The sequence below is a fragment of the Heptranchias perlo genome, chromosome 30 (assembly GCF_035084215.1).
Source record: "Heptranchias perlo isolate sHepPer1 chromosome 30, sHepPer1.hap1, whole genome shotgun sequence".
Taxonomy (NCBI): Eukaryota; Metazoa; Chordata; class Chondrichthyes; order Hexanchiformes; family Hexanchidae; genus Heptranchias; species Heptranchias perlo.
Genome location: NC_090354.1, coordinates 8256624 through 8400802, shown reverse-complemented (window position 1 = coordinate 8400802; position 144179 = coordinate 8256624). Strand labels below are relative to the sequence as shown.

The 144179-nt window shown below is 43.5% G+C and overlaps 2 protein-coding genes across 3 annotated transcripts; one reads left to right on the top strand and one right to left on the bottom strand.

The window, feature by feature from the left end:
- The first annotated feature begins 37205 nt into the window (after window positions 1-37205).
- Window positions 37206-67501, top strand: LOC137299874 (gasdermin-A-like). Of its 2 annotated transcripts, none has more exons than XM_067968835.1 (10): window positions 37206-37288; window positions 52771-52994; window positions 54932-55124; window positions 55596-55749; window positions 56704-56812; window positions 58185-58250; window positions 61009-61139; window positions 63346-63520; window positions 64390-64463; window positions 65776-67501. In XM_067968835.1, the coding sequence occupies exons 2-10, from the start codon at window positions 52784-52786 to the stop codon at window positions 65992-65994; spliced, it is 1332 nt and encodes a 443-aa protein (XP_067824936.1). In that variant the 5' UTR covers window positions 37206-37288; window positions 52771-52783; the 3' UTR covers window positions 65995-67501. The 2 variants fall into 2 exon arrangements, with proteins under 2 accessions (XP_067824936.1, XP_067824935.1); XM_067968834.1 differs by lacking the exon at window positions 37206-37288 and adding an exon at window positions 49793-49970.
- A 5696-nt stretch (window positions 67502-73197) lies between these two features.
- rapgefl1 (Rap guanine nucleotide exchange factor (GEF)-like 1) lies at window positions 73198-125808 on the bottom strand. Its single transcript, XM_067969201.1, has 16 exons — window positions 125253-125808; window positions 113110-113188; window positions 111443-111593; window positions 108272-108369; window positions 104013-104049; window positions 102770-102848; window positions 100901-101074; window positions 98803-98900; window positions 92550-92672; window positions 90428-90606; window positions 86656-86746; window positions 80448-80498; window positions 79689-79776; window positions 78120-78184; window positions 76608-76662; window positions 73198-74602 (listed from the first exon to the last, which is right to left on the bottom strand). The coding sequence occupies exons 1-16, from the start codon at window positions 125638-125640 to the stop codon at window positions 74478-74480; spliced, it is 1881 nt and encodes a 626-aa protein (XP_067825302.1). The 5' UTR covers window positions 125641-125808; the 3' UTR covers window positions 73198-74477.
- Between the last annotated feature and the right edge of the window lie 18371 nt (window positions 125809-144179).

Genomic DNA, 144179 nt, shown 5'->3' with positions numbered 1-144179 from the left:
TGGGATTGACACTTTTAGCCTAGTCATTCCCTTTATGATAGATGAACCTGCTTGCCTTCACATCAGTTCTTAATTTCTTCTCCAGAAAACTCATCCAATTGTCTCTTAAACCCATTTATCATAAAGCTTCAATGGCTTTTTCTGGTAACTTGTTCTACAACTCTACTACTTAACATTGGCTAAGCTACAGTTAAAGCACAGTGCACAGTTTTGGGCTCCCCATTATAGAGTAGAGTTTAGATTCACCAGGATGATGCCGGAGCTGAGAATCTATAGCTGTGAGGAAAGACTTGAGATACTGGGACTATTTCCACTGGAACGGAGAAGGCTGAGAGGAGATTTAATAGAGGTTGTTAAGATTTGGAAGTATTGCACCCCCAAATAAAACTTCAAATTCAGCAGAATAATGGCACATAATAATCAAACAGTAACGAAAACAAAGGAGCATATCAGCCAGCTAATTAGGCGCGTGTTTGCCTAATTAATTTGTTTGCCGTAGTTCCACTTTAGTACAGATCCTTCATTATCTGTGAACACCAGGAATCCAATGCAACCATCAAGCGTAGAGATCCCTCAGAACTCATTACCTGAAATGGGATTGAGCTTCTTTTCAAGTGAAAGCCAGTTTTCTGACAATAGCATGTACTGTGGTCCTTCAGAACAAATTGCCACACATAAAGATTGCAGGCACTCTTGGGTGAATATAAACAAACAAAAAAATCTGCCTCGGTTATTCCTGTTAAACCTTTTGAACTTTCCTGGAATAAAATGCTTGCGATGAATTGAATGGCTTTTAGTGAAAATAAATAGTTGCGCTGAAATCAGAAGGTTAACTTGAATACTTTTAGCTGCAGTGTCTTATTAATCCATTCGCATGGCCACAATACTTACTCAAAAACAGTCAGCTGAGGAGAAATGCACTTGTCTCACATAACTGGGTAGGAACATAGGAACAGGAGGAGGCCATTCAGCCCCTCATGCCTGCTCTGTCATTCGATTAGATCATGGATGATTGGTACGTCAACCCCATTTATCTGCCTTAGCTTTGTATCACCTTGATAGATTTTTGTTAGGTAAGAGTCCATCGATCTCAGTCTTGAAAGCTCCAATTGACCCAGCATCCACAGCCTTTTTGGGGGGAGAGAATTCCAGATTTCTACTACCCTTTGTGTGAAAACACACTTCCTGATTTCCCTCTTAAATGGCCTGGCTCTGATTTTAAGATTATGTCCCCTCGTTCTTGAGTCCCCCACCAGAGGAAATACCCTTTTGAATCCTCTGAACCTTTTAAACACCACAGATCATCCCTCAATCTTCTATACTCATGTGAACACAAACTGTTAATGCAACCTGCCCTCGTAATTTAACCCTAAAAGCCCCAGTTTCATCGGTATGTCCGCAGCTAAAAACATGGGGTACCGAGTGGAACAATTTCTGATCTTTCTCCTTGTGATGTCGACTGAATGGTTAAATGCTTTTATTAATAAATTTGTTGCACTCATTATTGATCTATGTCCGTTTCACATGTGTTTCTTTCTAACTGCACAGAAAGTTGATTGGGCATGTACATGCTTGTAGGTGGTGCAATCTGGTATGGAATCTCCCTATCCCAGAGCAAAACTGGCTATTTAATTGTCAGCTTGGCTCAGTTGGGAGCACTTTTGCTTTGGACTGGAGTATATAATCTAGGTTGACACTTAAATGCAGTACCGAGGGAGTGTGCATGGTTAAAGATGCTGTCGAATGGAAGACGTGTTAGGCCAAGTCCTTATCTGCATGTTCAGATAGACATAAAAGATCCTGTGGCACTTTTTCGTTGAAGAGCAGGGAGTTCTCTCTTGGTCAACATTCATCCCTCAACAAGCACCACCAAAACAGATTAGCTGATCATTCATCTCATTGCTGTTTGAAGGGCCTTGCTGTGTGCAATTGGACAGTTATATTTGCCTACAAAACAACAGTGACTACACTTCATAGAATCATAGAAAGGGTACAGCACAGGAGGAGGCCATTTGGCCCATCGAGTCCATGCCAGCTCTATGCAAGAGCAATCCAGCTAGTCCCACTCCCCCGCCCTATCTCCGTAGCCCTGCAATTTTTTTCCTTTCAAGTACTTATCCAGTTCCCTTCTGAAGGCCATGATTGAATCTACCTCCACCACCCCCTTGGGCAGTGGCAGATCCTAACTGCTCGCTGTGTAAAAAAGTTTTTCCTCATGTCGCCCTTTGTTCTTTTTCCAATCACTTTAAATCTATGTCCTCTGGTCCTTGACCCTTCTGCCAATGGGAACAGACTCTCCCTATCTACTCCGTCTAGACCCTTCTTGATCTTGAAGCCTCTATCAAATCTCCTCTCAACCTTCTCTGCTCTAAGGAGAGCAATCCCAGCTTCTCCAGTCTATCCACGTAACTAAAGTCCCTCATCCCTGGAATCATCCTAGTAAATCTCTTCTGCACCCTCTCCAAGGCCTTCACATCCTTCCCAAAGTGCAGTGCCCAGAACTGGACACAATACTCCAGTTGTGGCCAAACCAGTGTTTTATAAAGGTTTATCATGACTTTCTTGCTTTTGAACTCCATGCCTCCACCTATAAAGCACAGGATCCCATATGCTCCCCCGACCGCCTTCTCAACCTGCCACCTGTGAAGCATCTTAGGATATCCTGAGGATGCGAAATGTATTGAATAAATGCAATTGCTTGATTCTCCTCTTCGTTTATCCTAGTTCCGGTGTAAATATTTCCTGTAGATATTATCATACATTAACCAGTGTGGTCCATCACCATCAGTGATAAATTTACCACTTTGGGAAGTTATCACTTCCCACGCAACTTCTGTTTTAATAGAATGTCGTGTTAATTAAAACATCTATTCAAGTCAGTTATTGGGGCTACATCACTTTTCAGTAAATAAGAGTGGTTTCAACCTTTAAAAAAAAAATGGGCTCCAAACACTGCTTAAAGTCAAATAGAAAATAGGGTTGAATACCTCTGATTCATACAAATACATCCATAGAGTATTTTAATGTATTCTTTGCATAAATATTAACTTGCTATGCAATGCACAACTAAAGGGCATCATTACCCTTTGGCATAATGCAACACTGGTGCATTTTAATTATTTTAAATGCGATTTTTCATTTGAGACAGTTATATTAAAGGGGCATTAGCAGTGCTAACATAATTGGATTTTCCACATTGCTACAATTCTTTGAAAACCTAATTTGCAATAGTCAAACCACCTTGTGCATGTAGAAACTAAGAAAACAAGGGCAGGAACAGTCTGGAAAGAAAAATTGTCACACAGAACATGTGTGATGGGGAGGAGAGGAACTGCTTTCCTCGAAGGGGGAGTAATTGGAAAAAAATAATAAATTGACCTTCTACATCGAGGAAAAATGGATTGTACACAGAAGTGTACAGAAGCATTCATTTATTTAAACGTCTTCAAATTCAAACTTAAGGGACTTCAGTTACGTGGAGAGACTAGACAAGTTGGGATTGTTCCCCTTAGAGTAGAGAAGGTTAAGGGGAGATTTAATAGAGGTGTTCAAAATCATGAGGGGTTTTGATAGAGTAAAGAGGGAGAAACTGTTTCTAGTGGCAGAAGGGTCAGTAACCAGAGGACACAGATTTAAGGTAATTGGCAAAAGTAGCAGAGGTGAGGTGAGGAGAATTATTTTTTTTAAATCCGAGTTGTTATGATCTGGAATGCACTGCCTGAAAGGATGGTGGATGCAGATTCAATAATAACTTTCAAAAAGGGAATTGGATGAATACATGAAAGAGAAAAATTTGCAGGGCCATAGTAAAAGGGCAGGGGAGTGGGACTAGTTGGATAGCTCTTTCAAAGAGCCGGCACAGGCACAATGGGCCAAATGGCCTCCTGTGCTGCATCATTCTATAAACAATAAATAAAATACACCAGTTTCACAAAGTGCATAATAGGTTTTACATTTCTACTAAATAATATTTTTAAAACAAAACTGTACGGTAAGATTGTGGTACTACTTTATTTCCGCACAAAAGTGACAGATCACACGTCTTGACATTTGAGATCCACCTCTCAATCTCAATAGACTGGCAACTACAATACTCCAGGGAATTTTAACTGTCTGGCGGCTGGCTCAGACCTCTGTGGTCAGCACATTGACCACAGTGCAACCTCTTGGTCCCAAGAGGCTCCTGATACCACGGTTTGGCCAAATACCACTGGTCTTCCCAGCCATCAAGTATCACTGTAGCAGAGTACGAGGATAGGTTTAAGAACAGCGCAGAGAGGCACCAGGAGTAGGGACGGTGAAAGAAAGATAAGCTTGTAATTTTAAATGTGCACAGTAAAACTCCATTGTGATAAGAAGTCTATTGTTGCAACGTTTGTCCGTCCTTTGGCTTTTGTGTTTGAGAGGATGTTTGCAATGAGACGCACAGTTCCTTCTACCCCTCTCTACTGAACTGTTGCCTTTTTAACCATATCTCTTCTGATACATCCTAAGAGAATAGCAGGTTTTGGCGGAAGAGAACTTCCTACCTGGTGTTCATCTCCTTTGGTGCAGCCTTGTCCTGCGTGCCTCTTCTTTTTCCTCTTCCTCCTGCTCCTATTCTCTTTCTATGATAAGGACATATTATGGGAATGCCCATAGTGAACCCCATGATAAGGACTGCATGAAAGCAGGGTAGGAAGGAAAAAGATTTGTCTGCTTACATTGCTGAAAGGCAGTTTGCAGAATCCTTCCTTGGCAGCACAACTGAGAAAAGATTTTTCTAAACACTTCAGGAAAAGGTGCTACTTCAGAGAAAGTCTGTGAACAGTATAAGGCTGTAAACTCAACCACTTCCTAGTTTTACAAGTCTTGCAGGTAACTTACCCCTCTATTCTACAGGCTTTAGTTACGAAAGGTACAATTCTGGCCTAACTGTCAGACTTTCTGGGACAGCAGGTTTTAACCCTCATTATCCTGTCATTTACATACGTCCACCGCTTGGGGGATGGGGGGAATCTTCAGTCAGTATCCACTTCCGCCTGAATTTCGTGTATATTTTAGAACAGGCGTAACTCTGACAATATTTGATTTACGCCCTAAATTCTGACCTCTTACCCCTGAACTAACACATCTTTGCCTCCCAGCCCCACAAAACAAAATCGTCGAATTTCAGGCCCCTGGTTCCATGGAGAAGTTCTTTGACATGGGATAATTCCAAAACAAAATCAGTGTAATATTGCCACCTTTTACAGCACAGACCTACATTAATGGGCCTTTTTGATCTGTAACCTATTGATTTCTAAGAGTTATTGATGGTCACTCCTTATGCGCAGCTTCAATCTCAAGAGTGAATTGGTTGATTTTTGACTGGTTGAAAAACTATTCCAGTCAGTTCCAAATGTTATCAGGATTATAATGGAAATTCAGTCAATTAATAAGCAGAATCCTAATGTATACAAGCACTGATTCATAACTGACCTCTAGAACTGAACAATTATTGTAACCATAATAATAGTTATCGGGGCATCAACCAACAGTTTATTCACACTGCACCAACCCCCTGTCCCCCCATTAATGTTTCCTCATGAAGGGACTTACATGATCTTGAAAGCACGGGGAGAAAAAAGATATTTATTCAAATAAATGAAAGGTATAGTGTTAACCAGAGAGGAGTTATTATTGTACTGAGTACTTAAAGAGGTTACATTCAGTGACAAGCTCTCTTGTTCTCAAGCATAACTGCACCGTGAAATGATTTCCTGTACAAATAGAGGCAAAGAAAATAACTTGCATTTAAATAGCAACTCATCCCGTCTCTCAGAAAGGCCTAAAGTGCTTCACATGGAACGAATTACATTGCATAGTCAGTTGTTATGTCAGTAAACGTAGCAGCCATTTGGCACGTAGCAAGGTCCCACAGTTAGCAATCAGAGGAATTATTTGTTTTTAGTGACGTTAGTTGAGGGATGAATGTTGGCCGGCACACCGGGAAGTCCTCCCTGCTCTTTATCAAATACTGCCCCATGGGATGTTCATCACTTACCTGAGCACCAGGAACAGGCACCTCCAACAACACAGCACTCCCTCAGTACTGCACTGAAATGTCAGCCTAGGTTATGTGATCGTCCACAACCTTCTGGTTCAGAGGTGAGAAGAGAGATGATACTTTGCAACTTTGTTAGAGAATGAATTTTATACATTGTTTGTAGATATTTCTGCTGCATTTTTGATTCAATTGTAAAGGGATAACAGCACCAGGAATGGAACACCTTCCGTGTTTTAGGCACCCACTGCTAGCATCAAGTGCTCAGGCACAACAACGCCAGCTGCAGAGTCGAACTCCTTCTACTCCTCCATCATAACTTAACCTCAAGCTCAGAAGAACACAAATAATAAAAGCAAAAGATTGCAAAGGCTGGAATCGGAGAGCAAAACAGAACAGCTGGAAACACACAGCTGGTCGCTCAGTGTCTATGGAGTTGGGCTCCCACCCTTCTGCAGAACTGAGAAGTAAAAGTTAAAAGAAGCACAATAAGATTAATTAAAAAGCATATTCATTTGCCTGACCAGCTGTGTGTTTTTTGTCCCAGAAGAACACTATCTACCAGATATTTATCCAGCTCCTTTCTGAAGGACGTGACTAGATTCTGCTCCGCACCTTTTTTTCCCCAAACCCCCTAAAGGGCACTAGTCACACTCAGAGCATTATTAACAGTCTCTTTTGTGCACCACAATTGATCATATTCAAAAGTGCCAGTGGGAGCTAAAATGATAGGCAGGCTCCAAACTCCAATCTTTTTAATTAACCTCCTGGGAGGAAATTTGGTTTCTGGCAATATATATTTTGCAAAGTAAACTTTTGAATTTTGTTTGAAAACTTTTAGCCATAAGTGGGTGAAACATGAAATTTTCCAAGTCATAATGTTTCAAAATCCAACTCAACACCTTGAGGCTGACTAATACCTTTCAAAAAAGCATTTTTGCTCCCCACCTCCCTTGAAGGCACTATCTTATTCAGTTCCAAGGTCACAAACAGCTTCCCACTATCCAAATTCTCATTTTCATGTGAAAATCTAGATATCTTAGGCCCCGATTTTAACTCCCCTCCCACCCCCATTCCAACCCTTGCCTGGCGGAAACCGGTCGGGGGCAGTTAAAATGAGGGGAAAGACTTACCCCGTGTCATCCCACTGCCTTTCTGCCGAGTCCCAATATTAACTTTTGAGCAGACGAGCAAAAGGCCCCAAGCCAGCAGGGCCCTGCTTTAAATATGCAGATCGGTGACTCGATGCTGCCCCTTCTTTAATATCAGGGCTTAAACGTTAGCAGGCTGTTCGACCATGGGAGAGCCTTATAGCCGAGCCATCAGAAATAAGGAGTAGGACCTTGGCTGATTTTTCCCTCTCTGGTCCAGGATCCTGAGGCCAATGTGAATGCCCCAAATACTGCCCCAGCTGTAATCAGCTAACTCGGCCTAATTCAGGGATCAGAGATGAAACCTTCTAGTGTGCAAATCCCAGCATTGCACCACGTGGGCTTTCTGCTCATGGAACCATCATAGAAGGTACAACTTACTACTTTGAACTCTGGGCACTGAGTATTCTTCCCGATGAAAATCGCCATCCATTTCCATCCGACTAGATGATTTCTTGTGCCCTTGTCATTCTAAATGTTCAAAGATAAAATCAGAGAAATGCTTTAAATGGCCGCAGTCTTTTCTTTTTGTAGCCAATCCCTTGGACACAACGATGCAGCTCGAGTCCAAGCACATCATTACATTAGATGAACATAATTGTAAGACTAGGACATGAAGCTGGCAGAAATGACACTTGGCTGTTCTGTTGCTCTCTATTCCTGTCTCAGTAACCTCCTTCAGCCCTCCAACCCTCCGAGATCTCTGCGCTCTCTTCTGGCCTCTTGCTCATCCCCGATTTTCTTCGCTCCACCATTGCCGGTGGTGCCTTCAGCTGCCTCGGCCCTAAACTCTGGGATTCCCTCCCTCAACCTCTCTACCTCTCTCTCCTCCTTTCAGACACTCCTTAAAACCTACCTCTTTGATCAAGCTTTTGGTCACCTGTCCTAATATCTCCTTATGTGGCTTGGTATCAAATTTTGTTTGGTAACGCTCCTGAGAAGCACCTTAGGACGTTTTACTACGTTAAATGCGCTATGTAAATACAAGTTGTTGTTATAAAGGCAGTGCCTCTCTAAGTGTCGCTGTTGCTGCACCCTGGTCTCATGGCCAGGTCATCATCTGCATGGTGACCCCAATCCTGATCTTGGCATACCTTCCTATTCATTGCTGGTTCCCTGAAATATGGTCATTTTCTTTTTCATTGATAAAGTTATGCAGGTGAAATGAGATCACAAACAATTTATACAAAGTGGAGTTGTGGGGGCAATTTTAACCCACCTCCCCCGGCGGGAACAGAAAGGCTATGCAGTTAAAATTGCTTCCCAAATACTTACCACCTCATTCCCGCCCGCCACCATCTTAACTGGGCCCTTCTTTTTAGGCATCCGAGATGCTCAGTTGACTCAAGCAGGAGGCTCATTAATATATGCAAATCGGGGTGCGATGATGTCATTGGACCCCGATGGCATGGCATTTTAACCGCTGACTAACGGACAGCCAACATGGCCGACCTGCTCAATCTGCAGGAAGAAGTTTCCTGTGAGGTAAATGTTAAACTTTCCTTTGTTGGGCCAGGAGGAGCAGGAAAGATTGATCCTCCACTACCCAAGGCTCCCCCCACCCCCACCCGCCTCACTCCTCATCCGTGAGTTACACGAGTGCCAACGGCAGCCTGATCTTCGTCTAGTGACAGCCGGCCAGCTGCATCTTTCTGCCCATTTATGGTGGGCATCCAGCCCGGCACGATGTAAATGATGCCCAGGAGCTAAAATAGCCCAGACCTCAAATTGAGGGTTTGCCACTTACCCTCCCTCCGCCAGCCCCGGCCCCGCCACCCGCCCGTAACCCGCTCCCCCTAAACTCCCCCCATAATTCGAGGGTATTCCCTCTTTCCCCCCCCCCCACAAACTTCCCACGATTGCAATAACTCATGCTAGGCACCAGCATCCTTCTGATACCTCATCCCAATAACCATTCTTCATGTGTGAGCCTAGACAATGGTTGATTGCAGGCTATTGTATACCATGAGGGCATCAAAGCTTAGTCGGATAGGAACATAGTAACAGGAGTAGGCCATTCAGCCCCTCGTGCCTGCTCCACCATTTGATAAGATCATGGCCTCCTCACTTTTAAGCACTGCCCAGCAGGAGTGACTGGCTGACTTTTTCCTCTTCCTATGCCAGGGACACAGAGGCCGATTGTAATGTCGTCACTTCTGTCTTGGCCCGGATCAGCAATTTAACTTTGGGCCTTCCTGCTGTGTGTGGCTCATTAACCCATCAGGTAATGCATCTCCCCAACAAGCTATCAGAAGAGCCCGTAGAGGCCTTGCACATTTTCGATTTTGAAAAGAAATAACAATCTTGAAACAAAACCAATAAGAATAAATGTTTGGTAATGTGGGCACCCATCCAGAAGTCACTGTTACAGCACAGATACTACAGGCCCTAAAAGCAAGAGTGCAGATTTCAAACCAGAGTCAGAGCAGGGTTCAATAGGTGAACATGCAGCTGCCCAACACTGAGGTAGAAGTGCTAAACTTGGGGGTATCACAGCACTAGACCTGATCTGCACATTCTTTACCATCTGACATATTTTCAGATTATACCTCAGCAATTTAGCACCCAGAGGGAAATGAGAAGGCATCAGAATGACTGCTTCTGAATACAGAAAACCCCAGTCATATGAAACCAATGAGCCCTATCAGGGATATTCCATTTTAAGTGGGATCCAGGTGTTAGAGTCGCTGTTGTAATAATTTGTGATGGAAGCTGGTGCGTAATTGAGCTATGTTTCTTACTGCGGCATTTGTAATGACACAAGAACATTGGCTTGTCTGCCTCCGAGGCAGTCACCCTGCAGGACATCCCAGTGATTGACACGTTGCCTGTACACTGACCGATGGTGGGGGGGGTTGTTTCAGTCACAGCCATTTTACGTTTGGTGAAAGAAAAAAAAAGTTTGAAAATGACAGTGCCACCAGGTTATTCAACCACAGGAGGCATCACAGACAAGTCCTGTCCTCGCCTGACTTCCACGCAGATGCACTTTCCAGCAAGAGTCTCTGCACAGTGATCATAAGCAGGAACCCTGGCTGATGTTTCTCTCTCTAGCCCAGCAATACTGAAACCAATCACACAGCTTCCACCTTCGCCTCACTACAGACCCAACGTTCAAGGTAAGTACCTTCCACATCTGTATAGCTCAGTATCACACCATGTGTTGTATTCACATGTTGGAAGCCCTCTATTACAAGTTTTTAAGTGAGTACCAAAAAGCCAGTTGTGCTGATTCTGCATTCACGTGAAAAATGAAACGAGAGAGATATAGAATCATAGAATGGTTACAGCACAGAAGGAGGCCATTCGGCCCGTCAAGCCCATGCCAGCTCTCTGCAAGAGCAATCCAGCTAGTCCCACTCCCCCGCCCTTTCCCTGTAGTCCATACTTGGGAACCCACGACTCTATCAATGCTAATGGAGCATTGCTGCTTTAAATGACTTCTTTGACTTTATTTCCCTGTTGCGATGTGACAATCTGTCCTTCTTTTGGCTGCCAAATATTCTGCAGCTTCATCACAGGGCTGAAAGAGTCAGCTTGCAGGTTCCACTCATGAATTGAAAATTAAACTGCTTACAAGCAATAAAATTTAATTGGTTTCTTAACAGAAATTTACTGGTGCAAAAAGTGACAGGGGAGAGGAATTTTTCTTTAAATAATAAGGGTCAGTAGAGATATACTGTACTGGTTTAAATTCATGAAAGCAATGGATGGATTATGTGTTTAATGTGAAAAGGCTGAAGCTCAGTAACGATTACTTCATCACACTGGATATATGTGTCATGGGAACTTGTGTCATCCTCCTTTTGCCTTATCCCAGGAGAATCCCACATCCAGTCGTGAATGGTGGTGGACAATTAAACAACTAACGGGAGGAGGAGGCTCTGCAAACATCCCCATCCTCAATGATGGCGGAGTCCAGCACGTGAGTGCAAAAGACAAGGCTGAAGCGTTTGCAACCATCTTCAGCCAGAAGTGCCGAGTGGATGATCCATCTCAGCCTCCTCCCGATATCCCCACCATCACGGAAGCCAGTCTTCGGCCAATTCGATTCACTCCACGTGATATCAAGAAACGGCTGAGTGCACTGGATACAGCAAAGGCTATGGGCCCCGACAACATCCCAGCTGTAGTGCTGAAGACTTGTGCTCCAGAACTAGCTGCGCCTCTAGCCAAGCTGTTCCAGTACAGCTACAATACTGGCATCTACCCGACAATGTGGAAAATTGCCCAGGTATGTCCTGTCCACAAAAAAAAGCAGGACAAATCCAATCCGGCCAATTACCGCCCCATCAGTCTACTCTCAATCATCAGCAAAGTGATGGAAGGTGTCGTCGACAGTGCTTTCAAGCGGCACTTACTCACCAATAACCTGCTCACGATGCTCAGTTTGGGTTCCGCCAGGACCACTCGGCTCCAGACCTCATTACAGCCTTGGTCCAAACATGGACAAAAGAGCTGAATTCCAGAGGTGAGGTGAGAGTGACTGCCCTTGACATCAAGGCAGCATTTGACCGAGTGTGGCACCAAGGAGCCCTAGTAAAATTGAAGTCAATGGGAATCAGGGGGAAAACTCTCCAGTGGCTGGAGTCATACCTAGCACAAAGGAAGATGGTAGTGGTTGTTGGAGGCCAATCATCTCAGCCCCAGGGCATTGCTGCAGGAGTTCCTCAGGGTAGTGTCCTAGGCCCAACCATCTTCAGCTGCTTCATCAATGACCTTCCCTCCATCATAAGGTCAGAAATGGGGATGTTCGCTGATGACTGCACAGTGTTCAGTTCCATTCGCAACCCCTCAGATAATGAAGCAGTCCGAGCCTGCATGCAGCAAGACCTGGACAACATCCAGGCTTGGGCTGATAAGTGGCAAGTAACATTCGCGCCAGATAAGTGCCAGGCAATGACCATCTCCAACAAGAGAGAGTCTAACCGCCTCCCCTTGACATTCAACGGCATTACCATCGCCGAATCGCCCACCATCAACATCCTGGGGGTCATCATTGACCAGAAACTTAACTGGACCAGCCATATAAATACTGTGGCTACGAGAGCAGGTCAGAGGCTGGGTATTCTGCGGCGAGTGACTCACCTCCTGACTCCCCAAAGCCTTTCCACCATCTACAAGGCACAAGTCAGGAGTGTGATGGAATACTCTCCACTTGCCTGGATGAGTGCAGCTCCAACAACACTCAAGAAGCTCGACACCATCCAAGATAAAGCAGCCCGCTTGATTGGCACCCCATCCACCACCCTAAACATTCACTCCCTTCACCACCGGCGCACTGTGGCTGCAGTGTGCACCATCCACAGGATGCACTGCAGCAATTCGCCAAGGCTTCTTCGACAGCACCTCCCAAACCCGCGACCTCTACCACCTAGAAGGACAAGAGCAGCAGGCGCATGGGAACAACACCACCTGCACGTTCCCCTCCAAGTCACACACCATCCCGACTTGGAAATATATCGCCGTTCCTTCATTGTCGCTGGGTCAAAATCCTGGAACTCCCTTCCTAACAGCACTGTGGGAGAACCTTCACCACACGGACTGCAGCGGTTCAAGAAGGCGGCTCACCACCACCTTCTCGAGGGCAATTAGGGATGGGCAATAAATGCCGGCCTTGCCAGCGACGCCCACACCCCGTGAAAGAATTTTTAAAAAAAATTACTTTAAATTGATCCCCATGTGCTGTTTTTGCTGTATTTATATTGCCGTCTGGCCCCGCTCTCCTGTTAATGCCTCTCGGTGGCATGATATTGACCCAGGTCAGTTAAGTTCAGGCCAAGGGCGCTTCTAGGAACAATGCCCCAATGCCAATGCAAGTAGCAGGCCTGGGAATTGACACTGAGATGGTTCAGTATCTCAATGTGTCATTATTGAACTGACTCAATGGGACCAAAATTCCTGGGATGCAGGAGGGCACATCTCAGGTGGACCGCTTGCTGTGGGGAGGAGGCAGAGATTTGGGATGGGACCTGTATCCACTAGGTTTCTTCCTCATTTCTGTCCCTCCCTTTACTTCTGGCAGAGACTTTGGGGGCATCCCTAGCAGTGTTATTGAGCTGCCCTGGGAATTCTGCCCAGTATTCCACCTGATAAGCACAGAAGGACCTACTATACCGTTCGACGTAAGTCCCACACTGGGCTTTAGTGAGGCTCTAGAATTACCGGCATGAAAGGTAATCAATCCCAGAAGTGATCGATTACCTTTCATGTGATGCCCTTATGCTCCTGTGGAGGTATTCAAAAAAATTACAGACCCTTATCTCTTTGGCCCTTAGCCAGAGTGGCAGGTACCCGCTGGAAACAGACAACGTATGTTGCAGTAACAAATGGGATTAGAAGCACATGTACAGAATGAAGAGGAACCAAATGGACAGGGACTTTGATCAGATTGATCACAAGCTGACGCAAGACCAAAGGAACGAAGGAACAGCAGCGATGTGACAGTGTCTGACAGAGCAGAACTATATCGAGGCTTATCTCTGCCTGCAAGCAGTTAAAGTGGCAGATCAATAAGAATGATGGCTGAACACATATGCATGGGAAAGGAGAAGAATGCAGTCTTCAGACATAAATTGTAAACTAGATAGTGTGAAAATAGCAACGTGTGCGTGTGAGACTTTGAAACATCCTTGTAATCGCCGACAGCTGTACAGCCTAAGTGAAGAGGAAGACATATTGTCACACTGCTCCAAGAAAAAGATGTAAAAAGATAATACAAACTTTGCATAGTCGGCTTCCACCTAGGACTTTAGGTATTTTGCTTCTGCAACTTACTCAGTTCCCAGGTTAGGTGCACTCACGACTGTAAGTATTGTTAATAATAGTGAATAAACTATGACTTGCTTCTCTATAAACATACTTGCTAGTTCTTTGTCAATTCAAGACGCCCAAGAAAGAACTTGCATTTATATAGCTCCTTTCACGGCCTCAGGACGTCCCAAAGCGCTTTACAGTGAATGAAGTACTTTTGAAGTGTAGTCACTATTGTAATGTAGGAAATGCGGCAACCAATTTGCACACAGCAAAGTCCCACATGGCAATGTGATAATAACCAGATAATCTCTTTTAGTGATGTTGGCTGAGGGATAAATATTGGCCAGGACACCAGGTAGAACTCCCCTGCTCTTCTTCGAAATAGTGACTTGGGATCTTTTACGTCCATTTGAGAGGGCAGGTGGGGATTAGGTTGAACGTCTCATCCTTGGCCGGACCCTATCTGGAGTATTGCGTTCAGTTCTAGGCACCGCAGTTCAGGAAAAATATATTGGCCTTGGAGGGGGTGCAGCACAGATTCACCAGAATGATACTGGCTTAATGATGAGGGCTTAAAGGGTTAAATTATGAGGACAGCTTGCATAAACTTGTCTTGTACAGAAGGTTGAAGGAGATCTAATCGACATGCTTAAAATGTAAAGGGATTCGATAGGATAGATAAAGAGAAACTAATTTCCTCTGGTGGGAGATTCCAGAACAAGGGGGCATAATCTCAAAATTAGAACTAGGCCATTCAGGAGTGAAATCAGGAAGCCTTTCCTCACACAAAGGGTGGTAGAAATTTAGAATTCTCTATCCCCCAAAAGGCTGTGGATGTTGAGTCAATTGAAATTTTCAAGACTGAGATTGACAGATTTTTATTAGGTAGGGGGGGTCAAGGGATATGGAACAAAGACAAGTAAATGGAATTGAGGTACAGATCAGCCAAACGGCTAATTGAGTGGCAGAGCAGGCTCGAGGGTCTGAATGGCAGAACAGGGACGAGGGGCCAAATGGTCTACTCCTGTTCCTATGTTCCTAAGGTGCTCTGGCTTTTCACGATTTTACAATTCTAATTACTCCGCATCCAGTTTTGTAGCTTTCTTTTCTGCTGATATTAGCATCCTATCGATTTCAACACACCAGCCGTCAGTTAAGTTATTTCTGATTAATGTGCTTCCTACTCATAGATCTATATTTTCCACAGACTGAGTTAACTGTAGCATTTTCTTAGCTAGTAGGTTTCACTATCCAGCTACTATACTGAAGCTTTTGAAGCAGATATTTTATCTTTTTGCTCTTCAACCCCTTTACAGTCCACCCACATCATGCCTAATCACGATACCACTGTCCAACGACCTGTTGAGGTGTTTAAGTGAGGACAAGAGAGAATTTGAAGCCTGTCGCTGGATCTGAATGAGTTCTGATCTTATCCAACAATCATTTGCTCGTGAATTTTCCCCAGCTTCACAGTTGTCACAGCACAGGTCAAGAAGCTGGGGATGAAATTTTTTTTTAAAAATTCATTCATGGGATGTGGGCATCGCTGGCAAGGCCAGCATTTATCACCCACCCCTCATTGCCCTTGAGAAGGTGGTGGTGAGCCACCTTCTTGAACCGCTGCAGTTCGTGTGGTGACGGTTCTCCCACAGTGCTGTTAGGTAGGAAGTTCCAGGATTTTGACCCAGTGACGATGAAGGAACAGCGATATATTTCCAAGCCAGGATGGTGTGCGACTTGGAGGGGAACGTGCAGGTGACGTTGTTCCCACGCACCTGCTGCCCTTGTCCTTCTAGGTGGTAGAGGTCGCGGGTTTGGGAGGTCCTGTCGAAGAAGGGCAGTTCTACATCAGTAGGGCAAAAGAGGTTCATAGCGATTTGGCAGCTCGTTTATGTTCTGTTATGGGGGCGATCAAAACTAGGGGCCATAAATATAAGATAGTCACTAATAAATACAATCGGGAATTCAGGAGAAACTTCTTTACCCAAAAAGTGGTAAGAATCTTTAACTCGCTAGCACATGGAATAGTTGTGGAGCATAGACGCATTTAAGCGGAAGCTAAATAAACACGAGGGAGAAAGGACTAGAAGGATTTGGTGATAGGGTTAGATGAAGAGGGGTGGGAGGAGGCTCATGTGGAGCATAATTGCCAGCATAGACCAGTAGGGCCAAATGGCATGTTTCTGTGCTGTAGATTCTGTGTAATTCTATGTAAAACGAGCTGATGATTTGTTCTGAGCCCATTCTGCGCTACTGGTGCATTTCACCCCCACTGTATATTGTTTTTTAAAAGTGTGTGTGTGTGTGTGTGTGTGTGTGTGTGTGTGTGTGTGTGTGAATAAATTTGTCATTGGATTACATTAAGTTGAGTGCATGAATGAATACATTTCATGTGATAGCAAATCAAAATATTTGAATTTCCACATGTGCTACTTATTCAGTATTAGAGGATCTGCAATGAGAAACATCTATCCAACATGCAGAAATGGCCAAATTAACCTAGCATTTGCTGATCGGTCAGCTTCAGAAAGATGTATAGAAGCACAGAGCCAATCTTGAATTATGGTATTCTCTGATTAAGCGTCAGTTCAGTTCCTCTCTGTATAGTTTGTTGCATGAACTTTGCACTAACTCAACTTACAGAAATGAGCTTTTAACTTCTCCCCATCTCCTCATGCCATGTAATATAAGCCAGCAACAAGCTATATTTATTTTTCATCACTCCCAGGAGAATTCATGGCTTTGGGTGGGTAGGGAGTATCTGTATTGTGATTGCACGAGGCATCGCAACTATATGGGACTGGCTAGATGAACCGGTGGGTCTTTTCTTGCCTGTCATTTTTGTATGTTCACATGCTCGTATACAAAACAAAATAAAGTGCAACAAATGATGTTCACTAATGGGTTGAAATTACCACAAGAAAGCTATCATTTCCAGTGACGTTTTTCTTCCCTGCATGAAGTGCCTCTGCTTAACACCTCTTCCTTGCTGCTCCCCCTCATCCTCCAGCCCCAAAGATAGCCCTACCCATGACTGCAGTACAACTGTTTTGAAGGCAGCCAAAAGAAGTGCAGCGCCTGCAAAATCTTCCCCTCGGCAGTAAGAATAAACTTCTATAAGGCAGGAAACTGGCCAACGCACACCCAGAAGTTAACCAGCACCCTAAAAGGACAAACCAGCGACTAACCTGTATGTAATGGATGAACCCTTTAAATAGGGCTGCTGAAGGCTTCTTCCTGCCTGATAGTGCCACAAGTTGCTGGGCGAGATTATCATGTGGCGGATCAGGCACTGAGGCAGCCTAATATTAGAAAGGGGTCCAACAACAAGCGAAGAATCTTTATATAAATATACCTTTTGAATAGTTCTGGCGTGCCTATGGAGCAGCCCAATCAAATATGGTGGGAGGCGCACTGCCAGCTCGAAATGAGCACATACGCCCTGCTCGCCACAACAGATGCTAAGGCGCCTGAAAGACGGGCGTGACGCCATCGAATTTCTGACCAGTCGTATTGCCTCCGATACAGCGGCAGTACATTTCAGCAATTTCAGTTTATTTCTTTTTTTTTATATTTCATAATGACCCATTTGCAAGTATTGCACTAACAGCTCTGTTTGGGTTTGGTCTCAGCACGAAGTCACATGGTACTGCCACAATGAAGCATTTCCATATAATTTACACAGTCGCATCAAGCATTTGCAAACAAATAAAAAATGATTTGCCAAGTTTTTTTCCCATTAAAATGGCACCCGGTGAGGGCAGCCTGCACGACAAATATATTACAAAACAGAGACAGGCACATTGAGCTATCATCAAGATGACCGAGAGCCATATGTACAATGCAGCAATGGAGCGGGAAGAAAATATATTACAGCATTATATTATTCGTACGGTTGGCTCAGTCAGTAAATAGATGGAGGATACTTTATCAAGAGAGGCAAGTTTAAGCAATGACAATGAAGGAAATGAAAAATTCCCAGACTCTTATGAGATCTGATATATCATGTCAGCTTCACCATTCAGTATTTACTCATTTTCTTCAGATGAAGGCAAATTACTTCTGCCAAGCCCCTGCAGTACAATCTAGCAAGCAGCTCTTAAAATTCATTTTGTTGAACTATACTTTTCATTTTGTAGAGTTTTTCTTCTGTTTTCTTTTCCCCTTCCTGTTGTCATAGCTGCTCAAGCTATTGATTACACTTTTCTCCCCTGGTTGGGTCCTTATCCCTACAGCTGGATATTCTTTATGGGCTGCATTATGTCTCAGAATCTGTGTGGTTCTGCGATGTTACGGGTGCCTTGTGACATCTCTCACTGTTTCTTGTAATCAATGCAAAAATGTGATTCATTTCATGGGGTCCCCTAACTCCATGTAATAAATGCTGCCCACGAAGGGGCAGCATTTATTACATGGAGTTAGGGGACCCCATGAAATGAATCACATTTTTGCATTGATTACAGGAAACAGTGAGAGATGTCACAAGGCACCCGTAACATCTTGGTCTTCATCCACGGACAAGCTGGGAGATCATGGTCATTATGGGTTGGAGGGTTATTCACTAGCTTCATTATTGCCACATTCCAATTACTCATTCAGTGTTGTGATTCAAGCAAGGCAAACTGATCCATGTCTGTCTTCCCCTCTCCAATTCATTTCCATGCAGTACCCAACTGAGGAACAATGAAACTCAACTGAGGCAAACAGCTTTGAAGAGTCTGGGGGGGGGGGCTCAACTCTCAGCTGGGAATCAAGCATCCAACCGCTTGAGCTCCAGAGGCAACCGATCAATACAAAATCATTTGAAATAGCACATTGGCTTGACAAGACACTTCATTTAAGAGCTGAAAATGGAATTCACCATATTGTATTTTATAACATTAAGAGCTTCTTAATATTAGTACCACAGTGGCAAAACAGGCCAAGTCCCCATTTTAACCGATCATTCTTCTTAAACAAAAGATTGATACCTGATAGTCAACCATTTGCTCAGGTCTGGCCCCAAACATCTTTCCCGTTCCATCATAACTATCCTTCTCCATTGAAATAAACTTTTGCTGCTCTGAACTTTCCATTTCTTAAGTTCCAAATATACCATTCTACACACCTTACTGAATGGGTGATGAGTCTTGAATTCAACAAAGCAACCAATCTCTTGCTTTAACTCATCCTTTACCTTTCTTTTTGTCTCTCCCTTCTATCCTACTGTGTTAAAACTGGAACTCTTATTTGTCTCAGCTTCCCCATCCTCCTATAATGTATAGGCTTTTAACACTCGAATTGGGTGTCATCAAACCAATACTTACTGATTTATCGCAATTTCTGCGTCATTCTTCACTCTGGCGGGTGTCCTGTACTATAGGCCTTGGCCCATTACTTGGTTTCTCAATTTAATATATCTTTGTAAACAAGTACTGATCATTATAGCTGATATCATTTGTATAATAAATTTGTTATGTATGTCACATACTCTTCATTTTGGGATCACCATTCTATCTTGGTACAACAACAACTTGCATTTATACAGTGCCTTTAACATAGTAAAACGTCCCAAGGCACTTCACAGAAGCATTATCAAACAAAATTTGACACCGAGCTACATGAGGAGATATTAGGGCAGATGACCAAAAGCTTGGTCTAAGAGGTGGGTTTTAGGAGATTGTTAAAGGAGGAGAGAGAGGTAAAGAGGCAGAGAAGTGTAGGGAGGGAATTCCAGAGCTTAGGGCCTAGGCAGCTGAAGGCATCTTAATAGGATTGTTCCATTATAAGTTGGCCTGTGACATAGTCAGGCGTACAGCTGCACACATCTACCACTGGATGGCACTTCATAAGCTCCAGATCCCCATATCTCTATCTACAGAGATATACTACAAGACACACTACGAGAAAAAAAATAGCCTTGTCCTGATTTTCAAATGGACATTGCTACGAGAGATCCACTCGTGTTATATAAATTTTCAAGGGCGAACCCATTTACTCTAACAGTGTTTGTATGAGCAGATAAAAAAAGGTGAAACTGTCCTTGCAAACTCCAAATTGAATCTATTGTAAGTCACTGGACCTGACTCTATATGACATTGCCTTCTTTGCTTTTACAAAGGCTTTTCAGAGTCATGGTAATAGCCTGAAGGATTTTGCTTTATCTGACATACAGTGATTGCATTCATATCTAGCTAGAAAAACCTCAAGGGACTAAATTCCAAAATGCATTGTCTTATGTAAGCCCAGTCCAAATTGGACTCCCTAGGGGCGCAGTTCTAGTACCATCACTATCCCTTTATGACAGTAACAACCTCCCTAAGGTGCATTCAGATGCCAAAGCTGTTCTACATGCTGATGAGATAGTTTAATTATAGCTTCACAAATCAACTAAAACAGTTTAAAAGTTTTAATTGAGAATATGACAAATGTTTCCCAGTGGCTCAGGAACAAATTCCTCATTTCCATAAAGTCTCAGTTCTACTTGGTTCACGTAGTCAAAAAAGTCCCTCAGTGATCATCCTCGAGAATTCTGACCCTACAAAATAGACAGGATATGCTGTCCTTTAAAACCAAATGTAATACCAAAAAATCTTTCAATGCTTCTTACTTTGTCTAACAGTTGCAATGGCAGTTAATCCTTAGAGTAGTGACAGGTCCACCGGGGCCAAATAGTTTTAAGCATATTCCACTCAGCACCAACATGTGCTTGAGAGAAAAACATTACAGTAACAGGGTCTGTCTTTAAGATAACTGGAGCAATCTTTGAAATATTTTTTCATATTAGTCAGGATCTGGCTGCCAACTGATCGTCGGTAGTCTCCGTTAGAGGTCACCTGGATGTGTAAACTCAGCCACTGGTGTGCTAAAGGTGAATAACTCGACCTTACTTTAATCATGGCGACACTATTGAAACAGCCAACTGCTGCAGAACCCACGGGTGTTACATAGGAAATCAAGCATCATTCCATTCAACTAGGGTACATTAGTGTAGTTGTTACATTCCTAGACTAGTATTTCAGAGGCCTGGACTAATAATCCAGAGAATGGGAGCTCAAATCCAATCATGGCAGCTTAAGAATTTGAATTTGGTTTTAAAAATCTGGAAATAAAAAGCTGTTAACAGTAAAAAAGTGACCATGAAGCTTGTTCAACTGGTTTACTAATGTCCTTTCGGGAAGGAAATCTGCTGTCCTTACCAGGTCTGGCCTATATTAACTCCAGTCTCAAACCAAAGTGGTTGACTCTTAACTGCCCTGCTAAGTGGCCTAGCAAGCCACTCAGTTGTATCAAAATAAGAAGGTGGCCCACCACCACCTTCTCAGGGTAACTACAGATGGGCAATAAATGCTGGTCTTGCCAGTGATGCCCACATCATGAGAATGAATAAAACAAAAAAGCATTTATCTTTTACCAGGCTCCATGTGAGTTCCCTAGCCCACTAGAGAAGACAAGCATCTCACCATAGTAATGGGAAGTGTCCTACTTACACACAGGAGAATTTTAGTCATTAAGATAAGTTCATATACACTACAAAGGAAACGGTAGATGTAATCTGCACATCTGTCAAATGAGAATAAGTTTTCAAATCTATTTCAACAATCACGCTCGCTTTACTTAATTTTCTTTTGAAAATCTCAATGATCGTTCATCACAAAGGATTTGAATACTTGGTTTAAAACACGCAAATCAAACTGCACATTAACTATTTACATCTGGGAATCCAATATGGAACAAATTTGTCACTGACAAATTTGTCACTGCAGAAGATTTCAGAATCCAAATCTGATATGGACCAAAATTTGACCCATTTAGATTATTTTCTCTCTAACAAAATGTCCATGGATAATGTCCCTGTCCTGCCAAAAGTTTCCCTTCTGTCATGGAAAAATAGATCAATTCAGAACAGAATGTATGCCTTGTTGTTTTGCAGTTTAGCAGAGAGGATTGTGCATCATGGTGGGCATTGTTCTGATCTCAACAGTCTCATCAGAGGGTAGGTATGGATCGGGTATCGTTGTGGGCTAGTGGTGGGTGATATTAGAGGTGGACAATCTTTGTGATGGACAGCTCAGCTCAGGATCAAGCATGATCCCAAGGTTGCGTACCATCAGGCTCAACCTGATTGGCAGCCAGGAAGTGAGATGGATTCAGAGGTTAAAGTTTAAAGTTTCTGCTGAGCCAAACAGGATAGTTTTCAGTGTTGAGTGGATGGACTGTTGACTTATCCAAAACTTAATGTTGACAGGCAGTCAGCCAGCATAACAACACTCATGGAATTGATGGTGGTGAGAGATTACAAAGCTGGCCTCAGTGTATAAATGGATGTTGAACCGACGTTTATTGAGAGGTAGCATGTAGATGAGGAATAAGAAAGGGTCAAAAGATAGATAGTTGGAGCACTCTAGAGGTGCTGGAGTGGAGAGGGAGGAGAAGTCACTACAGGCAATGTGGGAGTATGTTGGGACAGGTGTGAATGGAACCATGAAAGCACAGTTCCATGGAGGTAGACCAGAGAGGAAGAGGAAACAGTCATCGATTATATTGAAGGCCATAAAGAGTTTGAGGAACACAAGGAAGGAATTCACACCAAACATTATTGGTAACATGGTCAGGGTAGTCTAGGTGCTGTGGGCATAACAGAAAGCAGACTGAACAGATTCAAACAGACTAGGTTGAGAGTGCAGTAGCATTACCTTGCCACCGATTGAGATCTGGGAGGCAGTCAGGTGCAAGGGGTGACCGTATGTGGTGAGTTAATGTGCAGTGATGTTAAACGAGAATAGAAGGGTGGAGAAGTTAGTGGAGAGGTGTCCAAGCCCCTGACCCAATCATTTATCTTCAGCTTTACAGAGACAAGAGCCTCAAATTTAGTTGTAGGTTGAAGTTACTAAGGATGAGCAATCACATTATATCTCTATCCATTTGCAGGCTATCAAACTCATTAGCTGCCTCGTTTTTTGTGGTCTTGCTCTCCACCTATTCTCCTCTCTTTCTATTGATCAGTCCTATAAAGGGGCTCTCCAGCCTAAGCATGCCAAGTCTGAAAGGTTCCATCTGAAGCATTAATCCCTCTTTCTCTTTCAGATGTTGACTGACCCCCTGTGCAGTTCCAGCTTATTTTTCTGTGTCAAGCCTTGGTGACTTTTCCTTTTAAATCTCACAAGAAAACAGTTTGAAAGACACAATTAAATATTTGCCTTTATTCAGAATGCCTAAAACAGGCACAGATTACAATGCACAAGTTATTAAAGTCAGTCAGGAAGCGTGAACCTATTTTACCACCAAGAACTACTACTAAATTCGTTAAACAGTTACACAAGCCTGCACTGCACATTATGTTGATTCATACAATGAATAAAATCTGAGCTTCAGTGATAATCAGGATGTTGGTGCTTAACTGGTGACAGTGAAATTAATGAGAAATGTGGTAAGCGGATTACAGCTGACAATCTCATTTACTTTCTTGTATTCTTCCATTGGGAACTGAGGGCTCCTGACATACTATCAGAGTGGTAAATCAAACCATGGAAGTAAAAGGTAATTCAGGCTCCAATTTAAACCACTTCTTAAAGAGACGGGGAATGATGATAGATGGTGCAATAGATAGAATTGTTTACTAACCCTTTCACCTCTGGGAGCTGGGTTTGAATCTGATGCAGACATCACTGAAGACTTTGGGGTTCTTGTCTGTAAAACTGAAGTACAGTGATTGGGGTCGGGGCTTCAGAAGCTGTTGGTTTTTATATTCCAAACACATTGTTTTGCATAGGGACTTAACTTTCACTGTTACCTTCCTCCACTCTCATCCTTACTGTGTTGAAATTAAAATGCATCACACTGGGCCAGAAATCGCTCCCGAAATAACGGAGGAGCTCAACAGCGCTCTCCGTTTTTAGTGGCGAATCGAAGGAGCAAGTTCCCGCGTTTGGACCCGCGCAGTGAAACGCAGAAATCCGGAACTTGCTCCGATTGGTTCCCCGGCGATATGACAGCTTCAAATTAAAAGGGCCTTCTCACGCTGGAATCAGAGAAATCATTGAAAAAGCGCCAACTTGCTTATCTGCCCAGCTGGAAAGTAACTAATTACGCCACCAAACAGGTACGCTTAAAAATACCAGGTCTAAACTAAGTTTTAACAGCACAGCAGGCCTTAATGATGGCCAAACAGCTAAAAATTAACTTTAAAAATGGGGGGCATGATTTTAAATGGGAAAACGGGTGAGTCACCCCTCCTGATGACTGACCGCCAGACCCCCCCCCCCCCCTTCACCGTGACTGAGCCCCCCCCCCCCCAAAGGTGAGTCCCCCCAGGTGACTCCCGACCCCCCTCCCCCCATCTCGTCTAACACTTACCCGTTTATGTCCTCTTCCTTCTTCTTCTCCCGTCCAACTGAGACCAGCCTGTCACTCAGGCTTGCCTGTCGGGCGGGAAACAGTCAAAAAAAAATAAAAGACGTCCTTACGTCAAAATCATAAGGATGGGGTGGGGTTTCCGACAGGAATCCCCACCCCACCCCTGATAAAATCATGCCCTTGGAGTCTCATATTACTCCTTATTTTAATAGTTTTTGGTCATTGACATTTTTAAAAAAACTTTTCCCTTCTGTCTCTTTAATTTAATTCAATTGTAAACAATTTTACAACACCAAGTTATAGTCCAGCAATTTTATTTTAAATTCACAAGCTTTCGGAGACTTCCTCCTTCCTCAGGCAAATGTTTCAGGATCTCCTTGAAGGAGATCCTGAAACATTTGCCTGAGGAAGGAGGAAGTCTCCGAAAGCTTGTGAATTTAAAATAAAATTGCTGGACTATAACTTGGTGTTGTAAAATTGTTTACAATTGTCAACCCCAGTCCATCACCGGCATCTCCACATCATAATTTAATTCAATTATTACTTTGGCTTTTTATTAAAGAATTTTTTTTTTAATTTACAGTGACATAGAAAATACTAACTTTAATTGAATGAAGTCTGCTTGAGCAATGCAGCCTGAATCTACGGGCGTGACTTCTCTTCCTGACAGATTCTGTGGGCGTGTCTTCTCCTCATACACTTTTCCAGCCACGTGGCAACTCACGCCGCTCTGAGGCTGGGTTGATAGCGCACATTCAAGCCATTTGACGCCACAGAGCCCGCAAGTATTTTCGTTACTTTAATTCGCAGGAGCTGCGGTGAGCGTTGCCTCACACAATTTCTGACCCACTGTCTCCAAGTCTAATACATTCTTTCCTTGGACCCCAATACTGTGCCATTGTTTACCTTCCTCAGTCTCTCCATCATCTTACAGGCTTTTAAAACCCATGCTAGCCACCCCTTAACCAGTACTTCTTGGTTTTTTTTTGGCATCTTAATTTAGGAAGGCTGTCAAAGCCATGGAGAAGAAGGTTATACCAGGGATGAGAGGCTTTAATTATTAAAGACTAGAGAAACTTGGGCTCTTGTCATTATAACAAAGAACATTAAGTGAGAATCTGACAAAAGTGTTTTAGTTATGAGGGATTTTGATAAAGTAAATCTGGAAAAGTTATTTCCGATGGTCAATCATGTATGTAGAGAGCATACAACAACAAAAACACTTGCATTTATATAGCGCCTTTAACATAGTAAAACGTCCCAAGGCACTTCACAGGAGCGTTATCAAACAAAATTTGACACTGAGCCACATAAGGAGGTATTAGGACAGGTGACCAAAAGCTTGGTCAAAGAGGTGGGTTTTAAGGGGTGTTTTAAAGGAGGAGAGAGAGGCGGAAAGGTTTAGGGAGGGAATGCCGGAGCTTAGGGCCTAGGCAGCTGAAGGAACGACCACCAGCGTTGGAGCGATTAAAATCAGGGATGCGCAAGAGGTAAGAATTGGAGGAGCGCAGAGATCTTGGAGGGTTTTTGGGCTGGAGGAGGTTACAGAGATAGGAAAGGGGGGAGGCCATGGAGGGATTTGAAAACAAGGATGAGAATTTTAAAATTGAAGCGTTCCCGGACCAGGAGCTAATGTAGGTCAGCAAGCACAGAGGTGATGGGAGAACGGGACGGTGCGAGTAAGGATACGGGCAGCAGAGTTTTGGATGAGCTCAAGTTTATGGAGGCTGGAAGATGGGAGGCCAGCCAGAAGAGCATTGGAATAGTCCAGTCTGGAGGTAACAAAGGCATGGATGAGGGTTTCAGCAGCAGATGAGCTGAGGCAGGGGCGGAGACGGGGCGATGTTACGGAGGTGGAAGTAGGCGGTCTTGGTGGTGGAGTGGATATGTGGTCGGAAGCTCATCTCAGCGTTAAATAGGATGCCAAGTTTGCAAATGGTCTGGTTCAGCCTCAGACAGGGAGAGGGATGGAATCAGTGGCAAAGGAACGGAGTTTGCCGCGGGGACCAAAGACAATGGCTTCGGTCTTCCCAAGATTTAGTTGGAGGAAATTTTTGCTCATCCAGTACTGGATGTCGGACAAGCAATGTAACAAATAAGACACAGTGGAGGGGTTGAAGGAGGTGGTCGTGAAATAGTGCTGGGTGTCGTCAGCGTACATGTGGAATCTGACCTGTTTTCGGATGTCATCGTCAAGGGGCAGCATGTAGATGAGAAATAGGAGGGAGCCAAGGATTGATCCTGGAGGACTCCAGAGGTAACGGTGCGGGAGCGGGAAGAGAAGCCATTGCAGGTGATTCTCTGGCTACAACTGGATAGATAAGAATACATTTACGATCTTCATCAAAAGAACAAAGAGGTCAGGAGATTGTTGTTTTATGCAGTGGGCTGTTAAGATATAGAATGCCCTACCAGGAACAGTGGTGGAAGCAGACCCTGTAATAGTTTGTAAAAGGGAAATTTAAGAAGAATTCAAAAGGGTACAGGAAAAGTCTGAGGAATAGGACTAAGTGGATGGCTCTTTTAGAGAGCCGGCACAGGGGAGATGGGCTGAACGGCCACATTCTGTGCTGTAAAATTCTATGATTCGATGATTTAACTTTTATCCCTTCTTACTCTTTCCAAACTTATTTTCCTGCACAATGGGCCTGGACTCTTCATTTAGATTTCTCAATAAAAAGTCAACTGATGCTCTCCTGATTCTCAAACAATGAAGCTTACGACCACATCATCCCACTGAACTTGACCTTTACTCATTTATTTTTAGGTCTAACGCACACATTTACCTCAGTGCATCGTGAGGAACAGAAAATATTGATGATGGCTCACACCGAGAGTTAGAAGTGCAGCACTGATGCTCAGCAGAAGTCAATATTTAAATGAAAGCTAGATTTGGATTACTGGAAACTAATTATTATTTATTACTATTATAATTACTCATTATTAATTATTCTGTTGAGTGCATCACTGTTTGTACTGACCTCACACTGCCTCTGGAAATTATCATTTGTTCATCGTTAACCTGAATTTTAATTATCAACAACAATCCCAGGTTTATTAACTATGAGCCAACCTGTCCCCCCCAATATCATGTTTTGTCCTTTGGCTGATTAAGCAGCTGTAGAGCTGGAAAAACTAGTCCGAACTCACACAACGCAAGCTCTGGCTAGTTTAAACAAATTTCCTGGAAATGGGCACGGGACCCTTAATTCAATATTGAAACAGGGCCTCCTCTCATTCAGGCGGGCACCAGGACCACCTAAAATAAAGCCCCGACAAATTTAGCAGCAAGCCAAATGCACACGCAAATTGGACGCTGTGCTAAATTAGTCCTCGTTGCATCCCTTTTACGCTCGTAAAACAGGTGCAACTACGTTAAATTCCTCCCCACAGTTCTCTGTTTACAATTTAGAAGATTAAATATAAACCATGAACTGAATTTGCTTCTCTTTGGAAATATTTAAATGTAATTTTTGAACTATGTCACTCTCCATTTTACTAACCTCCAGAAGTATTTTGCAATGATTTTTAAAAGCCCTAGACATCCACACTCCTTATTTGTTTATGGAGTATGTTAAAAGCTTTACAGGGGGAAAAAAAGCAACACAGAGCTATCAACATAACAGGGGTGTTCTGAGTCTCACTTCTTATGAATAGGTTGATGGTCCTGAATAGGTGTCATATACATTATACACAAATTCCCTGATACTCTAACATCATGAGGCCACATTCCTAACTCTTGTGATGATCTCTCCCCTTTGCCTGCATCATTAGGGGATCAGAGGGCAGGCAGTGTGGGCAGACGTTTAGTCAAATCATTATAAAGCTCAGATAGCTTCAAACTCTCTACCATGTTCCTCTTCCCAACATGGACCAAATTGGCTCGCCACCTGGCTTTTTATATACACATCAGGCACGGTACTCTGAACAGGAGTGGATGGTTAAATCAGGAGCATTCAATAAGGTAGCTCACCCACTGCCTGTGCTTTTTTAAACAATCAATGGTTTAACTTGGGGGGTGCAGCCTATATCAGAAAGATAAGTGCAGATGAGGGAGGCCATTCGGCCCATCCTTCTGTAGAAACCTACGGCGGCCTCCTATCACAATATCCGATTGCCTCTTGAATTATTCCATAGTTGTTGTCTCTACCCCACCCAGAAGACCACTGCATATATTGGTCAGTCTTTGTGTGCAGAAGTCCTTCATGACAATGGTCCTGAACATACAATTTATCAGTTTGTACCTATGTCCCCTGGTCTTGCAGTTATCTTTAACTTGATATGGTTTTCCGGATTAACCTCTTAGTATTTTATATACCTCTACTAGGTCCCCTCTCGTTCACCTCTTTTCAACACTGAAGTCTCTGAGGTTTTCTAAGCTTTCCTTCCAACTCAGTCCCTTTACACCAGGGTCAGTTTGATGTCCCACCTCGTCTTGGGCCTGGATGTGTCATTCGTGCCTCCATGGCAGAACTGATACTAATACAGCGGGATGTAAGCCCAAACTGAGGTGTGTTCTATCTGCAAGCATGGCCATATATACAAGTCAATTTGGTAGCTTAATCATTACACAATCATTACATTATTCTGCCAAATCCCTTTCCTCAAGGCACTTCTACAGTCAGTAATAAGACAGTCAGTCCTCTATGTGCACATCTGGACAACCTTTTTGTCATCCTGATCTACTCCGTAGAACATGATTTTACTTAAAGGTGGGTCAGTAAACAGTTCGAACCCGGATCTTACAAGACCACAAAGAATCTTAAAGCGGATTGTTTTCATGTAACATGTTTGGTTAACTCTCTTTTCCTTGAGTGGGCAGAGGGCCATAGGTCATTTTAATCATAATGATGTCACCTGCAAATGAAGCAATGATGATTTTTTTTTCTCATGAGGACCCTGTCCCTTTAATATGCAACAACAATACTGACTGGACCATGTTGCTGGATTCTGTGGGTGCGAAATTGATTTGTTTTGATATTCAGGTTCAAATTCGGTTTCAAAAATCCAAAATGGAGATATTTCAGCAGTCAAATTTGACAGTTATCTAAACAATGCAACACAGCTCAAAGTGCCCATGGTCCCTGCACAAACTTTACTTCAACAAGAAATTTGAGAGATCTAAATGGTTTCTCCCAATTCCCCAGAGCAAGCACGGATGGTGCAGTTATCTCTCCCACTTAGTCTAAATTTTCTTTCTGTGGGAAGTAATAGATCTAATCTGCCTACTGCACTTTAGCGCCACAGTAATGATGTTTCCCACTTACATGGTGTGGGTTGAGTGGCCATTTGCCTGTGTGGTAAATCTTCCATATTTGGCTTTGCTGAGCATTTAAAAAAAAAAATCTTTAAACGTTTTTGTTCCCGGGCCCCATGAGCCTTATGTCTGCAACTGGGAGCAACGTGGAAGTTCTGATGGTGGGTTGGTCATTAGAAGAATTTCCTGTGTAGTAAATCAGCAAGTTCACCTCACCCAAAGGAGCACTGGGTCGTAGGCTTGTACCATCATCTCACCCAAAGTACCTTAGTTCCATCATCTCAAAAAGGGGGAATTTCAGATAGTGCTTAATATGATTACCTCAGCAAACAGTAATTCTGGATATTGGGTTGGTACTACCACCTCACAAAGTCTATTCCGGCCAGCAAATCAGTAGCTCAGTAGACACAGCTCCTTGCCTGATCCCCTTGTTCAGAAAAGCCAGGGGTGGGGGGAGGGGAGGAAGACAATCACAAACGTACTGGTAACTTATTGCCGTACATCAAGTGGATCGATTCCACCTCAGGAGCTGAATATTTAGAGGGATATTAAAAAAAAACAACAAATTACTTCAGATAGTAACCATGCCCAAATATTTAATCTGGTTTCAATATTAAATCAATTCCTATCACTGAAAGAATAAAAAGCCTTTTCTATCTGCAGTGAATCTCTGAGTTCTCATCTCACTTAATCTAATAATGGAAAATGTGACTTCTGGCAAGAAACCCTGCAATACTGTAACAAAATAATATTCAACCTGGAGCCTAAGGAATTACAGAAACAAACGCTGAGACCTTGAGGTAAATCCTGACAGTTAGCAAATCTGGTGTAGGTTTCAGAAAGACGTGCAACTTCAGTGTTCAGAAAACCATTAGTGATTTACATCCCCTGGATAAATGTTGGTTCTTGATTTTTAAAAAAATCCTCATCTGTTAAAGCAAACTGTTTCACGGGTCTTGCCAGTGTTGGCGCCCGAGACTTTGGCATCTGTTGCAGTTCAGACGTGGTAACAGGCTGCGTGAGACACAAGGGAAACAAACGGTTGGCAGCCTTGGTTTAATCAGGCCAGGTGCCCGAATAAACTACAAATGAAAAAGTATACAACATACCTAGTCGCTACGCAGAACCATTTTGCGCCTTTCATATAAGCCCTGGGGGTGTATAGGGCGAGGCCTAAAGGCATCTGCATGGCAAATAACCACACCCGGAAGGGTGGTTTTACTAGTAGTTGGTCCTGTTGACTCACCCAGCAGTGCCACATCCCAGAGGCCTTGCCTCGGTTGGCATAGTAAACCTAGCGAGAGTAGCCAAGGAGTAACAGTCAAACACTTGGTGACCTCTGAAACTGAAAAATCGTCCCCATCGTTGTTGCTGAGCTGATGTACGGGAATTTAGTCGCAGTACAAAAGTTTCTACCGATAAGTCACGGTGCGTTCAGGTGGAGACTGGAAATACTAAGGACAAGGAGTTCCTTGGGTGAGTTCCTTAAGAGAATTCAGAGCAGAAGGCACCTGGAGGATAGGTGGGGGCAGTGGATGAGGGGGATCTTGAAGAAGGGTTGGGAGGGATGGAAGAGGGTGAAGCATCGAATGTGGAGAAGAGGACAGAGGAATAGAGGGAGAGACCGTGGTAAGATATGGAGATGGTTTCGATTTCATGCATATTAAGGGGGTAATTTTAAACAAACCTGCCCAGCAAGGAACTGAGGGGATCGGGTTGACAACCTGTTATACACCTTGCCTGATTTTACTTTCTATTGACTATTCTATTGACCCCCTTAAATGTCAGAATTAATCTCTGCCAGTTCGGATTAAGTGCAGAATGAAGCTTCCTCTACTCTGCTCAACAAAATACCCCAAACCCAACCTCAGAAGAGGACCCCTACTCCACCAGTGACATTTTCCTTTCTGTCTCTTCTTTCTCTCTCTCTTAATCCAATCTTTCTTTCCCTCTCTCTCTGCACCTAATTTGAGACTAATTCATCCCATTTCCTTCTCCGCCGTTCCTCCGTTTCTTTCTCTGTCCTTAAATCTCATTAGTTAAGGAGATAAACTGTTGGTCCTGTCGTTCACCTAGGTCCCAGATTCCCTTGTTATCAGTTCGCACTTCCAGCAATTTGAGGCACAAAAAATTTAAGCCGAAGGGTGAGGGAAAAAGTCTAACTAAAAGGGCATGCCGTGAGACGCCCACTCCAGCAAAATCTGGGCCAATAAGTTGGAGATTTTTAATTCATATTTGCAGTGTCTTTTGTCCATCGAAAATTAGCTTCAGGGTATCAATGGTGTCTAGGGACTCTTAGTGCTGATGCTCAGGTGGTTGATGGGTGCTGGGGGGGGAAAAAAAGAGTGCAGGATACCTAGAATTCCGGCCTGGTTCACCGGCTGCAAGCTGCTCAAATGCTACACTGAACTCATCCTGAACGCACACCTGATTTGCAAAGTACATTACACTTATATATAACTGTTCTCCACCTGGGGCACATTTCATCTCGAGAACTGGGCCCAGAGTGGGAGCAGGTTTTAAATACAGCAACAAAATGTTAATGGTCGGGCAGACGCGGAGACGAGATTAGTTCCAATCAAACCTTCAGACAGCTGCTTTCCTCAGTGTGTGGAGCGCAGGCTGCCATCTGTCACTGTCCAAATCATTTCCGCCTCAATTAAAGTTTGATTTCTACTTTTAGCAGCAATTTCTGAATTGCTCTGTCACCCATTCCATACCAGCCAGACTTTAGCAGCTTAAAAATTGTACGTTAACCTCTCAAGTACTGGATTGTGCCCCAGGTGCTGTAGAGTTCGGTCTGGATTTCCTTGGCTGTCGTCTACAGGGAAGATGTGTTATGATCATAGACTGCGGACTTTTAGAACCAGCAATGAGAGGGAAGAATAAAGGATTTTAAGATACAAAATGTCAGCTCCCCTGCTGCATTCGTGCCAACTATTAGCATTTTGTGGTTTTGTGTCAGTGTTTGTAATGTTATATCCGACTTTATGGTTTTGTGTCGTGAAAGCAATTTCCGGCCCAGTATGTTTGAGAAGTGATGTAAAGCAGGAATCGTGCAGAGAAATTAAAGTGATTCATTGGGGGAATGTTGAATTAACATTTAGATTGTGTGAGAGAGTGACTATTGAGCAGGTCTGTAAAAATAAAATGACCAAACCTGTTTGTCTGTTCTGCTGTTAAGGTTGGAATGACTGAACCAAAAATTCTCTGAGTCAGAATTTATTGTCTAATTAAGGCCGATTTGCCTGCTCTTGCCACTGGAGACAACCCAACTCCCCGGCTTAGAGTTCAGGAGAAAGGGACAGAGACCTAGATCACTGAGTCTCCACACCTTTTCCATTCCCTTAGGGACTCCAGGACTTCCCTGGAGGGAGGCGGGGGGAACACTGGCCTGTGCCCATTGCAGGCGCAGGACAGTTGGAGCCATTCAAAGGAGCCAATCAGCCTCTTGCATCATCTTCCTGCTGAAAAGCATGCTGTGCACCCCATCGGCAGACTGTCCTGGCCCTGAAACCCCACCAACTAGACGATCCATGTGGGTCCAGAAAGGAGGTAAAAGGACTCTTGGTACTTTAAACTGTCCCCAAGATGTCGAAAAGTATTTGGGACCTGCTGGCTGCCATTCTCAGCAGTCAGAAGGGCCCATCTAGGTGACCCAAAATACATGTGCAGGCTGGGGAGTGGAGACAGGAACACCTGCCCTATTATATGGTTTACATGAATATTTAATTTGTGTTACTCTTTTTATATTCATTCCTATTTCAGTAATTTTGTGTCGTAAATAAGCCCACAACTTACTATTACTTATATTATTGCCCCAGATTCGATCCCCAGAATACGTTAAAGAAAGAAAGAACTTGCATTTATATAGTGCCTTTCACAATCTCAGGAGGCCCCAAAATGCTTTACAGCCAATCAAGCACTTTTGAAATGCAGTCGCTGTTGTAATGTAGGAAATGCGGCAGTCCATTTGTGCACAGCAAGATCCCACAAACAGCAACGTGACAGATCATGTTGCTGATCTTAGAGGAGCTGGTTGTGCGGGCTTTAAAATTGGCCGCAGTACCCCTGGACTAGGGTGATTAAAGATCAGTCGGAGTTCCCGCTCCTGATCACTGTAGGGTGAGGACAGGAATTAGCTTGGCTGCAATCTTCCCTGTGATTGAATAGTCTGCCAGTACTCGATGTCTACACTCACACATGAAGATTGGCCATTTGAGTGAGGGTATTGGAGGGAACCCTCCCCCTACAGGAGTCAACACCTTCAAGAAAGGAGGGGAGAAAAGGTACAAAGTAAAACCAATGATCTAAGCAAAAATAACTGCAACCTCAACTGAATGGTGGTTTGCTGGGGTCACGCTGGCTCCTGGTCCACCAACGCCTCAATTTTAAAATTCCCATCCTCATGCTCAAATCCCTCCACGGCCTCGCCCCGCCCTATCTCTGTAACCTCCTCCAGCCCCACAACCCTCCGAGATCTCTGCGCTCCTCCAGCTCTGGCCTCGTGTGCACACGTCACTTCCTTTGCCCCATCATTGGTGGCCGTACCTTCAGTCGTTTAGGCCCTAAGCTCTGGAATTCCCTCCCCATACCTCGCTCCTCTTTTAAGACGCCGCTTAAAACCTGTGAAGCGCCTTGAAACGTTTTACTATGCCAAAGGCGCTATATAAATGCAAGTTGCTGTGGCTGTTGTGCCTCTTTGACCAAGCTGTTGGTCACCTGTCCTACTGTCTCCTTCTTTGGATCGGTGTCAATTTTTGGTCTGATAACGCTCTTGGGACATTTTACTACATTAAAGACGCCATAAAAATGCTAATTGTTGTTGTTGTTGGGTAAGCTCGCGTAAATTCAGCAAACCCACAGTCCCATTTTACCGGAAATTTAAGGGAAGGAATGGGAGAGTTGAGCTGTCCCAACTGGACCCAGGATTTGCCTGAAATTCAGAATCGCCACCCTCCCTCCCCAATGCTGATCAGGTGGCATAAACAGCTTCACATTCTTTCTGTTAATGGCGAACGATTGGTTACTAAGGTCGGGCTTGAGGCACACTGTCGAAGCAAGAGTAAAGCATGGTATACCGTCCATGCTGTACCTGGCCTGGGGGGGGGTGCAGGTGCTTGATACGGACTCCAGTCCCCAGCACTGGCAGCCCTCACTGTGATGAACGCAGTAAAACGACTGTAAAAAGGTAGCTTTAAAGATGAACAAATCTCAGTACCGAATAAAGGGAGTTCAAACGGAGACAGAAGCTCATCATCTCCTGCTGTTTTCAGCTGTCCTGCCTCATGGGACTGCTGCGACGCGTTCATTTTAAGTAATCAATGGCAGCCTTGATTCGCTTTTAAGAAGAACCCATTTCTGAAGAAATCATTTGAAAAGCAGCAGGAAACGCATCTTAATGTTTGGTTGTAATCAGTGGGAAGCTGGAAACACTTCAGGAATAATACAAAAACAGTGGGAAATCAGCAAAGGCTTTTTTTTTTAAAAAGCATATTTCTTTTTGTTTGGTTATGTTTTATTTAAAGGGTCACCGTCACCGATGCCAATACCGTGGGCTGGATCTTCCTGCAGGACGGGTTTGCTGCCAGAGGAGGGTCGGTGTGGGGGCCATCGACCGCTGCCCCGACCCCGACCCTTTTTTGCTACACTGCGTGCGCAGGGCCAGGCCTCTGGGAGAATCCCTGCCACCAAGAGGAAGCCCGCCACTGAGAGTTGGGAAATGCTGGCAGTGATGCAGCAGGACACCCCCTACAGCACCAGAAGCGAAGGAGGCATCTTAAAGGCGGCATGGTAAAGATGACATCTTAAAGGTGGGGGGCGTCTTAAAGCAGCGGAAAAGCCCTGAATTTTTAGAAAATTTATATTGGGCACTGGAGCGAGAGAAGCTTACTACAGGGCCACCCAAACCCCCCCACTCGTACAATCTGCTGAGCGGGATTACTGATGCCACTCCCAGGGCTACCACCACCCCTCTCCTGGGATTGGCGATGGCAGGGGCAGCAAAGAGAGGCCCCGGCTCCCCACCACCATTTGCATGCAGCGGGACAGTTTGAGCACAGGCCTGTAACCGGGGATGGAAGGGAAATCCAGGGCGGGGACGAGGCGCTAGGCCTTCCCACCCATTTTCCCTTCATTTTCCACTGCTATGGGGCAGTAACAGCGGAGGAACACCCAGCCCGGCAAATGTCAATTCCATCACAGACAAGGGGGTAAGAATTCCCACAAGTCACTATTTTTGCTCAAATCGTAAATCATTCCAAAGGAAAGTAGTTTCGCTCGAAACACAAACAGGAGAATGTTTCGCCAACGGATTTACAACGTCATGACCCATGAGAACTCAGAGGAATTCTTATCGCAATGACGTGTTTCTCCGTTATTTGCTTCACCATGCCATGTACTCATAGAATCATACAGCACAGAAGGAGGCCCTTCAGCCCATCGTGCCTGTGCCGGCTCTTTGAAAGAACTACCCAATTAGTCCCACTCTTTCCTCATAGCCCTGCATTTTTTTTTCCTTTTAAAGTATTTATTCAATTCCCTTTTAAAAGTTGATATTGAATCTGCTTCCACCGCCCTTTCAGGTTGTGCATTCCATTTTTTTTTTGTCTTAATACGCTCCTGTGAAGCGCCTTGAGACATTTTACTACGTTATATAAGTGCAAGTTGTTGGACTTAGCAAAGAAACAAAAAAGAAATGTTTGTAAGCATTCCTGTGTTGTCCCAGTGTCCCTGTAAAGTTGGGTGTTACAGCGTGGAGCCCGCTCAGGTTAAAACAGTGGTAATATCAGTCGGAATATCAGTGTACAATACAGGAAAAAAAAGTTTCCAAAGCAAATTATTAATGGAACAGGAATGATTTTGCCAGCAATTTTCTCAAGTTAGAATCAGTGAGTGTGGAATGAAAGACGATTGAATGGAATGGACTAACTTCGAAAACACCAATCACATTCTATCACGGCTTTATAGAGTCCATTTCTACCTCCCGATGGTAGAGGACAAGAAACTGGAAAAGATTCAATTCAGACGACTTGATTTTTTTTCACCGTGGTTCAGATTTTTTTGCCACGGAATTAGTTCGGTCTCCCTCGCGGCTTAGTAGGTAAATAAATGCACTGGCCGGTGTGGTACTGAGCCACACAGACCAGGCCCGTCTCAGGTTTAATCTTCTGGCCGGTACTGAGTTAGCTGATTTCAGCTGCAGTGGGTGGGGGGGGCTACAGATCACCTCAGCAACCATTGGCCATAGAGGGGGAAACCCCACCCGACTTCCCTCTCCTGGTCATGATCTAGTGACCCTTGCTGGAAAGTACGGGTGTGGAAATTGATGTAAAATCGGGGATGTGATGCTCCATCTAGTCGAATAGTCTGAAAGCACTCACTGCTGGTCTATGGGGAAAGAACAGGACAGTGGGACTAATTGGAAAGCTCTTTCAAAGAGCCGGCACAGGCACGATAGGCTGAATGGCCTCCTTCTGCGCTGTATGATTCTATGATTCATAATCCCGAGTTATTAGTAAGAATTTTTTAAAAATTCAGCTAGCTGTTTTAAATATCTAAAAATATAATCCAAATATAAAAACCCCCTAAAGCATTGGGACCTCCTCGTGGAACTATCCAGAGATTACGTCTGCTCAGTTGCTGAAATCATATTTAGCCACATCCTGTGGAATGGCTGTCACGTGACGCGTCCATATTGAACGATAAATCAGACGCCAATTAAACAAGCTGCCGAAGGGAACACAATTCGTCTCTTGCCTTAAGGTAAGCCTTAAACTCTCTTTATTTAGAGTCAGTTCGTCTCCTACACTGTCATCTGCCTTTTTAATTTCCTTTTTAAAAAAAATCATAACTCTGTAACCAAGGGCGCGTCACCCATTTTCCATACTGGTAAAGGGTGATCTCCGCAGATGGTTTATTGTTCCTTTCAACGTGATGAATCACAGGGGGAGTTGACATGGGCTCGTCTGTACATTTCACCACGCTGTGCCTTCGCCCGATTTACGTTAGGGCTGGGATCAAGCCATGGGTTCAGGTACTGCCCCACAGGAGGTGAAGCAAAAACTTCTGCTGAAAACGACCATTGTAACTCTGCTCTGCTAATAACATCCGCTTTCCTCTTTTGATGGAGCAAGAAAACGAGAGAGAACAACACTAAATCCCTGCAGAGGCTGAGTGTAAATAGGCTGCATTAGTTGGTGTTACTAAATTGTGGTTAACTTGTTTACTAGAAGAAAGAAAGACTTGCATTTATATAGCACCTTTCACAACCTCAGGACGTCCCAAAGTGCTTTACAGCCAACGAAGTACTTTTTGAAGTGTAGTCACTGTTGTAATATAGGAAACGCAGCAGCCAATTTGCGCACAGCAAGATCCCACGAACAGCAATGTGATAATGACCAGATTATGTGTTTTAGTGGTGTTGGTTGAGGGATAAATGTTGGCCAATGGGCACTGGGGAGAATTCCCCTGCTCTTCTTCGAAATAGTGCCATAAGATCTTTTATGTCCACCTGAGAGCGCAGATGGGGCCTCGGTTTTAACGTCTCATCCGAAAAACACTATCTCTGATAGTGTAGCGCTCCCTCAGTACTGCACTGGAGTATCAGCCTAGATTTTGTACTCAGGTCCCTAGAGTGGGACTTGAACCCACGACCTTCTGACTCAGAAGCAAGAATGCTACCCGCTGAGCCACAGCTGACACCTGTTACCATTTAAGTGTCATTGGCAGTACGGTCAAACAGGTCCCAGAGAGACACCGATGGGATTGGAGACCATATTCTTTCAATCTGCAAAATATTTATCTCCAATTTACCTCTCCCCCACTACTGCCGAAATCCTAAGCCATGGCAGTATCACCTTGAGGCTCAATTCCTACATGGTGTCCTTGCCAACCACCCCCCCACCCCCAATCCCACCCTTCACAAACTACAAGTCATCCAGGAAACCACAGCCCACGGCCTCAACCACACAAAGGCCTGCACCCCCATCCTCACCAAGCTCTGCTGGTTTCCAACACAAGAATGTGTAGGACAACTTATTTGGAGCTTTAAAGCAAGCAAGAGAGTTCGGAGGAACAATGATCACAGCAGTATCATAAAATAGTGATGGAAAGAGACGATGGATGCCAAGTCTCTAACTATAATCTACTATTGTAAACAATTTTACAACACCAAGTTATAGTCCAACAAATTTATTTTAAATTCCACAAGCTTTCGGAGGCTTCCTCCTTCCTCAGGTGAATGGTGTAATCATATAATCTACGAGTGAGTCTCATTGTTGTGCTGTTGTTGCTCCCCCTGGTGAGATCAGGTAGCACAGCACAGTCCAGGGAATTTTGCCACAGTGCACTGGAGCATCAGTACATTATAGCAGAGTGGTGATTCAGATCTGTAATCAACAACCCCTTGTTGAGCTCGGTGATGCCTCTGTAGGCAAGTCTTCATAATGGCAGCGTGGAGGACAATATTAGAGGTACAGTCACTCCCGGGCCACTCTCATGCAGTCTAATCCCAGAGCACCATTGGTACCACTAGAGTCCTCCAAAGATCATGCCTTTTCCTCGTCGATATGCTGTCCCTTGGTGATATCTTCCGAAGGCATGGGGTCAGGTTTCACGTGCAAGTTGACGACACCCAGATCCACCTCTCTCTTGACCACTTAAAAAACACTTTTGGGGACATAAACAGCTAGGGCTCATCTACAAGAGAAGTATCAAAGAAAGAAGCCAAAAATACCCAGAGTAAAACAAAAGTTAAAAGAAAAGAATCCTGAAAATGTTACGATGACGTCGCACGAGGTAGCGACCAGTGGAACTCCCACCCCCTGCACCAGACCTTTCTTCTGCTATTTTTCTCACCAGTTGGGCATCTAAACAAATTTACTCACAGATCAGGTTTTTTTTATATTAAAGGGTCATTGGGTTCGTAAAATAGCCTTTGACAAGCCTTTCCTCATTCGTTCACAAACCGACAACTTGACGAACCTAGGCAGACAGCTTGGAGACGAAGAGTGTTGGCTGGTATTGGACTGTGGGGGGCATCACATCTGTGCCTGATCCTCTGCTCGCCACGTAATATTATGAGCCTACTGTTGGCAACGTTAGTAGATGAAACAGAGCTACATTCCTGTGACATTTCCCTGTCTGCTATTTTAATATACACAGTAACCCATTCATTTAAAATGGGTTGCCACTCTGCTAAAATAATGGGCAAAGGAATCTCATTCGAACTGGTTAAATGCTTGTCCACTAATATTGGCAACAGTAATTTCTAGACCATTATATGAGCATTTATAGATGTTTTCAGTAAACGCTATTGTTTTATATTGATTTGAGCATGTAAGTTCGAGGTAGTCCCTTAATCAGAATCTAACAATATATCAATTTAACAACTGGATTGAGGCAGACTGTTGTAGCCATGTCTGAAGAAGGAGTTTGTTCGAAGAGGCTGAACAACTGCAGTATGTAACACGGTTTTAAACCTTGATGAAGTTATTCCTTTTTCATTCAATGTTGGATTACAAAGAACTCCGAAAGAGGTTTAAAATAAGAACATCTCTCACTCGGCAGACATCCATGCACTCTTGATAATGATCAGGATTGGGAACCTGGCCTCATTATTTTATTCTCCTCCTAGCAACTCTGGGAGGCTTCATTTCCTTTGGTAGTGGACTCGTTAACCTCACCGTAAACACTGTGCTACCAGAGAAAATTAAACTTCCAACGGGTTTAGTTTAGAATTTACACAGCACGTTTCACACAAAGATATGAAAGGATGGAACAAGAAAAGGTAATTTGGTCCATAGAGCTTGCTGCTTCTATAAAACCTATGTATCCTACAGTATCATGCACTTTACCCCAGTTAGTCTCATAAGGGAAAGCTCTGTACGATGATGCATAGTTTAAAAGTCATAATGAATAATTCTCGTGATTCTGAGAATGACATCCAGTAAGAAGCCTCTTCCGGTAAACAAAGAGTGACGCCAATTGAAGGAAAACAAGGGCTCTTAATAAGGAGGATGGAAACTACCTAAATTTATACAGTGCCTTTCACATGCTCAGGACATCCCATAGCACTTCATGGTCAATGCATTATTTTCCGTCTGTTGGATAAAACGTCTGGCCTATTGGTGGCCGATGAAGATCCCATTGTACTACTCGATGAAGTGCAGGGGACTTCTCCCTGGTATCCAGGCCAACATTTATCCCTCAACCAACATCATTTAAAAAAACAGATTATCTTATCATTATCATATTGCTGTTTGTGGGACCTTGCTGTGCAAATTGGCTGCCGCATTTCCTACATTACATCATCAACTTGCATTTATATAGCACCTTTAACATAGCAAAATGTCCCAAGGTGCTTCATAGGAGCGATTTTCAAACAAAACTTGACACCAAGCCGCATAAGGAGATATTAAGACAGGTGACCAAAAGCTTGGTCAAAGAGGTAGTTTTAAGGAACGTCTTGAAGGAAGAGAGAGAGGTAGAGAGGCGGAGTGGTTTAGGGAGGGAGTTCCAGAGCTTAGGGCCTAGACAGCTGAAGGCACAGCCGCCAATGGTGGAGCGATTAAAATTAAAAGAGGCAAGAATTGGAGGAGCACAGAGATCTCGGAGGGTTGTAGGGCTGGAGGAGATTCCAGAGATAAGGAGGGGCGAGGCCATGGAGGGATTTGAAAACAAGGATGAGAATTTTAAAATCGAGGCACTCCCGGACCGGGAGCCGATGTAGGTCAGCAATCACAGGGGTGATGGGTGAATGGGATTTGGTGCGAGTTAGGATACGGGCAGCAGAGTTTTGGATGAGCTCAAGTTTATGGAGGGTGGAAGATGGGGAGGCCGGCCAGGAGAACATTGGAATAGTCAAATCGAGAGGTAACAAAGGCATTGATGAGGGTTTCAGTAGCAGAGGAGCTGAAGCAGGGATGCAGACGGGTAATGTTATGGAGGTGGAAGTAGGCGGTCTTGGTGATGGAGCGGATATGTGGTCGGAAGCTCATCTCAGGGTCAAATTGGACGCCAAGGTTGCGAACAGTCTCGTTCAGCTTCAGACAGTGGCCAAGGAGAGGGATGGAGTCGGTGGCTCAGGAACGGAGTTTGTGGTGGAGACCAAAGACAATGGCTTCAGTCCTCCCAGTATTTAGTTGGAGGAAATTTTTGCTCATCCAGTCGGACAAGCAGTGTGACAAATCAGAGACAGTGGAGGGGTCGAGGGTGGTGGTGGTGAGATAGAACTGGATATTATCAGCGTGTATGTGGAACCTGACGTCATGCTGTTGAATGATGTCGTCGACGGGCGGCATGTAGACGAGAAATAGGAGGGGGCCAAGGATAGATCCTTGGGGGACTTCAGAGGTAACGGTGCAGGAGTGGGAAGAGAAGCCATTGCAAGTGGCTACAAGACTGGATAGATAAGAATGGAACCAGGCGAGCGCAGTCCCACCCAGCTGGACGATGGAGGAAAGACATTGGAGGAGGATGGTGGCAGGAATTCAGGAAATGTTTGAATCCAACATTTCAAGTACATGTTGACAGTTAGTTTAAGGACGATGGTAGTTCTCTTTTTATTGAAAGAATATTTTTAATTTAAGTGATTTCCTGTGGTTTTCCTCTTTGTTTTGCTCCAAATCTATTATATGAAACTCAATATCTAAGTGGTATGCCAAATCATTTAAAATTTACTGTTGTTATTGAGGCCTTTTTGCTGCTGGGCTCAATTGATTGCCATTGCATTTACAAGAAAGTGCTTGACACACAGTTAATAGGCAAGGTGTTTAATCATTGATGAGCTTTAAGACTAATGAGGAGCCTGCCCCAAAAAAGTCTTCCAATTGTAGGTCATTAGGGCAGCTTCCAGCACCACCCAGTGGTAACTGATGTGGACAGACCTTGCGAGACTCGCTGCAACATTATTTGCTGCTAAAACCATCAAGTTTGTCAATACTGTTCTTCCTTCACTGCTTGATGGTCCATCTTGGGCTGGTTTGGATTGGCAGTGAAGGGGCTGATTTTGAAGGTGCTCCCTACCAGTGGGAAACCTCACTGGTGTATCAAGAAATGGCGGGCACACCGCCTAATAATTTTCCACCCATAATAGCGGGGCTCTGCACCATCAGTGCAAACTCATATAATCCAAAATTGGACAAAGGGCAGGATGGGCGGAGTGGGGGAGGAAATCACAGGTTGATTTCTGATATTTTTCTTTGCTGCTGATGAAAATTCATTGAAAACATTAAGAGCTAACACTTCCCCATCATGTGACATGGACAGGGGGTTGGCAGGAAATAAAAACCTCAATTTTACAACCCAGACTCTTTGGGGGCTGAAATGTAGAACTTTGCTAGATGCGAGCATGGATCGGTGATAGGGCAGTAACACTACAGCAACAATTTGCATTTATATAGTGCCTTTGACGTAGTAAAGCGTCCCATAGGAGCGATTATCAAACAAAAATTTGACACCGAGCCACATGAGATATAAGGACAGGTGACCAAAGGTTGGTCAAAGAGGTAGGTTTTAAGGAGCGTCTTAAAGGAGGTGAGAGTGGTAGAAAGGCGGAGAGGTTTAGGGAGGGAATTCCAAAGCTTAGGGCCTAGGCAGCTGAAGGCACGGCCGCCAATTGTGACATGAAGAAAATCAGGGATGCGCATGAGGCCAGAATTGGAGGAGTGCAGAGATCTCGGAAAGTTGTAGGGCTGGAGGAGGTGACAGAAATAGGGAGGGGAGAGGCCATGGAGGCTCGATTCCCTCACCTGCGCTGACCACTAGTCAGGCTCTACACAGGCAGCAGAATTTCAATGATTGTGTCCAGTTTATAGTTTAGATTTTTTCTTACTTCTTACTCATAAACAGAACTGTTTGGTTTTAAACTAGATTGGCAGCATCTGTACTGAAAGTCTTTTGGGGGGGTTTGTTCTAAAGCTCTGTCCAAGAGAAAAAAGGGAATCTACAAAGTACAAAATAGCACATGAAGCTACAAAGGACCTATGGATTTGTAACACATCCTACATAACACCCAAATTATAGGCACAACCATCGGATGGGGGAGAATAAGGGGGAAATGTCCATTCCCCAATTTTTTGGGAATGGGTATTGCCCCCTTTTTGCCTGCTCCAAATCCTTGAATTGCCCCACTTCCTCCTGAACGCTTTATACAAGGGTTGTTCCTCTGCCTCATATCCGGGGACAGTGTTAGTTTGGTGGAAGTGAATCTCTGTAAGCGAGGTGCTGGGTGGGTAGAGCTGGGCAGCAGGATTGGGAGCATCTGCCATCTGACATTATCGTCATATACCATACCATATATAGCATACCTTGGTACTACCATTAAGTTAAATTTGGAGTGATGTGTATCCCTGTTTAGTATAGTGTACAGTACCAGGGAGCATTGACTCCCCCAAAGTATAAGTGCAGTGGTATACATATCTTTGGAGCCATGCTGTGTTCACAGATTATTGTCTCGTATGTAATTTTGGGACCAAGAGCCAGATTTAGGGCACAAGCACTGAATGCAACAGATTGATATACAATGACGAAAGATTTAGTGATTTTATTTATTGGGTGAGGACTTCCTTCGAAACCTTTGCAGAACATGCTAATAGGAGAGAAGAATCCAATTACTTTTAAACCTAAAAATACAATATGGGTTTTTATTTCTCAGTCAGGATTGATGTCAGTAAGGTTTATAAATCCTCTATTCAGTCATGCTGAGCTCATCTCCCTGAGCTTTTCCACTTATACCCTGTCAGGCAAGGCCTCCACACTCTGCTGAATGTGCAGATGATGGATAGATGATAATCTTTTGAAGGAGCAGCTATTGTACAGCAGAGTCACGTGACACCACTCCTTAACCCTCTCTCTCCCATAAAACAAATGGCTCAACCTTTGTTCTAATGAACAATCCTGAAGGATTTGGGTGTGGGAGAGAGGTTCATTTAAGGGGAAGCTAGATAAGTACATGAGGGATAAAGGAATAGGATATCCTGATAGAGTGAGACGAAGTAGGGTGGGAGGAGACTCGTGTGGAGCATAAACACCAGCACAGACCAGTTGGGCCTAATGGCCTGTTTCTATGCTGTAATTCTATGTAATAAGAGCAGATATATTTGTGACTCATAAATGTTGAAGCCATAGCACAGTAGTCTTACCACAGAACTCATGACAGTATAATCATTAATTCCAGAACAGTTTACTGTCCTGATATCATTCACTTTACCTAAAATAATTCAAATAATGGACTGGAGGACATTTTTTGATCATGGTGTTAGTGGGAAACACTCAAGCACTTGGCTTCCACTTGACACCTCTCCCTGGTGGACATGGGGAATATTATCCCTTACAGTGACACAAACGAGGGGTCGATGAGCTCTAAGGGCTGCCGACAAGTTTACCTATCTGGCAGAGCCGCCTTTAAAAACAGTCACTGGGAATTTCCTCAGGGGTTCCCCAAATCAGTCGCTGTAACATCAGCAGAAACCCCGTTTACGTGGTTTATCAGGGGTTTTACCGAAGTTACCCAGCCAATCGGGGCAACCCCCAAAGAAATTCCTAGCGAATATATTTATTTAAGCCCAGGCCATGCTTGAATATTTATCTTAGCACAAGAATAGTCAAGGATAAAAAAGGCCATTCAGCTCATCATATCTCACCCTTCCAGTGGCATAACTCTCCCAGTATAACATCTCCTCCAGTACCATAACTCACCCAGTATAACATCCAATTACATTTAAAGGTCCCTAATGTCTTCCCTGCCTGCAGGTTATTCCAAACATTATCATCTTCCCGCCCCGGTGAAAATCGGAAATGGGTGGGTTGGGGACGGGTCTGAAATGGTGGCATTTTTCAATGCCCCCCCACCCCGCCCCAATCCACCCGTTTTTCAATGTCAAAATTGAGCCCATCGAATTGGATCCAACTTGACTCCAAAGAGACCCATTTGCCTTACCCTTAAGAGAACAGTTACTAATTCGTTACTAGACTGAACAGACTGGGACTCTTTTCTCTAGAAAAAAGAAGGCTGAGGGGTGACCTAATAGGAGGTCTTTAAAATTATGGAAGGGCTTGATAGGGTAGACGTAGAGGGGATGTTTCCACTTGTTGGGGGGAGTCCAAAACTAGAGGCCATAAATCCAATAAAGAATTCAGGAGAGTTTTCTTTACCCAGAGAGTGGTTAGAATGTGGAACTTGCTACCACATGGAGTAGTTGAGGTGAATAGCATTGATACCTTTAAGATAAGTACACAATGGAGAAAGGAATAGAACGATATGCTGGTAGGGTTAGATAAAGTAGAGTGGGAGGAGGCTCGTGTGGTGCTAAATGCCAGCATAGGTCAGTTGAGCCGAGTGGCCTGTTTCTGTGCTGTCAATTCTATGTAATTCCAAGAAGACCTGACAAGTTCAAGTTGAGCGCTCAATAAACAGACAGCAGGCATCTGGAATTCCTCTCACATGAGCAACACAACTCACCATAAAATGTGTGGAGTCACTATTTCCTGGGGTACAATGTGTGTGCTATGGACAGTTAATGGCAGCAGTGCTTTCACAGCCTACAATGTAAATTAGGATCGATTCTGCACCACCACTATAATACAGTACTACTTCATTAAATAGTTCTGTAATACTGACAGCGCATAATTACAAATGACGGTAGAGAATATTGAATTGGAGGTTTCAGTTATTCGGCTGACAGACGCCATTGCTGTATTCCTTTGGTTGATGAGGAGTTTAGTAGAAGCGAATTTTCTAGGCTTACACTCAATCTTCAACAGGAACAGATAAAGCAGTTGCCCCAAGCTGAAGCAAGAGTAAAACAGCTCTTGCTGAGACCAGTCAGAGTGGATTGAAGTTTAACATAAAAGCAGAAAATGCTGGCAACACTCTGAACAGAACCATCCGATGAAAGGTCAACAACCTGAAATCTTGACTCTGTTTCTCTCTCCACAGAGGCTGCCTGACCTGCTGAGTGTTTGCAGCATTTTCAGTTTTTATTTCAGATTTCCAGCATCCGTTGTATTTTGCTTTTTGGGGCTGAAGTTTAGCTGGATTCTGGTACAAGGCAGGGGGCTGTATGATTAATCAAATCCATTCTTTAGATCTAGTGAAAGGGAAGCTGAAGTTCCTGCAGGTTGAGTTTTCAGTTCAGCCTAGTTGCTGGATCAGGTTTGAAAAGCTTCATCCAGTTTCAAAAAGTGAGCTGAAGAATTCTTCAATTAGCAACACCCACTGCTCAGCATTAATCTGTACAATGATACTTCTCCAAACTTGAGAAATACATAAAATAGTCACACACATGGAGCGAGCTCCCTCAGGCTGATGCCCACATAGTCTCTGATTTGAAATGCAATTCATTTCACTGGTTAAAAGGAGTGCTGCCTTTTAACTACCGTTGTAGATACTTCAGGCTGGCTTCAAAGTGGAGATCTGAGCAGTGCAAGCTGACACAGTGCCAGTCGTGCTTGGAATTATAGTTTTGCTTTGATCAACACCTGCTTAGTGTATCAGGACCCGTATTGCCACTGTGGATGGTTGTTATGTGATTTTGTGTGTCTAATTTTATCATATGGATTTTTGAGTGAGTGATTTTAATCCATGATTTTATGTGTCTAATTTTATCCTATGGCTTTGAATGAGTGATTTCGTCCCATGATTTTAGCCTATGGATTTGAGCGAGTGATTTTGCCCCATGATTGTATCCTATGGATTTGAGTGAGTGCTGGTTTCCCATGATTTTATCCTGTGGGTTTGAGTGAGTGATTTTGTGTGTCTAATTTTATCCTATGGCTTTGAATGAGAGGTTTTAGCCCATAGCTATGTGTGAAAATGCAGTTTGTGGTTGTGGTCATAGCAAGAAACACAGTTAGATTTAAAAATGTATGCAAATTTGACAAGATGGAACTCTATTTCGCTTAGGAGAATTTTCACACTACTTCTTCTGTAAGACTTAAGTTAAAATTCACCTCTATTTGTAATTGTAGTTTTAGTTTGATCAATGATTGTTTACAAGAACAACATTTGCATTTATATGGCGCTTTTAGCATCCCAAGGCGCTTCATAGAGATGTAATCAGACAACAGTGGATGCTGAGCCAAAGAAGGAGATATTAGGAGGGGGTGACCAAAAGCTTGATCAAAGAAGTGGGTTTTAAGATGGGTCCTAAAGGGAGGAGAGGGAGCTGGAGAGGCGGAGAGGTTGAGGGAGGGAATTCCAGAGCGTGGAGTCTCGGCAGCTGAAGACACAGGACGCCAATGCTGGATCAATAGGAGGGGGGAGGCATTGGAAGCCAGTGTTGGAGGAACAGATAGTTCTGGGGGGCAAGGCCATGAAGGGATCCAAACATGAAGATGACATTTTTAAATTGGAGGCACTAGAGGTTTGGGAGCCAATGTAGATCAGCAAGGATAGGGGTGTTTAGAGGGGATCTGCACAATCATTAGTGTGTATTGACATGTTGTGATTTTGTTTTATGGTCATGGGTGTGTGAGCACATTTAGGCAGGGTATGTGTGTGTAATACTGTGAGGGTATGTGTATGTGTTTGCACATGCGTTTGGGGTATGTACATGAGTGTGTTGGTGTACATGCATATGTGTATGGCTGCAACTGAGAGCTTCAATAAGTTTATAATAAAATAAATAAAACACCATAATTATTGCAGAATAAGGGAAGTAGTTAACTGGTCTTTGGTTACTTTAAAATATAATTTCATATATGACTGGCACTTTGCCAGCATGCACTGTACAGATCTCCACTTTGAAGCCAGTTTGAAGGATCCAATTCATTATCTTATCTCTTGGTCTTTGTGTGAATTTCATTGTTGTTTGCGCCCATTGTGTTCATATTTGCTATGATTTGGTGTGGCAAGCAATGATCTGTTGGGACAAGCAATGATCTGTTGGGACAAGCAATGATCTGTTGGGACCCATAAACTGTAATTTCCTCCTTTGGGACTTTGAGCAAAATTGTAGTACTGGGGCGAAAATCACACTGCACTTGGGTGAGGGTAGAAGTCCATGGGATTTGCTATGGGATGTCGCGTTGTGCCAAATCACTTTCTCTAATTATCGTGTAGCGGAATTACTGGATTAATTTCAGGGGGAACAGCATCACATTTTACACCACTTCGCAAATCCAAAAAACAAGTGGGACTGAGGCAGTTGTTTAACGTCAGTGCAATACAGCATCAACAAGGCTAGCTTTAAAAAAAAAGTTTATCTTTATCCCCCTCACATCATTTTACACATAATTGCTTTTACTCTACATGTCATTAAAATAATTACGTAAAATGGCTTTCAATCCAGCTAACATAGTAAAAGATCAATCTCTACATCTTTTGCAACTACAATTCAACTGGAATGAAGAACTGGAGTGTGCGTTGACAGGTATTGTCTTATCTGGTATAAACGCACCACTGCGGGAGTGATTTTAAACCCCAAGAACGGGTGGGTTGGGGCCGGGTGGGAGTTGAAAATAGTTGTTTTTTTGGGTCGCAACCGCAAAATTTTCGGACTTTGCATTCCCAGTGGGAAGCCTGACGCGCCGATGTTAAATCCGGAAATAAAGCCGAGTTGTGGTCACGACCCAAAAAAAACCAACTATTTTCAACTCCCTCCCGCCCCCAACCCACCCATTCTTGTGGTTTAAAATCATATCCGAGAACAGAGTACAGAGCTAACACAATCCTCCCATTCTGAGTCTTCAGATTAAAAGGACTTATGGAAAGTACGATTTGCTGAATTGTCCCACAATCGTAAAGTAAATGGAAATATCAGAATACATCTGCCACCCCTTGTTTCCTACAGTCTGGGAGAAGATGTTCAGAATTACTCCTGCTTTAAAGGGAACAAGGCATGACTGGGAGACACGTTGCCTTTACATATAAATGCAAGTGTCCGTTTATATGTAACATTTAAGATTAAGGAATGATTCGGTTAATCACTTTTACCCGTGGATTGCCTCTTTTTTGTTTTGTTAATGTTCAGACTCACGTTATTCAGAGGGAAGAGATTCAAATCAAAGGAAGCTGTGAATAAAATTGTGTTGTTGAGTGTTGAGGAGAGAAATCCATTCAAAGCTGGAAATAAGTGAACTAAATCCTTCTGTTTGGGAACGGTATTCTTTTTCTTGCTTAAAGGGATGTGATTTTCCTGAAAAGTTTTTGGCATACTTATTCATTTCTTCACAAATACATGTTGTAACAATGTACATCCTGTTGTTGCACATTAACACGTGATGTCTGTAGGACATTATGATGAAAATTACAAAAAATTCTTCTTCCTCTCGTCTCCTCCCCAAAACTGGTTTGTGAAACAATTTCCATGAAGGCAGCTCCTGTTAATGTTGTATCCATTTTGGAATTATTCTGCGAAAGCAGGTTTAAAAATCTGGAAGTCATCGTGCAAATGACAGCAAGACCTTGGGCTGAGAACACATGAATGGGAAGAACTGCAACAAAGTAAGGATTGTGACTCTGTGGAATAACACTTTAATGTTCAGGGGGGACAGAGTATGTGTACCAGGATCTGTGCAACCGTTAGTGCAAAACTGTGTTTATGTTAACCCATTGAATCCAAGTGGTTTTGTTTCATGTCGTGTATATGCGTGAGGGGGGGAGAGAGAGGGGGGAGGGGGGGAGAGAGAGGGAGAAGAGAGAGAGAGGGATAAAGGGAGAGAGAGAGAGGTGGAAAGAGAAAGAGGGGGAAGAGAGAGGAGGGAGAGAGGGGTGAGTGGAGAGAGAGAGTGAGGGAAAGAGAGGGAACTGTATTTTAGATAATAAAGGGCCGATTTTAACCCTGCCACGGGAACGAGCTGGGCGGGCGACTAAAATGGCGCTCGCACACTTCCATCTCCATCCCAATGGATTCCTGCCCATCGCCATTTTAACTAAGTGTCCAGGCCGCCTGCCATAGGCAGACGTGGCATAATTAATATGTAAACATCAGGGTTCTATGACGCACTTAGGACCCCGACCTAATTTTAACTGCCGAGTGGGCAAGTCATGCCCAGGGCTGGACCCACCGAGGGGCGGGGCCAGAAAAGGTCCGTAAAGTAAATAAATGTAATTTGTTTTTTTGGTTTCCTTGAGGGCTGCGAGGGCCCTACAAGGAAATCTTGGGCTTCTCCTGCCCTGAGCTTCCCTCCCCTTTCCTCGCCCGCAATCCCCTCTGGACCCACCGCCAACCGTTTACCATAGTGCTGGGAACCATTCCCTCGGTTCCCCGGCTGCAGCCTCCTGGCGCCCGGACTCCCATTCCCGCCTGTTGGCCAGCTAGGACTTCCCGCCCATTCTGGGCGGCTGGCTGAGGGCCAACATGGACATGAGGCCCGGGTGTTCAAATCTCCTGGGTCTCCCGCCTGTGCCCGCGCCACACCCACCTGTGCCCGCACCACTCCCGCCTGGAGTTAAAATCCAGGCTTAAGTGTTTGGAATCACACTGTGCGATATTGGTAACTAGCACATTGGTGCGAAATTACTCGATGTGTACTTTAACAATCGTGGGTCACAATATTAGCCTAGATTTTGTGCTCAAGTCTCTGGAGTGGGATTTCTCTGTTAGTGAGTAAGCTGTACACTGTGCTGGTTGTATTTGAAACTATGTTATTAGAGAATGTTATAGCAAGTATCATCTTCTAACTTAACTTTGCTGAATGCTAACAGCATTTCATATACACTGAATGTTAGCCTGAGAGTTAGCAAGTCATGCTGTATTGAGAAATTCTGGAACACCATATTGCCCCATCGATTTTTTTTTACACTTTCATTGTGCATTTTCAAAAGGAATTGTCACATCTGCCCCACCCACATACAGCCTTACAATGAAGACTTAAGACAGTCTTTGCCAGATTTTCCATGCTTCCCTCCTCCTCTGTTATTCTGCTGTAGCCATTTACACCTCCTCTGGACCCATCTCCTGTTTCTAGACTTGTCTCATTATCACCTCCTTTTGCCTTGCACCTTCATTAGCTATGACTCAGTTGGTCGCACTCTCGCCTCTGAGTGAGAAGGTTGTGGGTTCAAGTCCCACTCCAGAGACTTGAGCACAAAATCTAGGCTGATGCTCCAGTGCAGTACTGAGGGACTGCTGCACTGTCAGAGGTGCCGTCTTTCAGTCAAGACGTCAAACCAAGGTCCCGTCTGCCTTCTCACGTGGACGTAAAAGTCCCATGGCATTATTTTAAAGAAGAGCAGCGGAGCTATCTCAGGTGTCCTGGCCAAAATCACTAAAATAAAAGATTGTCTGGTCATTATTTCATTGCTGTTTGTGGGAGCAAGTCTTTCTTTTATCACGTTTATCAATGAATCGCACCTGCCGTCCACTCTATCACAGACCATTCCCTTTTATTCTTTCCCTGTCCCCCCTTTCCCTGGCTCTGCACTTGCTTAAAAGCGGTTCATCTCTAACATCTTCCAGTTCTGATGAAAGGTCATTGACCTGAAACATTAACTTGGTTTCTCGTTCCACAGAGGCCACCTGACTTGCTGAGTGTTTCCAGCATTTTCTGTTTTCATTTCAGATTTCCAGCATCCGCAGTATGTCGCTTTTGGGCTGGAGTTTAGCACAGCGTGGTGTCCCTTTAACTCAACACCAGAATATATAGAAAGGGCCATCTGTATGTTTACTGGTGAATACACCAATGGGGGTTTCTATACTTTTCTTGGCAGCTCTGCCTTCAGCCGTCTAGGCTCTGGAATTCCCTCCCTAAACCTCTCCGAATCTCTACCACTCTCCTCCTTTAAGACATTTCTTCAAACCTACCTCTTTGACCAAGCTTTTGATCACCTGTCCTAATATCTCCTTATGTAAATACTTGAAGGGAAAATATTTGCAGGGAAAGAGTGGGGGAATGGGACTAACTGGATTGTTCTTATAAAGAACCAGCATGGGCTCAATGGGTTGAATGGCCTCCTTCTGTACTGTAACCATTCTATGATTCTGTGTGGCTCAATGTCAAATTTGGTCTGATTACGCTCCTGTGAAGCACCTTGGGACACTTTACTACTTTAAAGGTGCTATATAAATACAAGTTGTTGTTGTAGTTGTATGGGCGGGCTCTTGTTCCCTCAATTATCCACACCGCCTAATTCCCAGTCTCCACTACGCTGACATGAAAAAATGCCAAGCAATGCCACATGGGGACAAGGAAACTCAGGAGAGTCACACCAAGTCAGCTACTAGCAGTTCTGCCAGGACACAGGATCTGGATGTATTGTCTGGTGACATCCAATTAAATATATATGTTTTTTTTCATTTTAGGATTTTTACAAACATGTTTAAAAAAGCAGTACAGCAACTTATAAAGCAAATCGATTCTGGAGGCGAGCTGATCCCAGCAACCAGTGCGTTTGACTCGGAAAGATTTAAGCCGCTGTGCCTGATCTGCAGGAGAACAGACGGCCCATTCTGGAGGAAGCCAAAGTATTGCTCCACTGATTTCGAATTGAAACAGATACTGGTCGATGAAGTTAACTTGGTACCAGGTGAGTTTGTGCTAATTGAACAATATTGTCAGGGTCCTCAACAAAACAGGAAAACAGAGGGTTCAATGAAGTACGTTGCCCATTCCACCAAGTTCATTTTTTGTTCTAACTTTCTTCTCTCCTTTCCTGGAGGTGTTGACTCTTGATAGTTTACTGTTTTGGCATTCTCTCTGTTACCTCACCCAAATGGCCATTCTTCACACGTGAGCCCAGATGGTGAGTCAGGAGGTGGTGGGTTCAAGTCCCACTCCAGGGCCTTGAGCACGTAATCTAGGCTGACACTTCAGTGCAGTACTGAGGGAATGCTGCACTGTTGGAGGTGCCGTCTTTCGGATGAGACGTTAAAACCCAGGCCTCGTCTGCCCTCCTCAGGTGGACGTAAAAGATCCCATTGCACTATTTCGCAGAGAGCTGGGGAGTTCTCCACGGTGTCTTGGCTATTATTTATCCCTCAACCAACATCACTAAAACAGATTATCTGGTCATTATCTCATTACTGTTTGTGGGACCATGTGTGCAAATTGGCTGCCACGTTTCCTATATTACAACACTTAAAAAGTACTTAATTGATTGTAAAGGGCTTTGTGATGTCCTTAAGCTGTGGAAGGCACTATATAAATGCAAGTTTTTTCTTTCTTTTATTTGACTACGGAGAGCATCACCAGCTGTGCCTGATCTTTCCTTATCTGACATCCATACATGGGTCATTGGATAACAATCAGGATGGGAACTCTAGCTTGTTTTTTACTCCCTTTGGCATTGGGAGTGATTGTAATGCACCAATTGAAGCCTCAACTTAGACCACCTAACACAATGCAGACCATAACATGGACCCCGGAGCTTTCTTGAGTCTGTGGCTCAGAACCCACATCATGCAGTGCATTTACCTCTAAGTTAAGCAGGGAGCATTCTTTTAAATCCTAATGTAAGATGTTGCAGAGTCACCACGTGTGTTTTATTATTATTGATATCTGGAGAAAGGATGATCAAAATTATGGAAAAGAACTTTTAAAAAGTCTGTCAAAAAGTGAATTTGTGCTCTGTACCTCCCGCCCCATGGAGCTGTTGCTCTGAGCTGCGGTGCCTTGGAGAAGCACTGGATGGAACCATGGAGGGGGGTGGTGTGGGGAGTAAAATCAAAAGGAGAGTCAGCCCCAGCCCTCTCCCATCAACGTCATAGCTTTTGCTCATGAATGAGCTGGGAGGTGACCATACATGGTGTCTTTGCCAGAGGAGTAAAGTACCATAGCATTAATTTAGAAAAACTGTGTCTATTTGAAAGTCTATGGGTGAGAAATTTGACTTGTGTCCAAAATGAGTGGCAATTGCTCTGCATGTTGGGCTGAGGCCCAAGCTAAATTTGGCATCGGGCTTCATTTGAATGAAAGCGGTGAGCTACGGGCGCCAAACAGGCTATAAGGAGGCCCTGCCGCATGTTCAGTTTTAGACTGGGCAGGCTGATTTTTTTGCAAGTTGTTCAGACAATTCTAAAATATAAACCAAATACCACAAGTCTGTGCTTTTAAATAGACAGCGATTCGTCCATTTTATTTCTCTATTTTATGGTGTGTGGTTATGTAAACTCAATAAAGATTACAATGAATTTTCATCATGAGCAAAGAAAATAGCACAACCACAAAGCTGCCCCCTACCTCATTTTGCCCCCCTTTTTTGGCTTGGAATTTGCAAAATGCTACAAAGCTAAATGTTCTTTCCTTTCCTCACTTCCTTCCCCTTGTGCCTCTCCCCTTCTCTCTGTTGCTTTGTACCGTGGTGTCATGGCTGGTAGTCCGTCATTATCATTAATATCAGTACCAGTGAGAAAGAGAATGCTGTTGTTGTTATTACTGAATAAAACACATTCAAAAATTACTACCAATGGGAAAATCCTGGTCTATGTTACATTTTAATAAAGCATTTAATTTATTTCCACACAGTTCAGCAGAACGATATGTCCTTCCATTTCTCAGAGACGGTGGATGGGTCGTTCAAAGCCAAGGCAAAGATCAGTGTTGATCCACTAGCAGGAAAGTTTGAATGTATGAAATCTGTGTGCAAAACTATTCAACTGCAAGGAACAAAACAACTTTCCGTCAGTATCTCAGATCTAATTGAAAGCCTGAAGAAACGGTAAAGTACAATAATGAGAATATACCCATAGTGGTCATTTATGGTATTGTTGCTTTAAAAATGACCAATTCTTACTGTAATGGAAGCCAGAGTTAGTACTTTGTCAATAGAGAAAATTTCAGTAGTTTGTTTTTTATATATATATATATATATATATATATACACACATAATTTTAGCTAAACAAAGTTTATGTGTATTAAAAATGAGCTTTGTGGAATTATCTTTAAAAGGTTTTTTTAATCTTTGGGTTGGGGGAGCAGTGCATGCTTAAAATTCTTGTCTTGCATCAATTGGGTAACAGGTCAGTGGGTGTAATGGACTCCAGGTGTACCTAGAATCATCTGGTGATGTTAGTGGTGTCCTCCAATTGTAGTGTTGTCACCTGGGTGCCAGGATTTCTGGTATCTTGGTATATTTGTAGGTTGCATGTTGTGAAATTCCACTTATTTACAATTCTCTTTCTCTTTCAGAAAAATTGGACGTTGTTGGGAGCTCATTAAAAATAGTTATTCAGGAGATCTCTGCGTAGTAACAGAAACATTAATGTCTGTAGAGCCCATCACACTGAAGAAAGTTAACAAAGGAGGATCAGAATTGTATATCACATTACCCTATGTCTCCAAGGTAGGAGTGCCTGCAACTCTTGGGCATGCAATGACTAATGACACCAAGTCAATAATTCCTTTTCAGAGCTGCTGTGATTTCCCTGCAACATAGTTTAATGAAAGGAAAAAATGGATCCAAGGTTAGAGAAAATTGATTTTTTTTTTCCCCAGACATGAGACGACCGACTGGTCCATTCATTCTGTCTCACACAGTTGCCTTATGCATCACAATACAACAACAACTTTCATTTATATAGCGCCTTTAATGTAGTAAAATGTCCCAACGCGCTTCACAGGAGCCTTATCAAACAAAAATTGACTCGGAGCCACATAAGGAGGTATTAGAACAGGTGATCAAAAGCTTGGTCAAAGAGGTGGGTTTTAAGGAACATCTTAAAAGGAGGAGAAAGAGGTAGGGAGGCGGAGTGGTTTTGGGAGGGAATTTCAGAGTTTAGTGCCTAGGCAGCTGAAGGCACGGCCATCAATGGTGGAGCGATGAAAATCGGGGCCACGCAAGAGGCCAGAACTGGAAGATCACAGAGATCTCAGAGGGTTGTAGGGCTGGAGTAGGTTACAGAGATAGGGAGGGATGAGACCATGGAGGGATTTGAAAACAATACGGACACTCTCCACCCAGAGCCACGTAATCTCCTGGGAGAGGCGAAAAAACAGATTAAAAACTAAAGCCAATTAGGGGAGGGAAATCTGGAAAATTCTGCTCTGCCAACCTTTGGTGATCAAAACTAGTCTAGGAGACAACCCTGGCCCTGATCAACATTACAAGGTTACTGCGAGGAGTCTAGTAGAGGAGATCTTTTCAAAAAATCAAAGAAGATCAAAGCAGCTAAACAAATTCATGGATTCACGGAACATTTTAACTTGTTGATTTGTGCTCTCTTAATTTAGGACGAATGCAAATCTCCACTGCTCCATGTCTCAATCATATTTCATCTCTAATGAGTGTTTTTTTTAGGCAAGTGAAGAATACATTAGTTTGACTGAAAAGACACTGGATATCCCTAAAGGAGTGGTCCTTGCCTACAAAGTGTGGGACCTCACTATTACAGAAGACGACACACTTTGTAAGTGATTTTGGAATTTATATGTTTTACCCTTCGCTGAGAATCCCCATGCCAGACACATTCCCATTTAAAGGGCTGGGCAGGTAACCCCATACAAGGAGTCCATCAGCGCTGCTCAGTAAAAGGCAGCTTGGGGATAGGCGTCCCTGGCTGACTAGGCCTTCTGATTTGTCCTTATTTTCACTTAAGTTACTTTTTTTTAAAAATTGAGGAACCATGGTGAAGGGCCGAGGCAGCAATGATTAAGACAGGAAGACTGCGTAAATCAGGAAATAGTGATTAGGCGACACTGGGCATGGGTTTTAGAATAAAGGAAAAATCAAGGAAGGGAAGAAATTCCAATTTTGAAGTACTGGGACAGTATTAGAGTGGGAGATGGTGCGATTGGTATTGATTTCAACACAGTTAACATGTAGGTAGTTAGAAGAGTGTCTAGGACAGGGGGAACAAGAGAAAAGGAACAATGGCCATCGTATGGATAAAATAGAAACGGTGGCAGAGAGAGCTTGGAGAGCAGAGGGATCACCTATAACACGAGAGGTTTTTTCTCATATCTTTTCCAGGCATGGGAGAGAAGTGCCACAAGAAGCATTCCCAGATATTTAAGTTATAAAGAAAAGAAAGAAAGAACTTGCATTTATATAGCATGTTTCAGGGCCTCAGGATGTCCCAAAGTACTTTACGGCCAATGAAGTACTTTTGAAGTGTAGTCAGTGTTGTAATGTTGGAAATGTGGCAGCCAACTTGCGCACAGCAAGGTCCCACAAACAGCAATGAGATAATGACCAGATAATCTGTTCTTTTAGTCATGCTCGTTGAGGGATAAATACTGGCCAGGATAAATGTTGAGAGAGCTCCCTTGCATGAACTTGGGCTTTGTATCTCACCCAAGTGGCCATTTTTCATGTGTGAACCTAGATAGTGAGTGTTGGCTGGCGATTCTACTATATGGGGCATCATAGCCAAGCCCCATCTATCCTCACTCGACATCCACCAGCGATCAGTGAATAGTCTTCAGGAGTGAGATTTTTTTTTTTACTCTTCCTAGTCCAGGACCGATTGTAGTGCCCCTACTTTCATTCCAGACATAATAAGCTAACTCAGCACAAGCCAAAGATTGAATCTGGAACCTGCTGGGTCTGCAAGGCTCCATTCCACCTAGGTAAAGGGTCAGACTCTAGGTCTTACCTTCTGCATTATCTACAACTGCTTCTGAAGTTCTATCACTAGGTCCTACATTTACCCCTTCACTGAACTCCTGAATACTTTCGTATGCACAAAACAATAAAATATTCTAAGTTTGTTGTTAGCAGCACTTGTTGACTTCCAGTTTTCCTTTTAACTTAATGACTCTTTCTCTTTCCCTTTTCAGGCCTCTCAATGCCAAAAGCAAAGAAGAACCTACCAAAGTCCTGGTTTTGCTTCGACAATGTAAACGGTACAGTCCCTGGTGTAGCCAGTTGGAGGATAGACCATGTCTCTAGAAGAAATAGAAACAGGAAACAGGAAAAAAGTGGAAAGATTAAGCTACGACATTGTCTTATTGTAATGAGGTCTTTGGTATCAGATAATACAGCAACAGCTCTGGAGTCAATGGCGGTGTTGCTGAGGCAGAATTGAGTGTCATCATTACACGTGGAAGTTGGCCTTGTGTTTGCAGATGATTCTGCTGGAATGGAGGAATCTAGCTTCAATTCCTCCATTCCTCCTGCAGCTCAACATCGCAATAATGATGCCATCGTATGTGGCTCTTCCCAGAACATACATGCTTTGAATCCAATTCCACCAATCTCCTTGGTTGCTCACTTGGGCTAAGCCTGATGCTGTTCTCTTTGACCTTGAGCTGAGCTTTTTGCCCTCCATCTGGGTCTGTCACCATCTTCTTCCTGCTCCAGAATATTGTCCAAACCACCGCTGAAGCTCTAATCCACACCGTCATCGAGTATCAACTTCTCAAAAGTTCTCCATGCTGTTGTTCTGCCTTCACCCTTCAGTTAATCCAAAATTCTGCAGCTCGAGCCCTCCCGTTAATTTAGTCTCTCACACCTTCATCCCCCGCCAGCTCTATGCTCAGAAAATTGACTTTGACATCCTCATTTTCAGTTTTACGTTCCTCTGTGGCCTCCCCCAGTTGATTTGGGAAGCCACCAGTCATAGCTGTGGCTCAGCGGTAGCACTCTTGCCTCTGAGTCAGAAAGTTGTGGGTTCATAGTCCCATTCCAGCAATTTGATCACAAAATTGAAGCTGACGCTCCCAGTGCATTAGTGTGGGAGTGCAGCACTGTCAGAGGTGCCATCTTTCAGATGAGACGTTAAACCGAGGCCTTCTCAGGTGGATGTGAAAGATAGCACGGCGCTATTTCGAACAAGAGCAGGACAGGTCTCTCCGGTGTCCTGGCCAATATTTATCCCTCAACCAACATCACTAAAAACAGATTCTCTGGCCATCACATCAGCATTCCCTCAGTACTGCACTGAAGTGTTAACCTAGATTATTTGCTCAAGTACTGTGTCATTGAGCTCCTACTGTATTATCACTGGCAGGTACTCATCTAAAAGGCCAATACTGTGATTTGGGACAATGCTTCAGAGGCCCATCATGTACTTGTCCGCAAATGAGCTGACCTTGTTCCAGAATACAAGGTTGGCTCATTATAATATTTAAAATTTGCTCCGAGCGTGTTGCTCAGGCAGTGAGAGAATCCAGAGTCCACGGAGGCAGATTTCCAGTGCAACAGCATATAAATGGCTGCTGCCCCAGAGGAAGATGGGGCTTTTAAGGCACAAAAGCTGAGCAAGAGATAAGCTAGATGGTCCTGGTGGAATTTCAGGTCACCCAGCTTACCTCCTGCTCGTGTATTGTGCCTCAAAAGGCCAATTTTCCTCTGGGAGAGCGGCCATTTAAAACTTTTTCTACACCCCCCCCACCACCCTCCTTGCAGCCCTGTTTGTGACAGGTGCTGAGTGACTGGAATCGTATTATGGGGAGCAGGCTCAATTACTAACAAGCCTAATTACGATAAAACATGGGGTCTAAATGAGACTTCCGCACAATTTCTGCACAGACTCCCTTTGCGTTGGCCAGATAAATTGGGGTGTACTTGGAGACTCAGGTGTAGAGTAGTCTTCAGAGCTCTGTGCCTATTTCTATGGGGAGCTGGTGCCAGATATTGCACCAGTGCAAAGGGCACTGGTCATCGTGTTATCAGCCCATAGAGATTGCTCTCAGACTTTTGTTATTTTCAATATTTTGATGTGTTTATTTCACAGACCCTTATAGCACAGAAGGAGGCCATTCAGCCCATCGTGTCTGTGCCAGCTCTTTGAAAGAGCTCTCCAATTAGTGCCACTCCCCCGTTCTTTCACCATAGCCCTGCAAATTTTTCCTTTTCAAGTATATATCCAATTCCCTTTTGGAAGTTAATATTGAATCTGCTTCCGGCAGTGCATTCCAGTTCATAACAACTCGCTCTGTAAAAAAATTTCTCGACGTCTCTCCTCTGGTTCTTTTACCGATTACCTTAAATCTGCGTCCTTTGGTTACCGACCCTCCTGCCAGTGGAAACACTTCCTCCTTATTTTCTCTACCAAAACCCTTCCTAATTTTGAACACTTCTATTAAATCTGCCCTTAACCAGCATGAAAACTGCAATAGTTTTCATTCAAGGACCCTGTGAGCAGTTATTTCAAAGAGTGGATTTGGAAAGGTGGCACCGGGGAGACATTTGCAGGGCTATGGGGAAAGTGCAGGGGAATGGGACTAATTGGCTAGCTCTGTCAAAGAGCCGGCACAGGCACGATGGGCCGAATGGCTTCCTCCTGTGCTGTACCTACTATGATACATCAACCAAGGCTGGGGAAGGGAAGGATCAACCAGAGTTGTTGCTTCTGATTACTCTCTGATCGTCGCTGTTGAAGAGCGAGTGAGTGAGTGAGCGAGCGAAGTGATATCACTCTTTCTGCTCCCGAGGACAGAGATTCATTTGCTGGTCTTGCAAAACATGAATTCCTCCTGTGTGAAAATTTTCCACTTGAATTTTCTATCCATCATAGCTACTATTGTCTGATGGTTGGTGCAGTCAGCACTAACACCATCATGCCAGGGTAAAAAAGAAATCCACACAACATTGGTAAAGCTTCTCCAGAATCTCACTGCTTCTGACGCATCACTTTTTGTTGAATTTTATTTCTTTCAGTTGAAGCAAAGGAAGAGTTTGAAATCTTCCGTGAGTTTAAGTGTCTGGAAAATGTTTTGAAGCGTCAATTCCTGGACCTCATGTGTCAGATTACTGAGGACTCTGCACTTCATTCAGTTCTCAGTAACAAAGTAAGATGAGTTTTTGTTTTAAATACTGAAAGGAAATGTCTCCACAGAAGGAGTCTCCCAGGTTTGATCCCTTGTCTGTACCGAGTTAGCTAATCTCAATTGGCGGTGTAATTGTTCCAAGTGTCCTTGGATTAGGGAGGACATTAGGAGATGCTTCTGACCACAATCTTGTAGCTCCTGCTGGAAAGCATTTGTGTGAGGATGGGATTGGGCTTGGCTGTGAATGCTCCTCGAATAGGCTGTTAATATTGTTGTCTAGGCTAACATGTGCAGGATGGCCATGAAGAAGCCCAGGCAGTGAATATCACCAAGGCCTTTAAACCATAGCTGATCTGAATCCTGTCCTTTGCTAACACCCACACACATGCACTGTTTATTCAGGGTCATTACGTAGTGATTAAGCCTGGCTGACGTCATCCCACCCCCTTCCCAACCTACAAGCTGTGAGGCTAGTTCCAACACCCCAACCACTACCTTTACTGACATCAGGTAGGTAAATTAGCAGAAGTAAAGATGTACAGGAAGCTTCTCTTTTCAATTGCATCAGTGAATGCAACTCCCTCACATTGTCCAAACCAGCTCCCCTAGAATGGGGATGATTGTCATTTATATGAAAAAAATCTAAATGTTATTTTCTTTATTGGAAGCAGGGAGAAAATTCAATTTTGGAGACCCGTAGTTGGCATCAAATACTCCCAAGTGAAGGTTAGCTTCAGGTTGACATTAGATACCAGGGGTTAGATAAAGAGTAAGCTGCGGTCTACTCTTCACGGTATGAAAGTACCTTCTGCAAGATCAGTGTGAATTTTTTACTCTTAGCCATCCTTGTGGTCTCCCTGACTAAAATTATCAATTTAATGTTAATTTGTGTTGAAACATGGGCTGTTTTCTGCTTTGGATTCACTTCCTGAATTCATTTAAAAACTTTAATTTATATAGTGCCTTTCACAACCTTAAGATGTCCCAAAGCTTTTCACAGCCAATGAAGTATTCCTGAAATGTAGTCGCTGTGATAATGTAGGAAAACATAGCAGCCAATTTGCATACAACAAGGTCCCACAAACAGCATAATGACCAGATAATCAGTTTTAGTAATGTTGGTTGAGGGCTAGACATTGGCTGGGACACCAAGGCAACCTTGTTCTTATTCGCATAGTGCCATGGGAGCTTTCATATCCAGCTGACTAGGCAGAGAGGGCTTTGGTTTAATGGCTCATCCAAGAGACGGCACCTCTGCCTCCCTCAGTGCTGCACTGAAGTGTCAGGCTGGATTATGTGCTCAAATCCCGGAGTAAGGCGTGAACCCACGACCTTCTAACTCAGAAGTGAAAGTGCTACCAAGGCTAGCACCTAATGAAATGTGCTAACAGTCAGGACATTCACATTCCACCGTTCTTGGCCAGATTAGAACCCAGAGCTGAACAGACAGTATACTAACCCACTGTGCTGCTACCAGACCAAGAGCAACATGGCTCATGTTCAGAAGAGATGCATTCGCCAAACATCAATTAAGGGAACCAGATAATTTCACGAGGATCACAGCTCCTCTGTGACATCAAGTATTGATTATTGCATTTCTTGTCTGCTGCTGAAACCCTTATCCATGCTTTTGTCCTCTTCAGTCTTGACTATTCCAACGCTCTCCTGGCCGGCCTCCCATCTTCCAACCTCTGCAAACTTCAGCTCATCCAAAACTTCACTGCCCGTATTTTACCTCGCAGCAATTCCCTCTAACCTATCACCTCTGTGCTCGCTGACCTACACTGACCCCAGGCCTCCCAACACCTCAAATTTAAAATTCTGATCCTTATATTCAAATCGTCCTCCCTATCTCTGTAACCTCCTCCAGCCCCACAACTCTCCGAGAGCTCTGCGTTCCTCCAATTCTGGCCTCTTGTACATCCTGCAGTCCCTTCGCCCCACCATCGGTGGCCGTGCCTTCAGCCGTCAAGGCCCTAACCTCTGCAATTCCATCCCTAGACCTCTCTGCCTCTCCACCTCCTTCTCTTCCTTTAAGGCCCCGTTTAAAACTTACCTCTTTGACCAAGATTTTAGTTTCCCCTCCTAATATCTCCTTTGGTTCGATTCTAGTTTGATTGCATCTCGGTGAAGTTCCTTGGGATGTTTTAATATGTTAGAGGTGCTATTTAAATGTGCTGTCGTTGTACGAATCATGTTTTTTCACTTAAGCTATTTCTTTTCCCAGCTCTGTGATGCCTGTGCTGGAATCAAATGTAAACTCTCAGATTTGAATGAGTTGGACAAAAAAGGAAAAGAATGCGCAGAAAAACTGCTGGGAATCTGGAGTGAGGATCAGTTGAAGAACGCAGAAGAGAACAGGCTTCTTAAAGCAGTTTGTCATCTCATTACAGCATTGGAAGGTAGGAGGCCAAATGCGAACCTTCAGTGTGGACCAACGTTCAAACCTTCCCAGGTTGGACTGTCCTAGTATCAATGCAAATGGGCAGTCTTCTACAAAGGTGGAAAAGTTGTAGGGTACAGTAGTGCAGTGGTTATGTTACTGGACTAGTAATCCAGAGGCCTGGACTAATAATCTAGAGAACATGTTCAAATCCCACCATGGCAGTTTGAGGATTTGAATTCAGTATGAAAGAAAAATTGGAAATGCAAAGCTGGTATCAGTAACCAAGTGACTATGAAGCTGTCCGATTGTCATATAAACCTAACTGGCTCACTAATGTCCTTTAGGAAACCTGTCATCCTCACTCCAGTAGTTGACTCTTAACTACCCTTTGATGTGGTCTAGTAAGGCACTCAGCTGTTGAAACAGCTACAAATAGTGGCTCAAGAAGGCAGCCTGACACCACCTGTAACTCACCCAAACTGTGCTACATCACAGCTGAGTCTGTTTCTGTTCAACCAATGTCCAAACAGGTACTTTTCAACAAGGAGTCATTGGTTATGTGATCAGGAATGGAAATCTTCCCTCGTTCGACATTGCACTAAGAAACTGCGCAGTAGCCAGTTGTAACAACCCTACAGCTCCTCCACTGAGTTCAGCACGAACTTGGATCAAATTTTGCAACCTTTGGATACTGTAAGGGGAGCTCTTAGTTACATCTGGTGAAGTTGCTTTGTGCAGTTTCTCAGTGCGATGCCAAATGATTCTGTGCTCTCCCTGCTGGCAACACACAGTAACCTAGGATGTGTCGAAAGTCTAAGAGGAAACAGCAGGAACTCGGGTTGTTCCTAGTCTAGGATATTGCAAACTTTCTTTTTACTTTTTCAGATTTGCCGCCAGCAACACTGCGATTGTTAGTTCAGAGTTTGAACATGCAGATTCTGCCTCAGCAACTTGATCTGGTAAGAAGTGAGCTGATACCATGAAAGGGGAAGGAAAGAGTTCAAGGAAAATAATTACATTTGGAATAAAGAATACCTGGGAGTGAATTAAACTGGAAATATCAGACACCTGGGAATTAATGAAATTGAAAATAATGACTACCTGAGTGTAAATTAAAAGGGGAATGATGGATACCTCGGAATAAATAATGGATAATGAATAATGGAAATCTGGGGATTAATTATATCGAAAATAATGGTAACTGGAAGTGAATTCAAATGAGAAAAATGGATATCTGGGAATGAAATTGGGAATAATGGATATTGAAAATAAATTAAAATAGGAATAATTGATGCCTGGGAGTGCATTAAAATGGCAGTAATATGTACTCAAGAATTAATTAAATTAATAAAACCAGTGAATGAATTCCAATGGGAATCTTGGGAATGAATTAAATGGAAAATAAGGATAACATAGTGAATTCAATTGAAATAATGAATACGTGGGAGTGAACTAAATTGAAAATAGTGGGTATATAGGAGCGATATCCAGGCAAACTAAATTCAACAGCACAGATAGTTTTATAAATCTGGAGAGTGAGGTTGCCTCTGACAGCAAGAGCACCATCTGAGGCAACCTGCGAGACATTAAACTAAGACCCTGTCTCCCCTCTAAGGTGGACATAAAAGAGCCAAAGGCATTATTTCGAAGAAAAGCAGGGGAGTTTCTCTTCGGTGTCCTGGCCATTATTTATCCCTCACTAATACTGATTACCCAGTTGCTGTTTGTAGGAGCTTGCTGTGCGCAAATTGGCTGCTGCCTTTCCTACATTACAACAGGGGCTACACTTCAAAAGTACTTCATTGGCTGTAAAGTGCATTGGGACATCCTGAGGTCATGAAAGGCGCTATAGAAATGCAAGTTCTTTCTTTATTTTCTTTTTAACTCTGTCAAATAAAGATGCCAGTGCCTTTGGAGCACAATTCTTCTGGGACACAAAGATTCTTCTGGGGAAAGTGTGTGTGTGGTGGGGGTGGCGGAAGGAAGGGAGGGAAGGAGAGTTTATCTGGTGGCTCCAAGTGCTGAATGAAAATGGCAGCAAGGAGCAACAGCAGCCATCACTGACGCTAAGGTCGGATCTGCCATTTGGTGTCTGGCCACAGGTAGGTTGAATGCTCAGCTCAGCCCATACAGACCAGTAACATGCAATAGAAGTACTTGGTTGCACCCTTCATAGCTGCAATGGTGCCTCAGAGCTGGACTAGCCTGTAAATCTTGTTTGTGAAACTGAAAGATAAAATCCTTTCATTTACCTGTTCACTGTTTCTGAAGGTCACCAGCATCATTGATGATCTAGAGTGTAGCCAAGTGGGCCAGCTTCTGAAAGTGGATACCCGAAGTTTAACAGACGCTGCGTTTGGAATAACTGCAGAGATCCTGAATGAAATCGGAATTCAGCTGGAGAGAGAAGGTGTTCAAAAGGGGAGGGAAACGAGCCTTTGCGAACTGTACATCGCTCTTTACTGTCTGGAAGCACTGAGCAGCCAATAACCGGGTGAATCCAGACAAACTCAACGCGCTGATTCGTCTTGTGTTTTTTATTGCTGTGGAGCTCAAAGAAGATCCATAAGTCCTCCTTTCCAGGCTGGCTTTGAAGTAATAATTTGTGTATCTCTTATCGATACCATTTTATCCATACTGAGGCAAGATTATAAATGGCCAAATTCATATACCAATGTTCAGAAAGGTACAAAACAGTAAGGCAGTCTGCAAAAGGCAAACAGGTCCATCAACATTTTAGATTATTTTCCAAGAGATTCATTTGAATATCAGTAATTTCCACAACATAATCCTGATTTGAATGTAACTCACATGTCATCTCTGGTTAATTTGAATTTTATGACCTACAAATTTTAAGCCATTTTATTGCTGGCTTTATAGCTTTCCTAAATGTGTTTTAACATTTTTAGTAACTATTGCATTTTGTATAGTTTTGTTTGTATCAAAATGATGACAGTCAGAAAAAAATAATTCTCCACCTCAAAGGGCTTTCGCATGTGCATCTTTCTTGTAATATAGTTACCAAAACAGAACATAGTACTGTAAGTGTGGCTTTGTAAAGCCTTAACAGAACTTTTGTAGAGTTATATTCTACAGCTATGGTCGTGTATCCTGGCATTGCACTTTGGTCATTGAAAGTGACGTGACGACTATGAATCCCAAGTCACTTCCTAAATCTCCATGTGTTCATTCATTGCATTCTTAAAACCAACAAATTTTAAACGTATGCCCAATACTTTACATTTCTCAAGTGTTAAGTTTTGTTTGCGGTTTGTTTGCATCGGAGTACTTTGGGCAGTGTTCAGTATTACTTCTCTCCCGAACCTGAAAACTACTCCTGGAGTACAGTTCCACAGGCACCATTCGTTCATGGGATGTGGGCGTCGCTGGCATGGCCAGCATTTGTTTTCCGTTACCTTACTCCAATGGCCATTCTTGAGTTGTAAGTCTAGACAGCGAGCGTTAGCGGGTTATTCGACCGTGGGCGATATCACAGCCAAGTCTGACCCTGCCCTCATCTGATATCCACTTACACACACATTGAAGCAGGAGCTGCTGTATAGTGATCGAGGCCTAGAACCGCGGCCAATATTCCCTTTTCTAGCCCAGGGACCAGTTGTAATGCCCACGAACTGTGCGGAGCCTGAGGTTTGAACATGTGACCTTCTGGTCTCACACACACAATATGTGACAATGAATAATCGAATAATTAATTTTTGGTACCTGTGAGAAGATTATTTTTGTAAATTTGCCACTATGTTCTGTGTTCCAATTCTATGGAGTACCTTTTTGAACATTTAGATGACAGTACAATGCTATTGATATGCTTACCAGTAAACTAAAAGCTTTACTGTGATAAAACCTGTGCTTTCTACTCTAATCCTATTTTCTTGTCTTTTGTATTCTTCCTTTTCAAATATTGTCCAGTTTCATTTTAAATTATATTATAGTCTCTACTTCAATGGTCACTTATGATAAAGCAGTCCATGCCGAATAACCCATTGTGTGAAAACATTTTTTCTAACTTCCTCCTTTATTCTTCCAGTGTTCAACCCGAGTCTATGTCCCCTTCATACTGGTTTGCCAACCAATGAAGATAATACTTCACTATTTCATAATTTTTAAAATTCATTCATGGGATATGGGCGTCGCTGGCCAGGCCAGCATTTATTGCCCATCCGAGATTGCCCTTGAGAAGGTGGTGGTGAGCTGCCTTCTTGAACCGCTGCAGTCCGTGTGGTGACGGTTCTCCCACAGTGCTGTTAGGTAGGGAGTTCCAGGATTTTGACCCAGCGACGATGAAGGAATGGTGATATATTTTCAAGTCAGGGTGGCGTGTGACTTGGAGGGGAATGTGCAGGTGGTGGTGTTCCCATGTGCCTGCTGCCCTTGTCCTTCTAGGTGGTAGAGGTCACGGGTTGGGGAGGTACTGTCGAAGAAGCCTTGGCGAGTTGCTGCAATGCATCTTGGAGATGTACACACTGGAGCCACGGTGCGCCGGTGGTGGATGGAGTAAATGTTTAGGGTGGTGGATGGGGTGCCAATCAAGTGGGCTGCTTTGTCCTGGATGGTGTTGAGCTTCTTGTGTGTTGTTGGAGCTGCACTCATCCAGGCAAGTGGAGAGTATTCCATCACACTCCTGTCTTGTGCCTTTTAGATGGTGGAAAGGCTTTGGGGAGTCAGGAGGTGAGTCACTCGCCACAGAATACCCAGCCTCAGACCTGCTCTTGTAGCCACAGTATTTATATGGCTGGTCCAGTTAAATTTATGGTCAATGGTGACCTCCAGGATGTTGATGGTAGGGGATTTGGCAATGGTAATGTCGTTGAATGTCAAGGGGAGGTGGTTAGACTCTTGTTAGAGATGGTCATTGCCTGGCACTTGTCTGGCGCGAATGTTACTTGCCACTTATCAGCCCAAGCCTGGATGTTGTCCAGGTCTTGCTGCATGCGGGCACAGACTGCTTCATTATTTGAGAGGTTGCGAATGGAACTGAACACTGTGCAGTCATCAACGAACATCCCCACTTCTGACCTTATGATGGAGGGAAGGTCATTGATGAAGCAGCTGAAGATGGCTGGGCCTAGGACACTGCCCTGAGGAACTCCTGCTGCAATGTCCTGGGGCTCCAATGATTGGCCTCCAACAACCACAACCATCTTCCTTTGCGCTAGGTATGACTCCAGCCACTGGAAAGTTTTCCCTCTGATTCCCATTGACTTCAGTTTTACTAGGGCTCCTTAATGTCACACTTGGTCAAATGCTGCCTTGATGTCAAGGGCAGTCACTCTCACCTCACATCTGGAATTCAGCCCTTTTGTCCATGTTTGGACCAAGGCTGTAATGTGGTCTGGAGCCGAGTGGTCCTGGTGGAACCCAAATTGAGCATCGGTTAGCAGGTTATTGGTGAGTAAGTGCCGCTTGAAAGCACTGTCGACGACACCTTCCATTACTTTGCTGATGATTGAGAGTAGACTGATGGAGCGGTAATTGGCCGGATTGGATTTATCCTGCTTTTTGTGGACAGGACACACCTGGGCAATTTTCCACTTTGCCAGGTAGATGCCAGTGTTGTAGCTGTACTCGAACAGCTTGGCTAGAGGTGCAGCTAGTTCTGGAGCACAAGTCTACAGCACTACAGCCAGGATGTTGTCGGGGCCCATAGCCTTTGCTGTATGCAGTGCACTCAGCCGTTTCTTGATATCACGTGGAGTGAATCGAATTGGCTGAAGACTGGCTTCTGTGATGGCGGGGATCTCGGGAGGAGGCCGAGATGGATCATCCACTCGGCACTTTTGGCTGAAGATGGTTGCAAACGCTTCAGCCTTGTCTTTTGCACTCACGTGAAAACCTACATTAGATCAACCATTAACCTTCTCAGTTTCAGTGAAATAAAAAACATAATTTTTGAGACCTTCTTCGTAACTAAACCTGAAATTTAATAGTGTATATTTTAATAGTTGTGAACTTACCTAAAAGTCTTGTATCCAGCATGGGTCCATCACTTTACACCTTTTAGCACCACCATAACTCAAAAGTATCAAACATCAGTAGAGCAAAAAGAAAATCATGATTGGCTCAAATAACAGATTCACTGATGAATATCAACAAAGCAAAAGTAGCAAAAAAGCACAGATGAAGAAATGAGTAACCAGCAGAAAAACAATCAATCGAATCTCAATGGTTTTTCAAAGCTACTATTCACAAACCAGCAAATATCACAAAACTGATCTTTAAAAGAATCTCTTCACCCTGGGTTTGGCCGCCATTTTCCTTCATCATTCAGCTAAGTGTGTACAACTTGAAATAATAGTTGTAACATACCAAGTACCTAAGAAAATTAAAGAATTCTGGAAAAAAAATCACTAAGCTTACCCATAGAATTGATTAATTGAAGAAATGCTTGCAAGAAGTGTCTCCCACATAGGCCTGGCCATCTGTTTGGAGCCTGGGCCTTGAATTGGACATTTCACCTGGAGCCTGGAAACAGGTGATTTCCTGTTCCTGTGGACAAGTAGCTGTGAATGAGAGAGCAGTGCATCATGGGAGTTGTGGTTTTCACTATGCTCGTGTGGAATTACAATACCTAAATTGCACTACGGCAACAAGGTAGAAAAGGACCAGGGAGTTCTATCTCTTCTGAAAGAACCATGTGTGTGCGTGTGTATGTGTGTGGGCGAGGTCCATTATCGGAGCTGTGGCTTTTACCCTAATCCTGTGAAACGACAACATCCAAAACACACTGCGATAACCTGGCCAGAACTCACAAGGAACAACCATGAGGTGTATGTAGCGGAGAGAAGCATCAGCATAAAAATGAATAAAAATTTGGAGTAGATGCTTTTATTTGGGCTGATGGTGTTATTGTCACTGAGGGGGACTGGTGATATTGGCAAAGCAGACAGGGATGTTTATGAGACACTTTGATGCTGTCTTGGATACTGTGGTCTGAGACAGTTAGCCAGGTCCACACTATGGAGAATAACCTCCTGTTCAGATGTTAAACATTGGCAGCTTCAGTAAATATCTCTTAAAGTGTGAAAGGTTTTGGGGGAGGGAGGGTAAAAGAATAAACAAATAAAGTACTTGCATCTTGAGCAAATACTGCACACTGCGGGAGTGAGAACAAAAAAAGTAAATGTTTTATAATATAAAGGACTGGAAACAAATGATCTTGGGAGAGGGAAGGGCAAAGCTACTTGCATTTCAAGCAAGTTTTATAAAGTGGTGAATAATATTCCTGATATTATATCTGTGGGAACATAGGAACAGATGTAGGCCATTCAACCCCTCAAGCCTGTTCTGCCATTCAATCTTTATCTTTCAGTTGAGTTAGTAATAAGATATGCTGCTTCAGTAAATTTGCTGTTTAAAACAACGTTTAGCCTGCAGTAAACAGGAAGCAAACTCCGGGTTCCAGACTATCCACAAATAACGCCAGAGGTGATCTACTAATTAATATATATTTAGCTTGTGTTTAAAAGACTCGATTGTTTTTGCACTGGAACAGCTGAAGGAATAGTCCAGAGTTGTCACTTCCTTCAGTGTCTTCTGTAACCTCCTGTGAATATTATGTGTTCAGGTTGTAATGATTTTGTTTCCCTCCGCCACCAGGAGGAATAGCTTTAAGTAAGTGATCACAAATGTACTTTCTCTCAGTTGTACAGAACACATTTCTTACATAAATAAACTGCAAATGTCACCCCATCTCTCCTGAAGGTGTTGACTCATCCATTACAGTAGCTGTTATCTGTTCAGTGCAAGAGTCTGCATTCTGAGATAGGATGCTGCCTGTTATTGAGGGTGGAAGTTATCTGCTCTTCCCTCTCCTCTCCTGACTCTTGCAGGTATGATTCAGCAACCACCAGTCACCGTTGGCTACCTCAACCAAGGACCCATTGTATCCAGGCTCCAGTTGAGTCTGGAGCGTGAGTGTGGGCATGTTGCTTAATTGTGGGGAAGGGAGTGTCACCAGCTGAGCCCAATCCTGTCCTCACCTTGTGCCTTTTATCCACATTCATGCATTTTTCAGCAATAAAGAAATTGAATTTATATAGCACTTTTCACATCCTCAGGACATCCCAAAGCACAGCCAATGAAGTATTTCTGAATTGTAGTCACTGTTGTAATGTAGGGAAATGCGGCAGCCAATTTGCTCACAGCAAGGTCCCAGAAATAGCAATTAAATAAATGACCAGATAATCTGATTTAGTGATATTGGTTGAGGGATAACTGTTGGCCAGGACACAGGAGAACTCCCTGCTCTTCTTCAAATAGTGCCGTGGGATCCTTTACGTTCATCTGAGAGGCCAGGCGGGACCTCGGTTTAACGTCTCATTCAAAAGACAGCATCTCCGCCAATGCAGCACTCCCTCAGTACTGCATTGAAGTGCCAGCCTAGATTAAGTGCTCAAGTCTCTGGAAGGGGGCTTGAACTCATGTCCTTCTGACTCAGATGTGTGAGTGCTACTCACTAAGACACAGCTGACAAAGAGTCACAGGAGTGGGAACCCTAGGCCAACTGTAGCTACTCTACTAGTGCCTCGAGGTGATACAGCAATCAAACTTGGAATCTTGTGGCCTGTGTGACTCAGTTCCATACCATGCAGCACACGTGCCCACCAAGCCATCGGGCTTTATTTTATTTTTGAGGGGTGTCAGGGTTTGTACCATTTGCACAGGGGATCTTTGTCAAGCTCTTCCAGATTGGGGATGGATACAGAGTAATGCTGCTTCTATTCTGTGCCAAACCCAGGGCTCTGAAAAGAAACTTTGCTACAACAGCGTGACATTCCCATTCCTCACAACTCCACAGGCTTAGTATTCTTCTGATTACTATGTGCAACATAGTCTGTTCTACCACAAGTGTCTTTTTCTATTATTTGTTCACAGCATGTGAGCAACACTGGCAATGTTGTACTCATTGCCAATCCCTAGTTGCCCTGTGAAGATGATGGTAGGTCTTGTACTCGAACCGCTGCAGTTTTTGCGGTGAAGGTGTTCCCATGATGTTAGGTTGAGTTCCAGGATTCCGACCCAGCGATGATAAAGGAACGGCAGCGATATCTGTCTCCGTCAGGATGGTGTGTCACTTTGGAGATAATGGTGGTCTCATGACACTGCTGCTCTTGTTCTTCACCCTGGGAGGGGGTTGTGGGGCTGGGAGGTGCCGTCAAAGTTGCTGCAGTACATTTCGTAGATAGTACGTACTGCAGCCACAGTGAGCTGGTGGAGGAGGGTATAAATCTACTGAGACAGAGACTATAACGTTATTTAAAAGAGAATTGAATAAGTAGTTGAAAAGGAAGAATAGAAAAGGATTTGGGGAAAGGGCAGGGAAATGGGATTAGAGCAGATAGTTCCAATTGAAGAACTAGCAGCAGCACAGGAACGATGGTCCGATTGGCCTCTAACTAGGCTGTAATTTCTATGATTCTATGGAATGACGCTGTGAATTCATTTCAGATTTCCTCTGGTACTTTTAGAAAGTATTTACCGTTTTTCTAAAAGAACCTGATTCTGATTTTGATACAAATAACAAACGGAATAAATCGTCTTGAACCCATTTACGATGTTGTTACACATTGTGACCACAGGAATTTTTAGCCCCACATTTCAATTTCTGGAAAATAACACAAAACATTAAATCAGACTTTTTTTAAAAAAGCAATTTTTTAATTCTTGTACGTATAATTTCAGTCTGATCTGTAAGTGCTTTACAAGTAGACAACACACAGATAATTTGATGAACACTGCGTATCTCCCTTAAACTCAAAATAAATCCAAATGAGAAAAAGCATTCTTTGTACAAAATTTTTTAAAAATGTAGAAATTATTTCTAAATGCAACATTGAAATTAAAAACTAATAGAAATAATTGACCCCTTTTATATTTGCAACGTAAATTCTAGAGCAAATCAAATATGGATACAACTCTAGAACAAAGACGACTGTAAAACCCTTCACACCGAGTGTTAGTCTGGTGTGAAAATGTTCCCCTCCAGCCTGTTAGTGCTCTGCCTGTTGGTAGGGTATGGAATTGCATTCATGAATTCCCGTATAGCAGCTCAGAGCTTGCCCCAATGTACATCAAGGCAAGGGGGGGGGGAATAAAAAAAGATCAGAGTGTGAGTGTATCCCCTCCTCATCGATCTTCAGGTCACTCTTGTACATGTCCTAGTGGTCCAGGGTGTTGAGTGAGGGGCTGGTGACCACTCTATCCTGTCAAGTAGACAGTGAAGTGGGAGGCATTATAAAAAAAAAGAGGAAAAGTGAATAAATATTTTAAAATGGAGGGCGAGTAGTGTCATTCTGGTCACTGGTTTCACACCAGTAATGAAACACACAAATGACTGGTTTAAAACCGGCACCATCTGTTTCTTGCCAACAGGGGGAGCCAATGTCCTGGGTCACTGTCTATTTACAGTAGTGTAAATCTTGAAGGCCTTGGATTCAGATCTCTAGTTAGCCATTAGTGAATCATACTGGGTACAAGCAGAAATGTGGATATTCCCGAGAAAGACCTGTACACATAACTCCCCCACTTCCAGATTCTGATTTAGTTCTGTGATGTTTGATAGTATCTCTTGGTTTTCGAACGCATTACCCCAGTGTTTCATTAAACAGAAGGTGTCAAAAAAATAATTATCCTAGATAGTTTGCAGGCATTCAGTGTTCTCTGCTTAAGGTCCTACATCAGTGCACAAAATCCTTGGAAGAGCAATGGGCACACACAAGTGTTCCTGGCCTGCTGCAGCCCAGAATAAATGTGTGAATGCGTCCAGAATGGGACTAACCCAGGCCTGGTTCCACTTTGAGATGTTCAGCTTGTGGGAGGCACAGATCTCTTTTGGTAAGTCGGTGGTTACACACAGTCACACACAGTGAGTTCAGATCAGCAGTGGCACAGCCACATACACTTTCAACGCCATTGACCGGCATTGCAGAGTGGGAGCAGAGCAGAACGCTCCATGGTTATGGGTCCTTGGGCTCTAGCCTGTAAGAGAGGTCGTAGAGCAACTGCTGATTGTCGATCACGTGGAGCTGACGGATGTAAGCCTTAATCTGGATGTGGTTTGCAGCCAATTCGGATTCCAGCTCTATTTGAAAGAGAAAGAAAAGCCATCAGTAACAGAATACAAATTCTCAGCTCCAAGTGGCTCAGTGAGAAGCACTTGTGCCTCTGAGTCATGAAGGTTGTGGGTTCAAGTTCCACCACAGGGACTTGAGCACAAGATCTAGGCAGTCACTCCAGTACTGAGGGAGTGCAGTGCTGTCAGAGGTGTTGTTTTTTTGGATGAGACGTTAAACCAACTTTCAGGTGGAGTTAAATTATCCCATAGCACTATCTCGAAGAAGAGCTGGAGAGTTCTCTCCAGTGTCCTGGCCAATATTTATCCCTCAACCAGCATCGCTAAAACAGATTATCTGGTCATTATCTCATTGCTGTTTGTGGGAGCTTGCTGTGTGCAAATTAACTGTCGTATAACAGTGACTACACTTCAAAAAGTACTTCATTGGCTGTAAAGCATTTTGGGACGTCCTGAGGTCTTGAAAGGATACACATACGAGCTCGCTCTTCTTTTTTTTAGTTGCCAAATGATAAACTGAGCCATGCAGACCAGGAAAATCACAAGTCCTTTCTCGGTCTGTGCTGTTAGCAGCCAATATAGTGGTGGGGGTGATATGGGTGGTTTCAGCAACCCTCAGGATAGGGAGGAGAAGTATCAGCTACAGTCCCTGCTCCGAATTGCTATCCAGTTACTCCTGCTCGGAACGTGGATATTGGGCGTGGTTACGATGTCCTCCCCAGCTGACAGCCTACCAACACGCCCATCTAGAATTGCCATTCCGGTAAGACAAAGCTGGAATGAGCCAAGAGCCAACACCTTCAGGAGAGAGAAATTCTCCACACCAGAGAGTTAGGATTACAGGCCAATTAATTTTTTTAATTATTATTTGCTGAAAGTTTCCAACATTATCTACTGATAACTCCATAAACACTGACCTATCAGAACTGTTTGAGGGCCCCCCGACCTTGCTCAACACTGGATTGCCAACTTCATGGGGTACAGTAGTGTAGTGGTTATGATACTGGACTAGCAACCTAGTAGGTCATGAGTTCAAATCCCACCACAGCAAGCTATGAAATCTGGTCATTTGTGGGCTGCCACCAGTAAAAATTAAGCCAGCAACTTGTTGTAAACACTCAGTGGGTTCACTAATCATCTTCAGGGAAGGGAACCAGCTGCCCTTATCTAGTCTGGCTGACACTTGACTCCAGTCCCAGTGGTTAACTCTTAATGCTCTCTTAAGTAGCCCAGCTAACCACTCAGCCATAGAAACAATCATTAGAAGAACACCCACTATCACCTTCTCAGGCAACTAGGGATGGGTAGTGAGTGTGGCTGCAGCAGCAGCATCTGGAAAAGAGAAGACTGAGGGGTGACCTGATACAGCTCTAAGATTAGGATAGGGTAGACGTAGAGAAGATGTTTCCACTTGTGGGGGAGACCAGAACTAGGGGCCATAAATATAAGATAGTCACTAATAAATCCAATAGGGAATTCAGGGGAAACGTCTTTACCCAGTTAGAATGTGGAACTCACTCCCACAAGGAGTGGTTGAGGTGAATAGCATAGATGCATTTAAGGGGAAGTTAGATAGACACATAAGGGAGAAAAGAATAGAAGGATATGTTGATGGGGTTAGATGAAGAAGGGTGGGAGGAGGCTCGTGTGGAGCGTAAACAGCGGCATGGCGGGTTTCCATGCTGTACATTGTATGTGATCCACAACCGGAGACAAATAATTAAAAAAAAAAGACAGGCCCCTCATTGTTACATTGGGTACGCTAACCTAGGCCTGGCAGATCCTGGGCCCTGGACAAACGCATTAACCTTAGCCCCTCCGGGATAGAGAAAGAGCCATTCGGGCAGGATTATTTATTTTGTTTGAAGAAACATAAGTAGTGTACTGGGTTGTGTGTCCCCACATCACTAACCCTCAGGGTCCCATGCAGTGACATCTAATATTCCCTCTAAAGTTGATGATCCAGTGTTATTGTGTAAACGCTGCCACTTTAAGTTTCTCTCTGTTAACTTACTGAGCGGGGTACTCCGGTATCTCCTCAAGGTCCGCACTGCATTGGCCACCATGTGCTGTAAGAGAGAAGGAGATGGTTAGTCCGAGGCAAACAACTTGATAACGTACCGAAGGGCAAGATCATTTTTTGCCCTTAATTATATTTTAAAAATTTTTGTCCCTGTATATAACTTTTTTTCTGCTCCTTGTAAGGTTGCCCCATGCTATGCAGCCATTCCCTTACATACCTCGGCCTCTGCTGCTCTGAATTCCAGCTACCAGGACATGCACAAGAGCAATCAGGGCCAACTCTCCACCCTTCCCCTTCTCCTCCGGACCCCCCGCCCCCCCGCCCAGTAACATTGGGAAGAGAAAGGGAACTCACAGTCTGTAGAGATCACTAGTAACCAGTTGCCTAAAGTTTGCATTATTGATATATCACAGCCGCCCGAAAGAACCAACAGCCCACAACTTTAACAACTTGAGCTGCAAGGTGTGAATCAGCGTTTCAGAACTGTCACTTGTCAAGTGTGTCATCGCAATTATCCATTTATCTGTCAAGACTGAATCATCTCCCAGTCCCTCAGGACATGGTGCCCAGCAGCTGAGAAACTTGCCAAAACAACTTTCGACAAGAGATCCCGCAGAGAACCCAAGAGTGCAGATTTCAGGAAAAGAGCTTTGTGCAATGAACGCGGCCTGAAACCGCCTGATTGGCGTCAGGTTTAAACTCCGACAGGGGCACGTTGAAAAAGGATGTTCAATATCAGCGATTATCAGTCATGGATCTGCACTCTCAGCACGCCCTGAGGAATCTCAGCGATGGAGCTGTCTGCATCTTTCTGGGATCTCTCTGGGGTCTGGGATCTCGATAAGACACATGGCCTGGTTAAAGGGGTGATATCAGGCACCATATAGCATCCGTCGAGATATTTTAATGTTATGATAACATAATTGTGGCTACCCAGTACAAACTGATGGTTTCAATAAAAGAACTCAAGCTAATTTTCCCCCCTTTCCTAACTCAGAGGAACTGAGACCAACTGTAGTTCCAGAACCAATATCTTGGCTGAGATTATATAACTCAGCAGAGTGTGAATTAAACCTGGAATCTTTCTGTACTGTGTGACTCAGTACCTCAGGCGAACTGAACAGCTTTCTTAAATTAATTCAATATTAAAAAGTATGAAAGCTGTCTCAAAAGAATTTTGTAACGTAAACCGCAGTGTCCTCAAGCAGCACTGACCAACGTCATAGCTCTGAGGTGCAGTTTTAAGACTATGCACTGCCACAAGGCGTGTCTGCCTGAAAAGTCCCTAACGTGGTGACTAGCAGCTGTTTGCAGAGCCCATTAATTTCAAGTAGCTTCACATGTCTGAGTGTCTTCATCTTTCTGAATAAATTAAAATTGTACGATTCAAATGTAAGCTCCCTGTTAGTGTTATGAAGACATTGGGGGGTGCAGTGCACTAGAACACTGTCCCTTTGGGGTTTAACTGTTGTAACGTGCTAGAACAGAGAGAGAAATACTCACCATTTTCTCAAAGTTCACCAATTGATTCAGGAATGTTTTGTTGCCCTCATGGATGAATGTCATGTCTGCAAAAGTCACCAAGGAAAAACTATTATAATTAATCCAGTAATTATATCTAACACGAAACACCATGATGTTGATTAATCCAGGAGCTCTGCAACCCTTCCTCTGGCGACTTGAACATTTAGTGTGTGTTTTCTTATCTGCTCCCTCTTTCCAGGGCCTCAGTTTCACTCATTGTTCTCTGGTACTTTCTACACAGAACTCAAGATGCAGCTTCGATTTCTTTGCAGCAAACAAAGCCAAATTTGAAACGGCATTTCAATGCTCGTGCTTCCAGAGAGTCACGGATAATCGGCCTAGCTCTGTGATTCACTGGTGAAAGATGATCTTTTGACTGGGCTGGCTTTGAATCTCGGGACCCGCTTACATTGGGAAACACAGCGGCTCTGTTCATTGTGAGGAGCCGTCAACCTGTGTGCGTTCTGGTCGGGTGAAGGGACTTCAAACTGCTTTGTTGCCCAGTTGCTCCTCATTCTAACGCTGAGTGCTGTGTTCGCTTTGAAATTCCACCCCTAGCCCCCACCCGCTACGATTTTCCCTGCTCCCCCTGCCCAAAGAGGGGACTTGTGCTGGGGTAATTCCATAGGCAATGGCCACCTTTCGCTACCTCGCAATTCCTCATGTGTCAATCTAAATGTGTGAGTGTACGAGGTTATTCAACCATGGTGGTGTCACAGCAATCTTGTCCTCACCCAGTGTCCACTTGCACACACTTTCCCGTTGGGTTCACTGGATAGTGAAAGTCAACGAGAATCCTGGATGATTTCTCCCCCCCTTCCTTAGCCCAAGGGTGTTAAGGCCAATTACAGAGCCCATGTCTGTGGTGAGCCATACGGACCAAGAAAGTCCAGCTGAGTTTTGATAGTGAACCAGTTGTGGACCATAACTATGTTTATACCAGGTTGGAAGCAGGGTTTGAAGTGCCTCTGAAACCAGGTGAGTGTTCCCAGATCTCTTCCTTCCTTAGAAGAGCTTGCAGCTAGTTCTGGTTGGGATGACGTCAATTTAGCATCCAACTAACCACATGTTCTCCAGCCCAGAAGATGACTTTCAGCTGAAACATAGCAGAGAGCCTTCACATTGAAGTGCAGTGTGCCCAAGCCCTGAAGGGTTTTGATAGAGTAAATAAGGAGAAACTATTTCCACTGGCAGGAGGGTTGGTAACCAGAGGACACGGGTTTACAGTAATAGGCAAAAGAAGCAGAGGGAAGATGAGAAGAAATATTTTTACGCAGCGAGTAGTTATGATCTGGAATGCACTGCCTGAAAGGGCGGTGGAAGCAGATTCAATAGTAACTTTCAAAAGGGAATTGGATAAATACTTGAAAAGGAAAAAAGTTTTCAAGGCTGTGGGGTAAGAGCAGGGGACGGGACTAATTGGATAGATCTTTCAAAGAGCCGGTACAGGCACGATGGGCCGAATAGGCTCCTCCTGTGCTGTATCATTCTATGAAGCCAATCTATATCAAGACGGACATGGTTCTAGTGACAGTGCCAAAGTCTTACCTTTCAGCAACAGGGGAACAAAAGGAATCAGGGGAGGCTTCATCCTGGCGATGGTGTCTCTGTAGGATTTATGATTTCGTGAGGGATCCTGCGAGACAAAAAAAAGTACTTTTATAGTCTGCAGTCAGGAAGAACGGAACCTCCATTACCCAGGCTTGAATTAACTGCCTTCCTGAATATTGGACCGAATTTTCCTGGTACAAAGCCTTGCATGAGACACTGCGTCACAGGCCAAGAAAGATTGGTTGGTGCAGTTGAAGTCCAGCCAGAGACCAATGGAAGGGTATTTCCCGGTGTGACCGATAGTGAAACCACTAGCCTGGTGGAGGGACAGGGGGAAATACAGTCAGTGGACTTTAAATATTACGCAAACTATGGTTCAAATGGTGATTTCCTTTCCCGTATTACAGAGTGGGAGGCTGTGACACATGACTTCACGTGATTCTAAAGCCTATAGATGAATAGTCAGTCATAGGAGGAATGCTCGTTTAACTTCAATAAGCCAAGGGCTAGAAGTGTACAATCTCTGCGGATAATCTGAACACTGCGGGTGGGGGCCGGTAGTTTGCAAAGGGATCCTGCTGACTTCCCAGTCGTGCTGGTGCCCATTTAGCATCTGGGTCGACTAGCCAATTAAGGCGAATCCCTTGCTAATGGGGATTACTCTTTGGTAGTGAAGGGATTTGAATGAGAGAAATCCCACACCCAACCACTGGGCCACACCATCTAATTCAGAGCGAGGGACTGTGCTTTACTCACCGTTAAACTCTCGAATTTCTGGAACAGCTTTTTACATTTTGCAGGTAGTTTCTGAAAAACACACAAAACAAAGTTGAAACAAAGATGTTCTTGTTGGAAAGTTCAGGTAGAAATCGGAAGCTCAGTCAGGGTGCAAGCATTCCATTTGGGCTGCATGAGTTAATTACGACTTTGCGTATCATGCAGAAATCTAGATTGATATAGAGCTACCATAACAACCAACACCAAGGGCCATCAAACATAGGTGAGGCTGGCAGGCGATCACTCTCTCTCACCCTTCAAGCTCTCTCTTTCCATCACAAACCTCCTCGTCTTGATCTATTTTATCTGAACTAATATAGCCATAGCTTTCCAAACTTTCCTCTCCCGCTACTCCAAATAGGCCGTCCTGCATGAATTTCCTCTGCCCTGCGTCCTTGCCATTTTGAAATCATTGCCCAGTCATCCACTCTCTTTCACAGGCCCTTTAACTCCTTACCTCTCAAAGCACTGATCCTCACACTTGAAATCAATTTTACAACACCAAGTTATAGTCCAACGATTTTATTTTTAATCCCACAAGCTTTCGGGGGCTTTCCCCTTCCTCAGGCGGTGTGGAAGTGACAATTTCGAATCCTTCGCATTTTAAGATCACATAACAAAGCCTGGTGATTACTGCCCGTTGCCAAGGCAATCACAGTGAGCAGACAGAAAGGTGTCATCTAAAAGGCCACTGAATATACAACCCCCCCAAAAAAAAAAGAAAAAAAAAGAGAGAGAGACAGAACGAAGACAGTCAATGACCCGTTATATTAAAAACAGATAACATTTGTTCGCTGGTGGGGTTACGTGTAGTGTGACATGAACCCAAGATCCCGGTGTCCACATACAACTCGGATTATGCTGAGAGACTCTGCCGCCGTACCTCTCGCACACTCCGCAACCATTTCATACACCAACTCTCAAAATCGTCGAGCAGAAATTGATAGCCAAGTTCCGCACCCATGAGGACGGCCTCAACCGGGATCTTGGGTTCATGTCACACTACATGTAACCCCACCAGCGAACAAATGTTATCTGTTTTTAATATAACGGGTCATTGACTGTCTTCGTTCTGTCTCTCTCTTTTTTTTTTTGGGGGGTTGTATATTCAGTGGCCTTTTAGATGACACCTTTCTGTCTGCTCACTGTGATTGCCTTGGCAACGGGCAGTAATCACCAGGCTTTGTTATGTGATCTTAAAATGCGAAGGATTCGAAATTGTCACTTCCACACCGCCTGAGGAAGGGGAAAGCCCCCGAAAGCTTGTGGGATTAAAAATAAAATCGTTGGACTATAACTTGGTGTTGTAAAATTGTTTACAATTGTTAACCCCAGTCCATCACCGGCATCTCCACATCATGGCCTCACACTTGACACTGCTTCCTGAGAGAAATGTTTATGCACCATCCATCCACTTGTACATTCGGATGAGGGAGCTGGTCTCAGTAGTGTGCTGGGCCCCACAGATGGCAACTGTGTGGGGCTGTGTTCCCCACATTTACATTACAAAACCAGCCTCTCTTATCCCCAAGGCAGGATTGTAGGCCTATATTTTCGCCGAGCCTAGACTTGCTTACACAATGGATTGCAGTCAATGGACAACTGCATGTCTGTAGTCAACATCACTTCAATAGTGTAAAAGTATCTTTAGACTTCTCTTCCTCCCACATCTACATCTACTTTATGTGATTTAAGTACCCTTTTGACACACGAAGACTATTATTTTCTATTGATGCCTTTTGTGAGCAGTGATTAACTCAACATATATACAGTTTCTAACTTCAATGTGAAACGATTGAAAATGCAGCCATTTTATTGTCCATTCTGAGAGAGTATGAGAATAGACTGGCGGCTAACATAAAAGGGAATCCAAAAGTCTTCTGTAGGCATATAAATAGTAAACGGGTAGTAAGAGGAGGGGTGGAACCGATTAGGGACAAAAAGGAGACCTATGTATGGAGGCAGAGGGCATGGCTGAGGTACTAAATGGATACTTTGCATCTGTCTTTACCAAGGAAGAAGATGCTGCCAAAGTCACAGTAAAAGAGGAGGTTGTTGAGATACTGGATGGGGTGAAAATAGATAGAGGAGGTACTAGAAAGGCTGGCTACGTTTAAAGTAGATACGTCACCCGGTCCGGATGGGATGTATCCTAGGTTGCTGAGGGAAGCAAGGGTGGAAATTGCAGAGGTGCTGGCCATAATCTTCCAATCCTCCTTAGATATGGGGGTGGTGCCAGAGTACTAGAGAATTGCAAATGTTACACCTTTGTTCAAAAAAAGGATGTAAAGAAAAGGCCAGTCAGTTTAACCTCGGTGGTGGGGAAGCTTTTAGAAACGATAAACCGAGACAAAATTAAAAGTCACTTGGACAAGTGTGGATTAATAAAAGGAAAGCCAGAACAGATTTGTTAAAGGCAAATCGTGTTTAACTAACTTGATTGAGTTTTTTGATGAGGTACAGAGAGGGTTGTGTAAATGGACTTTCAAAAGGCGTTTAATAAAGTGCCACATAATAGGCTTGTCATCAAAATTGAAGCCCATGGAATAAAATGGGCAGTGGCAGGATGGACACAAAATTGGCTAAGTGACAGGAAACAGAGAGTAGTGGTGAACGGTTGTTTTTCAGAATGGAGGAAGGTTCACAGTGGTGTTCCCCAGAGGTTGTTACTAGGACCACTGCTTTTTTTGATATATATCAATGACTTGGACTTGGGTGTACAGGGCACAATTTCAAAATCTGCAGATGACATAAAACTTGAAAGTGTAGTCTACAGTGAGGAGGATAGTAATAGACTTCAAGAGAACATAAGCAGGCTGGTGGAATGGGCGGACACATGGCAGATGAAATTGAATGCAGAGAAGTGCGAAGTGATACATTTTGGCAGGAAGAATGAGGAGAGGCAAAATAAACTAAATGGTACAATTCTAAAGAGGGTGCAGGAACAGGAAGACCTGGGGGTATATGTGCACAAATCTTTGAAGGTGGCAGGACAGGTTGAGAAAGCGATTAAAAAAAGCATACGGGGTCCTGGACTTTATAAATAGAGGCATAGAGTACAAAAGCAAGGAAGTAATGTTGAATCTTTATAAAACACTGATTAGGCCACAACTGGAATTCTGGGCACTGCACTTCAGGAAGCATATGAAGGCCTTAGAGAAGGTGCAGAAAAGATTTACTAGAATGGTTCCAGGGACGAGGGGCTTCAGTTACGTGGATAGACTGGAGAAGCTGGGGGTTATTCTCCGTAGTGCAGAGAAGGTTGAAAGGAGATTTGATAGAAGTGTTCAAAATCATGACGGGTTTAGATAAAGTAAATAAAAACTGTTCCCATTGGTGGAAGGGTCGAGAACCAGAGGACACAGATTTAAGATGATTGGCAAAAGAACCAAAGGCGACGTGAGGAAAAACTTTATTTTACGCAGCGAGTAGTTATGATCTGGAATGCGCTGCCTGAAAAGGGTGGTGGAGGCAGATTCAATCGTGGCTTTCAAAAAGGAATTGGATAAATATTTGAAGAGAAAAAATTTGCAGAACTATGGGGAGAGAACGGGGGAATGGGCCTAACTGGATTGCTCTTACAAAGAGCCGGCACAGGCTCGATGGCCTGAATGGCCTCCTTCTGTGTTGCAACGATTCTATTCTATGATTCAGCAGTGCTACGTATAAAATTGATTACAAAATGTTTCAGACAGATTACTCTGCTAGATTCATGCATGCTATTGTAATGTCTTTACTCTTCATCAGCCTTCATATTGAATTAGCCGAATCTGCTATGTCGGATCTGCACTGTAGCCATGATACATTTGTCAGTCTTGCTGATGTGTATTTTTCATATGAGAAAAACAATTCAGTTGTCAATAACATCAGATTTTTCAAAGAAAATTGCTCATAAAATTTACACACAACTTTCCTGAGCTGTTAAAACATTTATGTAGAAATCTCTGTTTTTTTTACACAATGAAGCAACCTTGGGATCTCCTGTAGGTATAATATAAAGTCAGAACAAGCTGACGTCATAGAAAGTTGCCTAGCACTCTCGCTGTAGCAACTGCTATGATGCTTTTTAAATTGCTGGAAGTATCATTGTACTGAAATTTACTGATAAAACCTCACTCACTCAAAAGGAGGCAGTGTTTATGCAGGTATTTTATTCTGGTGTAATAACTAGATGCCAGTACCCTGAAATGTTTTCAGATTTCTATGTAGTAAGCATAGGGCCAATTGGCCTCCTCCAATGTATACCTACTACTGCAACTACTACAACAACAATTTGCATTTATGTAGCACCTTTAACATAGTGAAATGTCCCAAGGCGCTTCACAGGAGCGTAATCAGACAAATTTTGACACCGAGCCGCATAAGGAGATATTAGGACAGGTGACCGAAATCTTGGTCAAAGGGGTAGGTTTCAAGGAACATCTTAAAAGGAAGAGAGAGAGAAGTCGAGAGCTTTAGGAAGGGAATTCTAGAGCTTAGGGCCTAGGCAGCTGAAGGCACGGCCACCAACAACAACCTACATCTTTATAGCATCTTTAACATGGCAAAATGGCCCACGGTAGTTAACAGTTGTGGGTAAAGCGAAATTACATGAAGCACAGTCGAAAAGATTGGTTTTAAGTAGGATTTTGAAGTTGGGAAGAGATGTGGCAAAGTGGATGGATTTAAAGAGGGAGTTCCAGAGTGGGGGGGTTAAATTACTGAAACTCTGGAACTGATTATAGAGGAGAGAGGATTGCGCAATGGACCAGAGTTAGAAGAGCTGACGGGGCAGAGTCAGAGGTTTTTTTTGTGGACTCTTAAGGGAATCAAGGGATATGGAGATAGAGCAGGAAAGTGGAGTTGAGGTAGAAGATCAACCATGATCTTATTGAATGGCAGAGCAGGCTCAAGGGGCCATATGGCCTACTCCTGTTCCTATTTCTTATGTTCTTAGGAGGGTCATTGGACTGGAGAAGGTTGCGAAAATAGGATAGGCAAGGCCACTTGAGGGATTTGAAGACAGATTTTGAAATTGAGGCATCAGGGGAAAGGAGGCCATCAAAAATTGGGGTGATAGGTGAGCAGGGTAGGAGGTGGGGAATAGAGTTCTGGATGAGTTGAAGTTTGTGTGTTGGAGTTTCAGTTAGACTGAGCTGGTAGCACTCTCTTGCCTCGGAGACGGAAGACTGTGGGTTCAGGCTCCACTCCAGCAAAGGGCCAGTGCTTTCAGGAGAAGGGAGGAGAAAATTACAGGCTAGAAAAAATAAAACAAAGCACCTTCTGTTCGTGATAATTAATCTGGTGAACTAGACACCAGAACACCAAAGATAGTCAGTAAACTTAATGGGTTAATTAGCAATGGGCCGGATTTTGCAGTGAAAATAACGGCAAGGCTAACAGGGCTCACTGTCTGATTTGCACAGAAATAACGGTAACTTCCAGCGACTGCACATGCGCAGTCAAACACGGAAATACGGAAGTTTCTGTACCACGTGACCCTCCTCAGTAAGCTCTGTGAAAACGACATCTTGCCGGCTGGCTCCCTATTCAAATGAACGGAACGGTGTGATGGATACGAACTAATCTTGCCAAAAAAGGTACGTCAAGTCGTTTCAAGTCTAAGCACATTTTTAACAGCGTGGTAAGTCTCAATAACTGCCAAACAACCTCTCTGGCACTGAAAATTAACTTTTACAAGTGTGGAATCTCATTCCTTCGTATTTGAATTGTTGTTGGACATTTAATAAAAAACATTTTTTTTACATTTTCACTTTTTTTCCCCCCTGTCTCTTAATTCAATCTTTCTTGCTCTCTCTTTATTGTGCTTTCTGTACCTGATCTGACATTGAATTCACTATTCTAACTTACACTTCCTGGTTCAGACTCTGCGCTGCTCATTAATGATGCTCCAATCTGGTTGGTTAAGGGGATATACAGCTGCTTGCCCCGTTCACACAGGTCCCAGATGCCCGGAAGAGGGCATCGTGCTGGATTGAGGGCCCGATCAGAGGAACTTGCCGTGCAAAAGCCCACGAAGAGTCGATGGGCAAGTCCAAGTTTAATGAATGGCGGGTGCCGTTCGTTCGCTGCTCACAGCAAAATCCGGCCCATTATTAATATACGTTCATAATAAATGTGACGATGAGCGTAAACTGCGCAGTGCATAGAATTCAGACACGCTTTGATTGCTTTGTGTTCCACTTACCTCCCAGGTCAGACAGAGGCGGCTGACTGCAGCGTTGCACAGGCCCATGATGATGGCAAAGAACGAGAACAGGTTCTGCTTCTCCTTACAGCTGGAAGAGGAAGGAGACATTAGGATAAGCAGGTGAAACATTGATGTGTAAGAGGGAGGGGCTCTCACAATTCAACAACAGGGTTTTCTCGTGGGTTTGAGTCCAATAGCAACGACTTGCATTTACACATAGCACCTTCAACATATAAAATGCCCCAAGATGTTTCACAAATAGATGTACGGAAAGGAGTTGCCATTGCAGAAAAGATTGGGAAGGGTGACCAAAAGCTTGGTCGAACGGACAAGCTTTGCAGATGTTTTTAAAAGGAGGCGGAAAGCCAGAAGGACTTAAGGAGGTGAAGTCTGAAGCCAAAGTTAGGGGCATCACAGGCCTGGAAATATCAACTTCAAAAATTGGGAGCTAAAAATCCAACTGTTCATGGCTACATTCAAGAAAGCAACAACGTAGATTTATACAGCATCTTTAATGTAGTAAATGTTCCAAGGCACCTTATAGTGGAGAAACGGACATCAAAATGCGTAGAAGAGTTAGGAGAGAAAACTAAAAGCATCGCCAAAAAGGTAGGTTTTGAGGGAGTTTTAAAAAGGTAAGGAGAGAAGGGAGGGAGCTCCAGAGATTGGCTGAGGTCTGGGCCATTGATAGTGGAGCAGAAGGAACAGTGACGCACAGAAGCCAGAATCAACAGGACCAAAGAGCGAGGGCTGGACACAGGGTTGGAGGAGGTTGCAGAGGTGAACTGGGGATAGATCATAGAGGGATTTGTAAACCAGGACAAGGAGATGGAATTTGATGCATATACTACAGGGCTACATGACAGCCATCTTGCGCAGACACAAAACTTTTAATACTAGATAGATTTCAGGAAAAATCTCTTGCCTCAAACAGTAACAAAGCTTGGAGTCATTTACTGAAGAAGGCAATAGCATAAAAATATTGGGTTTATTCAAAATAAAATTTGATGTCATGAATGGGAGAGTCAATGCCCTGGAGGGATGATCTACGCTTGGCTGAATGGCTTTCTCTTATCCCTGATTTTTCATACGTCTTGGCCAATATTTATCCCTCAACCAACATTCACTAAAACAGATTATCTGGTCATGTATCACATTGCTGTTTGTGGGATCTTGCTGTGTGCAAATTGGCTGCCACATTTCCATTACAACAGTGACTACACTTCAAAAGTACTTCATAGGCTGCAAACGCTTTGGGAGGTCCTGAGGTCGTGAAAGGATCCAGTGGGAATTTTCTTGTAGCATCTGGACGATTTCAATCTCTCTACAGTTAAGAGTTAGGATGACAGACACACAAACTAGGAGAGTGCGTGTGTGTCCGTGAGTAATCGTACTACTTGACACTCCCGGCAGGGAGCCTCACCCACATAGCAGAAGTTCGGGCGGGCACTGCCCATGATTTTCTGGCCAGTATTTTAAATGGTCAGAAAATCCTGGACAACGTGCACCCAACTTTCCAATCTGTGCTCTCGGAGGGCGAGGCAAGTGAATATACCTGGATAAAAATTGATTTGTTAACAGTGCTAATCTGATACATTAATTATTACTGTTAGCGTATTTCTCAGAGGGTCCCCACCTTGCTGTTAGTTGTGAAAGTTGCGATGGAACATCTAATTACTGTCAGTTAGTTATTAGCTAGTGAAGTTTTACTGATGACAGGGATTAAACTCTTATACACAAGGATTTCCAATGTTGATGTTTGGGTTACCTGAACAGGTGCTGTGGGAGCTGTCAGGTTAATAAGTGTAAACTTCAAAAAACAGGCCTTCTTGTGTAAGTGACTGCACACCGCCACTGTGTGATTCACAGCCTGCACTCACTGGGTGGAGTCCGTGAGCCCAGAACCTCAGGCATAGACGCCCCTTAAATTATGGGAATGGCAGATGTTGTGGTCGCCCTGAAACTGAAGCCTCTGATTATCTTGTGCGATCTGCGTGATACGTCTAGACTGCCTACAGAAAGTAGAATCTGATTAATACAGGGCTTCTGCTGCCTTATCGTAAACAACATCCTTTATCTCAACTGCTCAAGCTCATTCACCTGACAAGGGCGATTTTTATCACCTCTAGTAAACTGCAGGAGTTTTTTCTCTTTCCCTCTTCTCCTGGTTTACGCTGGAGTGTGATCCCATGGGCACAAACAGCCATCCTGTACCTCATCCATTCTTGATCTATAAGCCTAGCCAGTGAGTGTTGCCAGGATATTTAACCATGGGTGGCATCACATCCTCACCTAATGCTCCAGGTTGAGGTCATCGGATAGCAATCTGGAGCGGGAACCTTGGCTGATTCTTTCCTTTTTCTAGCCCAGGGCACTGAGGAATGTTGTAGGGGGCACTACCACTGCCGCAGCTGAGATTAGTCAAAAAGACTTACATTTATGTAACGCCTGTCATGTCCTCAGGACTTCCCCAAGTACTTTACAGCCAATGAATTACTTTTGAAGTGTTGTTACTATTGCTATGTAGCCACTCGTGGCAGCCAATTACTCACAGCCAAGATCCGACATACAGCAAAGAAGGAACGACCAGTTAATCCCTTTCTGGTCATGTTGCCCGAGAGATGAATGTTGGCCAAGACACTGGGAGAACATCCTGCTGTTCTTCGAAAAAATGTCAAGGGATCTTTTACGTCCGCCTGAAGAGGTGGTGGGGAACTCACGAGAAAGGCGGCACCTCCAACAATACAACACAACACTCCCTCGGTACTGCAATGAGGTGTCAGCCTAGGCAAGACAGAGGGTCAGAGGGATCTTGGTGTGCAAGTTCACAGATCCCTGAAGGCGGCGGAACAGGTAGATAAGGTGGTAAAGAAGGCATATGGGATACTTGCCTTTATTAGCCGAGGCATAGAATATAAGAGCAAGGAGGTTATGATGGAGCTGTATAAAACACTGGTTAGGCCACAGCTGGAGTACTGTGTGCAGTTCTGGTCGCCACACTACAGGAAGGATGTGATCGCTTTGGAGAGGGTGCAGAGGAGATTCACCAGGATGTTACCAGGGCTGGAGCACTTCAGCTATGAAGAGAGACTGGGAAGATTGGGTTTGTTTTCCTTGGAGCAGAGGAGGCTGAGGGGGGACATGATTGAGGTGTACAAAATTATGAGGGGCACAGATAGGATGGATACTAAGGAGCTTTTTCCCTTCGTTGAGGGTTCTATAACAAGGGGACATAGATTCAAGGTAAAAGGCGGGAGGTTTAGAGGGGATTTGAGAAAGAACTTTTTCACCCAGAGGGTGGTTGGAGTCTGGAACTCACTGCCTGAAAGGGTTGTGGAGGCAGGAACCCTCACAATATTCAAGAAGCATTTGGATGAGCACTTGAAATGCCATAGCATACAAGGCTACGGACCAAATGCTGGAATATGGGATTAGAGTAGACAGGGCTGATGGCCGGCGCGGACACGATGGGCCGAAGGGCCTCTATCCGTGCTGTATGACTCTATGACTCTAGATGATGTGCTCATATTTGTAGCAGGACTCGAACCCACAACCCTTTGACCCAAACGAGAGAGCGCTGCCACTGAGCCAAGCTAACACTAGCTCAGCACACAACCAGAGAGGAAACGTGAGACCCTCCTGGTCTAAACGGCATGGTGCTAAAACCATGCTGTCACAACAAATTCCTCCTTAATGCATTCCACCAGCTTTCCTCATCCCCGTCCCCGCAGACACTGATCACGTCCTTTAATTCCAGATGAGCACTTACAGAGCAGCGATGTTGATGAAGGTCTTGAGAAGCTGCACTCGCTTGCCCAGGCGTTCACACATCAGTATCTCGGTAGCGACCCAGTGCTGCACCTCACTGCACCGCTGCAGCACCAGCTCCAAGTTCGCTGTTCGCCTCCGAATGCTCTCGTTCCGGAAGACATAGTGGATCAGCTCCAGCTGTAAGGAAATCAGCGCACACGTTAACACACAACATAGAATTTACAGCACAGAAACGGGCCATTCGGCCCAACTGGTCTGTGCTGTGTTGATGCTCCTCATGACCCTCCTCCCACCCTACTTCATCTAACCCTATCAGCATATCCTTCTATTCCTTTCTCCCTTATGTACTTATTTAGCTTCTCCCTAAGTGCATCTATGCTATTTGCCTCAACTACTCCTGTGGTAGCAAGTTCCACATTCTTACCACGCTCTGGTAAAGAAGTTTCTCCTGAATTCCCTATTGGATTTATTAGCAACTATCTTATATTTATGGGCCCTAGCTTCAGAGCAGTGCCCCACATGTGAATGCAGAATGCATGTCAGCCTAGAGGGTGGAAATCACTTAAATACTGGGTTACTTTCAGACGCCGATATAACCTTAAAAAGATGTTAGGAAAACATCACACATCCTTCATTCTGCAATGGCATGTACATCAAACATTAATTAAAGTAATGATATAGTAAAAGAGAAGGAAAGTTTCAGGCAGCACTTTCAACGCAAACTCCTCCTTTGCCCATCACTTAAAATATACAAGTAATCATGAGATGCAGAGCCTTTGATTAAGTACCCTCATTTTTACAGGTTATTTGCAGCCTCATGGAGACCCAACACTTCAGGTCTCCAACATAGGTTCCTGGAATCATCTCACTTGTGCCCCATGTTGTGTTTACAGGCAACTTTAGCTTTCTTAGCTTTGCAGCAAAGTGGTTTACACTTCACCAATTCTGGCCTCTTGCCCATCCCCAATTTTCATTGTTCCACCATTGGCGGCCATGCCTTCAGCTGCCTAGACCCTAGGCTCTGGAATTCCCTCCCTAAACCTCTCCGCCTTTCTCTCCTCCTTTAAGACGCTCTTTAAAACCTACCTCTTTGACCAAGCTTTTGGTCACCTGCGTGAGCCGACTGTACGGACTGTTCTGGGGACATATCTCACGTGGCTCGGTGTCAAATTTTGTTTGATAATCGCTCCTGTGAAGTGTCATGGAACGTTTTACTATGTTAAAGGCACTATTTGAATGCAAGTTGTTGCATTTGGTGTGTAAATACAGTGATCTGACTCTCCACGGTGCCAGGAACTCAATAAGAAACTCTCAGCTCTTAAGGGTTTCAAACCCAAACTGCAAATCGCTTATTACAGAGTAAACACGGTGTGCACACCTGGAGCAAACTCGAGTGATTTGTACTCCGTGCGCAGTGTAAATACAACTGTAGAGAGAGGCCCCATTGATATCAATGGTTCTTGGCACTTCCACCAGCCTAATGGATGACGAGGAGCCACATGAACTGAGAAATCTCTCTCAGCTAAGTATGGCTACACACTCAACCATGAGTGGTTTTTCTGGAATTAGATGGCGTCTGATCTGTCCCCAGAACAGTCCGTACAGTCGGCTCACACTGAAATAAGTGGAGGTGTTCCATGGAACTTACTCTGTGACCTACAACACTGGGGCAGCTAATGAGGAAATCAACAGTCTCAATGAGGCTGAAACTACCCAACCAACAACACAAGATGCTTAGTTTGAAGGAGATACACAGGTAGGAGTACTTCATAGAATCATGCAGCACAGAAGGAGGTCATTCGGCCCATTGTGCCTGTGCTGGCTTTTTGAAATAGCTATCCAATTAGTCCCACCAACCCTACTCTTTCCCCACAGATCGGCAAATTTTTCCTTTTCAAGTATATATCCAATTCCCTTTTGAAAGTTACTATTGAATCTGCTTCCACCACCCTTTCAGGCCGTGCATTCCAGATCATAACTACTCGCTGCGTAAATTTTCTTTTTCCTCATGTACTTTTACATAGTTGTGCCAGCCTTTCCGTCCCTCTTTAAGCAGTGCACAATAACTGAATATTATACGGTGACGTTTGAAACATGCTGGAGAGCCCTGGGCTACACACCTCATGCACGCAATTTAAAAGCTCCCAGTCAAATGCCGTGATCTGACTGGCCATTTCCTCCATGTTCATTTCGTTGATTTCTGGTCCTTCGTGGGATAGGCGTTCGACGGCAGGTGGCGGAACCTGCGAATTAACACGGGACGTGAGAAACAACACAGTCAGCAGTCACGTAGCGTGCTATTCAATGTTACATTTGTGCAGAAAATCATTTTAAGAAAGGGCGCTGGCACCTATTTAACCTTAAAGGCCATCATTTTACCTTCTGAAATTATAATGGCTGATAAATCAGTGGGCTATGACCATGGCAGCATTGCTAGAACTGATTATCTTGACATTTATTGATTTTGCGCTATTATTTTGATGTGCGCTATTCACTGGGATAGAGCTTGTATTTATACAGCACTGTAGAACATCCCAAAGTGTTTTACAATCAAAAGGTTATCTTTGAAGTGTAGTCACCGTGGTTATATAGTTAGACACGACAGGCAATTTGATCACAGCAAAGTCCCACAAATAGCAAATTAATGAATCACCAGATAATCGATTTTTGGTGCTAGTTGAGGGAGGAATTTTGGCCAGGACACCGGGAGAACTCCCTGTTCTTCTCCAAATAGTGCAGTGGGATCTTTTCCGTCCACCCGAGTTGGCAGACAGGACACCGATTTAATATCTCATCTGAAAGACGCCACCTCTGACAATGTTGCACTCCCTCAGTACTGCACTGAAGTGTCAGGCTAGTTTACATCCCCAAGTCCTGTAGTGGGGATTTTGAATCTACAACCTTTTGACTCAGAGTCAAGAGTGCTACTAATTGACTCAAGCTGAAACTTGGTGAAAAAGATCATTTTTCTCTCTCTGTCCTTTCTATCCTGATGAATATTGTGCATTAAAACAAATTCAATAAATCATTAATGTGATTCCCATGGTTGCAACATTGCTGTACTAAATCTGGTATCACCAGTGCTGCAGTAGCACTAAGTGTCTCCTAAACGAGTCATTTGAGAACAAGCTCAATGGTGCCCCCTAATGTAAGGTCATGTTACTGCAGCAAACACTGCTATTACAGGACAGCTTCAATCCTTGAAATCTGAAAGACATCATTTAAGACATTTTTTAAAAATGCAATTATTGCAAATAAATAAATAAATAAATAAATCAACGGCTTACAATAGTATTCTTATGGAAAATCATGAGTGACATTTTTCACTCATCCAAGTCATTTAATTTAGAAACTCCTTCAGTTTTGATGGTGTTAATGGTTCAACTTTTGCTCCCAAATTAAGGAGTTGTAGGGGTGATTTTGAGAGCCTGTGCTCCCAGTGTGGAGCCTCACTAGCGGGGAGTGCAGTAGGGGAGATAGGGTCGCAGTGGCAAGGCTGCACACTGTACCCAGTGTTAGTCCTGTACTTGGCATTGATACGGCAGTGGCAAGGCTGGAAGAACATCCTTGAAAAAACTATCCTCGAGCTGTTTACTGTAATTAGTTGCTGTTGGACAAAAATATCTTTAGAGATAAAAACAACTTAAAATGCTGAAAATTTGAAATATAAAACGCAAAATGCTGGAAATACACAACATGTCCATTAGTATCTGAAAACCCTAGCACCTCCTTGTTACAGAATCTACCTTTTTTTCAAATAGTTAAATCCAGCTTCCTGGCCTCAACATCCCTTCCTGGCAACCCATTCTAGCTAATAATTATGCTCTGTGCCTAATTGTTCATATCTTTGGATTTGTGCCCTCTGGTCCTGCTGCATTGGTATCTTTGAAAGTTCTGATCTGGGTTTACTTTCTCCATCATTACTTTCCTACATTACAACAGTGACTATACTTCAAAAGTACTCCATTGGCTGTGAAGCACTTTGGGACGTCCTGAGGTCATGAGAGGCGCTATATAAATGCAAGTCTTTCTTTTTTTTCCCTTTTTGAAAAGGGAAGATTGTTTGTCTCAACCCAAATTTTGAACTTGCCTTTTTTATTGTTTCATATGATATGGACCCGCTCCGTATCTCTAGCACTTGTCTTTCCTTTCTGTGTCGAGATAAGTCACTAAACTCTCCTCATACCCCTAACCTGGCTAATTACAACTCCTAGTTGAGTTTGGATCACCCGTACCATCAGTTTTTCCCCAAAACTCAGATCTCTTTACATTGTCTGGACGCTGCAGCTTGATTCCTCTTCTGAGGGTTCAGTCCAAAAGCAGGTTCAGAGGTAAAAGGACAGCTCACAAGAAGAAAGCCCTTTAACTCATCTGATTTCGTCTTTTGAGAATTCCAACCCTCCCATCTCCTTGTTACAGCAACTACCTTTTTTCAATAGATGAGTTCAGCTCCCTGGCCTCGACAACCCTTCCTGGCAACCCGTTTTAGATGATGATTATCCTCTGTGTCTAATTGTTCACAACCTTGGACTTGTGCCCACTCGACCTGCTGCATCAGTGTATTTGAAAGTTCTGTTCTGGATTTACTTTCTCTGTCCTATTAAGTATCTTGTACACCTCTAGAAGGTCCTCAGAAAAAGCACCCAGGACAACTATTAAAAAATATTGGGAACATACAGCACAGAAGGAGGCCATTCGGCCCATTGTGCCTATGCTGGCTCTTTGAAAGATTTGTTCCGCTCCCCTGTTCTTTTCCCATAGCTCTGCAAATGTTTCCTTTTCAAGTACGTATCCAATTCCCTTTTGAAAGTTACTATTGAAACTGCTTTCACCACCCTTTAAGGCAGTGCATTCCAGATCATAACAACTCGCTGCGTAAAAAAAAATCTCCTCATCTTCCCTCTGGTTCTTTTGCCAATTAACTTAAATTGGTGTCCTCTGGTTACCGACCCTCCTGCCACTGTAAACAGATTCTCCCTTGCTATTCTATCAAAAACCTTCATAATTTTGAACACTTCTATTAAAACTCCCCTTAACCTTCTCTGCTCTAAGGAGAACAATCCCAGTTTCTCTAGTCTCCCCACATAACTGAAGTCCTTCATCCCTGGTACCATTCTAGTAAATCTCCTCTGCACCCTCTCCAAGGCCTTGACATCCTTCCTAAAGTGTGGTGCCCAGAATTGGACACACTACTCCAACTGAAGCCTAACCAGTAATTTATAAAAGGTTAAGCATAACTTATGCTAAGTTAAAAATAATAACTTGCTTAACTAGTGTCGCTGATATAGAAAGGGATGAGATAAAGACTGCTCTTTTTTTTTTAAGAAAAGAACAAACTAATAATAGGAAGGGGAAACATTTTAAAATGAATAATATATTGGTAAATGGTATAAATTTACAAATTTGTTTTGCAAATTTAAATATTTCTTGTGCTGGAGAGGAAAGAAATTAAGCTAGTTACATAAACATGTATCTGTATCTGGCAAGGACTGCCACACGGGGTGCTGCGATTGACAGCTCTGGGCATAGCCCTAAGATCTGCAGAATCTACGTCACATTGTTTTCTCTGGGAAACTGATGTTAGGAAACAATAAGATAATTAGAGAAGCAGTGATAGGCTGATGGGGTGATTAAATATGTCTCATTATGGTAATTAGTTCTGTGGCTTGGGATAAGCCTGCTAATAATTAAGGTTTCTAGAAAGAGTTCACTATACATATGTTAATTGAGTAAATAGAATTCACATAATGGGGTCATTTTGATGTGTGGTGTCTTAGTTTTAGTGAGAATGTACAAGTCATATCAGTTTTCCTTTGTTAAAGTCATGGAATAAGACAATTTGTTTAAACTGGCCGTTTATGTGATTGATGAGCATCTGTGACCAGTTCGAACAGGCCTCGGGGGCCAGGGTAAATCGTACCAAGAGTGAGGCCATGTTCTTTAGGAACTGGACCGACCGAGCCTTTGTCCCCTTCACTGTCAGGTCGGGTTACCTGAAGGTGCTGGGGATCTGGTTCGGGGGGGCGGGGGCGTGCACCAAGAACTGGAAGGAGCGTATTTCTAAGGTGAAGCAGAAACTGGGACAGGGGATTGACGATCCCACTCGATCGTGAGCAAAAACCTGGTCATCAGGTGCGAGGTGCTCTCGGTGTTGCTGTACTTGGCGCAGGTCTGGCCCATACCTCGCTCCTGCGCCGCGACAGTCACCCGAGCCATCTTCTACTTTATCTGGAGATCAAAAATGGACCATGTCCGCAGGGAAACTATGTACAAATCTCCGGAGAAAGGGGAGAAAGGCATGCCCAACGTGGCCCTCATCCTGAGGGCCACTTTAGTGTGCGGCTGCATCAAGCTTTGTGTGGACCCTTGGCAAGCAAACACAAAGTGTCACTACGTGCTGAGGTTCTACCTATCCCGGGTGTTGCGATGGATGGGCCTGGCCATGCTGCCCGTTGGACCGTTCCCCCCCCAACCTGTCCTTCGTTGAAAAGTTTGTGCAAAAAAACACCTTCGACCACAGCGCGATCAGTAAATGGTCCGCACGTAACGTCCGAGACCCTGCGGGAAAAGGAGATGATGGATCCTGTCGGTTGGTTCCCCGAGCAGACTGTCAATGTCATTTGGCAGAACGCCTCATCGCCAGAGCTTTCAAACAAGCACCAAGACCTAGCTTGGCTGGTGGTGAGAAGGGCCCTTCCCGTCAGATCCTTCATGCACTCCTGGACTCTCAGCGCCACCGCACACTGTCCCAGAGGAGGCTGCGGTGGAGACGAGACCTTCACCCATCTCCTTCTGAAACGTGCCTTTGCAAGGAAGGTCTGGAAAGAGATGCAGTGGCAGCTGTCCAGATTTGTCCTGAGCAGTTCCGTAACACAGGACTCTGTGCTCTACGGGCTGTTCCCGGGGACGCACACCGAGATGGACATCAACTGCTGCTGGAAGACCATCAACTCGGTGACAGACGCCCTTTGGTCTGCCCGAAACTTGCTGGTCTTCCAGTGCAAGGAGCTGTCCTCGACCGAGTGTTGCAGACTGGCACATTCCAAGGTCCAGGACTAGGTTCTCAGGGACGCACTAAGGCTGGGTGCGGCCGCCGCAAAGGCTCTGTGGGGAAAGGCAACCGGATAGAGCCTTCCCGCAATTGTATACCGAGGGGCTGCAATCAGGGAAAAACCCCCTCGGGCAAAATGTAAATTCAAATTGATGTAATGTACCTGTAATGAATCTGTAATCAATAATCTTTATTGAGTGTAATGCAATGAGACACCCTAGAGTGTCATGAACTGTAATTATGTAACCTGCAAATTGTATAATCTGTATTGTGTACGTTTGGAATGTGATATGACAACTGTATTGTATGTATTGTTTCAAATTTTATGAATAAAGTATATTTTAGAAAAAAAACCTATTACAATAGGAGGTAATATTTGAGCTCAAATCTGGTTTGAAGCAATTTTTCCAGCGTTCTCTATATATATGTCCTGAAGGTGCTGACTCTTGCTGGAGTAGAGCTGCTTAAAAGCCCGCCGCACTCCGGTACCTCAATGAATTGGCCATTGTTTATGTGTGATCCTCAACAGTGAGTGTCAGTGGGAGCCATGGCGAGCGGGGGGAAGCTATTAAAGCCAAGGCTGATCCTGCCCTCACCATACAGTCACTTTCCCAGCAGAAGTGGCGAGATAACGATCACAAGCAACAACAACAACTACTTGCATTTATATAGCGCCTTTAACGTAGTAAAATGCCCAAAGCGCTCCACAGAAACAAACAGGTTTTTTTCCCCCCCTCCCTAGCCTCGGGCTGCTGAGGCTATTCGTGGCACCCTTACTACTGCCGAGGCTGAGATTAGCTAACTCAGCATAGACGAAGGATTGACGTGTCAGTCTTAGGTTTAAACACATCTGTTTTGAGTCAGCAAATTGTTTGGACACAGTTAATAATCAGGAAGCGAAACGTATGAACACAACAAAAGGCATTCTCTGAATCAGGCCTGCGAATTCCTGATAAATGAATCCTGTGCTTTTTCTTAATGGCACTGAATTACTTCTGAAATGCTCGTCATTCTAACAAGTACTCCTATGCTTAGTCTTAGGTAATCATGTTGTACTTTGGCTTGGCACAGTTCGTTATGGATGCAGTTTGGCACAGTTTGAGGCTGGCTGGCATTATTGACAGATCGTTACAGTCCTATGTTCATGATCAATAAATTTAAGTCCATCGAAAAAAATTGTCTCTTTTTACTTTAATTATAGAAGTAAACTGTCCCTTACTCTCCAATTTCTATGGTAGAAAGGCTTTGCCTTCCCCCCACCCCCCCCGGGCTTAACTTATCTCCCCCTCATATACAAATATAATGGGAAGGTTCTTCCTCACCAGTGAATCTATGCAGTCCTTTGTGCAGGCGAACAGATGAGTGTTAACGCCCAAGGTTGTAAACACGGAATCTTCGTCCAACCGAAACATCGTTTTTTCTGCAAAACAAGAGCGTAAAGTTTGAGTGTTACTTCGGAAGAACAGGCTCAGCGTTACTGAGGCAGCAAAGAATCAGAAGACGAGACTGCATCAGAGACTTTTACCAGCCCCAGCTGAAAGTTTCGGCCTCAGTTGAGGGGATAATATGCACACCGTTGAATTTTCCGCGTGGACTATTGTCAGCTTTGATTTTACACCTTCCCCATAATCCAGTCTCTCCTCCAGAAAAACTATTCCTTCCGCCACAAACAATCTGGCATCTCAGCTGCAGTTACAGCACCCCTGCTGAAATCTGACCATTTGTTCTGCGAGTTTAATTTTAAACTCAGCAACAGAACCTTGTGACGCTTTATTGTATCAGTACTGCATCAGTCAGTGCTCTCTTGCTCCCCCCTAAGTTTCATATACACTGTCTTACATACTCCTCCTCCCCACACTGAAATCAAGATTTGTTAATGCAAGGGATTCAACATATTGCAACTCCTTCAGTCTTCTCTTCCTTCTGCAACCTACTATCTTCTAAATCCAAGCTTGGTGTCACTGCTTCCTAATTTACCTTGCTTCATGGTGTCAACCTTGGCTCAGTGGTAGCACTCTTGCCTGAGTCAGAATTGTGAGTTCAAGCCCCACTCCAGAGACTTCAGCATATAACCTAGGCTGAAACTCCAGCGCAGTACTGGAGGAGTGCTGCACTGTCAGAGGTGCCTTCTTTCGGATGAAACGTTAAACCGAGGTCCCGTGTGCCCTCTCAGGTGGACGTAAAAGATCCCATGACGCTATCTCGAAGAAGAGCAGGGAAGTTCTCTCTGGTGTCCTCGCCAATATTTATCCCTCAACTGACATCACTGCAACAGATGATCTAGTCATTATCTCTTGCTGATCGCTGGGGCCTTGCTGTGCACAAATTGGCTGTTGCGATAGACAATGACTACACTTCAAAAGTACTTTGTTGGTTGTAAAGTGCTTTGGGACATCCTGAGGTCATGAAAGGCGCTACATTAATGCAAGTCTTTCTTTCTCTTCTACTCGTTTCAAACTTGGTGGGATCCTGCACTACCAGCCTTGGCCTATAGCTGGGCTTAGGAACAGGAGTAGGCCATTCAGCCCCTCGAGCCTGTTCCGCCATTCAATGAGATCGTGGCTGATCTATATCCTAATTCCATTCACCTGCCTTGGCTCCATTTCCTTTAGTACCCTTGGCCGGTAAAAATCTATCGCTCTGAGATTTAAAATTAATTGAGCTAGCATCTATTGATTTTTGTGGGAGAGAGTTCCACACTTCTACCACCCTTTATGTGAAGAAATGTTTCCTAACTTCTCTCCTGAATGGCCTGGCTCTGATTGTAAGATTATGTCCCCTTGTCCTAGATTCCCTCACCAGTGGAAAAAGTTTCTCTCTATCTACCCTATCAATTCCTTTCAAAAGTCTTAAAAACCTCAATCAAAACATCCCTTGACCTTCTATATTCCAGGGAATACAAGCCTAGTTTATGTAATCGCTCCTCATAATTTAACCCTTGGAGCCCTGGTAACATTCTGGTGAATCTGCGCTGCACTCCTTCCAATATATCTTTTCTAAGGTGCGGTGCCCTGAATAAACTACACCCAGACTGCCACGTGATGTTGTCAGGCTCACATCTGCTGACTCACATGTATAAGATACTTCAAGGAGTATCCTATACTTCAAGAAGTTTTGCATAAACTGAGTTCTCCAGCAGGTATGAGGAGAGACGGTGTGACTCATTGACAGCGTTTTACTGATTCAGTTTTGCGAAAAGCACTCTAGGCCAGATACCAGAAGAGATGGAAGGATGGCATGGAATAACACTCAAAACTATCACTGCCCACTGAAAGCCAGGACACTTGGCTTCCCACCAACTATAGGCAGAGGCTCAGGACAAGACAGTAGCACCAATATTTACGGAGTATCAATCCTCAATGTACAAGTCAGACCTACAAAGAGAAAGGGTTTCATAATTAATGCACAACAAGGTCTTACCCCCCGAAGATCTCATAGCGACCAGTAGCAGGTTTTTGGGCGGCTGCTGCTTTGACTCTTCTTCAGAGTGCTGAAGTTTTTCAGCTACAGACAATACGATCTCCTGCACCGAAGCGGATAGTCTGCTCTTGATAGTCACGTAGGAATGATCAGTTGCGTAAACACGACAGAAAACTGGTGAGGAGAGGTGGGAGAATGGAATGAAGAGCAGTGTTAGGGGAATTCAAGTAGAACCTGGCACCTTAGCAAACACAAAACATGGTCTGAACAGAACCAGAAACAACAGGTCCTTTTCCTTTTGCTACACTTCAGTCTGTTATTTCTCAGACATGTCTCGTATCCGTTTAGTTTTTAGTCATCCTGCGCCGTACCTGGGTAAATACTACATTTAGGTTGGCTGGAGTGCCTTTGCACTCACAGAATGGTAGCTTCACTTTGTTCGGGTAAATTATCATCCAGGTGCCGGATTTGCATGTCCATAATTAATGGGCAGAAAATCACAGATCTGTGAATCGGGCACGTTCCTGAATTCCCAATAAGTGCTCCAGTGTGTGAAACTCTGTGCTGGGAGCACTAAAGGGGAAAATTTCCCCCACAGTTATGCATGAGTATTCTAAGCTTGGTGTCATGTAATCACTCCCTCCTAGTTCACCTTCAGTTCTGTCTGATTAAGTTGTCCTGCGCTTTTGAATATGGCCCTTCATTTGGCTTGTCAATTAAAAAATCATTGTGACGTAGAAAAGTGTTCACAAGCAAATCTCATCTTTCCGGTGGGCATAAAGGATCCCACAGCACTATTCGAGGAAGAGCAGGAGAGTTCTCCCGGTGTCCTGGCCAATATTTATCCCTCAACCAACACCTAAAACAGTTTATCTGGTCATTTATTTCAATGCTGTTTATGGGACCTTGCTATGCACAAATTGGCTGCCACATTTCCTACATTACAACAGTGACTACACTTCAAAAATACTTCATTGGCTGTAAAGTGCTTTGGGACATTCTGAGGTCGTGAAAGACGCTATATAAATGCAAGTCTTTCTTTCTTTAAATGCGTTGTTTCGTTCAGCAATTATTCTGCTTCATGTTGCGACTGTTTTGATGCCACAGCTCTTGACTAAATGGAGTCATATGTTTGGAAGCCAATTAACTCAGACTCATTCCCCTTCTGATGTTGATTCATCACCTGCATCTCACTTGAACACAACAGTGTGCTGGCGACAACAACTGTTTTCACATTCCTGACTCACTGTGCAAACCAGTCCTTCTTGGTCACAGCTCAATGCAAACTAGTCCAACATGGATGTGTCTGAGTTTCAGAGAGAGTGTGTACCCACTTAGCATTGGTTGCTTCAGTTTGATTGGAAGCATTTACTTGTCTAACATGGTTTTTTAAATTTGTTCATGGGACGTGGGCGTCGCTGGCAAGGCCAGCATTTATTGGCCATCCCTAATTACCCATGAATAGGTGGTGATGAGCCACCTTCTTGAACCGTCAGTCAGTGTGGTGAAGGTTCTCCCATAGTGCTATTTAGGTAGGGAGTTCCAGGATTTTTGACCCAGCGACAATGAAGGAATGGCGATATATTTCCAAGTCGGGATGGTGTGTGAATTGGAGGGGAACGTGCAGGTGGTGTTGTTCCCGTGTGCCTGCTGCCCTTGTCCTTCTAGGTGGTAGAGGTCGCGGATTTGGAAGGTGCTGTCGAAGAAGCCTTGGCGAGTTGCTGCAGTGAATCCTGTGGATGGTACACACTGCAGCCACGGTGTTGAAGGGAGTGAACATGGGTTTGATTTATTCTAGAGCGAGTGTGTACTTGGTGTAGCTCAATGCAGCTTCAGAAACAGTAACAATGAAGAACTATTGAAACTTACTCTCATCTGTGCCACGTAGAGGCTCCCTCTGCTGCAGGCAGATATCAGTACGACTGAAGTGACGGAACAGGGGCTTAACCTGTTAAAGACAGAGTGTCAGAGTGTAAACATCCTTTTGCTGTCTCCTAAATCTACCCCTTGATATTTCCACAGGGGGGTTTCCCCAATCTCTCGCCTTAATTTTGATAGAAACGTTAGAGAAACGGCGTAAACGGCCATTTCCACCGAGCTTACAGCGGGAGATCCAAAGAACCCTCACAGAAATTCTACCCCCTTCCCTTTATTAAACCGTTTAGGTGACGACAGATTTAAAATACTGTAAATTGCTTTAGATTATCTGGTCATTCCATTAAGATTACCATATTATTGAACAACTTATCAAGAAAAACCTAAAAGTACTTTGCACAATACAGAGCCTCTAGCAGGAAGGGCTGTCTGGGATCTCACAGGCTTCTTCCTCTGTCGACAAAGACCTTGCTCTCTAACCAATTTTGAATCTTTGGTTGGTTCCCGGTATCATGCACAGAAGCAAACCGTTATATGGATCTGAGATGCCCAGTATTACCTGGACCACGCTTATCTTAAAGCATCTTCTTGGTCCTTGCAGCAGATACTTTTTCTGGCTCTTTGTCCTTCCTATGGTGGCAGAGCCTAGGCCCCACTGTCTAGAAAGGCCTCTCTAAAGCCCGCCACTTCTCCTCCTCAAAACTCATCTTTGCGACTGTGCTTTAAGCTGTCGCTCTTAACCCTTCTACGACTGCTCGCCATATGTCTCTCCTCTGTGAAACAGATTGGGGTGGTTACTACGTTAAAGATACCGTTTAAAAGCAATTAATGCATAATCTAGGGCAACACTTCAGTGCAGTAACAAGGGAGTGCTGCATGGTCAGAGGTGCCATCTTTCCGGTGAGACGTTAAATCAAGACCATCTGCCTGTTGAATTGGAAGTAAAAGATCCCATAGCACTATTTAAAAAACAGGGGAGTGCTCTCAGTGTCCTGGAGAACATTTATACATAGGAGTTACCACATGGTAATACACCACTCAGCATAGGCCAGTAGACAGGAAATCTTCATTCCATTAATCCAGACTGGATTTTAACTAAATCTCCAGAGACTGAAAATCTCTGTGCGCTAACCCACTGCACCACTCAGTCCCCTTTAAAGCCAATCAACCATCAGTTCATTCTTTAACTATTGTTTTAACACCCATCAGGAATACATGAAGTGAGGGGAGGTGTTACCTGTTTCTTTCTCAAGCAGCTGCATTCCTCAGGTGGCCTGCATTTGAGGTAAATAAATTGTGTTAGTGCTGGAGTCCGTGTCCCACCCTGAGTCAACATTATAATGCAGGATAGAGAAGACCGTTCAGTCATTTAAGTGAACGCCCACACGGTGTTGTTAACATCTAATAGAGTGTTAACTAGGTTTACCATTTTAACAATGATCCCTGGATAATTCCATCAATGCCAGAGGGTGGTTTATTTGCTGTGTAGTTGTCATGGTCGGGGAATTTACTGACATGAAAACCTGTTACAAAACACCACTTAAACAAGCTGGGACATTGATCTGGTTGCGGACTGGATCTAATCTATTCAACTAAGAAAGCTCAATACCAATAAAAATGTTTCCTGCAATAATAGTACAATTTACTCTTTGGATAGTTGAGACTGTCTTTTGGAAGTTAGGACAGGGGTCCCTGGGAATGTGTCAATTAGGGTTGCCAACTCTGGTTGGTCGTATTCTGGGAGGTTTCATCATGTGACACTCGCCCCACATCTATCCTCGTGGCGGCCTGCCTTCCCACGCCAATTGGAAAGCAAACAGACTCTTTGTTACCCAATTGGATGATTCTTGACTGTCAGCCTTTTGTCCCATCTCCAATATGTTTATAACTAACAAACAAGGAAATGAAAAAAAAACTATTTTTTTTAATGCCCCGATGACTTTTCTCCAGGGTTTGCTCGCAGCGGTATGCAGGAGATTAATCTTCAATTCCTCGAGACTCCAGGGCATTCCTGGATAGTTGGCAACCCTAGTATCAATATTTACAGGGGGCCCATGGAACCATAGAAAAGATACAGCACAGAAGTGGGAGCCCCTGGGAGTGTGACTATTTGTAAGAGGATCCACGAATGTGCCAGTATCTTCAGGGAATGTTTGAAATTGTGTAGACCCTATACAATACATAGCCCATTGAGGAGTGGTAATGACAAAATTCATACAGAAATGTTTTTCTATGAATCATACATTCCTGTCACACACCTCAATGCACAAAATGATTCAGTGTTATTGTCATACAGATGCCATAGAGTACGGTTGTGTAGTGGTTATCACTGGGCTAGTAATCTAGAGGCACAGTCTAATAATGCAGAGAACATGGGTATGATTTTAACATGGCAGCGTGATCCAAGCCGGGGTGGGGGGGAAGTCAATAATTGGGTGGGAAACCTGGAGAAAAAAATCGTGCGGTTTCCCGAGCGATTGCGACTAAATTGAAGCCACTTAACCGAACTTCCGGGTTTTGCGTCCTCAAGCTGCACAGAGGGATGACTGCGCACCCGCATGACGCGTTTAAAACCCACTATTTAAAGGGCCACTCCAACAATGCATTTTGAAGGAGAAAGGGGGCTACAATCACCATGCAACATTCCAGAGCCAAGCCAGCACCTAGGTTCTCCAACGCCGCCCTGGAGACATTGCTAGGTGCTGTGAGAAGCAGGAGGAAGGTGCTTTACCCAGCAGACAGGAGGAAGAAACCTGGGTCTGTCACAAAGAAGGCGTGGCTGGAGGTGGCAGAAGCATGTGCCCCAGTCATGGCTTCAATGCAGAAAGAGATTTAATGACCTAACCAGGTCAGGAAAAGTGAGTACAGTTACTGATTCATCTGCATTCCATGATGAATAGTACACCCACCGCCCCCCACACTGCCCTGCGAAGCCTACTCCATCACATCACCCATCACACCCACTTAAGGTTCAGTATCGACTTTCTGTGCACTTCTTCATCCCCCCCCCTTTGTGCGCCCATCACTCCCACTCACCCCAATCCTGATCCAATGTGATCGATCTGTCTGATTTTCATTTATATTTGGTTTATGTTAAAATCAGATTAAATTTCACCACCATTGCCATGTTTTGTTCATTCTTGAGTCCCTTTTGTGAAAGCGTCCTTACATATGGTTGCTCATGAAAGGCGAGACTTGATGCCACCCATTGGGTGCGTTTGCAATGGGTGTATATATATATTTTTTTATTTGTTCATGGGATGTGGGCGTCGCTGGCGAGGCCAGCATTTATTGCCCATCCCTAGTTGCCCTTGAGAAGGTGGTGGTCAGCCGCCTTCTTGAACTGAGTGGCTTGCTGGGCCATTAAGAATCAACCACATTGCTGTGGGTCTGGAGTTACATATAGGACAGCAGGTTTCCTTCCCTAAAGGGCATTAGTGAACCAGATGGGATTTTATGACAATCCAGTAGTTTCATAGCCACCATTACTGATACTAGTATTTTAATTCCAGATTTTTTATTTAATTAATTGAATTTAAATTCACCAGCTGCCGTGGCGGGATTTAAACTCATAACTCTGGATTTTAGTCCAGGCCTCTGGATTACTAGTCCAGTAACATAACCACTATGCTACCGTACCTTATATTGTTGTATGAATGTTTTGAGCAACCGGGAAGTGGCCGGGGTGGGGGGGGGGGGGGCGCGGGGGTTGTGGTTGTCCTTACAGGTGCTCTGAGTAATTGGCTGTAGACATTTTGCAGATCTCCCTATAAGAATCTATCCAATATGAGTGACTCCCTGGCATGGCGAGCAGCCAGGTGAGACGCTGCTCTGCCGATGGTTCACCCATCGTCATCCTCCTCCTCCTTGTCTTCTTACTCAATGCTGCTTGTGGAGCACATGGGACCTCATCCACCGGTAACCCTCTCTGTTGAGCGATGTTGTGCAGGACGCAACACACAACTATTATTCTACACACCCTCAGGTGAGTACTGAAGGGCTCCCCAAGATCGATCCAGGCAACGGAAGTGCATAGTCAGCATTCCTAAGGCTTGCTCTATGACAGACCTGGTGGCACTGTGACTGTCATTGTACCGCTTCTGTGCGTCGCTGGTGGGGCTCCTCACAGGTGGCATGAGCCACGTCTGCAGAGGGTATCCGTTGTCTCCAAGGAGCCAGCCCTTAAGTGTGTCTTGTATGTGGAAGAGGGCGGTGATGTTGGATTCATGCAGAATGAAGGAATCATGGCTGCTGCCACGGAATTTGGCAGACACTTGCAGAAACCTCTTCTGGTGGTTGCAAACCAGCTGCGCATTGATGGAGTGATATCCTTTTCTGTTGATGAACATTCCTGCAGGTGCTCGGATTTTTACGTGTGTGCAATCAATTGCGCCCTATGCCGGTGGGATGCCTGCCAGAGAGTAGAAACCCACTGCCCCCTCAGTCTGGCTGATGTCGTCAATGGGGAAGTTGACATAGTGGGATGCCCTGGCAAACAAGCCATCTGTGACCCATCATATACACTTATGGGCAGACAACTGAGAGATCCTGGTGATGTCACTGGTGGCAACCCATTCTTCAGGGTTAAAATCATACCCCATAAGTTCAATTCCCACCATGGTATATATTTTTTAAAATCCGGAAATAAAAAGCTGGTATCAGTAAAAAAGTGACCATGAAACTGTCAGATTACTAATGTCCTTTAAGGGAGGAAACCTGCCGTCCTTACCCGTTCTGGTCTGTTTGTGACTCCAGTCCCACACCAATGGGGTTGACTCTTAGCTGCCCTCTGAAGGGCCTAGCAAGCCACTCAGTTGTATCAAACCGCCTGCAGTGGTTTAAAAAGGCCCACCTCCACCTTCTCAGGGCAATTAGGGGTGGGGCAATAAATGCTGGTCTTGCCAGCGACGCCCACATACCGAGAATGAATTAAAAAAATCATGATGCACCATTTTCTCTAATACTGCAATATGCAAATAACTTATTCCCTTTGCGGTGATATTTTGGGATATAAACGGCATTGACGTATTATGTGTGTTTTTTGTTTCAATGTTCTTTTTTCTCCTCCCGTGAAGGCACCAACTCATATTGGGGTACGGTTCAGTGAGAGCTAACAGTCTACCGGTCATTCATCAGCTCTTTAAGCAGGAGCCTAGATGACGTATTCCGCAGGCTATTTGGCTGTGGAGGCCATCACAACCACGCCAGATTTTATCCTCACCTCACCGCCAAACCCTTGCACGGTTGATCAACTGGCTTGGAGTTCCCCTTCCCTCTTTAGTCCACGACCGCTGAGTCCACGAGTACCCCGACCAGTGTTCCGGCTGAGATTGGCCAACTCTCCGTAGACCAGGGATCAAATATGGAACCTGCACTTATCCTTAATTTCAATTCTATCAGATATTTATCTAACACAGCTTTGTATTTCTCACCCGGATGGTTCTCCTACATTGTGTTGTAGCATACAGTTTGTATTGACACAGTCTCGCTCCTGACCTGTATTCCACCGTTTCCACCATGTGCCGAAGCCTTGTCAGGTCTTCTTTCAGATTAGGAAAGAGATGCAGCTCCTTTCTGGCGATAGCATTCAGGTCCTATTCAATATAAATAAATACATTGATATATTATTTTTTTTTAAACTGCCGAGTTAGCAAACCTACCCGTCACTAGTTTGCCTGTCAAAGTGCAGCAACCCCTGCCTTAGCAAAATCTGAAATTTCTGTATTTGACAGCTTGAAAATAAGGTTCGACTCAACACAAATGCAGCAAGCAGAGAATGTGGCCATTTTGTTAAAGTACTGTCACCAACAATGGCATTTTCTAGAATGTACATAAGGGAATGACTACACTTTTGACAGCATGGAGTAAAACAAATTACATGGAACAGATCAGGCAAATTCAGAATTTTAGTTTGAGGTCAGGCCAGTAGAACAAGAGGGCATAAATTTAAGAAGTTTACAGCACAAAAGGAGGCCATTCAGCCGGCTCTTGGCTGAAGGAATCCAAGAGTAATCCCACTGCAAAGAACCATTGGAAAGTAAATTTAATACAGATCTTAGAAAAAATTCTGTATTCAAGACTGATAAATGTTTGGAAAGATCTACTAGGTCAGGTAGGAGAATTGAAAGCGTTAGGGGAGTTCCAGATGCAGTTGGAGCTAGGCTGGGAGAGGTGATGGACAAGCAGAATGGACTATCTAGCCTTTTCTCATTCTTAACTTTTCCTTATAATCAAAAAGGTGTTTCTTTTTCTTCTCCCTGGCAGCAGAGGTGAAGTGACAGCCTGAGCGAACAGAGGCTGTCATTTATTTTCTGTCAGAGTGAACGCCCAGCCGGCCTGCATAGGCCAACAGCATGGTTTGCAAGTTCCAACTGGTATGGGCCTTCCTGCAACAGCAGGGCAGGTCCACAGCCAGAAAACTAAAAAGTCACGGTCCTGCCTTCTCAATAACTGTGCATGCGCTGTTGTTTCTCGGAGAACCAAGAACCAACATGTACCAGACAGCTTCCATCACAGGTAGGTCTGCACAACATGAATTGGCTACAAGTCTCAGAAAACTGACCTTGCCAATTACTGATAGAACCCCTGCACAAATCTTTGTGCTAAGGGGCATGTTCTGAGGCTTCCTGTGACCTCACGTGTGCTCTGCCAGCCCTGGTAACACTGAAGCTTGAAATTCGAGACAACAACAGTGTGGAACAACAGTTTAGCATCTTGCATTTGATTCACCTCTGTGTCATTACAATGTATACTAGGTTCTTTAACTTTGCTTAAGACCTGGTAGAATAGTTCCAAGTTTATAGCCTCAAGTTACTGTATCACCTGTTCTTGCTTGCTCACCAGTGTTTCAACTTCCAGGTCCCAAGTTCCTCCAGGGTTATACTCCACCTTATCTCAGCAACTTCACCAACCATACTCTCCACCCCGCCAACTCTCGATTATTCCCTGCTCTCTCCGCTTCACCATCAGTTGTCTAACTTTCAGTCACTATGCCCTTTCTGTTTGGAACACTCTTCCAGAAACACATTGGCGTGATATCCCTCACACTTCCTTCATAAACCTCATAAGAACCTAATTTGACCGAGTTTTTTCTGCACTCCACCTGAGTCCTTCTCAACTCCTGCTCATCCTTCTCCCCCTGCCCGCCTGTAAACTGCTCCGAGACAGACTTTGGAGAGCAGGGGTGTGACATAAATGCAAGTTGTTGTTACTGCATTGTAAAAGGTAGTCGGACTGTTCAACTAACAAAATGTCTGTGCTGCTATTTGTTTCCCACGAGAAAATAGATTTTCCATTTTCTGCAAGTAACACATTTGTCACAGCCTGGTTTGCAGCATTATAGAATGGAGTTAGGTCATACGGTCACAGGAAACCTTACCATGCTCATCTATCACTCTGGGTTTTAGTTCTAACTGAAATGTCTGTTCTAATGCCACTATTAGTTTCAAAATCTAGGACTGAATGTATCACAGCACAGAACATGCAAAAGGTCACACTAAGAATCACACTCTGTTCCAAACAATAATTTTGGATTCTTCTGAGCTGCAGTCTGAATCTGACAATCACATTCCAATTTGCAAAGTTCCCATACCAAACAAATGAACTCTGATTGACCCGAGTCTGTGTTTACTTAACAACAGTTAGAGTTTGTGACCTTTAAGGGGCACAGCTTTTTCTTTGCAGAATAATACATTATTACATGGTATAACACTCCGGTCATCTGATTTACTGTAATCAATGCCACAGGAAAATTGCTAATTATAAAACCTAAAACCCAGCTCAACAATAACCTTGCAAAATATTGGGAAGTAACATTTAGAGCCTGTTGTGTACGACAAAAGATTAAAAGTGAGTAAAGGCAAGTAATTTTCCTCCAAATTTTCTCCTCCCTCTTTTTTTGCTATTGACTTTTGCTGGGGTATGTTCCCATGAGTGCCTACAGCTCTCCAAGGCGCCATTCTTTATTAGTGAGTCTTGGCAAGTGGATACCAGCAGGCTACTGAATCACGGAAAGCATCACAGCCAAGCTCAGTCCTATGCAAACCTGATGGCCACATGCGCACTCTCCAGCAGGGATCATTGGATACCAACCTGGCTGATTTTATCCCTGCCAAGCCCAGGGGCACGGAGGCCAATTGTAGTATCTCTAGTTGAGATCAGCTAACTCAGCACAGGTCCTGGATCAAACCCAGGGCCTTCCTGGTCTGCATGGCTCAGTACCACATCAGATGATGCATTTATCACAGCCATCAGAGTTAGGCCCCTGAAGCCAGCAATTTAAATTTGAGACGGTGACATTTATTACATGTTGGAGTTGAATTCTCATGCTTTATGACATCAACTGGATTCCTCAATGATACTGTTACTCTCAACTATGTTACCATTTAATATTGAGCTGCAGAATTAGACATTATTTTCAGGGACTTAGTTAATATGCTAAATATGGCATATTCAGTTCTGATGAAAGATCACTGACCTGAAACGTCAACTCTGTTTCTCTCTCCACAGAGGCTGCCTGACCTGCTGAGTGTTTCCAACATTTTCTGTTTTTAGTTCAGATTTCCAGCATCCACAGTATTTTTGCTTTTCGGTATCGTTTTCCACAGTACAGTATTAGAATTTCAGTCAAGAAATACAAAAAATATATATAATCAGGGCTTGTCCTACCTTCAGCAATCGTACAGCAGTTTCATCTTCCAGCAGAAGATCCTTGCATTTCTCTGCCCAGTCGACTGTGATTCTCAGGACCTTCTGTTTCTTCAATTGAGGGCAAGCTTCATTCCAGTTTTCAGCTCTTTCAGAAGCACTCATGCAGTATGTAACATGCTGTTAAGGAGACCAGCTTTCAATCCTTATAAGGCAATCCCCTTACAGCTCAGTGAATGGGTGAAGGGCCATTTGGAAAATTTGAAACCAGCTAACGTTTTACTACATTAAAGGCGCTATATAAATGCAAATTGTTGTTGTTGAAGATACAGTGAGAGATCCTGATGTTATCATAATCTTTTACTATTTTATTAATATATGACCCGTGCCGGCAGTTTTATACATTGAGTTTCTAACTACTGAACCAGGCATAGGATTTAGATGGTCAAAACTGACTTTACAGTAATCAGGGCGATGAGCCCTTTCAACCCACTGGTCAGGGCTGGATTACAATATGGTCTCCATAAATCAAAAGGTAGTCTTCTATTTCCCCCACCCCCACCCAAATTCCCCACCTCCCCAGAAGGCACTAACTCTTGTTAGTGTTCAGTTCCATGGGTGTCAGCAGCCCTCTGGTACTTTGCCAAAGTGGCCACTCTTCACATGTGAGTCTTGATAGGGGGACAACGCAGCTGAGCCCAAGCTAGTCCTCATCCAATGTACGTACGTACGTCATATGTACACATACACACACATCACTGGGTGGTGAGCATGAGTGGGAACTACAGCTGATATTTTTCCTCGCTCCCTGCTAAGGGTATTGAGGCTGGGTTCAGCGCCCCAACAGCTGCCTTGGCTGAGATCAGCAAACTCAGCACAATCTGGGAACGGAACCGGGACCTTTTCTACTCCGAGTGGCTCGAAACGGGCGTCACGACTGGAAAGTACACTCAGATGCTGGACCGAGGCTTGCTAGAAATTGGTCCCCGGGCCTCATCCACATAAAAACGCTGAGCTGCAGAGGCCGATTGGGCATCTTGATGCAGATCGCCAGTCGAGCCATTGGGAAATTCGTCTGGCTCAGACACTGAGCTGGCTCACAGGCAGTTCCTGTGGGGGGAGGCGAACCCGGGCAGGCTGCGGCCCGCAGTCCCTTTGTAGAGCCAGGAGGAGCTCTCCTTTAAGGACTGCTGGTTAGGCCACTGTAGGCCCCCCCCGAAAAAAAGAGCGGAGCATGAGAGCGCATGCCCCGTCCAATTGATGGTGAATTTCGAGCAGGACCTAAAAGAGGCGTTAGGATCCTGATTTGCAAATTCTAGGCGCCTAATGCCTGTTTCAGGTGGCCTCCTGGACACTTGGAAGTAGCCTGCTTCCAACTAGGCATCCGGTGCACCTCCGGGGGAGATCGTCCCCCAACGCTCAAACAACAGGTGCCAGAAGAGATGGGGAGAACATTAGAGGGGGGGAAAAATGAAAGAGTTCTGTTCAAATGCCAGAGATCGTGGGAGGTCTCCAATTAAAAATAAAAAGAATTTGGATGATCATTAATTTGCTTGCACGTTCGTTTATGGATAAAAGACTTTACCCAATAGCTGATGATAGGAATATTGCAGGTTTCGCCAAACAGACGTAGTTTCCCGTTTGATTTAATAATGAGAGTGGTGCAATGTTTTCCGAAGGAAGGATATTGTTTGTGCAAAACCTGCAGCAGCTTGTCAGTTGGCATGAAGACTGAGTGGGTGAGAAGGAAATCATCCAGCAAAATCTCTGTAAGAAGACGTAAAAACCATCAGACACAGACCTGGGTTCGCTGCTAAAATGTATATTTTACACACATGACAATAACTGTGATGATCTCGACGCGGCTGATGTCCTTTATAGTAATCACGCCTAGGAACGGAATAGAATCCCAAAAGCCCCGTAAACCAGTTCTGCAGGATTTGAGCACTCGAGGGGTGAGGTGCGAGGCAGAATACAAATGAGGTGTCCCACCCGGGGAGCTGCTGCAGCCGCTAATTGGGAGGACCTGGGCACAGCTACAAAGAGAAACTGCGAAAATAAATATTAACAGGAGTGGTGTAAGATTCTTGGCAGCCCGAGAAAGGGTGTAGCAGAAGATTTGGCGTTCAGGCGGTTTTCACTGTAGAGTTTCCCGGCTTCCTTTTTTTGCTGTTTAATGCCAATGATTTTTTTTCCTCCCTTACTACGCTGTCATGGTTTTCCTGAGTTTTACCGTGGAACTTTGCATTATCTAATGTCAAAATATAAACGCGTTAGGGAGCTGGGATAGGAGCAGTGTTTTTACAAAGATGAGTACAGATCGGACAGCTCATTCAACAAATCTTGCCTATCCCTCCAGAGGAATCTAAGGTTACTCCCCATCCCCCACAGCATTTAACTGCCTCTTTACTGATTCCACTGCCTCCACTATCCTACCTGGAAGACAATTAAAGGAATTAACCATTCTGTGCAGAGAAGTGTTTGCTGAATTTGAATTTTATTTGTACATACATGAGCTTTTCCTGCAGTTGTGGTTTAACTTGAAAACAGTGCTTTGAATTAACCATATCCCATTCAGTTTGGCTCAGGGGCAGCACTCTCTCCCCTGATTCAGAAGGTTGTAGGTTTAAGTCCCATTCCAGGATTGGGCACATAATCTAGGCTGACACTGCAGTGTAATATTGAGGGAGCGCTGCATTATTGGAGGTGCCGTTGTTTAGATGAGATGTTAAACGGAGGCCCTGTCTAGCTGTAATGTACCTGTATTGAATCTGTAATCAATAATCTGTATTGAGTATAATGCAATGAGACACCCCAGAGCATCATGAACTGTAATTATGTACAATGTGTTCAATGAACTGTACTTGATGTAACCTGCAAATTGTATAATCTGTAATGTGTACATCTGGAATGTGATATGACAACTGTATTGTATGTTTTGCTGCAAATTTTATGAATAAAGTATATTTTTTGAAAAAAAAGTTCTGGTGCATCTAAAAAGATCCAACAGCATAATGTGAATAAGAGCAGGAGCTTTCTGGCCAATGCTTATCCTTCAAACATCATCACCAAAAACAGATTAAATAATCAGTTGTCTCATTTGCCGTTTGTAAGACTTTGCTGTGCACAAATTGGCAGCATGTGCCTACTACATAAAACAGTGATACAGTTAAAATACGTCATTGGCTGTGAAGGACTTTGAGTCATCCTGAGATGTGAAAAGAACTATATGAATGCAAGACTTTTATTTTTTTCTTTCTTCTTTCTATTCCACTTACTATCATATATCTCTAAGATCTGAAATGTGGGTTCACATGCACCTTAGACTGAGGAGGTGAAAGTTTCCTTATCCTGATGGTTGCAAGGGTCCTATATGAAATGAGTTTGGGTCATCTTAACCCAGTTCCCTAGTGGGAATGGGTCCACGGTTCAAACCACCCTAATTTGCTGCCAGATTGGTATTCTCAGGCAGATATCACAGGAGAGCTGATGTAGGATTCTTACAGCAATTAGACAAAGGAGACATTAATCCCATCTGTCTGGCAGGATTTGAAACCAGGTTTTAAAAAAGGTAATGCACAGGTCCACCCAGTCTCCCATGCAACTTTTATCTATTTAAAATAACTAAGCACCTCTGAAAGAAAGACTTGAATTTATATAGTGCCTTACACGACCTCAAGAAATCCCAAAGCTTTACTGCCAATGAAGTACTTTTGAGGTGCAGTCACTGTTTTCTACATTACAACAGTGACTTCACTTCAAAAGTACTTCATTGGCTGCAAAGCGCTTTGGGATGTCCTGAGGTCGTGAAAGCCGCAATATAAATGCAAGTCTTTCTTTCAGAGGTGCTTACCGTGCTACAATTTAATTATCCCCACCCCTGCCTTAAAGCCACTGAACATAAAAACCTCACAGCTGCAACATAAGCTAATTGTAAGCCACACACGTCTCGTACACTGCCACTAAATATTGTGTCTGTCACGATCCCGGTGCAAAAACAAATATTAGCCCCATCACAGAAAAAGATTGTTGTGGCCTCTACCCGCTTCTTTCACTGAGGCGTATCGTGGGAAACGCCATCTTCATTTTACATATAGAATTCAAACTTGCATCAAAGCAGCATTGTTTCTCTCTGATCAGGTAATCACTTAATTAGTTAATTACAAGGTAAGATTCCACAAACACACTAATTATTCATCAAGACTAAGCAAAAATCATTTTCCAGGGAAATAAGCACATCTACTCAATGACCTTTGTTGTATAATCATGTTGGTTTCACGTGGCATAGGAGCAGCCACTGAGGCTCCTCACCTGTGCTCGCTGACCTACATTGGCTCCCGGCCCAGCAATGCCTCAGTTTTAAAATTCTCATCCTTGTTTTCAAATCCCTCCACGGCCTTGCCTCACCCTACCTCGGTGACCCTACAACCCTCCGAGATCTCTGCACTCCTCCAACTCTGGCCTCTTGCGCATCCCCGATTTTCATCGCTCCACCATTGGTGGCCGTGCCTTTGGCTGCCTAGGCCCTAAATTCAGGAATTCCCTCCTTAAACCTCCCTCTCTCTTCCATTAAGATGCTCCTCAAAACCTACCTCATTGACCAAGGTTTTGGTCACCTGTCCCAATATCTCATGTGGCTCACTGACAAATTTTGTTTGACAACGCTCATGTGAAGCACCTTGGGATGTTTTACTACTTTAAAAAGGTGCTATATAAATGCAAGTTGTTGTTGTTAAGGCAGACTGTGTACACAGATCCGTAGAATACAAGTTTAAGGAAATGTTTTTGACATTTTATAAAGCGCTGGTGAGGCCACACTTGGGAGTAAGCCGTGCAGTTTTGGCCACTGAACCCATAAAAGGTCTGGTTAGGGTCCCCCACTGCTCGGCGCAATTTGATGAGCCCCTGCTACAAAGTGGACATGTGTGGCACTGAGGTTAGCACAGGATGTGGCTCAACTGTGAGGTTCCAAGCCCATGATCAAAAAGTCTGCTGACATGGACAGTCCAGGCACACAAATGAAGAATGGCCACTGGGGCAAGATGTGAGGAATCATACCCAATTAAGAATTTCCTGCTTAAAAAAAAAAGAGAAAAATCGCAAATGCTGAAAATCCAAAATAAAAACAGAAAATTCTGGAAATGCACACCAGGTCTGTTGACAGTTAAGAAGAGAAAACACAGGTTGATGTTTGGGGCCTGGACCTTCTGTTAAGGGTCTACACTCCGAAAACCGGGAAGTGGATGTAGGGGGGGGGGGGGGGTGGGGGGTGCAATTTTTCTAGTTCACAATGGGCTGCTAACATGGAGATTGCAGGCTCACTACTCATAATTTTACTTCCATCAAATTTAATGGATAGAAAATCACAAGCACCTGCCCTGTGATTTCTCAATGTGTGCTCCCGCGCACAAGGCACCACATTGGCAGCGTAAACGCTTAAGATTGGCCCTATTAACCCATCTATTTTTCCAGATATTGACAGATGTGCTGCATATTTCCAGCTATTTATCATCGCTTTCTAAAGTGGGCTAATTAAAAAGACTTGCATTTATATAGCATCTTTTGTGACGTCAGGATTTCCCAAAGCACTTTACAGCCAATGAAGTACTTCTGAAGTCTAGTCACTGTTGTAATTATATTGGAGTATTGTAGAACCTCACAGAACATTGGGTGATGATACAGAACCCCAAGAATATGAAGTTGTGATTTAGGAGATCACAAGGCACTGTGTCATTTTTTTGTTGAAAATTAGGTGTCTGATATGCATGAAAACCCATCATCATCATGCTTAAGAATCCCCCAACCAAGCTGAAGAGAAATCCACACAGGTGGAATTTCTGTTCGCCCAATATGGAGTTCACACACTCTTCCTGCAGGGAGACATCTCAATTATCTAAGCCCAGAAGGCTCAGGCATAGGCTGGCCACAGCCAAAGCTTAGGAACCCTGAAGTGTGAGTGCTTTGCCATCTTGCTTCTGAATGACGCATGGGCACACACCATGTTCCATTGAATGGTGATTCCACCTGTTGAAGGAGATCACCCGATATCTACACACATGTTCTTTCCAACATGGGTCATTGGATAGCAATAGGAACCTTGAGGAACAGAGGAGTGCTGAGGCCAATTGGAGAGCCCCAACTGCTGCACCAGGTGAGATCAGCTACCTCCCTTTTGGTCAAGGATACAATTCCCTCTTATTTTTCTCCCAACACCTGGTGGTCTCTTCGTTGTGCACCTCTATTGTCTGAGAAATTGGCATCTGCTGCCAGGCTACCACCAGCCACTATGGGATGCGTGAAATCCATCTCCCTGCAATAGGGGGACAGGGGAGGGCCAGCGCAGTTGAGATCATAAACTCAGCAGAGAGTGGGGAAAGTGAACTCGGGGGGGTCTCATCAATCCACGACACCACATTTGCTCTAATGCACTCTGTTACACATGACTAAGTCTGGTTATATTTATATCGAATGCAATATAGACAGTAAACTGTTACAGTAGTTAATGTTACCCAAGATCCAATAGGTCCCTATCTACATCTTCCAGTCCTCTGTCTTCAGATCTCTGCTTACTCCCCGCTTCCTCTTCTCCACCATCAGAGGCTGATTATTCTGTCACTGTGTTCCTGATTCTGAAACTCTCTACCAGAACTATTTTGTTTTTACTACCTCCCTTCCTTGCCTTAAAGCTCTCTCAGAAGACCTTCTCTTGCCTTTGGCCTTCCCAGTCCCTGCAAATCTCCTCCTTTTCCTGCTCCATGTCCTTCATTTTTCTCCTTGTTAAGTAATAGGAGACTTTTTTCAATATGTGAAGAGTTCTATGCAAATGCAAGTTGTTGTATCCCGTTGGGCTATGGGAAGAGAATCAATTTGAAAGCTTTTGTGATGTAATGTCAATCAAGTAGAAAGACCGACAAAATTTATGTCCATTTCTTTTTGGAGTGAGATGCCAGATTGTAGCCTAATGATGCAGATGAGGCTCAATCACTGGTATAAACCAAGTTATTCATGGTCTTTCAATGAATTATTATATCAAAAGACATTTACTTATAAATGACAACTATTATTACATAATATTTATGCATAGTCTCCTCATCTGTGTGATTGTTTGCAGCTATTTTAAAAATTAAGACAAGGGATTTTGTTGCTGGGGAATAGGATACTTTTCCACATTTGGTATTCAACTTCATCATCAAGAACTCCAAATCTCGGTATAGGATACAGGATAAAATTCACTACTTTTTTCCCAACAATGTGCCTAACTGCCAACTTCAGCAGAGCAACTCCGACAGCACCAGTGTGAACTTTTCCCATATACCAACTTGTTTCCAATTAGTACTGAATTGTGGTCAGTTTTATTTCTCGAGGGCAATTAGGGATGGGCAATAAATGCTGGCCTCACCAGCGACGCCCACATCCCGCGAACGAGTAATAAAAAAAAAAAAATTTACGGACTAATGCCCATTAGGAACTGGATTGAGACTGTCTAAATTATTTTCGTGTAAGAACCTTATGCTTGAGAGAGAGAGAGAGAGAGAGAGAGAGAGAAACAGACAGACAGAAAAAAAAAAGATTTTAAGCCCACCAATCTGCATTGGACCTCAGGTCCTGGTACGGGAAGAACAGTGAGGCACTCACTCCCACTTTGTGTAGCTTCCTGCAAGACCGCAGCAAGTTAATGAGCATCCTTCATGGGCCTGTTGTATTTATTAAAATGCCCATGTTATAGCTCGAAACTCTCACCTGGCATGCAGCAATATCTGAGATCCACAGACTTATTTTATTGTTTTTAAGGGCTTCACTTGAGGACAATTCTTCAGAAATCTATCTGACGCTGTTTTATACTGAAAATAGAATTTTCATCCCGTGAGATGTGTATATCTTGTATATGCGTCATTTTAAAGTTGTGGCAACACTAAGATGGGCCGCAGGTGATTCACTGAAAAACTGTAAAAGTAAACCAAAGGTTAATATTCAGGGTCTTTGCCTCAGTTCTAGTTGTAAACAATTTTACAACACCAAGTTATAGTCCAGCAATTTTATTTTAAATTCACAAGCTTTCGGAGGCTTCCTCCTTCCTCAGGTGAACGTTGTTGGAACAAAATTTAAAATAAAATTGCTGGACTATAACTTGGTGTTGTAAAATTGTTTACAATTGTCAACCCCAGTCCATCACCGGCATCTCCACATCAGTTCTAGTTCACATTGAGGTTTAGCGCAGCAGATGCGACTATTTATTAATTTCAATCTTTTGAGTGACTGTAACTACTGTAAATCTACAGCATGCTATTGCTACTGTTCACTTATCCATTTACTATTTAATCAATCTGTTTGGCAGTTTATAGCCTAAGCCATGGTATAATGGAATGTTTATTCTACCACCTTCTGAAGTCGAGGAAGATCACGAGAGGGAAAAGTGATATACCAAGTAAGCTAAAAGACAGTGACCATAATACAAAATTACCTAGACGTTGAGCACAGGGACAGAAGTAGTCTGAGACAATAAAACTGGGACTAAAATCCCAAAAACCTAACAGTAGTGGCATTAAAAGATGGGAGTTGAATATCACTCAGAGACCAAGAGGCTATTCAAAAATAAGTTGATCAGAGGCAAACAGCAGTACTTAAAACGTACTCAAAAAGAGTAGACAAAAAAAGCTACAATTCAACTGTACGGCTGCACAGGGATAAAGCAAAGGAATGCACATGCCAGTTAGGGATGCTGAAACTGGAGGCTGTAAAGGAGAAATGCGAGGAGAAGGAATGCTGCAAACTTGAGGGGGAAGCAAGAATGCTTCAAATATGAAGCTGATAAGAAAGAAAGACAGTGCAGATTCAAGACAGGCGAATGAGAGAAACAGGGACATAGAGGTATTATGCAAAGAGTATGAGATAAGATCAAATCAGGATTGGCTTCAGCTGTGGCTCTTAAAAGCTTGTAGATTGCAGGAGGAAGCAGAGACGGAGGGAGTTAAGGAGTTGCACAGTTCCGAGTTCCTGAAAAAGAATGAGTCGGAGGAGACAATGCAACAGTCTGTCCAATTTCAACACACGTGAAGATATGGGGAGAAGGTAAGCGTGTGTTGGATATCAGGCCTTTGCTCACCATCTTTGGCTCAGTGCAGATTGGGATATCTGTGTGTGCTGATCACAGGCACGAATAGTCACCCTACTGCTCCACGGCACAGCATGTTGTGTCTCAGTTCCTTCCCCTTTATTAATACTATAATGGCAGTTTAGGACTAGTTATAGGACTTAAGGGATTTACTCTGGCTAGACTTTAATAGGTTAATGAACAGTCATCATCATGACATTTGCAATGGTGACAATGGAGAGTCTAGGCTGCAAAATTAAAAGAAATATAAACTCTTTATTGTTATACATGTAATAGAACAGTTTTCCAGAAGAATGAAGCAAGAGTAAAATTTTGGCTATGAAATGCACATTTGATTTAATAAGTAGGAAACTTAATTGGAGAAAGGAAAGTTTGATGGAATGCAAAACAGTCCTCCATGCAGTATGTACCATATCTCACATATTGTATAAGTACCTACTTTAAACTGTTTTTCCTAGTACTCCTCAAAAACACACAATGGGCATTTTCTTGCGATGATAGAAAGACATGGCTCAAAAGCAACACAATTCTTCACTTGCAACTGATTTATTACCTAGGTCAGCTAAAAATACCGACCATGAGAGTGGAAAAGTTTAATTTTTGTCTGAAAACTAAACGCATCATTTTACCATCAGAGCAAACCTTTGCCGTTTTAAGAAAGTCCAGTAAATTCATTCCTTTTCCGTGTACGATTAGTCCATTGGCACAAATCAATTTATTTTGCCATCCAAATGAGGTTAGTAACTACCGGTAATACTGCATTCCCAAGAAGCAAAACCAATGCAGAATTTCTCCCTGACCCCCATCTTGGCCACTCCCATTCCAAAGATGATATTTCCAAAAGCGCCAACATCACATGCACCACTGTGTTTCATACAGTATCTGATCATCTAAATTTCTATTTATTGCTGTAGCCTTCAATTCTGTTCTTACCTAGATACTTATCCAGCACTAATCAATGCAGCATTAATGGTCTTGTAGGAGGATTAAACAGAATGTGCTTGATGTGGCATGACATCATGTTCAAGTACATTTGACTTGTACCTCCCCCAATGGCTTTGGGAGTAAAGGCACCATTTGGTGTGGAATTGAGCCACACAGATCAGGAAAACTCCAGGTTGATACCATCTGTGTTGAGATAGCTGATCTCAGTCTGTAATTTTGGTAAAAGTCAAGCTGAAGGATGTCAGGCCCGGGGAAGGGAACACTTTTCCACTTTATCCATCTTTCAGATGAGACGTTAAACTAAGGCTGTGCCTGCCTGTTTAGATGGAAGTAACCCACTATATCTCCACGTATCGTCTTAACTGTAGGCTGTAGTTTACTTTCAAAATTGGTGGTTTCCACATAGGCAGCAATACTGAGGAATGATTGTTTACTAAAAAAAGGCATGTCTAATTAAAGGCAGGCCTCAATGAAAGAACTAGGCTAAAGTACTACTTGCCACTTGCGGCAGTCAGACTGCTTGGGGTAGTAGTGGGCCCTGGTGGTGGTCCTCCCATGATTTAGGATTTCGCTGGCATTTAGTCCTCCTCCCCCCTCCTCCAACATCAACAAAGTGAGACTTGTTGATGCGCCCGAGTTATTGTGTGGACTGAATCAGCTGAGGATTCTGCTCCATGTTAGACTAATGGCAACTCTCTTTGCTGCCTTAATGTTACTTTATAGCAGGTGTCATTCACATAATATAGGTCTGAAAGCAAGTGCAAATTTGTACAGTCACCTTTAATTGATAATTAATGAGCCCTTAAAAAAAACAAAAACTTGTTAACCCTGGGTCTGTGGGTTAACGTGCATGCCCTTGAGGAATTTTGGGAGATCAGCCATGATCAAAGTGAATGGCCGAACAGGCTCACGTAGCTGAATGGCCTACTCCTGTTGCTATGTTCCAATGGGAGCATGGGCAAAAATGCACTGATGTTCCATTAGTGCTTATACAACAAATCACTGCACAATAACGCTCACTTAAAGAGTGTGTTAGCTCTAACCCACAGAGTAATTTTTCCATTGATGAAAGTGAGGGACGTCAGTGCTAAGGGATGAAACACTTTCCGTTTTGCACTGAATGTCAGCATCACATTCAACCTCAGCAAATCACCAGAGTGCAACTTGCATTTGGAATTCTGAAACAAGGTTGAAGTGTGTTCAATTGTGGATGTGGATCGTTTTGAGTGATCAACCAAGTAGTGAGTTTCTCTAAATACAGCAGAAATCACTTAGACAGATATCATACATTAAAAATACCTACTGAGGGTACAGAATGCAATATCAAACTTAACTTTACTAATGCTATCGTATGGCATTGTATTAACATTTAGAAAGGTTCTTTGGATGGATAGTGTAGTACGTCACTTTGCATTAGTAAGACTCTGTACAGTAAAACCCTCAACCAACCAAGGGGGTTGGAGTACAAGAGTAAGGAAGTCTTGCTGCAATTGTACAGGCTTTGTTGATATCATACCAGGAGTACTGTGTACAGTTTTGGCCTTAGAGGCGGTGCAACGAAGGTTCATTAGATCGATTCCTGGGATAAGAGGGTTGTCCTACAAGGAGAGATTAAGTAGAATGGGCCCATACTCTCTGGAGTTTGGAAGAATGAGAGGTGATCTCATTGAAACATAAGATTCTGAGAGGGCTTGACAGGGTAGATGCTGAGAGACTGTTTCCCCTGGCTGGCGAGTCTAGAACAAGGGGGCATAGTATCACGATAAGGGGTCAGCCATTTAGGACTGAGATGAGGAGAAATTTCTCCACTCAGAGGGTTGTAAATCTTTGGGATTCTCTACCCCAGAGGGTTGTGGATGCTCAGTCGTTGAATATGTTCAAGGCTGAGATCGATAGATTTTTGGACTCCAAGGAAATCAAGGGATATGGGGATGGGGCAGGAAAGTGGAGTTGTGGTTGAAGATCAGCCATGATCTTATTGAATGGCAGAGCAGACTCGAGAGGTATGGCCTACTTCTGCTCCTATTTCTTATGTTCTCATACGTGTGAAATTGTTAAATCAATAACACGCTTGAGCACACAATTAAACTGTAGAAGACAATGCAACCCGGAAATATAGGTTACAAACTGCTGTTATTAAACTGGTGTCTCAGCCAAATTGAACTTCCATTTTTTGGAAAGTGCTTACTTTACAGGGAGGAATGTGTGTGAGCCCAGTCCAACAACAGAGAATTCTTTATGTAAAATGTATTGGCAACATTTGCCTGCGCTTTGAATTATGGCTTTCCTTACACCAGCGACTGTCAGGTTCTATACAGTCATCAGGGTCTTCCCGTGCTCATTTTGAGAACAATGTGGTAATGAGCACAGGAAGATCCCACTGATCCCGATGTGTACGACAGCCTTTGATCTATGGAAAAACTGTGCTTTCATTTTTTTCTTAAGGAATTTTCAATTAATGGGCAGTGATGCTCACAAATATGATTTTCGTGAGCTTCCTTCCCCTGGAGTGTTCTTTTATCTGGCGGAGAGTGTATGATGTGATGCATATCAGCATAAAGGGATCAGGGATGAGCATTCAGATCAGTTAAAATTACAGCTCTTTAAATCCGATTTCTCTTTCTCAGCGTGCAAGGGAAGAAAGAGCTTGTATTTATTTATTGTCTTATCCCATCTCTCGGGAAGCCCCAAAGCATTTCACATCTAATGAATTACTTTTTGAGGTGCAGTTATTCTTTTTTGAAGTGCATCGTTCCCTCAGTGCAGCTTTGAAGTGTCATTGTAGATTATGTGTGCAAGTTTTCGAATAGGGCTTGAAGCCACAACCTTCTGACTTAAAATTTGGGATATTGCCATTAATCGTTCCTCTATACACACAACCATTAACAAGACCACCCATCGTGTACACAATTACAAGACCACCAGAGTCTTCTCTGTGCATCTACCGTTGAATGGCTAGGATTCAAACACATTACTTTTCCATTAGCAAGGGATCAGACCCACCATGACTGCCAGGGCTGACCCAGATGAATGCCCACTGCCAGACTGCTAAGAAAAATGGACAGCAACCCACCTACTCACTACAGTACCAACAATAAAAAGATGTGAAGCACAGAAACCAACAAACCAAACTCCCTCTCCCTGAAAAAGTGGCAACTACTTTTAGAGTCACCAACACCTGCCATGTTGGAGCAAATATATTGATTGGACAATGAAAACAACACTACAGAATGTGCAGGGACATTGTGCCCTTCTGCTCCCATGCGTTTGAAAGAAACACACATAAAATCTAAATTTGCTCAACTTTCTGGAATATTGTCATTTTGTCACAATTCAAGTCTCAGGTTCAGCACTCATGTTTAATGGAGAGCCACAGCCTGGTTTACATAGGATTGTAGGCCCATACATCATCCAATTGCAAAACATCTTTCAAAGGAGACCACAAAGTCATTTGGGTTTGGAACTAGAATGACATTTGGGAAATTCAAATGGAGCCTGCAGCACTAATAGTATTTTGCTCTTCTCTTGGGTAAGATTTAAACGCGCTTTCACAACCTTTGGCACAGAGCCAGAGAAATTGGCGCCTGATTTGTAGAAGTTGATTTGAATAGAGATTCAAACATCTCATCTACTCATAACTGGCATTTCTAATTCTGTTCAGTCAGTGCTCATCCCTGGCATCCTCACCATGATTTATGACAGTTACATTCCTGTTCAAGTGGCATAGATGCTGCTTCATTCAGTCCTAGTTATTGACAGTTTTTTCACACTTACCTGCGTCAATGCAGTTCTTCGGAGTCTCCACCAGTCCCTCCAGCACATGCTCCACGATGTTCTCCGGGGTGTCTGAGAGCAGCCACAACTTACTGCTGAGCGTGGACCCATTGGGGCTGATTTCTCCCGACGATAGGGAAGGACTAGTCAGGTCATCCTCTGTGTCTGTCCACTTATTCTCCAGGCATCCAATGTCTGGGCTAACTTCATCCTTGGGGCTGGGGCTGTCATTCCCAGACACTGTATCCTTGAGAAAAGGAAGTATCTTGGACGCACTTGGCCGCCGCTTAAGGGTTCCTGGAAAAAAGCCATCTTTATCTACACGGCTTCTGGTCAGAGTCGAGGTTTGTTTCTTCAGAAATTTTTCTATCTGCTTCATCCCTGTCATCGTCTTTGAATACTGATCGGAGCTGAAGGATTTCAGCGAGTCTCAACGCCTCGGTTTTGTGGGCGGGGTTCTACCTCATCACGAAGGCTGTTTGTTTCAAACTAAGGTGAACAAGGTGCTTGAGGGCAGTTCACTCCCATTGACTGTTTGAAGTAAAACAGGAATTTCCATGGCCGTCTGCAAGCTGATACAAGTAGGTGAGGGGGAGAAAGAGGGAACAGAAGCAAAAACAACAGCAGTAATCAGACAAGATACTAGACAGTGGAAGTGAGATTAATTCCAAAACTTGAAAATAATGGAAAGGGATTTTCCAGACACACAAAGGTTTGACTTTCAAAGTTCTTCTCAATTTAACCTTTTAAATTCTCCCATCTTCTAGTTATTTTCTCCCTTCTTTCAGCCCCCTCCCAGTGCCAATCATTTTGCAATCGAAAGGGCAGTTAAGAAAGACAGACAGACTTGCATTTATATAGCCCCTTTCAGGACGTCCCAAAACACTTTACCAGCAAAGTACTTTTTGAAATGTAGTCGCTGTTGCAATATAGGAACCTCCTCCTTGTTCCCACTAATGCTGCTCTGTAAATCGGTTATTAGGAGGCATGGAGAGAAACTCAGGATGAAACATACACAAATTTTCATCTATAGAGGTGGGGGGGGGGGGGCAGAGGGGTGCCTGGCCTTCACTTGACAAGTTCCTCCTGCTTAGCATATTCCCTCCCCATTGATGACCAGGCTGAGAATGGGAACTGACCACATGGGGAATTACAGAGACAAATCTGTATCCATAACACCATGTAGCACAGTGTTGATACAGCGTTAAACCTCTGGGTCCTACCGTCCAGTGTGTGCAACTCCTTAGATGTATTATTTTGAGATTTCTTCAACCTAAAACTAGCTTTGCTCAGACTACTTGGGGAAATTTTCCTTTTTCAAATCATTAGGTGATGTCAGCTGGAGGCTACAATTGTACTCAGTATCCCTGAGTTAAGGAAGGCTTATCAATCAGTCAGGATTCCTGCTCCTGATTACGATCCAGCGATTCTTGCTGGAAACGTACATAGAATTTTACAGCACAGAAGGAGGCCATTCGGCCCGCCATACTTGTGCTGGCTCTTTGAGAGCTATCCAATTAGTCCCACTTCCCCGCTCTTTCCCCATAGTCCTGTAATTTTTTCCATTTCAAGCATATATCCAATTCCCTTATCAAAGTTACAATTGCACCTGCTTCCACCACCCTTTCAGTCGGTGCATTCCAGATCATAACAGCTCGCTGCATTAAAAAAAACATGAACATCGAGCAAGGACAAGCTCCAGCTGTGATGTTTCCCCAAGAGGTTGAATAGCTCAATATCTGGCCTCACTATGAAGAATAGAACCATAACCAGCACGAGACAGCACTTTCAGGAAAGGAGAGGAAAAAAAAAATGGGGATGGGGAGAAGGGGGCAAGAAAGATCGTGTTGAGATTGGGGTAGCACAACCTTGTAGGTCCTACTGGCTTCTGAGCAACGTCAAGGTAAGTCGCAATGATAGAGATCACGTGGAGTCAAGCCGTACCATGTCGGACTATGCTGCTATGGGAATGGGGTTAGGCTGGAAGGTGATGGAAGGGGAAATGTTCAGCCCCTTGGTCTAAATGCGTGTAATGGTCCCAGATGAATAGCGGGACCATTTATTTTCTTTTATAGCCATTTCTTTACTGCCTCCCCCCTCCCAAAAAATTTAGAAAAATATATTAAGGTTAATATAACAAATTGTATTATTTGGTCAACTGTGTCAGTGTTTTTGTCAGGCTCTGATTAAAGAGGCAGTGTGCTTGATGCAGGACGTGTTAGCAGGAGAACGGCTTGTATTATTTGGTCAACTGAGATCAAATATCTTCTAATTTTTTTTTCTTCCTTCCTTCAGTTTTCTCTTCTCTCCTGAAGACACTGATTCAGGAGGGGGCTCAGTTCCACAGGTGTCAATCACTGGCTGGCCTTACAAATGAAGAATGGCCACTGGGTTGAGGTCCCTAAAGGCAGTTGACACCTGTGGAACTGAACCCCCTCCTGAATCAGTGTCTTCAGGAGAGAAGAGAAAACTGAAGGAAGGAAGAAAAAAAAATTAGAAGATATTTGATCTCAGTTGACCAAATAATACAAGCCGTTCTCCTGCTAACACGTCCTGCATCAAGCACACTGCCTCTTTAATCAGAGCCTGACAAAAACACTGACACAGGAGCACCCAACTAAAAATATCAAAACAGGGCGGAGGCTAAATTTAAACAAATGTTAATCATCCTTGATCACCACATGGGTCATCACTTCAAATGGCAAGTTGAATTGATTGACACCATGAGTAAGATGTTTCACTCTGGTTAATCCTTAATTCAAACAATCCCTTAGTTATCGGAATAGTTGCAAGTCCTGATAGAAATACTGCATATTGTAGGTTGGGAGTATGCAATCTTTCACAACTGTAGTATCCTATAAATTTGATTTTTAACTCCAAAGGGTGTAGTGGCAAGTAAAACACACAATAAGGATATGAATGATTTGCTTTATTTTTTTCAGGAACCAGAAAGAAGCCCTGATGGTTTAGTGGGTAAATGCACTTTCTGGTATAGTACTGAGCAATAAAGACCAGGAAGATCCCAAGCACAATCTTTGTACGAATGGCTCAATATGCTAATCTTAGGCCAGTGTGGCAGTAAGGGTGTCACAAGAGGACTCAGCATACCTGGACTTGGGAGGGGGAAAAAAACAAATTAGCCTCATCTTCCTGCTCCTGATCATTATCCAGTGACCCTTGCTAGAAAGTGCATGTGTGTGGATGTTAGATGAGGACAGGATCAGGCCCAATGCTATGGTGCAACGACCTTCTGGCAATCACTGGCTGGCCTTACAAATGAAGAATGGCCACTGGATTGCGGTCCCTAAAGGCAGTTGACACCTGTGGAACTGAACCCCCTCCTGAATCAGTGTCTTCAGGAGAGAAGAGAAAACTGAAGGAAGGAAGAAAAAAAATTTAGAAGATATTTGATCTCAGTTGACCAAATTATACCATCTTCCTGCTTCCATATCCCTTTATTCCTGATTAACTGCTGGCTCCTGGTCCCACATTGCATTTCTTCTTCTTGACAACTCATGCCTCAAGTTACACCTGTTCAGCACCTCCTCTTTCCAACTGACTGACTGACTACACTAACCCTATATGAAAAACTGGATGTATACTCATCAAATTGAGATCACGAAGAGCATTGAGAGAGGGTGAAAGCCAGTTGAACCTTGTATTCATTTCCTCCCTTTTAAGCTGGGTGCGATTCCATGTCACCCTCTGACACCATGCCCAAGTAGCCATTCTCCATGTATGAGCAGCAGGGGTAGACCAGGGATATCCAAGCTTTTTGTCTTTGTGAGCCATATAGGGTGTATCATGGAGTACTGGATATGAATTTTAAATCTAGGTTCCCATTGCTGATACTAACAGACCTTGGTGATCTGATTTAGGGTTTATCCAGCACAAAGAACAGCCCTTTCCAGAATTCCAGGCAAAGGAAATTCAAACTAGGGAATAAGAAATATATATGCGAATAGGACTGAGCTGCCTGGACTTCGAAGTCAGAAATACCACAGCTCAGGGCTGCATGTTACTTACAGGCAGAAGTTGGACACCCGTGGCCCAGACAGTGAGGGCCAGAAGGGAATTTGACCATGAGACAGATCACAGCCCAGCTCAGTCCTGTCCTCACCAGATGTCCATGCACTTTTAAGCACTGGCCAGAGATTGGCAATCAAGAAAGGGAACCCTAGCTGATTACCTTTTGCTCCCTAACACAGGGATAGAGACCCATTGTAATACCCCTACTGCTGCACTGGCACATACTTCTGAATTAATATTTTTTACATAGAATCTACAGCACAGAAACAGGCTCCATATGTGCCTTCTTCCACTCTATTTACTTCATCTCACCCTATCAACATATTCTTTACTCCCTCACGTACTTATCTACCTTCCCCTTAAGAGGCTATTTGCCTCAACCACTCCATGTGGTAGTGAGTTCCACATTCTCACCACTCTCTGACTAAAGAAGTTTCTCCTGAATTCTTTATTGGATTTATTAGTGACTATCTTATATTTACGGCCCCTAGTTTTGGACGCCCCCACGAGTGGAAACATCTCCACGTCTACCCTACTGAACCCCTTCATAATTTTAAAGACCTCTATTAGGTCACCTATCAGTCTTCTCTTTTCGAGCCTGTTCTGACTTTTCTGATAGTTGCACCCTCACAGTTCTGGTGTCATCCTTGGAAATCTTTTTTGCAATTTCTCCAGTGCTTCCATATCCTTTTTTTCAGTGCTAGATATTTATTAGTGATTTCACTTCCTCTTTTTCTAAGCAGTGCATGCACTAGAATTGGATAATAACCAGATCCTCTAGTTACTGGGAGTACTGGGGGAAAAAGTCCTCAACTCACCCTTTTGAAATTCCACACCCTAGCATCATCAGCTGAACTTACTGAACTTAGACAGGTCAGTACATGTAGCATACCAAGTCTCACTCACTTGGATTCAGATTCATTCATATATCAAAAGTGTTAAAAATTTAGCATCTGGTGTACACATAGGGCAATAGATGTTCTTAGGGCAGAAACTCTGTAGAGAAGAAATTTCCCCAGGGTATGGGGGGGGGGGGGGCGGAAACCCATAGGAAATGAAGCATTTTGATTGGCAGCTATTGACTAGAAACAACCAATGTTTTGATTAACATATTAGTTTTTGACAGATAACCCACAGATTCAAAAACAACCAATAAGCATGTTTTGCTTAACAGATAATGATTTTTGATTGGCTAGCTTTTACATAGACAACTTAGCCAATCAAAAATCATTATCTGTAAAAGAATTTTGTTAAATCTTACACAAAAATTTAACCCATTAAAACGCAGCCAGCGAACAACAAGGTGTCACCCATGGCTCAGTGGTAGTACTCTCGCCTCTGATTCTGAAGGTTGTTGGTTTAAGTCCCACTCCAGGGACTTGAGCACATAATCTAGGCTGACACTCGAGTGCGGTACTGAGGGAGCGCTGCCTTTCAGATAAGATGTTAAACTGAGGCTCCGTCAACCCTCTCAGGTGGACGTAAAAGATCCCATGGCACTATTTTTGAAGAAGAACAGGGGAGTTCTCCCCAGTGTTCTGGCCAATATGTATCCCTCAACCAACATCACAAACAGATTATCTGGTCATTGTCTCATTGCTGTTTGTGGTACCTTGGGGTGCACAAATTGGCTTCTGCATTTCCTACATTACAGCAGTGACTACACTTCAAGAGTACTTCATTGGCTGTAAAGCCTGAGGTCGTGAAAGGTGCTGTATGAATTTCTTCTTTCTTTCTAATAATCGATAACCACAAAAGCAACTAATCCAATCCACAGTATACAGCATTGCAGTAACTGAAAACAAACGAGCAACATATCTGAAAATCTAAGCCTCTGCTATTCATATGCAATTTTTAGTATAATATCTGATACTATCTTAACTGTAATGGCTTTGTGTCAGCAACATAAAACAAAGACAGGGGTTTTCAAGCCTGCAACTGTCTTTCTGTGAACAGCTTTTCCAGTGATACTGTGCAAGAGAAGAGAAATGAAAATGAAAGAGCTGATCAAATTTAAGAGGCAAACTCACCAACTATTGAGATGAATAAATGCACATGAAGGATAACTGTCTCACCATTTAATTGATATCCTTGGTATAAGCCAAAGGAAAACTCCTTTGCTCTAGTGGTTTATAAATGGAATATCAAAAAACTCCACAATTGATGAATGCCCATGTCAATGGCATCTACACTATTCAGTATTTTTTTAAAAGTAAAATGCAAAGTTTACAAATTAGGTGGCTGTAGGCACCAAATTAAATACATTTTGGAAATCATTCTTTGTGCAACCAACATACAGTCATGAAATATTTTAAAAATGGGAAGCACACAAAAATAAATGCTGCAATACACCAACAGCACAGTCATCTTTGTAACATCCCTGATAAAATAAGCAATTAAAATTCAGATCTTGTCATTGGTTGGATGAATCCTGGATTAGATCTTTAAAAAGCCAGGCATAACATGTTTTTGGTGACTCCTGCATTATTTAAAAAGTAGCAGATCTTCTGTGGCATTGCTGACAGATAATCCCGAGTACACTTGCGATACTTAGCTGCTAAAATGGAGCTGTGTTTAAGATGGCCTGTCCCTTTAAGTATTCTCTGGGGCGAAGAGTCCCAAATAGACAACTCCAGATAATCCCAGCTGCTTGTAAATTTCTGGCTCCAGGTCAGGAAAACCTACGAAATGATGGCTTTTCGTTGATTTTTTTTTAAAGTTCGTTTTGCATCTGTAACAGACTGTGACGGACACGTAATTGATGCTAATTTTATATATACCAGTGGATCTGCTCGCAATAGGTCGGAGGATTCACTGTCTTAGTAGAATAATATGCCATGTAACACACAATATATTATTCTGTTGCAGAAGTGCAGCTATATGTAACTTAGTGGGTCCTTTTAAGACCGCAAGGTGTAATTACTTCATCTCCCTAGGTCAATTAGAAGCTAATTGTCCTTGTAATTGCTAATTGTCCACCAATTTTTTTTGGTGGGAAAGTTTCTCTGTATATTGGAAAGACCAGCTTTTTTTTTCCCCTCTTGTTACTGTGACACAAAAATTTGCACCCGATGGGTGTATCAGCAAACCTTTGTAGAGAGAGAGAGAGAGATAAAAATATATATACAGACACATATAATAGTTTAAATGAATGTGGCGTTGCTCTTCAGCCACAGACATGCATGGGTGTCCAGCGTAATCTGTGGGCACCCCTGATAGTAAGGTGGTAAAAAACATTGCAAATCTTACCTTTCTCCTATTCCCTTGTCTGAAGTATTACACAAATAATGCAGCTCTATGTGGATATTTATGCTGACAATTGGGGAACTAGAGCCGGGTCTTTACTTTTATTGAAGGGATTGTGAAACAAAACACTGAAGGAGGGGGGGGGGGGAAACATTCTGGTATATAATGGGAGCACTGAAAGGCGGAGGGTCAGGCTGATCGAGTGTCCCTTCTATTTTACAGAAACATTTGTAGTTTCTGAGTGAGATTTCATGTGGCTCTTTATTGAATAAGTGCAGCAGTTGGAGACCACCAGTGAAGGATTAGCTGTGGGCAGCCTCAATCGGTATTTGAAGTGCAGCAATTTAAAATTTAAAGCAGCAATTTTAGTCGACATGGGATATTTTCTTAATAAATTAAACATTTTTTTTGCGGGTGGGGGGGGGAGAGAACAAGTTTAAAGAACAATTTTTCAAAGGAAATGATTCCACTAATGATTCTGGTGTATTCCTCACGGAGAATTGGAGGATGCATTAAACATCGTGAGGTTAAGCACAGCGGAAATACTTCTGAAACTTATTTTGATCGGAATTATATTTTTAAAATTCTCTTTTGTGGAACCCTTCATTAAACTTTAAAATGTTTAAGTGTCAGTTTTTCATGCCTGCTATGGGGGAGGGGAGATTATTTCCCCCCATGTATCATCATAAAAATGGATGTATAGAATCATAGAAGTATACAACACGGAAACAGGCCCTTCGGCCCAACATGTCCATGTCGCCCAGTTTATACCACTAAGCTAGTCCCAATTGCCTGCACTTGGCCCATATCCCTCTATACCCATCTTACCCATGTAACTGTCCAAATGCTTTTTAAAAGACAAAATTGTACCCGCTTCCACTACTGCCTCTGGCAGATCGTTCCAGACACTCACCACCCTTTGAGTGAAAAAATTGCCCCTCTGGACCCTTTTGTATCTCTCCCCTCTCACCTTAAATCTATGCCCCCTCGTTATAGACTCCCCTACCTTTGGGAATCATTTCCTATGGGAGGAAAGAATAAAGAAAAAGAAAGGGGGAAAGAAAGATTGCATTTATTTAGTACCTAAATTGCTTGCAGTGTGTCGTTATGTAGGAAAACATGGCAGGCATTTTACGTATGGCAAATTCCCAGAAATAAGTAGAACATAAGAGCATAAGAAATTGGAGCAGGAGTAGGCCATACCCCTCGAGCCTGCTCCGCCATTGAATAAGATCATGGCTGATCTTCGATCTCAACTCCGCTTTCCTGCCCAATCCTCATATCCCTTGGTACCCTTAGTGTCCAAAAATCTATCGATCTCAGCCTTGAATATACTCAACGACTGAGCATCCACAGCCCTCTGGATTAGAGAATTCCAAAGATTCACAACCCTCTGAGTGAAGAAATTTCTCCTCATCTCAGTCCTAAATGACTGACCCCTTATCCTGAGACTATGACCCCTGGTTCTAGACCCACCAGCTAGGGGAAACAGTCTCTCAGCATCTACCCTTTCAAACCCTCAGAATCTTATATGTTTCAATGAGATCACCTCTCATTCTTCTAAACTCCAGAGAGTATGAGATGAATATCCAGTTGTCCTGATTTTGACTGTGTTGATTGAATGAATATTCATTAATAGTCTCCTGAGCAAGCTTTCATTTTAGTTATTTCTACATACTCATTTCTTTTTAACAGCCATCTGCTCACTGTATGATCTGAAAGATGCTCTTTGCGATTTCATTAAAAAGTGTTTTGTGGATGTCTCACAAACTATGCTCTTCTCCAACCAAGTTTCAGTGTATGTTCCAGAACCAATGTCTTGTGATTCAGTGACAGGAGAGGAGGGAGAGAGTTTGGGCTCCAATTGATAGGAAAAGTCCAAGTTATCACTGAGAAAAAGTTGATTAAAGCGCCTGCCTTGTAATTTCACAAATGTGCTCAAACCAAAGGATGTTTCTCTTACTTCAAAGCAGTTCAATTCTGGTATGATGCCCAAGTTACTGACATTCATACTCTTTGGAGCTCTGTGTGTTACAACTGTGTAGATGTAATAACTATATTTAGTTAACTTATTAAATGTCATTAATTAATGTACTTGGTCTATTTAATAACTAGTTAATTTACAACCTACATTCAATAATTAATTTCTCACAATTCTTTAAAAACCTATTTGTGGAATACATTTTATAAATCAGTCAGTTTATCATTGCAATTAATAATAACATTTCTGTCAGAATTTAATTTATTTTAAATGGCTTCACTAAAATAGCAGACAAAAGAAATGCCCGCGAACACATTAATTGTTTGTCTGCTAATATCAGCAACGGTAATTTCAAAGCTCAAGTCCATTATTATAAACTTGTCCATTTTTTCCATGAACAACACCATGGAATATTAACTGATTTCAATTTAAAAATGTAACTTATTTCACTACACAGATAGCTCCAATCACGTCCTCCCTCCATATCCACCTGCAAATACACTTATCTGCAGGGAAGTCAATGAATAGGGATCAAGAATTCAAACCCTGGTCAATTTTCCCCTTCCCTAGCCCAGGGACACTGAAACCAATTGTAATACCTCCACTGCTGAAACATGAGGTAGAGAGACAAGAAGGGACAATAGGTCAGCATTTCTGGAACAACATTTCTTTAGTGTACGGCTGCAATTTAAGCTATATTCTTCCCCCTCCACCCCGTGATAAATATTCACTTATCTTCTTAAGGGGGCATCATTTGCCCAATACAAATTATTTGGACTTTGGGCTATCTGATGATAATTGCATAACTTAATGACAGTATGAAACGATCATTCCTGTCACAGAAAATCACTACCTCACAAAGTGTGATGGCATCGATTGCATGTGATATCATCTTTATGTGTAGCTCTTTCCCTTCCCAAGATGGCCCTTTGACACACTCAGACAAAAGAGTGCCAGCCACAAAGCAGACACATGTACTGTTGCCAATGCACACGGTCGGTAATGCACAGACAGTGGTGCAAAGCCACATGTTCCCAGTGAAGTTCCTGAGGAATCAGCAGCATTAGGAGAGGGTGCAGAGGAGATTTACTAGAATGGTGCTAGGGATGCGGGATTTCAGTTATGTGGAGAGACTAGAGAAATTGGGATTGTTCACCTTAGAGCAGAGAAGGTTAAGGGGAGATTTAATAGAGATGTTCAAAATCATGAAGGGTTTTGATAGAGTAAATAAGGAGAAACTGTTTCCAGTGGCAGGAGGGTTGGTAACCAGAGGACACAGATTTAAGGTAATTGGCAAAAGAACCATGAGAAGACATTTTTTTATGCAGTGACTTGTTATGACCTGGAATGCATTGCCTGAAAGGGTGGTGGAAGCAGATTCAATAGTAACTTTTAAAAGGGAATTGGATAAATATTTGAAGCAAAAAATTTGCAGGGTAATGGGGAAAGAGCAGGGGGAGTGGGACTAATTGGATAGCTCTTTCAAATAGCTGGCACAGGCATGATGGGCCAAATGGCCTGCTTCTATGCTGTATAATTCTAAGATTCTATACAATGCATATTTCAAATTAATGCAGTGCAATACTGGCTTTTCACCAATGCTAGATATGCTGTCTAACTGATATTACATTGCTACTCAGTACAGTTCTTGCATCTCCATCTCTGCAGACCCTGCTTTTTTCTTTCAAACTAAATGGCACAGTACAGAAGACGAACTATATAGACTTCATTGAAGTATGTATAATGAAGGGTGTGCCCAGCATTATTGCCAAGGGCATGCTTCAAACCTGAATTTGGAGTGCTGAATATTGGCACTAGGTATAAAGAGAAAAAAAGGCTCAATTTTCTATCACTGTCAAATCCCACCCTAACAGCAAAAGAAAAGTTTTATCCTCAAATCCTATTAACTGATAAATAAAAGCAGTCATTTCTTTGACAGGCTGTGCAGGTGCTGACAGTTTTGAGCCACATCGAAAGTACAGCTGTTCCCACTTACACACTAAAGTGAAGAGACAAGCTGATACTTGCCTGCACTGCCCAGTAACTGAAGATGGGGCAGGTGTTTGGAGAGAGCCGCTTGTTTATCTCAAAAAAAACTAACACCGTGCTGCAAAACCTGAATTCCTGCTGTGTAGGAAACAGGATTCTCTGAATGTAATTGACCTCATCCCAGAGGAACCCATCAGTCTGCTTGCTTATGCAAATATAGATGTAATGGAGATAATCATTACAAGTGGCTATGTTTTTAATACAACTGGTCATTTTCTCTCTTTCTCTTCCTTTCGGATGTTTCTCTCTCTCTCTCTCTGTCTTTGGTCCTGGCTGTTTGTATATTCCGTAGTCTTGTATCTAATGTCTCTCTGTCTGAACACTATTCAATTGCTTTGATTGCCTTGATAACGGGCAGTTGGAAAGATTATCTGTAATCACCAGGCATTGTTCTCTGACTATATATGCGGTAACTTTCAAGGAATCCCACACTCACCTGACGAAGGAGAAAGCCTCCGAAAGCTTGTGATTTTCAAATAAAACTGTTGGACTATAACCTTGATGTGGAGATGCCGGTGATGGACTGGGGTTGACAATTGTAAACAATTTTACAACACCAAGTTCATTTTAAATTCCAGCAATTTCATTTTAAATTCACAAGCTTTCGGAGGCTTCCTCCTTCCTCAGGTGAACGTTGTTGGAAATGAAATCCTCGAAATGAAATCGCATTTATAAATCACAGAACAATGCTTCGTGATTACAGACAGTTTTTTCAACTGCCCATTGCCAAGGCAATCAGTGTGCAGACAGACAGGTGTTACCTGCAAGGTCTCCGAATATACAAATCACCAAAAAAAACAAAAAAAAAAGAGATAGAGAGGACTATAACCTGGTGTTGTAAGATTCCTTACATTTGTCCACCCCAGGCCATCACCGGCATCTCCACATCATGTGTAGTGATTGGCATAAATGTGTGTATTGAACTGCACTGGAAATTTCTGACTTAGTCAAGAAAGATAGTTGAAAATATCAAGTAGAGGAGAAAAAGAACTGTGGAAGGGATAAACAGACAACGGGTCATAACCTACTACTACAACTTGCATTTATATAGCACCTTTAATGTAGGAAAATCTCCCTAAGTGTTTCAAGGAGTGTAATCAAACAAATGTTGACACCAAGCCAAAGAAGGAGATATTAGGAGGGGTGACTACAAGCTTGGTCAGAGAGGTAGAGTCTAAGGAGGGTCTTAATGGAGGAGAGAGAGAAGTGGAGAGACAGAGAGGTTTAGTGAGGAAATTCCAGAGCTTAGTGCTTAAATGCTGAAGGTGTGGCAGCCAATAGTGGGGTGAAGTGAGTGGAGGATGCACAAGAGGCCAGAGTTGGTGGAGCGCAGAGTTCTCGGAGGGTAGTAGGTCTGGACGACGTTACAGAAATAGGAAGGGGCGAGCAGTCGCTCAGCATTGCACTGAAGTGTCAGCCTAGATTATGTGCTCAAGTCCTTAGGTAGGGCTTTAACTCACAACCTTTCTGACTCAAAAGCAAAAATGCTCCCAACTGAGTGTATCTAAAGTCCTGGTGGTTGTGAAAATGCGGGTTTCTGGTGGATCCGAGTGGATACTAATCATTTCCCCCACTGATTAAAATACAAGAGTCCCGCACTAGCGTTTGAACATGACAAACTCTGGTGTAGGAACTTCGTCCAGTTTTATTGCGTCTGGTTTCAAAACAGCTTGTATTGACTGACATCCCTTATCTTGGTACTTGTCAGCTGGATTAGAAAGGAGGCAAGTTGATATGAATGCAGATACAGTACATGGCAGCTTACGCCTGAAGGGAAAGAATAAGTTTGGAATGAAAACAAACACAACAGCAGACAACATGACTTTGGCACTTGGAGAATCACGCAAACATGTGGCTCAACACGTGGGAATCTGGACGAACAGACAGTGCTGTCACTACAGAGTTGAGGAGTGCAGTCCAAACAGAATAATAGATGTCAGGGCAAAGTTATTAGGCCGAAATCAAGAGAAGGCAGGGGAAGGACGGGCTCAGACACTGTCCATTATAAATTCTGAGACAGAATAATGAGTGGTTTGTACACATCATCTGAGCCCTGAGGTTGAATTACGGATTTGTAACTCATTCTCAGGCATTCGCTATTTTGTATAATATGCAATCTGTAATTAAAGATAAACGATTGCTATCTGGGCATGCTTAGATATGGTTGTACGGTTATGATAATGTGACAAAGGGCCAAGTGAATAACTGGGATATTTGATCTGACGGCTTAAACAGTACCATGTGACAGACACTGTGGTATTAAGTGGCTGTTTCAAACAGCAGGTTACCAGTTTATATTATTATACAGTATAAAATATTGATGCAGTGGAGAACTTTCCCGTACTCCATTGCGGAACCAACCAGCTTCTAAATCACAAATCCCAGGTCATATAGCAACTCGAAACTGAAATATGACAGCACAGGGGGAGAAAAATTGGTTTCATTAAAATTTGTAACATTGCAATAATTCACATTTCTCTAAAAGAGAAATATATGGTACCGATCACGGCCTCAGGAAGTCCCAAAGCGCTCTGCAGCCAATTAAGTACTTTTGAAGTGTAGTCACTCTTGTAATGTAGGGAAATATGGCAGCCAATTTGCGTACAGCAAGGTCCCACAAACAACAACAACTTGCATTTATATAGCGCCTGTCACCTAGTAAAACGTCCCAACAGCAATGTGATAATGACCAGATCTGTTTTAGGTGTTGGTTGAGGGATAAATGTTGGCCAGGACACCGGGGAGAAGTCCCCTGGCTCTTCTTCGAAATAGTGCCATGGGATCTTTTACATCCACCTGAGAGAGCAGATGGGGCCTTAGTTTGACGTCTCGTCCGAGAGATGACATCTCCGACAGTCAGCGCTCCCTCAGTACTGCACTGGAATAGTAGTCCTTTGAAGAAAATGCCTCGCGAAACTGAAAAAAGGGTGCGCGACGAGCAGGAAAAGGAAAGAAAATTTGGGGGGTCAGGCCCCACCCATGGTTAGAGGGAAAGATTATGAGCAGTCTTATGAAGCCAAATGAGGTGGAATGATGGAGATGTTGAGTTCCATCAGGCAGGGGTGCAATGACTGATGATGGAGCAGGAAATGAGCAGTCACCTAGTGTCAGAGGAATGCAGCACACATGAAAGGACGCACAACTGGATAAGATTGCTCACATAAAGGAATGGCTGCACTGAGGGATTTGACAAGGAGACCAAGGATCTTGAAGTCAAAGACGTAATACACATTATCAGATGCTTCTCATGAATTATTTTCAAAGGTTCAAACTACTGCCCTTGGACCGTATGGGTCCCTGATCCCTGACTATCTAGCTCGTGAAGCTCCATCCTCCTGCAGTCTGCTCCTGTTATCCCCTCTATTTCTATTTTAGATTATATTTTTCATGCCAATGGGTTTGCCTGTTTGAATTTGATGGACCCAACAGTTTGGAAAGCTCCGTTCGGCTCCCTCGCTTTCAATGTTCTTGTCTCCACCAAGTCAGTCACCGCGTCCTATCCATCCCCTTCCATCCCTCAGTCTCTGACCACCCTTTAGCCCCTCACTCACCAAGGCACAACGCCCCGGTCCCCCTCCCTATTCACTCTGCATCTTTTCTCCCATCTTTCCCCCGCCCAGTCTGGTTTACACTTGCTCACAGCATTGTGACTGCCATGGTCAAATTCTTTAATGATATCCCTTGAAACTTGATGCCCTCCTTGTCCTCTCCGACCTCTCCGTGGTATTCAACATAAATCGACCACGTCATCCTCCTCTCTTCCATAAACCTGCCCATGTGAGGTTCCACTCTCATTTGTGTGAACACAGCCAGCACACTTCCAATAGTGGCTTCTCCTCCCACCCCTAGATAAGCACCTTTGGAATTCCCCAAAGATTAATTCTTGGCCCCTTCGTATGCTGCCCCTTGGTGATATCATCTGGAGGCACAGGGTCATCTTCCATATGTATGCTGATGGCACCCAGCTGTACCTCTCCACCACTGCCTTCACCCCCATGACCAGCTCTGTGCTATCAGATTGTCTGTCTGAGATTAAGTCATGAATGATCCAGAATTTCTTCCAATTTGACATCAGAGAGACCAAAGCCATTGTTTTTGGTCCCACCAAAAACTCCACTATTGACACCACCCCCCTCCCTAGCTGCTTGCTTAGGCTATACCAGACTGTGCACAATCTTGGCATTCTGTTGGGTCCAGAGCTGAAGTTCGTCCATTATCTTATCTATCATCAAAACTGCTTACTTCCACATTCAAAGCATTGCTCACCTCCACCCCTACTCAGCCTGACCAACCAACACAATCCTCGTCCACTTTTATCACCTCCAGGCTCCATTTTTTCAATATTTTTCTTGTTAGCTTCCTGACCTCAACCCTTAAAAACTTCGCAACCTGCATCCTGTCCCAGACTTTTAAAAATTTGTTCTTGGGATGTGGGCGACACTGACAAGGCTGCATTTATTGCCCGTCCCTTCTTACTCTGAGAAGGTGGTGGTTGGCCTTCTCCTTAAACTGCTGCAGGTGATGATGCTCCCATAAGGTACAACTCACTTACCCATGACTTCCATCCTCACTGACCAATATTGGCTCTCTGTCCCATCAAATTTACAATCCTTATCTACAAATGCACTCACGGCCTTGCTCCCTGCCCCCCATCCCGGCAATCTCCTCTAGTTCTTGACCACCACTCTTAACTCCTTCTCTAAACCCTCTACTATTCTCTCTACCTTTCAAAACCTCCTTAAAACCAATTTCTTCAACCAAACCTTTCACCACCTCTCTTAACTCACCCCACCCCTCCTCCCACTCTCCCAAAGCTCTCTGTCCATTTCTTTCTCCCTCTGCTAAATGTCTTGTGATGTTTTCCTGTGTTGAAGGTGCTCTGTAAATGCAAGTTGTTGCTGTTTTCAACACTTCCCCTAGACTGGTAGATAAAGCCTAAGTCCACTCATGTCGGAGCTGTCCTGAGAAGAGCCCTTTCCAAACAGCTAACCTCACCAAATTCAAACTGGTAAATTCAATGGTATATAACTGCAAAGAGAAACAGAGCAGCAAATTCAAACAGTTAGTACTTTAGCCTGTGGGAGAGTGTTGTGTTGTTAATTAGACTCATTCATTTTTAATTTAAGTCTGTAACTTAGCTTGGGGGACGTGGTACGTGTACTTAGTTACACAAAATTAATTTTTAATTATGCAGAGGTGTAGCAATGGTGTTTCAATGTGGCCTACATGGTTTCATGGCATATCACTAAGAGGCCCACTAAAATAAAAAGTTTAAGGGATTAATCAGTGTGGTAGATGTAAAAGATCCTTTGGGCGCTATTCGAAGAAGAGCAGGGAAATCCTCTCGGTGTTCTGGCCAATATTTATCCCTCAACCAACATCACTAAAACTGATCTAGGATTGCAACGGGATCTTGATAAATTGGGCCAGTGGGCCGATGAATGGCAGATGGAGTTTAATTTAGATAAATGTGAGGTGATGCATTTTGGTAGATCGAATCAGACCAGGACCTATTCCGTTAATGGTAGGGCGTTGGGGAGAGTTATAGAACAAAGAGATCTAGGAGTACAGGTTCATAGCTCCTTGAAAGTGGAGTCACAGGTGGATAGGGTGGTGAAGAAGGCAATCGGCATGCTTGGTTTCATTGGTCAGAACAATGAATACAGGAGTTGGGATGTCTTGTTGAAGTTGTACAAGACATTAGTAAGGCCACACTTGGAATACTGTGTACAGTTCTGGTCACCCTATTATAGAAAGGATATTATTAAACTAGAAAGAGTGCAGAAAAGATTTACTAGGATGCTACCGGGACTTGATAGGGAGAGGTTAGATAGACTGGGACTTTTTTCCCTGGAGAGTAGGAGGTTAAGGGGTGATCTTATAGAAGTCTATAAAATAATGAGTGGCATAGATAAGGTAGATAGTCAAAATCTTTTCCCAAAGGTAGGGGAGTTTATAACGAGGGGACATAGATTTAAGGTGAGAGGGGAGAGATACAAAAGGGTCCAGAGGGGCAATTTTTTCACTCAAAGGGTGGTGAGTGTCTGGAACGAGCTGCCAGAGGCAGTAGTAGAGGCGGGTACAATTTTGTCTTTTAAAAAGCATTTGGACAGTTACATGGGTAAGATGGGTATAGAGGGATATGGGCCAAGTGCAGGCAATTGGGACTAGCTTAGTGGTATAAACTGGGCGACATGGACATGTTGGGCCGAAGGGCCTGTTTCCATGTTGTAAACTTCTATGATTCTATGATTCTATGATGATCTGGTCATTATCTCATTGCTGTTTGTGGGACCCTGCTGTGCACAAAATGGCTGCCCGTTTCCTTACATTACAAAAGTAACGACGCTTCAAAAGTACTTCATTGGCAGTAAAAAGCTTTGGGACATCCTGAGGTTGTGAAAGACTCATTATGAATGCAAATCCCTTCTTTCTTTAAAGGTTAAGTTAGTGAACATATTGTTCTTTCTGTCTATGATGACATCTGAACCCTGAGTTGAATTAGTATCTTATACACTGTATACTTCTTTTAAGACATGACAGACCTTGCTTCTTTAATCCATCTGATTGAAAAGTGTGAAAAAAACCCCAAATGAAACACATTCCAGACTTTTTTTTTCAATCAAGACTCCTTTTAATTTAAGGATTTCACTTGGCTCCCGACATGTGCAACTTAAAAGGAATTTACCGTACTCTAAGGTGTAGTATTACTTGTCACTAATCCAATCCCAGTAATGTTGCAACAATCATATAATAAATTTAATCTTCCTCCACCCACCAATGAAAATCCCCGCCCTTTACAGAGAGGCAACATATTGTACATATATTTATATGGTTAATAATAACACTGCTTCTCCCAGTAGTTCAAATGTCTACACTCTGAGCCGTACAGATCTGGAAGATCCAAAATTTCATCCCCAATCTGCACTGAATTAGCTAATCTCAGCCAGGTATGGGCATCAAAATTGGCTAAAGAGCACCTGGGTTAGAGAAGGGAAAATCAACCAGGGTTCTTGCTCCTGATTACGATTCATGGTAGTCCATGTGCATGGGCGTAGGGTTAGGACACAATGGGCTTGACTATGATGTTAAGGTTCACACATGAAAAATGGCCAATTGGGCGACCACAGCCCGTGGAAGAAAACCCCATCATGGACGTCAATGCTTTCTGGAGAGGAAGGGGAGAAAATTGGAGTGGAAAGGGGAAAAAACATGCTATGTCATATTATAATAATTAATAATGGTAACAGAGTGATTACATTGAGATGAATCTCATTTTGAAAGTAACTTGAGCTTCACTCTTGTGGTTTATATTCCTCTTAATGAGATTATTTTCATTGTCATCATTCCCATTCACCCATTATTGTCCACATCACAGAATCATACAGCACAGAAGGAGACCATTCAGCCCATTGTGCCTGTGCCGGTTCTCTGAAAGAGCTTTCCAATTAGTCCCATTCACACGCTCTTTCCCTATAGCCTTGCAAATTTTTCCTTTTCAAGTATACATCCAATTCCCTTTTGAAAGTTAATGCTGAATCTGCTTCCACCAACTTTTGAGGCAGCACACATGAAACAAAGCCATTATCTGCTATAAGGAGTCGCACAACACCAGGTTATAG

What these genes read in the sequence shown, in the direction of transcription:
- rapgefl1 (XM_067969201.1), bottom strand. Translation starts at nt 125,640, where the DNA reads ATGACAGGGATGAAGCAGATAGAAAAATTTCTGAAGAAACAAACCTCG. An exon ending in CTGCTGTACGATTGCTGAAG is followed by an intron (nt 108,370 to 111,442) that starts GTAGGACAAGCC and finishes TATATTGAATAG; the next exon opens with GACCTGAATGCTATCGCCAG. An exon ending in TGGTGAACTTTGAGAAAATG is followed by an intron (nt 76,663 to 78,119) that starts GTGAGTATTTCT and finishes TCTCTCTTACAG; the next exon opens with CACATGGTGGCCAATGCAGT.
- LOC137299874 (XM_067968834.1), top strand. Translation starts at nt 49,951, where the DNA reads ATGGGAAGAACTGCAACAAA. An exon ending in ATTGAAAGCCTGAAGAAACG is followed by an intron (nt 55,125 to 55,595) that starts GTAAAGTACAAT and finishes TTTCTCTTTCAG; the next exon opens with AAAAATTGGACGTTGTTGGG. An exon ending in TCTCATTACAGCATTGGAAG is followed by an intron (nt 63,521 to 64,389) that starts GTAGGAGGCCAA and finishes TTACTTTTTCAG; the next exon opens with ATTTGCCGCCAGCAACACTG.